The sequence below is a fragment of the Plecotus auritus genome (genome assembly GCF_963455305.1).
Source record: "Plecotus auritus genome assembly, chromosome: 11".
NCBI lineage: Eukaryota > Metazoa > Chordata > Mammalia > Chiroptera > Vespertilionidae > Plecotus > Plecotus auritus.
In genome coordinates, this window is record NC_137777.1 from 3,977,223 (window position 1) to 4,117,780 (window position 140,558).

The 140,558-nt window shown below is 57.4% G+C and overlaps 2 protein-coding genes across 4 annotated transcripts; one reads left to right on the top strand and one right to left on the bottom strand.

Annotated features, from left to right (window-relative positions):
- The first annotated feature begins 40,592 nt into the window (after positions 1-40,592).
- NDRG1 (N-myc downstream regulated 1) lies at positions 40,593-82,348 on the top strand. Its single transcript, XM_080646442.1, has 16 exons — positions 40,593-40,729; positions 53,704-53,784; positions 55,980-56,015; positions 63,246-63,351; positions 65,608-65,728; positions 66,225-66,287; positions 67,255-67,315; positions 68,546-68,632; positions 71,300-71,356; positions 72,928-73,031; positions 74,374-74,430; positions 75,225-75,276; positions 77,015-77,062; positions 77,968-78,003; positions 78,568-78,619; positions 80,460-82,348. The coding sequence occupies exons 2-16, from the start codon at positions 53,722-53,724 to the stop codon at positions 80,669-80,671; spliced, it is 1,155 nt and encodes a 384-aa protein (XP_080502568.1). The 5' UTR covers positions 40,593-40,729; positions 53,704-53,721; the 3' UTR covers positions 80,672-82,348.
- Positions 82,349-95,142: 12,794 nt separating this feature from the next.
- On the bottom strand, positions 95,143-116,179 carry CCN4 (cellular communication network factor 4; the record flags this gene model as incomplete). Of its 3 annotated transcripts, XM_080646443.1 has the most annotated exons (5): positions 95,143-95,442; positions 96,631-96,824; positions 99,067-99,327; positions 106,551-106,830; positions 116,111-116,179. In XM_080646443.1, the coding sequence occupies 5 exons, from the start codon at positions 116,177-116,179 to the stop codon at positions 95,143-95,145; spliced, it is 1,104 nt and encodes a 367-aa protein (XP_080502569.1). The 3 variants fall into 3 exon arrangements, with proteins under 3 accessions (XP_080502569.1, XP_080502570.1, XP_080502571.1); XM_080646444.1 differs by lacking the exon at positions 99,067-99,327; XM_080646445.1 differs by lacking the exons at positions 96,631-96,824; positions 99,067-99,327; positions 106,551-106,830.
- Between the last annotated feature and the right edge of the window lie 24,379 nt (positions 116,180-140,558).

Consider the following 140,558-nt stretch of genomic DNA (forward strand, 5'->3'; position numbering starts at 1 on the left):
TCCTCTCTGTAAAATATCAATAAAAAAAAAAGACTTTTTAAAAAATATATATTGATTTTTTTTTTTAGGGGGGGGGGAGAGAGAGAGAGAGAGAGAGAGAGAGAGAGAGAGAGATTTGTTGTTCCCTTTATTTATGCACTCGTGGCTTACTTCTTGTATGTTTCCGGATTAGGGACTGAACCTTGGCGTAGCGGGACGATGCTGTAACCCACTTAGCTCCCCAGCCAGGGCTTACCTGGCTTTTTGAAACAGTTTCATAGTGTCTGGCTAGCCAGTAAAGCGTTGCTTACGCTTTGAAAACCCAGTTAGGCAAAGTGTTCCCCAGAGAGGAAGGGAACTCGCTTTTCTGGGCCCCCAGTGCGAGCCCATGGGCATTTCACGTGTTACCTCATGTCCCCCTCACGCTAACCCCGCGGGGGACATGACCACCCCTTCCCCTTGGCAAGAAGAGGAGTCCCGGAGGCAGAGGAATGACACCAACGTCCAGACGTGCCCTTGTCACCGAGGGCAGAGCCAGGATCCGGATCCAGGTGTGTGTGGCTACAAATTCGAAGCCGCAGTCTCTGCGACCCTTTTCAGGATGGGCGAAAAAATGCACACACACACACATGCACACGCATGCACACGCATGCACACACATGCACACACACACACACACACACACACACACATACACACACCTCCCGTAGGATTCTCGAATCCCGCATCTGAAAGGGGCTGTATCCCCTCACCGGTTTAGGAGGATGAGAACCGGAAGGCAAATTCCAGTTCTCCCTTCACGTCCTGATCTCCACAGCGGCCCTTAGCCAGGGGGCGGGCTCCCCACCCCAGGCTGGTTTTTCCCTCTAGATTGTATTCCTTCCCAGGCAGCATGAATCTTATCTTTTCTTTTTTGTTCCTTTTGTTCATGTTCATGCCAACATTCAGACAAAGACAAGAAGATAAACAACAAAGGACATATTTTCTCCGCCCCCCCCCCACCTCACCCTTCCTAACTTAAGTCTAATTCCAAAAGGGTGAGGACAAGATCAGAGCCTTCCAGAAACACTGGCTCCCTCGGACGCTCAACGGCGTGGATTTATGAGGGAACCGTGGAGGGAGCCTACGGGATGCTGTGATCGCAGCCAAGCTGCTGTCAGCGGCCAGCTGCGTGGGAAAACACGAGCGCCAGGGTGTTTTCCTTGAAGCACGTTCAATTCCAGACGGGATGGAAACAAACACGAGGAGAAGGCACGCCTTCCCCGGTTCTTGCCAGCGCGGGGCTGCATTCCCGGTCTCTGTGTTACCAAGATACAGTTTCATCCCTGAAATGCAGGCGTTCCTTAGAGAAATATGAATTTTCTTCCATGGTCTGTATACAGTTTTTCACTTAAAAAATACATACATATATATATATTATTGATTTCAGAGAGGAAGGAGACAGAGAAAGAGACAAGAAACTTCAACGATGAGAGAGAATCATTGATCGGCTGCCTCCTGCACGCCCCACACTGGGGTCGAGCCTGCAACCCAGACATGTGCCCTGACCAGGAATCAAACTGTGATCTCCACAGTCCCAGGCCCACGCTCAACCACTGAGCCATGACTGCTGGGCTTTTAAATTTTTTATATGTTTTTATTTATTTTAGAGAGAGAGAGGAAGGGAGAGGGAGAGAGAGATGGAAACATTGATTGGCTGCCTCGTGTACACCCCCGGGCATGGGCCCTGACCAGGAATCTAACCGTGACCTCCTGGCTCATGAGCCGCACTGGCCGGCTGTCCGTGCACGGTTTATTACAGGATGGGTCCTGCCCTCGGGAAGCGCAGGGATCAGGCCGAGCTTCCTGCCCGCCCGCGAGGGCCCGCTGCGTGCTGGCACACGGCGGTGTTTCTCCACTTGCTCCGAGTGTGGAAGGAGGCGGCCTGACCCTGCGGTGGAATTCCGCTCGGCGGCGGGAACCCGGCCAGCCGCTCCATTCCCGGGCTGGGTTTCATTATCCGAAAAATGGAGAGGGTGAGGCTGTGTCTTCGCCTTTCCTGCCCCTGGAGACGCTAAGGCCTTAAGGGTGGGAGACAATATCTCACTCATCCCTGGGCCAATCCACAGTTGCTGTGACAATCAGAGGGAAAAAATGGAACAAGAACGGAAGACCACACCCTCAGCCGTGGGGAGAATGGCGAGAGGCTGGCTCAGAGGCAGCAGGGTGAGAACACGTTACTCTAAAACGCACTCTGAAACCCAAAAGCCCCGAGTTCAAATCGCAGCTCCTTCGCCCATCTGCTGTGTGACCTTCAGCAGGTGAACCGACCTCTCTGTGCCGTAGTTTTCTCATCTACCGGTGGAAGTAAGGTTAGTGATGGTCTCATCTATGAGTTGATCCACGAAAGTGCTTAGGACGGTCCTAACACAGACTCCGTACACATTGACAGATGTGCGTTATTCCTACCCAGGAAGCGGCTCAGGGCTGGAGAGGGCTCCTCCCACCCCCCATTCCCTCCGGGCAATGGCCTCTTCCAGAGAAGGTGGCTGCTTCGGTGGCCAAAGCCCCGAGTCCCAAGACGCATGCTGGGTCCCCACGCAGCCCGTGGATCCACGAGGTGGAATTCTAAGGACCAGTGGTTCATTGGAAGACAGCTCGTCGGAAACACCTGAGTGGTGCCGGACCCACCTGCACCCCCCTGTGCGCCCGGTGCCACCTCAGGCTCAGCCAAACATCCACCGAGCGAGGCAAACGCCGTCCTCTCAGCAGGGAGCTGCTGGACGGGACTGGAGGTCCCCGGGCTAGCTCAGGACACGGGAACCTGGGGCCTTTACGGAGCAGCCTGCAGCCTTTCTCTCGAGCAAATCTGAGCTCCGGGCCTCGGCAGCGACTTCCACATTTAATCCTTGCGGCAGTGACAGCCTAGGTTGAATGTTCCGGTCGGTCCCGCATCCGTTAGATATGGAGCACGCCAGCCCGGATGGAGCCTGGTGCTTAAGCTGGAAGGTTCTGGAAGCAGTCGGCTGGGTGTGAGCAGTGCCTGCCCTCTGTAAGCCTCGGCTTTCTCCTCCGTAAAGTGGAGATAAGAACTGTGCCCGTGAGGATAAAATAAAAACAAACAGCCCTGCAGCGTGCTTGGCGCACAGAGGGTACCCCGCGATGCCAGCGAATGCCAGCTCTCGGAGCACCGTGCCCGGATGGCTCAGGCCCTGGGGATGAGAGGTGACAGAGGCCCAGTGGCCAGCCCCAGAGGGTGGTCTGGGCAAAGGGGACAAAGGGAGCCTGCCTCCTCCCACAGGGCACGCAGGGCCCCGCAAGGCCCAGGACTCGCCCAGGAACCCCCAGTACACCAAGCGAAGGTCCTGGGGCTGCCCCCCAGGTGGGTCCCCTCCTCCCACATATTCTCCCCCCTCTCTGCATCCCTCCCCCACTCCAGACCTCACGGCATTTGGGGGAGACCCTGCCTGGTTGAAGGTTTGCTTCTGGCACCATCTCTGAGTCTGGGGGAGCCCTCAGGGCGTGGCCAAGGACAGGGGCCGCCTGGGCTGGGGGGCGTCTGCCTTGATCTGGAGGCCTCTTGTCTCACATACCCCAGGGAGTGGGAGCCAACAGCCCCGGTGCTGTGGCGGGGCAGCAGGGGCTGGGAAGGCAGCGTGGGAGGATGCTGGTGGGTGTCAGGGAGGCCGGCCCCGGGTGGAAGTCTGAGAAGGGGACTCCAGAGATGAGCAGGGGTCGGTTTCTAGCCTGTGCCCCAGCCTGGGCCATGCCAGCCCCTCCATGCCCATTGCAGAATGACTTGCGGGGCTGAGCTACTTGGGGATGCTCGCGCGTGAGTTTTGGGAGGGAACTGAGACAGGAGGGGGCAGGCGCTGCCGTGGGGTTCCTGCAGACTCGCTCAGAAGCCACAGGCCAGCCCGGCACATCAGCTCTCCCTCACACCGCCTTCCTTCGCCCCCTGGCCGTCCCACACCTGCCCCTCCTGGCACTGCCTCCGTCCAGCGGGATCTAGTGGGGGAATCTGTAAACAGGAGCCGAGACCCAGACCCGCTCTCAGTTCCAGCAGCCTGCCGCCTTGGGTGGGGGTGGCCCATGGCTCCCTGTTCCTCAGTGGCCCCACCTGTAGAATGGGAACAGCACTAGCATCTCCCTGAGACCTTCTTCTGTGGATGAGGCCACGGGAACAGCTGGGGTCTATTGGCCAAAGGAGGTCTGAGGGCTTGCTCACAGGAAATCCCCGCGTCCTGAGCACGCACACGCGCTGAGAGAAGGAGGGAGGGAGGGAGTGTGGCCGCCGTTTCATCGTGGAGGGGAGCACTCCCCGGGAGCTGGGAGCAGGCACGTGTCGGGGGAGTGACGGTGAACAAAGGATGAGGGGGAGCTGGGAGCCGAACGGGCTGTGCAGAGGCCGAGTCTGGGCCCTCACCCGAGGCCCGGGTTCCAATCCAGCCGCTGCGGCTGCAAAGGCGCTGAGCTCTGTGCCTCGAGCTCCTCCGCTGGCAGCCAGAGCTGGGCCGTGAGGAGGCTGAAGCAGGTGGTGACAGGCTCTGTCCAGGTGGCCGATGGTGTCCTGCTGGTGGGGCTGGCGGGGGAATGCGCGCCAACCCCCGGCACGGCGCCCGGGCCTTGGCGAGCAGGTCCCGAAGGTCAGTCCCTGCAGGTGAGCAGGTTCTGTCTCCCCTCCCAGGTGGCCCCTGCCTGGGGAGAGCGGGGCGATGCTCCGCCCGTTCAGGGAACCCAGCGCTCCTGGAGGCGCCAGCCCCAGGCCGAGCCCCAGGGGAGGGGAAGCAGAAGAGAAACACCCTGGGAAGCAAGCACACAAACACAGGACAAACAAGGGATGTGCTTGTCAGGAGAGAGAAAGGGCCCATTGAGCTTGGGGCCCTGGGCACCCGGCGCTTCCTCCAGGCAGCTGTCCCATCTGTCCTGGGATGGCTCCCCGCCACCTGTGACCCCTGCTGCAGTGTGGGCAGGGCCGGGGCCTGACCCAACCCGGAGTCAGGCCCGGGGAAAGCAGCTGCACGTTCCCCAGATGCTCACACGCTCAGGGCGGCCGCTGCCTGGGTGGCGGCTCCTTCTCACTTCCTCTTCCCTCTGCTCTTCTCTGGTCGCCCCCCTCCTCTTCCTTCGCCTTGGAAGTCCCAGACACAAGCCGTGGACCCCAGGGCTGAAGCAGGGAGAATTATTCCCACCCTCTGGGGGTGGGGGGAGGGGAAGTACTATTTATTGAGCACCTGCTTTGCGCTAAACCTTTCCATCTGGCAGAGGAGGAACCGAAGCTGAGCGTAGTGAAGTGGCTGACCTGCCTGAGACTTCATTCTCCTTCCAGCACGAAATCCACCCCACGGGATGGTGTGATGGTGGAACTAGGGTAGAAAAGAGGAAAGGCTACCATGAATGAGGAAGCAGCCAGCACACAGTAGGTGTTCGGTAAACATATGCTGTGTCCCATGTCCGAATCCCTGTGGTATGTGCTGAGGAGTTAAGGCAGGGGTCGGCAGATTCATTAGTCCACAGAGCCAAATATCAACAGGACAACGATGGAAATTTCTTTGGAGAGCCAAATTTTTTAAACTTAAACTTCTTCTAACGCCACTTCTTCAAAATAGACTCGCCCAGGCCGTGGTATTTTGTGGAAGAGCCACACTCCAGGGGCCAAAGAGCCGCATGTGGCTCGCGAGCCGCCGTTTGCCGACCACTGGTTTAAGGGAAGGAAAGACAGAACGGCCGCTCTAACTAGTTCATTTATGTCATTCAACAAATATTGACTGAGCACCTACTATGCGCCAGAAACCGTGTAGGGACCGGAAAAGAGCAGCGACAGAGACAGGAAATGCCTCTGCCCTCATGCAATTTGACCGGGAATTGAACCTGAGACCCTTCTGTGCTTGGGCCAGCGCTCTAACCACTGAGCAACGGTCGGTGCTGCTACCTCTCTGCAGGGTAAGCATGTCAGGGGCGGGGGGGGTGGCGCTGAGCCCGCTGCACACGGCAGACCCTGACCCTGGGAAGACCCTGCAGACCCCTGGGCGGTGGGCTGCCGGCCCGGTAGCTGGGCCGAGCAGGAGGAATTCTCTCCTGTTTTCTAAATAGCCTGATCTTCAGAGGCAGTGACCTTTGGAGAAAGAAAGACAAACGTGAAGTATTCCGAAGACTGTGTGTAATCTGAAAAGACAACACTAGACCAGGGAGCTACAGCTTTTCCTTAAAGAGACAGATGGTAAGTATTTTAAGCCCTGGCCGGTGAGCTCAGTGGGTAGAATGCTGGCACAAAGGGTCTTAGGTTCGAATCCTGATCAAGGGCACTTACCTGGGTTTCGAGGTTTGATCTCCAGCCCCAGCTGCAGCTAATGCAAGGCTATCAATCATGTGTCCCTCTCACATCGATGTTTCTCTCTCTCTCTCTCCACTCCCTTCTACTCTCTCTAAAAGTCAATGGAAAAAATATCCTTAGGGGTAAGGATTTTTAAAAAATCTATCTGTCTATCTATCTATCTATCTATCTATCTATCTATCTATCTTAGGTGTGGCAGGCCAGTCTCCATGGCAACTACTCAACTCTGCCATTGCCCTGCAGTTGCCATAGATAACATGTGAATGAGTGAGCATGGCCGTGCTCCAATAAAACTGGATTTATCGATACAAATGTGCATTTGACATCATTTTTCCTGTCATGAAACCATTATTCTTTTTATTGTTTTCCACCCCTTGAGGATGCAGAGCCCCTCCCTAGCTCGCAGGCCTGTGGGCGGGCTTGGGGGGCAGCTGCCAGATGCTGGGGTGGTGCCTGTAGTGAGCCTTTCTGGGCCGTGATTTTAGATGCTGAGAGCCTGGAGGGCCTCGTGGACAAGGCCATCCTACCTTGGCCTACGGATGGGGACACCGAGGCTCAGAGCTCGGGGTGACACCCGGAACCCCCGGGGACCCGGCTCCATCTCTGGTCTCCTGGTCTAAGTGCCTTCTCGACCCTGAGGGCGCAGGCCCCCCCGCCCCCCCACGGGGGGGTGATGGTGCCTCTTTGCGAAGTGAGCGCCAGACCCAGGGGCGCGTGTCTCAGCTCCTGATGGAGCCCCCGGCACCGCCACCTCCTCAGGCTCCAGTGCGTGAGTTAGGCGCGCACCAGGCGTGCTGCGTGCGGGTTTGCGGCGGTAACAGCACGCTTCCTCCCCGCGAACCATCAGCCCGAGCAAATACTGGACGAGCAGCATGGCGTTACCTCTGTGAATCCTCGGGGCAACCCCTCGGGGTGAGTGCTGTTACTATGTTCACTCTCAGGTGAGGCCATCAACACACAGAGAGGTGATGCCACTTCACCCAAGACACACAGCTCACAAGTGGCCACCCCAGGTCTCAAACCCAGGCCCTACCGGCTTCCTAGCTGGGTGGGCAGTCAGTGGTGACGGCCCCCCACCTCACCCTGCTGCCCCCCAGCCAGGCCGGCTGTTGTAGTGAGTGCATTTCTGTTGCATTCACGGGATGTTTCTCAGAGAAGGCGGAGCACAGAGAACCAACCAGGTCAGGGAGACACCCCGGAGGCAGGAAAGGCCTGGCTTTCTGTCACCAGAAACTCAGGTGTCATCGTCACCGCTCCCGCTCTGTTCTGTTCAGACCCGTTTACATGCAGTCCTGACCAACAGCCACGTAAGGAGAGGCACGCTGCCGGTGCCTGCTGTGTGTGTGGGGCGGGGGGGGGAGGAGGGTGGGCGCGGGGCTGAGGCAACAGCATGAGGTCAGCCCAGATGTCAGAATGAGAGCCGAGCTGAAATACGGACGGTCCGTCCATCCGACGGCAGAGCCCTGCACGGCCGTGACAAGGAGGCTGAGGAACATTATAGTTATTGCCCTGGAGAGGTGCTCACAGCCTATGAAGACATACAACCGATCATGCAATCACGTGTCTGGTAAAATCTCCTGTAAATGAAAAACATGTATGTGGGCTGTACGTGCGTGGAAAAATGTCTGGAATTTTGTGCACCAAAATGTTAACACTGTTAGTGTGGGTTTGTTTGTTCGTTCATTCATTCATTCATTCATTCATTCACCCAACTAACATTTATTTGGCATCTGCTATGTGCCGGGGAACATGCTAAGTGCTAGGAACACAGTAGGAAATATAAGGGAAAATTCCCAGATGTTGGGTGATTTAAAAAAAATTTTTTAATGGACTTTATGTTTTAGAGCAGTTTTAAGTTCACAGCAAAGCTTTCCTATGCACCCCCTGCCCCCATAGGCACAGCCCGCCCCACTATTAACACCCGTGCCCGAGGGGGACACGTGTCACACTCCATGAACCTACACCCATAACATGATCCCCCAGAGCTCCTGGCTTACACGAGGGCTCATGCGTGGTGCTGCTCCTTCTGTGGGTTTGGACACATATATAATGACATGCAGCCACCACTGCAGTCTCAGGCAGAGCCGTTGCACTGCCCTGAACACCCCCTGCGCTGCCTCCTCCTCCCTCCCTCCCCCTCAGCCCCGGCAGCCACTCATCTCTTTACTCTCTTCCTAGGTTTGCCTTTTCCAGAAGGTCCTAGAGTTGGGATCGGACAGTATGTTAGCATTTCCCGAGTGATTCCTTCCGCGTGGTAATAATATGCATTTAAGGCCCCGCCTGTCTCTCCAGGGCTTGGTAACCCATATCCTTTCAGCACTGATATCCCATTGCCTGGACGGACCGCCACTGATCCATCTACTTACTGAAGAAATGATTGCAACGTGTGATCCGTCAATAGAAGACACACCGAGGTAGTTCATAGTCTTTCCTTAGGCCAGCTCCGTGAAACCGGGTGTGCATTTCATACTGCCAGTATATCCCAGCTCCGATGCGGAATTTTCATCTGAAACCCTTGATCTGTATGTAGATATCATAAATTTTGCAGTTGGAAAAGTAGATTCACATACCCAACTTGTTCCAAACGCTCTTAAAAGTTTTCTGACGTATCAGCTTTCAAATTTTTATTTTAACTAATTAAAATAACTCAGTCCCTCATCGCACTGGTCATCCATCCAGTGCTCAAAAGCCACATGTGGCCAGTGGCTGCCATACTGGCAATAGGGTTCCAGCACTTCATTCATTCATTCATTCATTCATTCACCACACATTCCTTGGGAGACCCCTGTCCCAGCAAGCCACCGTGCCTGCTCTGAGAAGGAGCAGAGAAGCAGCCAGGGCTCTGTCATAAAACATCATAGTGACCCCTTTCTCCCCCACCAGAACTTCTCTTCCCCGCGCCTCAGTCTTCCCTTCTGTAAAATGGGTAGAGGGACTAGAGCCTGTCCATGATCCCCAGAAGGCCTTCCCAGCTCCCCTCACTGTGACTACTGCCGGGAAAGCACAGTGGGGTCAGGCTGAGCTGGGTCTGAGTCTCAGCTCCTTGCACAAGTTCTGCCCCCTCCACCCCCGCTGTGCCGTGCCTCAGTTTCCCCACCCAAGCCTGGGGCTAGCTTTTGTGGGGCCTCCAGCTCTGCAAACCACTGGCCCTGCATTAATGCCCTGGGAGTGAGGATGGTTGACCGGAGGGCAGGAAGGACGTGTGGGGTCCCCGCTGAGCAAGTGGAAGGGGAAGGAGGGAGCAGCAGGAGTGGACAAAGTCCAGGAAGCTAAGCAGGTGCAGGTGGTGGGAGGCACGCGTTCGGTCCCGGGGAGGGGTCACCCCGCCCTCTTCGCCTCCCGCTCCCCACCTGCCCCACTGCCTGGCCCTGCTCCTGGCAGGAGGCCTCGCTCACATGCTGCTGACTCACCCCTCAGCCTTGAGGTTTTCCTGGGAGGGCTGTGAGGCTCAGCACGTCCCCACTGGGGGGCGGGAGGCGGGGGAAGGACGGTGCTTTCAGTACCAGGTCCCCTTTGCTGCCCAAAGGGGAAAAGACACCAGCTCAGGGCCCTCTGGGTTCAGGCACCAGGCCCTGCCCCAGCCCTCCTGGAGCTCACGGTCCCTCGTGGGAGACAGACGTGATTTTATCCCGAGGCCCAGGCATGCGGGTGCCGGGGGGCCACAGCCGCAGGATCCCTGTGGCTCTGTGCTCTCCGCACTGCCGGCTGCTGTGGCTGCTGTTTAACTGAGGAGGGACTGAGACGGAGAAACCTGCACAGCAGGTGCATATCGTATGAAACCACCATCCGGCTCAAGACAGAATGTCCCCGCCCCCAGGGACACCCCAGGGCCCCTTCCCAGTCAGCACCCAGCCCTTCCCCAAGAGGCACCCCGATTCTGACCTCCCCCCACGATCTGCCTTCTCTTGAACTTCATAGACGAGGGATCACACGAGAGAGCAGCGGGTGTCCTGGCTCCATTCATTCATCCCTGAGCCCGGCCATGCTGCTCCCAGTGGGGCTCCCGCCTGGGCCCCAAGCTCTGCCTCCGGAGCCTCACGCAGCCTCCCGCAGCCCTCCCCAGGCCCCTGGGCCCCGAGGGAATCGGGACTCAGACAAGCCTAGTGACTTGCTCAGTGTCACACAGCCAGTTGGGGTCAAGCCGGCTCCAGAGTCTGGGGTGGCCCAGCCCCCATGCGGGCCCGCCCACTGCGGGTGCGGATGCAAGACGGTTGTAGGGAAAGTGGCCTCACAGGACAATCGGGCCAGAAATTCCTAAGTGGGCAGGTCACCTGGGCAGCCTGTGCCAGCCCAACAACGTCCTTAGGGAAAGTTTATCGCTGCCCGAGGCCCGCCCTGCCCATTGTCCCTGTGTGTCAGGCTCACACACCTTTGGGACAAGCACAGCGCCCTCAGGAGAGTCTGTGGTCCTTTAACCCGGGAACCCAGCCCCTCCCTGCTCTCTCCCGCCTCCCTGAACCCCCCTTAGGTTCCCTCCTTCATGGCGAACGCGTAAAAGAAACTGCAAAGCCGTCACTCTCGGGAGCATTTGAGCGGGTGCTTCCCGGCCGTGCTGTCAGTTTGGCTCAATTAAAATCTTATAAAAATTCTTCATGGGTTTGGATGCCTTTCCATGGACAGCAGCAGGGAGGAGCCAGACCCCGGGGGAGTCTGGGGTCTCCTCCAAGGGAGCCCGCAGGCCCTGACCTCCAGAAAGGCCTCTGCAAAGCAGACCTGAGGGGCCACGGGGCACCTGGAACCCAGGACCCCCCCTTCCGCCCCCCCAGGGCCAGGGCTGAGGGGAAGGAGGGGCTGTCTGCAGGCGCCCTTGACCCAGGGCAGACCCTGCTTTGTCTCTTGCTCTGAGCTCCCTCCCCCATACCCTTCCTCCTTTCCCAGCTCCCTCCCTCCCTTGTCCTTCCTCTTTCTCTCCCCACCCCCTCCTCTCCTCTTTCTTTTTTTAAAATATATTTTTATTGATTTCAGAGAGGAAGGGAGAGGGAAGAGAGAAACATCAGTGATGAGAGGGAATCACTGATCGGCTGCCTCTTGCACGCCCCACACTGGGGATGGAGCCCGCAACCCGGGCATGTGCCCTGACTGGGAATCGAACCTTGACCTCCTGGTTCATAGGTCGACGCTCAACCACTGAGGCACACCGGCCAGGCTCCTCTTTCTTTCTCCTTCTCCCTCTCCCTGACCCTCCCCATAGCTCCTGCCGGCTCCTGTCCCTCTGCCCCCAGCCTGGGCCCACACCCTGTGATTTTAAAATTGCCAGGGCCCTCCACCAGGTTGTTACCGGGGAAGTACTGTTTTTGCAAATGCAAAGTGGTTTTGAAAACATTTCTCAGCGTGGACAGCCGGCTGGGGAGCAGGGCAGGCGCCCCCGGGACGATACTCCAGGGCCTCGGGGATCAGACCCTCTGCTTAGGTCAGGGCCCTGGGCGTCTCCAGTCCCAGGACAGACGCAAACAGGTGATTACGGTGGTGAGATAAGGGTTGTAATGGAGACGGCGGCGGGAGGATGTGGGCTAAGGAGAAGCTGAAAGCATTCCAGGAGGGGCCCTGTGAGCTGGGGCTGGAGGAGCTGGGGGGATGGGGGCATGGGAGATTGGGGGTGGGAGGGGGGTCCAGGCCCAGGAGAGGTGGCCGGAGGGCAGAAGCACCCAGTGCACTGACTTGACCTAGAAACAGCCCGAACTCCAGGTCTGCAGCGTCAGGAGGCCTGGGCTCTGTCTTCTTCGCTGCCCTGGCCTTCCTGCTGACTCCGCAGCAACTTTACCTGCCTGAGTGTCTGGGAAATGGGGGGAATGTTACCCATGTTCAACTGCTGGGGTCGGGGCACTGCTGACAGAGCCCCACGGCTCTCAGGGACTCCCAGGCTCCACGCCCTCCCCCCCGCCCCCCGCCACGACCCGAGGAAGCCCCCCGCACCAGGGTCTCCATGGATGGAGCAGGCCATCGGACACACACTAGCATCCTGAGGACCCAGAGCCCTCAGACCTCTTCATGCCTTAAGGCCCGGTGACAGCCACCATATACCGAGCACCTACAGTATCCTGGGTGCCCCCCCACCCCCCCACCCCCGCCATCTCATCTCTGACCCTCACAGCGACTCTGCAAATCGAGGTTAGCATCCCCACTTTTTACAGACCAGCAAACTGAGGCAGGGACACGAGCTCTGTGCCTGGGGGTGCACAGATACTAGGGCACCCAGCTAGGGTTCGAACCCAGACCTCTGCCTGCACAGGGCGCTTGGGAAATATTTGAGGACGGAGCAGCCGCGTGTAAATGAAGGGAGGCACACGTGGGATTGGAGCCTGAGGCCCTGTGGGTGCGGGGACAGGAGACCAGGCGCTCCCGAGTGGCGACCTGTCCGCTGCGGATCCTTGATTACCTTCAGCAAAGGGGACCTCAGCCAGGACGCCCGAGGTGTGGGCCTGGCGGTGGGATGGGGGGGGGGGGGGGGCTGGAGGAAGTCCCTCTCGGGGCCCCATCTTCTCTCTGAGACGTGGTGGTGCAGGCCACTCCAGTGAGCAGACCTGCCCTGGGACGGGGACGCGTGACCGCACATTTCAGTGTCAGCAGGCTCCTAAGGCCAAGCTCAGCAGGCAGGAGTCGGTGCTGCCTGCCCGGGAAAGTGGGCCAGGGAGGAAGAATTCCTGATGTTCTGTTTTGAATCAGGGCGGAGAAGGGAGGGGAGGGGCCACGCGTGGAGAGGTGGGTGCAGGGCGCTGTGTGGAAGGGCAGCGGCCGAGGGCAGCTCTCCCGGGTGCCTGGGTGGCCAGGGAGTCGGGGGAAGGCTAGGGACTGGGGCTCAGGGAAAGAGGACCCGGTCTCTGCCTGCTGTGGAAACTTCCAGAAGCTCCCTGCCCCCACCACTGCAGGACAGACGGAAGTCCCATCGCTCTCCCCGCTCTGCCCCTTCCTCCTCACTCCGCTCTCTCCGGCGGAAGGACAAGGCCGCGACCCCAGCCCTCCCCGCAGCTCCAGGCCCATGTCCTTCCTCCAGCTGTCCGGGCGCCTGGGACAGGCCCCCCTCTGCCCCTGGACAGTCCTCCTCGTCCTGCCGCCTCCTCCAGGAAGGGCCCAGGGCTTCCTCTGACCTTCCCCTGTGCCACCTTCCAGGGCAGTGAGGTGTGTATGCTGCCTCCCTCCCTGACTGGGCCCCTCTGCCTGGAGGCGGGTCCAGGCGCCCTGGTCCTCCCTGAATGTCCAGTCCCCAAGCCCAGTGCTCAGGACATCACGGCCGCCCCCCCGGGACCCTGAACACGGAGCGGCCCGGTTCCAGGACGCCCCAAGTGGGGTCTGTGCCTCCCCATGAGGGCAGGGGCTCACGCGTCCCAGAACCACAGACTCCCCTGGGCCTGCCTCCCATGGCCCCACGGCGCGGGGTGGGGGTGGGGGTCACCCAGAGTCAGGCAGGTGTGCCCTGGCTTCGTGGATCCGGGCTGTGCTGGCTGCTTCTCAGGCCCGTGGGTGAGCCCACGGCTGTGACGGGAGGAAGGGAGCCAGGGTCCCGCCAAGGAGGTGCCAGCCGACTCAGCATGAGTGGCAGCATCGTGTGCGGTCCCCTGGGACGCAACCCTCCGCCCCCACCCAGGGCCGCAGGGGTCCTTGGGGACGCCCCCTGAGCACCTGACACTGGAGGCGTCGCCCCTTTCATGGGGTTAAATGACACAATTTAGTGGAAATCTTGGAAAATCAAAGTCGAGCAGCCTTGAGGTGGCCCCTGAGTGGCAATCTGGGTCAGGACCCACAGCCCCGCACGGTGACCGCCGGGGCATCCCTCCCTGGGGTCCCCAGCCGCCTGCAGCACGCGGCCTCGTGGTGGTGTACATTCTATGGGTCTGGACAAGCGGATAATGACGTGCACCCACCATTGTCGCCCCACACAGAGGCACGTCGCCTCCCACACAGCCCCCATGCCGCCGCCTCAGCCCATCTGCCGGCCCCAGCAGCCGTGGATCTGCTCCTGTCGCCACAGATTTGCCTTTTCCAGAACGCCGTGCGGGTGAAAGCATAGCGCACGCAGCCTGTTCAGACTGGCTTCTTCCGCTTCCCGGGCATCGACCAGTCCTCCGTGTCTTGATGGCGCGTTTCCTTTTAGCTGTGGGTCTGGGTGGACCCCAGTTTATTATTTTATTTTTCATTTTTGGACCTCAGTTTATGGACCCACCACCTGCCGAAGGGCGTGTTGGTGGCAGGACCTGTGTGACACCCCGAGGTGAGCCTGCTGCTCACCAGCACGGGAGACGAGGGTTACGTCTCGCTGCACAGATTCGACCCCAGCCATTCCTGATGGTTCCCTACGCCAGGCACCTTTCTTTTCTTCTTCTTTAAAATACATGTTCATTGATGTCAGAGGAAGGGAGAGGGAGAGGGAGAGAAACATCAATGACGAGAGACAATCATCCATTGTCTGCTTCCTACCCGCCCCACACTGAGGATTGAGCCCACAACCCGGGCATGTGCCCTGACCAGGAATCAAACCCTGACCTCCGAGTTCATAGGTCAGCGCTCAACCACTGAGCCACACCAGCCGGCCCTGGATGCCTTTCTTTCCAGCTCTCCTGTCTTGCTCTTATTTGGAGGGCCCCTAAAATGTCATTTCTTCCAGAAAGGACTCCAGGCCCCCACCGTCTGAAACAATAACTCCCTGGGGGCCCGCAGGGAGGGTGCATGTCCCACTGGTCCATTCAGGCCGGCTCTGCGATGCTCAGAGACTCTTAGCCGCTTGCTCCAGGTCACACAGCCAGGGCTCCAGGTGGGTCCAGGGACCTGGGACGGAAATGCTATTCCACAGGGCCCGCCCACCGTCAGGAGAGGATCCCGTGGGGTGAGAGACAAGCCTTGTGCAGGAACAGACCTTTTCGCACTCTTTGCTCCACCCCTAAACTGGCACCTCTTTAGGGGGCCCCCTATCCCAGCCCCACTGGCGGGGGAGCTCCTGCAGCCCAGGTTCCCTCTCGCCCAGCCCCTGGCTCCCGCGGGAGGACAGGGGTGCACCATACATGCTGCAGGCGTGCGTAGTGGGGCAGCCATCTAGCACAGTCCCCGGGACAGACTCACAGAGAGGCACGCCACGCGGGGGAGTGATTCTTATCACATTCCCAGGAGCGACATCTTACAAACACATGTCTCTCCCGACCAAAACGGGGTTCTAAAAAAAGAACCGATAAAATTATTTCTTTCTAACGGCGAGGAAAAGAAAAGAAAAAAAAAAAAGAACATGAATCGAGCGTTGTCCATCTGCCAGCATGGTTTTTGCTTCTTCTCTTGCTACTCCTCAGCCCCCGGGTGGGTGTGCGATTGCTCCAGTGGAAGATGCGATGCTCCGAGACCCTTAGCCGCTTGCTCCAGGTCACAAGGCCAGGGTTTCGAGGTGGGTCCAGGGACCTGGGACGGAAATGCTATTCCACGGGGCCCGCCCCCCGTCAGGAGAGGACCCCGTGGGGCGAGAGACAAGCCTTGTGCAGGAACAGACCTTTTCGCCCTCTTTGCTCCGTCCCCAAACTGGCACCTCTTTAGGGAGCCCCATATCTCAGGCAGTGTCTACCTTTGGGGGGTGTCCGACGTGTGGCCCTGGCGGAGACAAGCAGAAAGGTTCCTCATTCCGCAGGCTGGTTCCCGGTCGGGCCTGATCTGGCCCCACTCCAACTGAGCTTGTAAGGGGAAGTCATAAAGCAAGTGTGGCCCAGGGAGCAGGCTGGCCCCATTCAGCAGAGGCAAACTCCTCAACACTGCAAACAGCCAGGGGCAGGCGGCCGTGGACAGAGGGCATGGACCCAGGCGATGCCACTCCTGCGCCTGCATTTCTGGGTCCTCGGGCACACACACACCCTATGTGTGCGCGTCGTGCGGTGCATGTGAGAGGGTAAGTCTAGTGTCTAGCATGCCTGCCAGCTCACCCAGGGTGGACACCCAGGGGCCTCCACTCCCAATGGGCTCTGGCCTTGTTCTAAACTTCAGTTTCCTCGAGTGTGATGACAGCAGCAGGCTCGACCTCGGGGCGGCTGTGATTTGGGGACACAGTGTTAACCACTGGCCCGGTGCCTGCCCTGGGGCGAGCTGGGTGCATTTTTGTGATCGCCATCTACCCGGCGTTGGATCTGAGCCAGGCTTTTCGCACAAGCTGCTTCCAGAGGGTCGCAGCCAAACTGGGAGAATCTGACTCTCAGGGCTCCCGAGAGGACAGGGTCGGGGTGGCGCGGGGAGGTGAGCCAGCGCCCGTCGCCGAATTCTGGCCACTGATCTCCCTCTGCCCAGCGAGATCTCCGGTTCCATCCAGACTCAGAAGCCCGATCACGCTCAGTAGAGGCACTAAATGCCCATGGGCTGTGGCTGGGTCGAAGTCCTTATTTGGAATCCTATGCCGTGTTTTATAGGGTGCACGGCCTGCCCCCTCCATGTCTGCAGGGCTGTGGGCCCGGTGACACATGGCATGGCCGAGGTGGCCGGTGCAAACTTGGGTTCTAGGTCGAGCTCAGCCCCTTGGGCCAATCTCTTGCTACCCTGAGCCTCCCCGGTTTCCTTCCCTCCAAGAGCGGAAGAGGGGAAAGAACCCATCGGCTCTAAAAGGATCCGCGAGGACGCGGCCACCTGCCAGGTACAGCGCAGCCGGGGGAGGTGCCCCACACGCGGCCAGTGACCCCTCCACTCAGGCGAAGGCAGGTGGTGAGTGCCTTAGCCGAGGATGTTGGGATGTGAGGGGCAGAGCTGGGAATTGAACCCCACAACTGCCCGCTGGTAAACTCAGCGCTGCAATACCCCACCCACGTGCCCTGCATTCCACCCACCTGTGCCTCAGGCAGTTCCCAGCCTCCCAGGGACGCGGCGGCTACTCCCAGGTGGCAGCCATCCAGCTGGAATCAGGCACCCGAAGAAAGCACGAGGGGAGAGCCGTGGGCCATCCAGGAGGGGCAACCCCACTTCGCCGGAAAGGTCCAGGCGTCCAGGAGGCGGCGGCACAGGGTTGGGTCCTGAAGGAGGAGCGGGGCTGGAGGAGGGGGTGGTGGGCTGGGTCCTGGGGTGTTGGAGCCTGACAGTGTCTTGGCATTGGGGTGGCTCCGAGGATGGTCTCGGGGAGGTTGGCAAGGTCGGACTTGGCCACCTGGAGGGCTTTGGCAAGGCTGGGAGCCAACATATGTGTTCCTTTCTGGATTCTTCCACACACCCCCTCCTTCCTTCTGGTCCCCACCTCCCCACCTTCTACCCTACACTGAGCCCCGGTGCCCCTGTATTGGTTGGGAAATCAACGGTCGTGGTGCCCTTCTTAGCTGGGTCCGCGGAGGGGTCTTGAGTACATAGATGGAACTCTGAAACATAAGGGTTAGATCAGAAAAGGGAGTTGCGCCCTAACTGGTTTGGCTCCGTGGATAGAGCATCGGCCCGCGCCCTGAAGGGTCCCGGGTTTGATTCCGGTCAAGGGCGCGTACCTCGGTTGCAGCCTCGATCCCCGGGCCTGGGAGGCAACCAATTGATGTGTCTCTCTGACATCAACATTTCTCTCTCTGTCTCTCTCCCTCCTTTCCACTCGAACACTCAATGGAAAATATATCCTCAGGTGAGGATTAACAAAAACAACAACAACAACAAATGACAAATCAGGATAAAACCAGCTGGCCTTCTGAGAAGCCCTCGGTTCCTGGCCTTCTGAGAAGCCCTGGGTTTGTTTAGGAGAAAAAGAAAAGGGAACTGCCTGAAGTCACACAGACAGTCAGGGGCATCGGGGGTTCCAGCCCCCTCCTCTCTGGTTCCCGAATCCAGCTTCTGTCCCTCAAACAAGCCAAGAGCCTTTGTGTGACGACAGAGTCTCAGGGAGGAAGAGTGGCCGCTTAAAAGCCGCCCGGCCGATGGTTAGCTGCCTGTTAACAGACAGCTACGTGGCTGTATGCGCCTCCGACGGTTTTAGACGTTTCAACTTTACTCTCACCGACGCCACATGATCAGAAGGCACTATTGGTATAACCAGCCTCTATTTCCCACCAGGAAACTGTAAGGGGCGGGTCCAAGGATCCATGATTGACAGGCCGTGAAGGCAGCCTGGATCCAGTATGGGGCTCTAAGGAGAACAATGTCTGAGGCTGGTCGGGCTGGGCCCCGCCCGCGTGGAAGCTGAAATCCAGCTTGACTTCTGCTGGCAGGGCCTGTGCCTGGCGGCTGCTCGAGGAAGGGGCACTGGGCGTGAAACTCCTGCCCAGGGACCGCCACGCCGGGCTGGTCGGCCGGGGAACAGCGGCTGACCACCTCATGGAGGCTGCTGTTATTCTCACGATTGATTTTTTTTTTTTTTTTTTAAATCCTGACCTTCTCACAGCCATCTAAGAGCAGAGATAAAAATTGCAAATGTGAGAAGGCTGTGAAACCGAAGCTCTGCCCCCGGCCACAGGGGAGAGGCACTCACACACACACACACACACACACACACACACACACACACACACCACTTGGCTCAGACGTGCTTACCCAGCAACGGCACGGGGGCGAGCCCGGCAGCAGCCTGTCCTGCCGGCGGCTTGGCAGGCTGTCGGGCGGCGTGGCCACACCGTTGCCCCGGCTGTCCCTCTTCTAGGAATCGGTCTGGCTGACATGCCCATCAGCTCTGCCAAGGTCTCAGTAGAAGTATTGCCTATACGAGCAGAAAGTTGGAAACTGAAGAGGAGGTGGGTCAGACCCTCCATTATGGTGTGTCCACATGTAAGCACCCAACAGACCTTGACAAGGAGGGGGTGGGTTTGCTGATAAAAACAGCGAACGGCCCACGATGGGCTGGGCGGGAAGGCTGTTGAGTGCACCCAGAGACCATTTGGGGAAAGACTGTTTGGATGTGGGCGTCTGTACCTCATCACGGCGGAGGCAGCGGAGGGGTGGTTGCGGTTGTTCTGGAATAAGACTGTGTGGGTGCGGGCAGGTCTCCTGCACCCGCCGGGCGAGCATGGATGGGGTTGGCAAGTGACCTGATGCCCCCTGAGTCTCAGGGTGAAGGGCTATGACCTGGAGCCAGGTGTCCTGGTTTTGCCACCTCCTTCCCGTGTGGCCTGGACCCGGGGACTCACTCTGGCCGTGCCTCAGTTTCCCCGTGTAGAAGACAGGCATGCCGAGGGCACGTTCCTCGCAGGGCGGTTGTGAGGGTTAAAGAAGTGCGACCCGGGGGCCCCGTTTTTGTAGCCTGGAGCACGAGGACCCTCCCCCCCCACCCCCCGGCGTCGCCGGAAGGCTGGGAGAAAATGCTGGGAAGTGCACGCAGCCAACACCCGCCACCGGCTATCTCTGCGGAGCGCTTGTCGCTGACCTCCCCCATTTCGTAACGTGGAGGATTTTTGGAGAAAAGGATGACTTTTGCATTCAGAAAAAGAAATCATTGATTTCAACAGAAGACACTCGCAAAGGCCCCTCTGGGAGAAGTCACTGGGTCCTTCCTCTGTATTCCCTGGAATAGAGGCTCAGGCCGGGAATCACCATCCCCGGCTGTGTGTCCCCCCCGCCCCCCAGCACCCTGTGCTCACCATTGGCATTGTTCTGACCCCCTACGCTGGTCCCTCTCCTGGTCAGCCGCCCTCAAAACCCTGGGAGCTCTCCCAGGACCCGACTGCATGGAACGGATGTCTGCGTCTCCGGGCCTGGCCCAGGGCCTGGCGCACAGTGGGCGCCTAATGTGGCTGTGCGGGGCTCTGGGTCTGGAGTGCCTAAGCCACCGGCTCGCTGAAGGAAGTCCCGTCTCCAGCCCCACAGTAAACACGCTCCCTCTGACCCCTCAGGAATGCTCCTGGCACTGGCTCCCCAGTCAGGCCCTAAAAATGAACACAGAGCATTAATTACACAACAAAGCAGTGCATTCTGGACCAGCCTCTGGGCGGCTGACCCTCCGGGCGGCTGACCCTCCGGGCGGCCATGTGGTCAGCCAGCTGCCGCACAGGCTGTCCCCCGGGGAGGGACCTCCAGCCCCTCCGGTCCAGGGCAGCAGCCTCCTGGGCCCTGAGGCCTCCGGGGCAGACAGACCACAGACCTCGGAAATGAGACACCCGCTCTGCTTACTAAGCAGAGTTTTATTTCCGTGTGTGTGTGTGTGTGTGTGTGTGTGCGCATGTGCAAACAAAACAGAAACAAAAATAAAAGATACGAAAGCGGGACAAAAGGGAAAATTTCCTTTTCCGGCATAAAGCTTCTATCTGGTTTCCCCCACACCCCTCACAAACATTGAGAATTATTCCTTCCTTTTTCAAAACCTTTAGAACAACGTGTTGCCAGGGCAGCTGCCACAGCCTGGGGCACCGTGGAGGGCAGTGGGGCTGGGCGGACTGGAGAGCCAGGTCCCGGCTATGGGCAGGGGCGGCCAACACTCTGCTCTGCCCAAGTCTGCCCTGTGGGAATGTGGGTCCAGGGATACCAGGCTCCCCAGCAAGGAAAAACCTGGAGAGCTGGGTTTTTGGTTTGTTTTGGAGGATATTTTTTCCATTGACTTTTAGAGAGAGTGGAAGGGGGAGGGGGAGAGAGAGAGAGGAGAGAGAGAGAAACATCAGTGTGTGAGAGAGAGACATTGATTTGTTGCCTCCCTGACAAGCCCTGACAGGGGGCTGGGGATTGAACCTGCAATCCAGGAACGTGCCCTTGATCTGGAATCAAACCCGTGACCCTTCGGTGCACGGGCTGGTGCTGTGACCACCGAGCCAGGGTGAGAAATTGATTTTTCCTTAAAATGTACCAATGTTTAAAATTGCTGGGTGGGGGGGGGTGGTGATCACCAAGAAGGAAAGGAACACACGGGTGTCTGGGGGCCACACAAAGCCGTGAGTTCACAATTCCTGACGCTGCCCCAGGCTGCAGCTGAGTCAAGGGAGGCGAGTGAGCAGCCAGCCCACGGCTCCTGGGCGCCAGGAGTGGTCCACGCAGAGGCCCGGGGTCTGCACCCCTGCCTACCCTCTGGTCCCCAGCCCCCCACCCCCACCCCCTTCTAGAAACCCATGTGACAGCGGGTTTGTGCAGTACGGACAGTTGTGAGTCCCAGCGGCACGTGGCCCACACTCCCAGCCCCGGGAGGAAGCCCAGAGGTAGGGCCGCGGGCCATTCTGGAGACACAGGTCGGGGCGATTGAAGGCCTCTCTGAAGTCAGAGATCAAGGGCAGCGCGGCGATGCCGGCTTTGGGGCTGGATCCGTGAGATAACAGCCAAAGCTGCGGCCCAGGGATCATCCCAGCCCAGGCCAGGAGCGGGGCGAGGGAGATTCCATCACGCGGCTCCGGAGGGCCAGCCGTTGAAAAGATATAAAGTGCTTCGTTCTGGAGTTTTCCATTTGACATGTTCCGAGGGGGGTTGGCCGCGGGTTACTGAAACCACTTCCCGTGGAACTGAGTCTGCCTGCATCTTGGACTTCCCGGTGTGCGGAAGTACGAGGAGCGAATATTCGCTGTTCGCCGCCCGGCCTGGGGTGTTTGGTTCTACAGCCTGAGCTGACGGAGGCGGGAGGACGGGCCCACGGCTGGGTGTGAGGAGACGGAGTTGTTGTGTCTCTTTGGCTAGTTTTCCCACCTGGGCAGGAGCAACAATAAGCTCAGGGGGTGTGCGCACCCACGCCGACCCGCTGAGGGTCCCGATAAGGATGGGGCCTGCGCCCGCCGGGCCTGGAGCTGCCTGGAGGCGCCCAGACCTCAGTGGGGGAGGGGGCGGCGGCCCAGGCAGGAACCTCAGGCAGCATTTTTCAGGAATGCCTGCTCAGCGCCGGGGCTGGGATGTGCAGGTCCGGGGGCACCGGTGTACCGGCCCGGCCCTGGTTATACATTTGCCGGCTCTGGCCCTGTCTTTAGAAGCATTCGATCAGTCAACCCAGCAAATGCACTTGGACATGGCCTTGTGCCCTCGTGGGCTTAGAGCTTAGACAGCACTTTTGCTATCCAGGTTTTTATTTAACTAGAAGAAAAAAAACAACAACAGAGACTCGCCCCCTGCCCCCATGTACCCCCGCTTAACTGCCCAGCTGACCTTGGCTCCACTAGGATCAAGTAGGGACAAGAGTTACATGCCCTCATGCCCAGGGTGCTGGGGACAGTCCCTGCTCTGCCGCTGGGGATGAGAATGGGGGACTCTTCTCAAGTTTGGGGAGGGTTCGAGGAGAGGATGTAGGTGCCATGGGGTCTGAGTAAGAACCTTGCTTCCTAAGATCAGCATCACTATTAATGACACCACCCCTAAGCCCCTCTGCCTGCCCCCCATCCCTCCCTTTCCCCCACCTTGTGACCCCGCCTTGTGACTCCCCTGGGCCAGGCTCACCTCGATCAAGCACCCCTCACCCCACGCTGGGCTTGATCCTCATTTTTGCTTGTGATACTGTCTAGTGCAGTGGTTCTCAACCTGTGGGTCGAGACCCCTTTTGGGGGTTGAACGACCCTTTCACAGGGGTCGCCTAAGACCTTCGGAAAACACAGATATTTACATTACAATTCATAACAGTAGCAAAATTACAGTTATGAAGTAGCAACGAAAATAATTTTATGATTGGGGGCCACCACCACACGAGGAACTGTATTAAAGGGTCGCGGCATTAGGAAGGTTGAGAACCGCTGGTCTAGGGCCTCCAGGGCAGGGGCCCGGTCTCACTGATCTAGAGCCCAGACCAACAGCCCTGGGTCAGAGCCGCTTTCTGAAATGAGTGAGTAATTGGGTGAATGGATAAATGAACTGCCAGTGACCTTCTAGCTCCACGGGGCAGTGCTCTCGGTCTTCACCCATCAATAGCGATCTGGGCCCCACTTTCTAGGTCACGCCCCAGAAAACGATCGCCAGGTTCAGAGGCATGATACAGTGTTCAGTGGACCCAACCGCCTGGCTGGGCAGAGGCCAGAGGCCAGGAGGACACGTGGGGCAGGCCTGGGTGCACAGTGCACCCCCATCGGGCGGGGGGAGGGGGGCAGGAATATCTGTATCCTTTCATGCAGCTCACCCCGGGAGCGGGCTCACAGGGCTTCCCAGCCTGACCTGAGTCCAGGCCTCAAAGATGTTCCTTCAGCTGCACCTGAGGGCTGCCCTGGGTGAGCCTGTGCGTGCACCAGACGAGGGTTCAGACCCCAGGAGGGAGGACAAGCCCCCTGCCACGCCCAGACCACCTCACTCTGCAGCTCAGCCCGGGCCGGGCTGCCCCCGGCCGTACCACTGAGACAGATGGGCATTTCCCTAAAGACGCTAAGACAACACCAAGGGAGGACCCCCAGCCATGGTCTCTCCTTTTCCTTGGCACCACGCCTGCGTTTTATGTTTTTATTATATATTTTTTAAAATATATTTTATTGATTTTTTACAGAGAGGAAAGGAGAGGTATAGAGAGTTAGAAACATCGATGGGAGAGAAACTTCGATTCAGCTGCCTCCTGCACACCTCCGACTGGGGATGTGCCCGCAACCAAGGTACATGCCCTTGACCGGAATCGAACCCGGGACCCTTCAGTCCACAGGCCGACGCTCTATCCACTGAGCCAAACCGGTTAGGGCTGTTTTTATTATATTTTTATTTGAGAGCAGTACAATGGCCATTCTCATACCTCCTTCCTAAGAGTCGCTATTATACACATTTTCTTTTCTTTGCTGGTGTGTTTGAGGGTAAGACGCAGACCCCGGGGTCACCTACCCCTACAAGCTGCCACAGATACCTTCTAACACGGAGGGCGTTGCTCCGCGGAACCACAGCCCGCAATCTCCCCTGCAAACACTCACGACCCATCCCTGAAGTCATTGCTTACCTAGTCCCCAGCCAAAGCTCCAGAACCGTCCCCCAAGTACCTCCCACAGCGTTTTCTTTTTTTTTAAAGTCAAGTTCATGCAGTGCAGCGTGTCGGATGCAGTGGGAGTCGCTTTTAACCCAGAGGTGTGTCTCCTGCTGCGGCCTTTGTGTCCTGCATGTTTGTTGTTGACCTTGGCCGCCGGTCAAGAGCAGGCTGCTCTCCTGAAGAAAGCCCCACACCCCGGAGTGGCCCACCATCCCCTCAACCGCCTGCCACCCACCGGTTCTCGCGGGGCCTGAGCGGGGCCATGCTCAGAGCCGGCTGTGGCTGGTTGTTGGTGAAGGGACTCCGTGACACCCTCAGAGGTAAAGGGTGTTGGGGGGGCATGGAGTGAGGGCCCGGGGGACCTGAGCGGCTGGCGTCCTCTGGGGATGAGGCACCCTCATCCCGTCAAAGGGAACACAGAGGACCCGGGCAGGTGACCACGTCTGGATTACCCCTGCCCTCCCCGCCCCCGCCCCCTCCTCCCCCCCCCCCCCCGCCACCTGCTGTCCCCGCCTCCAGCAGGCGTGATGTCTCACGCAGTTTCTCCTTCCCTGTCCCACGTGCCCCCTCTCTTCTCAGCTCAGGTCCAGGGAAAGTGCTGGGCGCCCACAGACTTGCCCTGTACCCCTGCCCTGTTCCATGTGATCCCAGGTGGATGAAACCGTCACTGTCCCACGGGAAAATCAATACGTAGACAAAGGAATACACAACTCGATCAAACAACAGCGGGGGTGTCGGGGAGCATTACCGCACTTCATTCAGGGGTGGACGTTTCACCCACGTCATCAAACGCTGCAGCAGGCCCTAGCCTGTGTGGCTCAGGGGACTGAGCGTTGGCCTGGGGACTGAAGGGTCCTGGGTTCGATTCTGCTCAAGGGCACGTACCTTGGTTGCAAAGGCAACCAGTGGATGTGTCTCTCTCACATCGATGTTTCTCTCTGTCTCTCCCTCTCCCTTCCACTCTCTCTAAAAATCAATGGGCCAAAACCGGTTTGGCTCAGTGGATAGAGCGTCAGCCTGCGGACTGAAAGGTCCCAGGTTCGATTCCGGTCAAGGGCATGTACCTTGGTTGCGGGCACATCCCCAGTGGGAGGTGTGCAGGAGGCAGCTGATCGATGTCTCTCTCTCATCGATGTTTCTGACTCTCTATCCCTCTCCCTTCCTCTCTGTAAAAAATCAATAAAATATATGAAAAAATAAATAAATAAAAATCAATGGACAAGTATTCTCGGGTGAGATTAACAAAAAGAAAAGCTGAGGCTAGAGGCGCGACTTAACGTTCACCCCCGCTTCTTGGATCTCGAGGTGCTCCCCCGTGACAGGACTGGTCTCCCTCCCGCAGCCGAGGCCACGGGCCCAGAGAAGTGCAGGGCCCCAGGGGGAGCCGCAGGAGAGGACTCGCACCCAGGTCTCCCACCTCCCCGCGGCCACCTTCCCCTCTAAACGACGCACCACGCAGCCCGTATCCTGAAGAGCAAAGAAACTTATTCCAGACACTCCCAGGGGCCGCGGTGCAGGGGTGGCACCCGTGTCTCGGAGGCCCGGACGGAATTGCCGGGTGCGCATCAGGCACCCTCCCCGAGTGATATTTACTGGCCTGAAATTCCGAAATTCCACCTCCACCCCCAGAAGGCACTTCCTCTTCCCGACATTCTTCTTCCCTGGAAAAAACATGATCAGCTCCACGCGCCCTCCGGAAAGCAAACACCCTCTACTGCCTCCGAACCAGAATGCTCCATCGCACGATCTGCTGACGGGTATACGTGGATAATTTCAACAAAATGCACGTGAGGCTCTGACTCCAGCGCGAAGGAGAAACGAGAGGAACGTGGGGGTCACACGGCGCCCGCAGTTCAGCAGGCAGGCCTGCCCTGCAAACCACAGGAAGCAGCCAGCGGCCTCCAGCTAGGAAGAGTCACCGTGCCCACGGTTTCCAGGGCAGACCGCCGGAGGAGGGGGGGGTGCTTTGCTGGTGACTCAAAGCACTCCTCGGGGTGACGTGACTTCCCCTAAACAGCGCATGGCTCCTGAACAAACCCTGGAGCCAGCAAAGCACACTGCTCGTGGGTTTGCAGGGCGGCTGCCTCCTAGGAAATCCGGGGAATGTGAACCCCGCGCAAGCTCCTTTGCGTGTCCATGCGAAATGAAAGCAGGCTGTGGCCTCGGATCGTCACAGGAAACTGTTTTACCTGTGCGGGTGCCCCGTGGGGGGTGTTTACGCGGGTGGCACGTTGGTTGTACAGTAAACGAGTGGACCACGCAAGGTAGGGTGGCGTGTCTATGTCCTTCATGCTAGTCAGACCCTGGTGTATGTGTGTGTGTGTGGGGGGGAGGGGGAGGGCAGAAGGTAAATAATGATAATAAAAATAAGCACTAATCATTTACTTGCATCATTATTTTTTTTCTATGAGTCAGGGACTCTTCTAAATGCTTCCGAAATACTGACTCATTGGATCCTCACCATGAAGTGGGTCTTATTACCATGCCCATTTTACAGATGAGGAAACTGAGGAGTGGAGAGGTTACCACGTTTCCTTGAAGTTACCCCGGTAAAAGGTGTATCTGCTCATGAGTACCTCCTGTATGCAAGGAATGTGCTAGACACGGGGAGTGTGGAATGAATAACGCTTAGAATCCAAGGCAAGAGAACTAAGGCTTTTCGGACATCTGTATGTGCCAGGTTCTGTGCCGGATGGCACCCCAATAACTCCTCCGAAATGCACTCTCATCTTAGGGAGGCAGCCAGCTGGCCCAGGGCTGGGGAAGGGGGCCACCGTCTTCCAGTCATCCCACCTCCTGATGGACGGGCAGTTCGTATCGCTCCACTTTCTCCCGCAGAAACGCACGGGAGAGGCGATAAGGTCCGCGATGCATTCCTGGGAGGGAATCTCAGTTTTGCGCAACCTTCATCCAAGAAGCTGGAGCTGAACTCATTGCTCCCCGCCCAAGGCGCAGGCGTGCGGTGGGATGAGGCTGTCAGGGCCCACGGTCACCGTGGGCAGTGCCATCACATTGTCCGGCGAGCGAGCACCGACCACGGGCTGCCTGGGTCCTCTGCTGGCGAGCCACGTGACCTCCGGCGTCTTCCGGGGCGTCCCTCCTGGCGCAGCAGCTGGGAGAGGGTCGTGGTCGGCTCCGGCGAGGATCGAGGAAGTAAGCGCGTGTGTTTCATCAGACGGGTTTCACCGTCCCCCCACAGCAGAGCACATTCCGAACGTGCTTCCCACGTTATTAGCGCTGCCACTGGAGCACGCACATGCCTTACTGATACAGGCAGTTAATGCTCCCCCCAGATCAGTGTGACCCTGTCGGTTCGTTTGGGGCCCTAATATCTATTGCATTCCCGTGACGAACGTGCTGAGGCCCCTCGGAGCGCAGGGCCCCGGAGCTGATGCAGAGAACACAGGTCTGAGCACTCCCAGCTGTGTCAAGGCAAGCAACCCCTGCCACGCAGGTGCCCTGACTCAGCACCCGGCCCTGCCGCGGCCTGCAGAGGGCGGCTCCCGCAAGACGCGTCCTGGAGAACGTGCTCAGGGCCTAAGCTGACCTGCCTGGGAAAAAACATCCCCCGAGGCGGTTCCCAACCACTGGAAGAGCCACCCAGCTGCTTGTGGCCAACACCAAGGCTGTGTCCCTGAGGCAAAGCCAAGTGGAGGCCGAGGAGGCCCTTAGGTAACTCGGGGGGGGGGGGCAGAGGAAGTTTCTGTCACTGTCCGGTCCGATGGTCCACTCTGTTGCCTCAGAAACACAGTGGGGCTGAAGGGAAGAATCTGGCTCTACCATTTAAGGCCAAGTAAGTCCAGGAGTTGGGTAAACCCCTGGCAAGTCATGGAAACTCTCGGAAACTCAGTTTCCTAATCTGTAAAATGGGTATGCTCGTGCCTCACTCGCAGAGTTGTTGGGAGGATCAGAAATAATGTGCGCATTTCTGTGCTCAGTTCTGGGTAACTTAACCCGGGATCCATGTATCCACGTATCTTTCACGTCCAATTCTGCCTGGAGGAAAATGGTCACAGTGGGTAACAGAGCCACAGAGAGCCCCAAACTCCAGGTGGGAGGGTTCCAGAGCAGGGGACACCAGCACAGTTCTCAGTGAGATGCACCACGTGGACTCCGGAGCTCCCGGCCTGGGTTCAAATCCGGGCTCTGCACTGTGTCCCCCACAATGCCTGTGTGCAAGTCCTAACCCCGGGACCTCAGATAGGCCCGTATTTGAAGACAGGGGCTTTATAACTGTAATCAAGTTAAACTGTGGTTATGAGGGTGGGTCCTAATCTAAGTTGATTGCTGTCCTTGTACAAAGAGGTTAGGACACAGACATGAACTCACAGACACAGGGAGGAGGCCATGACTAGCCACCGGCCCAGGAGAAGGGGCCTCGGAGAAAACTGACCCCACTGACCCCTGACCCTGGACCCCAGCCTCCAGCTCAGGGAGAACACGAACGGCTGTGGTGTAAGCCTCCGCCGGGGTGCTGTGTGATGGCAGCCCCGCCCTGATGCATGCTGTGTGACCTTTTCTCCCTTGAACTCCCTGTGCCCATTGTTTTTATCGGTAACACTGGGGCCATGAGAATCTCTCCCTCATAAGTGTGTTCCGAGACTTCCCATAGATAAAGCCCTTCGAACGGGGCCAGGCCCGGAGTTGGCACTCAGCTAGTGTGAGCTGTGCCTGCGACAATTGCCACCTGCCCACCTTCCCCACCCGGCCTCGAGGGCAGGGCGTCTTTATCCCTTCCTGACCTGTGGCATTCAGTGCAAGAGCGGACACTTCACTCACAGTGGGGAATAGGGATGGACAAATGGGTGAATGAATGAAGGAGCGCTGTTTCACGTTTCTTAGGAGAAGGCAGGACTAAAATGCCATGAAGGGGCCCGACGGACGCGGCTGGGTGGTTGAGCGTCAACCCACGAACCAGGAGGTCACGGATCGATTTCTGGTCATCGCACATGCTCAGGTTGCGGGCTCAATCCCCAGGGTGGGGCGTGCAAGAGGCAGCCGATCCATGATTCTCTCTCATCATTGATGTTTTTTTCTCTCTCTCCCTCTCCCTTCTCCTCTCGGAAATCAATAAAAACATATATAGCTTTAAAAAGCCATAAAGGACACCTCGCCAACATTTCATTGGAAATACTTAAAGACAAAGTCAGTGTGAAAATGGGGATTTCTTTACTTAGGGGGAGGAGGGGCCAGGATGCCAACCGTTGGCCCCACCCAGCAGGTGAGCTTTGCCAGACACACCTGGCTCGGGGCCAGAGGCTTACCTGCCTCTTGGGAGCCTGACGCAGTGTTCGTGGAGGATGTGGACGACGAGGAGGACGTGACTGAGCATGCGGACAAGCGCGGGCAGGGTAGAGACGTCATGGAAGAGGCGGGGAGACACCCGTCCAGGTGGACCGCCCTCAGGAACAGACAGACACACCAGTCAACCCCAGATGCCCCTCCCGCCATCAGTCTTTTTCCTTTTCTTTTGTCTATTGACTGTCAACCCTCCCCTCCTCCAGGCCTCTCCTCCCCTGCTCAAGTCCCCTTCTCCCCCCCCCAACCCCCCCCATTTCAGGTATCTGATCTCTCAGCCTTCCTCCCTGTTCCACCAAAGCCAGTCTTGAACCCAAGAGAACAAAGGAGAAATCTTGCGTCCCTGCAGAGAGCCCGCTGGCTCTTAAATCCATACGATCAGCTCACAGCCAGGGATTGTGGGCAAAGATTTCCTAGAAATGACCAGGCTGAGACCTGGTTATGTGGGCAATCAAAGTTGGCCACCCCAGCCAACCTGCCATCTGGCGAGACATCCATCCATCTGGTCAACCTTTATATTAAGCGTCTACTGTGTGCCAGCCAGGCCCAGGGTGGCGGGGACACCCTGGTGACCAGGAGATTTTTCTCAAAGAGGGAGCCCACAAAGAGAAGAGATGGATATCCACACAGCAAATAAAGCTTCAGTGTGACCTTGGCATCCCAGGTGACCTTCGGGGGCATCAAGGGGGGACGTGGGCAAGGGAGGCACTACCCCAGATGGCACCCTGGAAGGCCTCAGAAAGAGGGACCCACTGATGGGTCCCCAAGTGACCACAAGATCCCTCCTGGCGCCGCGTAGAAGGCATTTGCCTGAACACTCCTCTGTCCAAAGTTGAATTCCCTGGTGCCTTTTCCTGCTGACGCTGGAGGTCATGGCCGAGGTCCCTGAGGGCCGATGCGGGCAGCGTGGAGAACGTGTGTTTCCCGTGTGCCCGGGGAGTTGTCCTGTGTCCCGGATGATGGAACCGTGTGCCGGCTAGTGCAGCTGTCACTGGTCACACGGGACTACTGAGTACAGGAAAGGTGGCTGATTTTTCATCTCATTCCATTGGGATTCGACAGCGCGGCCTCAGCACCAAGGAAGCCGCCCCATCAGATCCGCGTCCACTCTGTTTCTTGACACGTCTGCCCTTAAGGGGCGCTGTCCCCAGGAGCCGGGGCTGCACCCGTGCAGGTGTGCAGACACAAGAAAAATACCCATTTCCTTATTTTCTCGAAATCCAATGCAACGTGAGGTGCAAGCCCCATTTTGCGAGCTCTGTGGGATGGCGCTGTGGGAATCGGGGCTCGTGTGAGTGGGAGACCCCTCACCCCCCAGACCAGGCCATGCGGCGTGCCCAGGGTTGCAGGGAGCAGCCAGGCACTGGGCAATGCAAGCTTCCTCCTGGCAGGGGGGCGGCCTGGCCCCAGACCCCTCCGGAGAGGGTGGGTTTAGGATACCTTAGCCCCTCCACCTCCTCCAGGCACCGGGCCAAGGGTCCCAGCTTCTAACAGAACCCTAGACCCTGCCCCACCCCAGGCAGGGGGGTCTTCCCTTTCCACCTTCAAGCTCCTCTCCTTCCCGCCAATATTCTTGGCAGAAAATCTTTCTCGCTTCAGGCTCTCCCCAAACAGAAGCCAGCGAAGGCTCTGTCTCGCTTCGGGCCCAGGAGCCCTGCCGCTGGGTCGCGAGGGCTCCGGATGGCGGGGTTTGTTACCCAGAGGACTGCTGAGAAAAACAGACCAGAGTCCCACCATTTAACCCTGCGGCGAAGTATACTTTCCCAGAGAACCGCCACTCCCCACGGGGAGAAGAGCGCGAGAGGCCCGGAAAGACATTTGCGCCGAAGGGAACAGCATGTGCAAAGGGACAGAGGCCACTAAGCGCGGAGGCCACTGGCTGCCAGGGTGGCAGGCGCAGAGCAGCTAGTGGTGGCGAGTCACGGAGCACGCGACCCGCGTCCTCCCAGTGCGTTAGGTCATCACGCCCCATTCGCGGAGGAGGAAACTGAGGTTGGCAGAGGTGAGACAGTGTGGCCAAGGTCTCCTGGGATTGAAACCTGGCCTCGGGGGACTAGGAGCTTCGGTTCCCACAGCCAGCCTGGGAACAGGTGAGGAGCCAGGAGGGAGGTGAGGCAGCCGGGAGAGGCCAAGCCCTCAGCCCAGGGATGAGTCAAGGCAGACAGACGGCCTAGACTCTGAGTCATCCAGGTGACTCCAAAAATCGGGAGGCCAGGGCCGCCTGGCATCCCGGGGCCCTGGCCTGACGCTGAACAAGCACCTTCCCCGGGTCCTGTTAATAATTAGCCACAGGAAGCCTTTTGCAGTTAATGAGTCAACACATTATCTCTCTTCCAGGGAATTCAGCCCACTGCCCGCTGCGGGCGGAGGAGTGACATCACCAGCAACGCCCCCTTTCCCTGGGAGAGGAGGACTGTGGTAAGTTGGGATTCAGAGTCACAAGACCTGGGACCCGGGGCCAGGTGCTGGCTCTCTGGCGGTCAAGGTCCTCCAACCACAGGGAGGGCTGGCTCCCAGCCTCATCCCACATGACATAACGAGTGCATTTATTACAATAATTATTATTTTAAATATTTTTATTGATTTCAGAGAGGAAGGGAGGAGAGAGAGAGAAACATCAATGATGAGAGACAACCATTAATCGGCTGCCTCCTGCACACCCCCTCCTGGGGATGGAGCCCGCAACCTGGACATGTGCCCTTGACTGGAATTGAACCCGGGACCCTCCCGTCCTCGGGCCGATGCTCTAACCACTGAGCAAACCGGCTAGGGCTAAGAGGTTACTCGCATGTAGAAGTTACTTGCATTCAGAAGTGACTTGGTCCTTCAGAAGAAAGAATGTGGGTTTGGGGCCCATCCAGACGTGGTGGTTGAGGACAGACTTGGAAGGCGGGCTGCCTGGGTTGGAGTCCCAACCCCACCACTTCCTCGCTGGCCCAACTGACTTAATGTGCTTCTGCCTCGGTGTTTCTATTTATAAAGCAGGGACGCTAAAAATAGTCCCTTGGGTCTTGGAGATGTGGGGAAGGTTATGATTACCACACGCACATGGCTTACAGGGGTCCTCAAACTTTTTAAACAGGGGACCAGTTCACTGTCCCTCAGACTGTTGTAGGGCCGGACTATAGTTTAAAAAAAAACAAACTATGAACAAATTCCGCATGTGGCCCACGGGCCGTAGTTTGCGGACCCCTGGACAAGAATTCCTAGTACCTATGTACTCAATAAGCATCAGCTAGTCTCATGAGCCACGGACCCCTGGTCCATGACCTGCCTGTGAGGCTCGGCTTCCCCCTCTGCAACGTGGGGGCAGAACCACTTCTCCGTGGATAGATAGTCAGGCCCTGCAAGCCCCGCCCCTCAGCCTCTCCTTCCAGGAGCCCTCAGGTGAGACATTCTGAGTGTCCATGCAGGAGGGCTCCCTGGGCGGGGGGAGCTCGGGGTGAGAAGGAGGTGAGGGAGGTGGTGACAGCAGGGCAGGGGCACAGACAAGGACAGGCGCTGAAGAAAGGCCGGGCACTGCCCCATTCTTCTTTTTCTTTTTTAAATATATTTCTATTGATTTCTGAGAGGAAGGGAGAGGGACTTTGCTCGGATGGATGGATGTATCTATGTGTTTAGAGCATTTCTGAATTGTCTCAGAGTTCTACAGGAGATATTTACTTCTGAAACATTTTTATGGTTTTATTATGTGAGTAACAACCATTTCTAGAACATTTCCTAGTGTAGACTATGCTCAAGATTGAACCAGGTCCTGCTGATGCTAAATGACACTAAAGGGAAAGTCTTTGACTACCTGGGCAAACATACACTGAGTGGCCAGATTATTATGATCTCTGAACACATAATAATCTGGCCACTCGGTGTATATTCTATATAATAAAAGGCTAATATGCGAATTGTCCCCTCGACCAGGAGTTCGACCAGCAAGCAGGCCAGCCAACTGCCCATGTCCCCTACCCCTGGCCAGGCTGGCCGGACCCCACCCATGCACGAATTCATGCACCAGGCCTCTAATATATACATACATACATATACATACACACACACACACACACACATATATATATATATATGTATACACACACACACACACACATATATATATATATATATATGTATATATATATATACATATACTGAGACACCAGATTATTATGTGTTCAGAGATCATAATAATCTGGCCACTCAGTGTACATTTCAACCTGGTGGGCGCCAGGGGTTGTCTGTGTGTTTTAGGCAGACGGGGCACTGAGGATCTACCTGCCCCAGGTGCGGCCGAGGGAGCTCTGTCCCTGTGTCACCTGTGTCCCCTGTGTCACCTGGCTGTGCCTCCTCCTCTGAGGAGACAGCTACTATTTGGACGTTCCCATGAGGTGCAACAGCTTTCTCATGTCACCAGCACCCTGTCCAGCTAACACGCAGTCTGTGGGTCAATTTAGCTTCAGAAAGTGTCACAAGTAAAAGAATACTAACAACAACAATAATAGTAATAAATAATGCAGTAGCTTTGCCAGGCCTGGGCCAAGGGTTGGGTTGCTTTGTGGTATTAGCCAAGCCTGGGCCTCAGCTTCCTCATCTGGGAAATGGGGCTAAAAGCGCCCACACTGCCCACAGAACAGGTGGGACCTCCCTCCGTAGGAAAGGGCATCGCACACACGCCTTTCCACCTGCCAGGTGAACTCTCTGAACCGGGCCGGGTTTGAAGCACGGGCTTGCTGGTCTCCCCTCCCCCCCTCCCTTGCTGGCGGCGGATCAGCGCAGCTATGCCTTGATCTTCTTGTACCTTGCAAAGAGCATGAACTCCTCCTGGCCCAGCCCGCCCTTCCCTGTAAAATATGCAGGTCTGTGGTCTGGTGCCCTGTAGCTTGCAGGGTAAATGTTTGTGCCCTGATCCCCTGGGGAGGAGGGCGGGTTATCATTTGCAGCGCCCCCTCCTCCTGCCTTTGGGGGGCACAGGCTGCTAGAATGCCTTGTGGGGTGACAATTTCAGTCTTTGTCCAGAGAGAGGGAGCAACAGCCCCTGCAGAACCTGTGCTGTCGCTGTGCGGTGGTTTAGGAGGCCCCCAGCAAGGGCTGAGGCGAAGAGTCATTCAGGTTTAGCTTCAGAGAGAATAATAATGATAATGATAATAATAATGATGATGTGATGATGATGATAATAATGATGATGATGTAGCCTTGCCTTCCTATTGGGCAGGATAATTTATAAACCAAGACAGGATTTTCCACCAGGTCCAGCAAAGGAGGGCTGATGTCGATTTAATTTAACACAAGAAATGTAGTCAGGTGATGGCCCTTGTGTGACCGGGGGTTGGGAGGTAAATGTCTTGGCTGCCATGGAATCCTTGTGTATTTCTCCAGCCAGGTCCCCGGAGAGGGTGGACCAGAAGCTGATGTCAAGAGCCTGAGGGTCGGGGGGAGATCTACTCAGATTCAAGACTAATTCCTCTACGGACAAGGACAATGGTCTGCTCAGACAGCCCTGCCGCCTCAGAGGAGAAAGGAGAGTCAATCTTGGGAGACGCCGGGAGCCATCTGTCTCCTGAACCTGATGAACCACAGTAGCCCTAAGCCGATGGTCCAGCAGTGGTTGGCAAACTGCGGCTCTCGTTGACTAATGAGTTTGCCGACCACTGACCTAGACTCTCGATTCCAATAATTACAGGCTGTTGTTGTTCCTTGTGATTAAGCCCCTATCCCAGTGGTCGGCAAACTCATTAGTCCACAGAGCGGCAAACCGTGGCTTGCAAGCCTCATGTGGCTTGCGAGCCGCATGTGGCTCGCGAGCCGCCGTTTGCCGACCACTGGTCTAAGGGAAGTTCAAATCTTCACCCTTCCTTCCCTTTCTCCCTCCTTTCTTCACTTAGCAAACATCCCTTCAGCCTTGCCTGCCCCGTGCAAGGTGGTGCCTTCCCAAGAGAGAGGAGTTTGCGGGGAGCTCTCCCTGCAGAGCCCCAGAGGCGGGGAGGCGCCTGGTGGGACAGGGCAGGCAGGTTCAGCTGGAGGTGCAGTTGGTGTTGGTGGTGGAGGAGACATGGTTAGGCCAGGGAGGTAGGCGGACCATGAAGGGCCAGTGATTTCCCAATGAGAGGCTGCTGGGCACACTGCGGGCTCCTCAAAGCTCCCACGCACAGCCTCTCGGAGAAAATGAGGGACGTTTCCTAGGGCTCTGCCCTCAGAGGTGAGGAGTCTCTCACTAACTGCCCTGGGATGACCCGCCCGCCTTCTGATTTAATCTCGAAAGGACCGCTGAGAACAAAGCCAACGCCGAGTGAAACTTACCTGGGAGAGACCGAGAGCTGGAGAGACGGAGGCCCGGGACCCCAGGCCCTGGACCCCGCCGCGCCTGAAGCCACCTCCTCTGGACGTCACTGCAGCGTGAGCCTCTAGGTATGCCTTGTCTCTTATTGCCACACGCACACGGCAGAGTTCTCACTAACAGACAGGAAAGCAAGCAGCGCTCCGGGGATCAGAACTCAGTGAGGTCACGCTTACCCTCGTGCCTCATCCAAATGCTCCCTGCTTCCGGCATCTCTTTTCAGAGGCCTTCCAGACCCTCCAGAAGTGGTTAGCGTTCGGGTCATAGGGTCCTCTAAGACCCCATCTTCTTACTGAACACTCGCAACCATTGCAATTAGGTGCTCATGGCTTTAAAAAAAAAATTGATTTCAGAGAGAGGAAAGCAAAGGGAGAGAGAGAGAGAGACGTCAATAATGGGAGAGAAACATCCATGATGAGAGAGACATGGATTGGCTGCCTCCTGCACACCCCACGCTGGGGATGGAGCCTACCAGCCTGGGCATGTGCCCTGACCAGGAATCAAACCGTGACCTCCTGGTTCATAAGTCGATGCTCAACCCCTGAGCCACGCCGGCTGGACAGTCGTGCCATTGTTTAATTCTTAGCACCTCACACGCTGCGTGATGGTAAATGCTGACAGCGAGGTATTGAGTGAAAACAAGACGAATGCAGTTGGAAGCGAGCCAGGGGGGTTTCCTGGAGGAGATGACCTGGGGCCTGGCCTGGGACAGTGACTCAGGCAGGATGGGCTGGGTCCGGCTGCCGCCACAAAACCCTCCAAACCCCAGGGCAGCGCGGTTTATTTCTTCCCCAGGTCCCAGGTCCTTCTGGGGTCAGCGGGGACTCTGCCCAGGTTTCCTCCCTCCAGGTCCCCGCGGATGGAGCCCCCGCCATCCGCCATCCGAGTGTGGCTAGTGGCTGTGGCAGGCGCGAGGAGCGTGGGGTGAGTCACAGGCTGGCTGTTCATGTTCCCATCCGGACGTGACACAGATCACTCCCATTCCCCATTCATGGTCAGTGCAAGTCCCACGGATATGCCTCCCCTCAGGAGGAGGGACGGGCAGCGGGGAGCTGGGGTGGGTGGCCTGCAAGCCTGGTGCTCCCCTGAGGAGTGAGATCTCCGTAGGTGAAGGGGGTGTGGGAGGGCTTTCTAGAAGGAGAACAAAGCCTGGCCAGAGATTCAGAGGTGAAGGAGTGAGGAACGTGTTCAAGGGAAAGCGGTGAGTAACCCGGTGACTGGGCGGAGAGGAGTCTGAACACGTGTGTGGCCATCTCCATGGCCACAGGGGAGGGTGTGGGGAACTTGGCGGGCGACAAGAGCAATGGCAGGTGTAGTTGGGCAGGACCTGGGAGCGAGGTGGTTCCAGGTGACAGCCAAGCATGGATGGAGAGAATTGGAGAGGGCGGCTGAGAAAATGGGGCAGCCGCTGGGGGCCAGGCAAAGGCCGCGGGAGCAGGCCAGTAAGTAGGTCCCCCTGTGGCCGTGCTACAAAGATTTGTTCAATACACAGTAACCAGCCCGGCGGCGTGGCTCAGTGGCTGAGTGTCCACCTATGAACCAGGAGGTCACGGTTCGATTCCCGGTCAGGGCTCGTGCCCGGGTTGCGGGCTCCATCCCCAGTGTGGGGCGTGCAGGAGGCAGCTGATCCATGATTCTCTCTCCTCATTGATGTTTCTCTCTCTCTCTCCTTCTCCCTTCCTCTCTGAAATCCATAAAAATACTTAAAAACAAACAAACAAAAAAAGTCTGATGGTTCCACTCACCCACTTCCTCCGTGGGCACGTGGAGGAGGTGGATGCACAGAGAGGTGGGGTAACCGCCCAAGGGACCACAGCCCCTAGGTGCTGAAATACATGTTCTTCCCCATGCACTCAGCTGCCTCTTGCGTCTCCCTCCGCCCCGCATTCTCACCCATTCCAAGGAAGAGGGTTGGGAATGGCTGATCCCTATGGTCCTTTCAGTTCCCACATCCTAAGATAAAAGCAAAGGTGTTGCTAAATAGAAATTTCTGAGGGACATTAGTCCAGAAAACCCAGTCTCATCCTGTGGTGGGTTTGCAGCACGTGCACATGCACCGAGCGATCTAATGCCATGGCTGACCAGCGAGAAAGAAGTCATTAAGCAGCTCCATGCAGCAGCCCCTGCATCGGGCTCCAAGAGCTTCCGCTGCCTCCGCCGGCCTGGGCTGGGGACCTGTGTGGGCACCTCTCAGTTCCCGGGGGGGGGGGGGGGCACTCCATAGAGAGTGAGCATCCTAACCTGGGTGTGCACCCGGGCTTGCCCCGAAGCCAGTCTTTCCCGGAGCATCGCCACACAACAAGGGCTGCATGCAGACTAGGTGGGAGAATGCACAATCCATTCCAACAGGAAGAAGCTGGCTGGGCGGGGCCTAGGAGTGGGAGCGTGGGGTCCACGGGCACCGTCCACAGCACTTTTCCAAGCTGATTGGGACTCCGCAAGGGTCCCCTTTCACCCGGGTTTTATTTTATTTATTTATTTTTATTGTTACTTTTTAATTCTCACCCGAGGATGTTTTCCATTGATTTTTAGAGAGAGTGGAAGGGAGGGGGAGAGACAGAGAGAGAAACATCGATGTGAGAGAGGCACATCGATTGCTTGCCTCCTGCACGTGCCCCAATCAGGGCCGGGGATCAAGCCTGCAACCAACGTACATGCCCTTACCCGAAATCGAACCCGGGACCCTTTGGTCCACAGGCCGATGCTCTATCCACTGAGCCAAACCGGCTAGGGCCACCCTGGTTTTAGAAAATCCTTCTTCACTGTTTTAATTCTTTTCTCCTCCCTGTGCTCCTGGGACCACCTCTCCCCCTTCCCCTAAGTTCTCTGCTCATTGTTTTCTGGAAATCTGGGGTTCCTCAGCACAAACCCAGACTCCCACTGGGCAACTTGGGGTCCCCTGGCTCTGCATGCTCTGCCCCAGAGACTTCCTCAAAGGGGCAGGAAATGACCTCGCCAGGCAGAGCGCCCTGCGCCAACCCCACCCTGGGGTTTGCATGCGTTCCTGAAGGAGGAGGCTTCTGAACCCCACGCTCTGCATCTTGGGCAGCTAGCAAACCACAGGTGCTCAAGGCATGGTTGTTTGAAAGCCCGAGCAGTCGAGGTCAGTGAAATGGATGAATGTGAGGGGGGTACAAGCCCGCTGCTGGAGAGATTGCTGGGCATGGGAGGGTCTTCAGACAAACAGGGTGGCTGTGAAGAGGGCACGCTTCCGGTCACCTCCCTGCCCCCAGGTCTAGCGTGGCTCCTGGACAGCGTAGGTGCCCATCCAGTTCCCGAGTGAAGTGGTGTGGCTGCCCTTCCTGTGAGTGGGGGCATTGAGAGCCGGGCTCTTGGCTGTGCCCCGGAAGGACAGGACTTTGCCTTCTTGGTGTTTTTCCCAGTGGCGGAGCACAGAGCCTGGCTCAGCAGAGGCTCCATAAATATTTGTGGAGCCCTAGCTGGTTTGGCTCAGTGGATAGAGCGTTGGCCTGCGGACTGGAAGGTCCCAGGTTCGATTCTGGTCAAGGGCACATGCTCATGTTTCGGGCTCGATCCCCAGTAGGGGGGCGTGCAGGAGGCAGCCGATCAGTGATTCTCTCTCATCATTGATGTTTCTATCTCCCTCTTTCCCTGTCCCTTCCTCTCTGAAATCAATAAATATGTATAAAAATATTTGTGGAATGACAGGGTCAGTAGATGTCAGGGCCCAGGGAGGTAACGGGGCCCGCAGGGGAGAGCCAAGTCCCCTGCTCTGTGCAAGGGAGGAGGCTCCCAATCGCCAGAGGAGGGGGGGGGGGAGTGGCGAGGAGGGCACAGGAGCCTGCACGTGGCAGGCTGGCAGGGGGCTGGGGACAAGGGCTGTTGGTGACATCCCTTTCCTCTGCAATGATCTTCCTCCAGCGCTGAGTCTCTCCCCAGGGCTGCACATTAGAAGGACCTGGGGAGCTTTTAAAACACCCCCAGAGCCTGCTCGGCACTCCCTGAGGTTCTGATGAACTGGCCCTGGGTGGGGCCCTGGTGCTCCCCTTCCTACCTTTTTAAAGAACCGTCTGCTGGGGATTCCAGTATGTGGTGCCGGTGGAGCACACAGAGGCAGTCGTTAAGCAACAACAACCCCTCAGAAGCGGGCTGAGGGTGGAAAGGGCGCTGGGGAAGTTCCAGGAACCAGGAGAGGAGCCTTGAGACTTCCCAGCCAGGCTCCGGAGGGAGGAGGAGCGGGGGAGAGGCAAGAAGGCCTTGGGGGCAGAGGGGCAGGTGGGTTTAGAAAGGGAGGCCGAGAGGAAGGGGCTCAAGGGGCTCGCCAGGCATTAGCATGGGGCGGGCAGGATGGATGAGATGCCATGGGATCCAGGATTTCAGCGGAGAGCTGATGCAACAAGGAGGGGCCTGGAGTGAGAATCGCAGGGCGCTGGTGGGGGTGGGGAGCACCGGAGGCAGCAGGGCAGGAAAGCTGCCACATGGGGCTTGGGAGCTAAGACCTGGAAGAATTCGGGGAGTCGCCCCAAAGGGATGTCAGCGTGTAGCGCGAAGGGACTCAGAAGAAGAAACTCTGAGGCCGAGATGGGGGCCACTCTGTCACGCAGGGGCACACGGGAGTCCACATGCACATACATGAGCGCGCACACACACGCACACGCACAAGCACACAAACGCATCCCCGTGCACGTACGCCCACTGCAAACGTAGAGGTCCAGGCCTTGCGGGAGAGGGAGGGGACGGCAGAGCCCAGAGGTCCCGCCCCGCTGCGCCGCGCCCCTACTAGGGCTTGCGCAACAGGCGGTGGATCTGGCGGGCGCTGGCCCAGCTGCTGGAGCCGAGGTAGGCGCGGGCGCGAGCAGGAGGAGCGCCGGGAGCTGAGCGCGGACAAGGGGTGTGTCCCCGCCGCGAGGGGCCCGGGCGGGGCGGGGAGGGGCGGGGCGAGGCGCGGGGCGGGGCCGCAGCGCCTATAAAATCTCCCTCCTCCGGGACATAAACAAACCTCGCCTGGCTCTCGCCTTGGTCTCCAGTGTGCGCGCACGCCCATCCTCGCGGTTCCTCTCCGTTCTCGCCTGGCCCCGCCAGCCTAGCTCCAGCTGCTGTTGCCTCTCTCCCTCTACCTTGGGTAAGCCCATGCCCTCTTCTCGCCGGGCGGAGGGGGCCTGTCGCCTGTGGGCGCTGCTGCAACTCCTGGAACGTGCTTTGTGGTCCCAGGAGCTGCGAGTGCGTGGCGACCCCGGGCGCGGGTGTGTGGAGGGCTTTGGGGTGCGGGCACCTCCGGAGCGGGAGGTTTCGATTAGGGAAGAGGAGGAAAAAAGACGAGTCCCCGCACTTTTTTCCTGTAGCTGGGGATGCGGGGTCCTGGGGGTCGGGAAGGCGGTGGAGAGCCGGCGGGGAACAGCTGGATCCCCCTTCCCAAGGTTCTCCCAGAATCACCGCTGGCCGCGCTGAAGTGGGAGCGGGAGGAGGGCCTAGGGGTGTGAACGAGTGTGCGTGGAGGGGGCTGTGGGGGTCGAGGCTGTGTCGCTGGAGTGGGGTGTCTGGGGAAGGAAGGATTGTGCGCGCGTGTGTAGAAAGGAGGTGGGTAGGAGCTGGAGATGAGGCTGGCTAAGGGGTGTGGGTGTGTCTGGTTCCCAAACTGACTGAGCCAGAAAGGATACGTCTCTGCAAAGCGGGGGCTGATTGAGCCTGGACGCCAGGGTGGTGTGTGTGTGTGTGTGTGTGTGTGTGTGTGTGTGTGTGTGTGAGAGAGAGAGAGAGAGAGAGAGAGAGAGAGAGAGAGAGCGCCCGAGGTGTGTCACAGCTCCTACAACATGCGCAGGAGCCAGTGTGTGCGTGCTCTGCCGGGCATGGTGCGCCCCCAGAGGTGGCTGGGGTTGGCGCTGTGGCAGCGCGTGATAGGTGACCTGGCCCAGAGGGGTCTTGCGGGCCCCTGGTGGCCCTGCGCAGGCTGGGTTAGGGATGGCGTCATTTTCGCCTCCACCCACCCTCCCCCGCTTTCCTTCTTGTCCCTGCCTGGCCTGCCTGGCCTGCTCTCCAGGGGAGAGAACAGCTGGAATTGCTAGGCCATCCTGGAGCGCCTCCGCGGTCTCTGATTCAGCCCTGGGCAGGGCGTGAGCAGCATGGCCCGGTCAGGGGAGAGGTGCTGTCAAATGAGAAGCTGAAGCTGGGTTTTAGTGGATGGTTCTCTTAACCCACCCCCCACTCCATCCCTCTACCCTCACCCCCAACATGTACCCTCCCCCCCCAATTCTGCTGTCTGTTGCCTCTGCCTCTGTTGTCAGACACCCCTGCGGGCAGGGACAGCCCCATCTGTGGCGGGGAAGGGGGAGGTGCCTGGCAGCCGGTGTGGGGCAGTGGTTATCATGGCCCAGATCAGCTCTTCACAGATGGCCTGGGCACTTGAGTTTGTTGGGTGCCGTTAGGTTCCTGGGAAAGATGGATGGTTCTAAGAGAACCCGGCCAGTGGCCACACGGGAGGGCTTCCGTCCCCTCATACCTCCCACCCGCTGTACCGGGCTTCTCTCAGCCACCTCGGAGGAACAAATATCTAAATGCAAACCGTCGGGCTATGAAAACCCGGTTTCAAGGCAAACCGCCCCGCCCCGCCTGCCCCTGTAGAGAAACGCTGGCGTCTTTACCAAGTTCCCCAAAGGCAAATAGGAATAAGCAAGGAACGGGCAGAGCAAACCCAGCAGCTGTCTGCAAGGGGCTCACCAGCCAGGGGAGAGGGGGGGGAGGCACAGACCACAGGCCTGGGTGCCCAGTGCTGGCGTGGCACAGAGTGGGGAGAGTCAGGAATTGTGAGACATCTCCAGAGGAACAGTGATCTGGTATCAGGAGTGAAAGCTGGGGTGCCCCTGACCTGTGACCTCCAGGATGAGCTGCAGGAGGGTGAGGAGGAAGCACCCTGTCACCCTGGCGCCTGGCCCAGGGCCTGGCAGGGGGGAGGAGCTCAGGCACTGGGTGCCCAGGTGGTCTCCGCGGACAGGACAGCAGGGGGGTTGGCTTCTCCTGGGACAGCCAGCAAGGCCAGGTCTGCCGACCGCTGCTTTGATCACTGGGAACGGAACTGCACACTCCCACATGTGGCTGGCCCACCTTCTTCCCATTTTACAGTTGGAAACGGAGGCCCAGAGACAGGGAGCAACTGGCCTCTCCAGACCCCGCTCCTGTGGGGATGGGGGGTGGGGGGTGGGTTGGAGATGCCATCAGAGGGTAGAAGTCAATCGGATCTCGAGGAGTTTCTGGTGAGGAAACGTTCCGGATGGTATGCGGGCGGGTTTCGTGTGTTTACGTGTGTTTAGCGTACATCAGGTGTTCTTGAGTCACGAACAGAAGCCGTCTGGCGAGAAAGAGCGCTGCACGCCTCCCTCCTCCCGTGCTGCCCGCCCAGTGGTGGCTGGCTGGGTCCAGGCTGCCCCCTCCAGGTTGGACTGGAGATCTGATCTGAGCTGGGGCCCCTGGGGTGCCCGGAACCTCCAGCCCGAGCTGCCTCGGTGCGGATGGGAAGGAAGGGTTCCATTGTGCTTGTCTGATGGCCTGTGGACGCTGTGCTTCTCTGATGGGACCCGGCTCCAGGGAACCCCATCCAAGGCATGACTCAAGTTCCCTGAGCCTCCCAAAGGAAGCCAGGGCGATGACTCAGCATCTAAGATTCTAGCAGGAGGGGTTAGGGGAGGGGCAGGCTGTCTGTCTCTGGGTCAGCTGCCGCATCCCCTCACCCCTAAGGTCCTCGAAACGGCTCTGGTTCTGCCTCAGCCGCGTTGGCTCCCCTGAATGGATGAGCAAACCGAAGCCAGGGAGTTGAAGGGACTTGCCTGTAGCCACGGGGCTCAGCGTGGGAGAGCCAGGCTTTGAACCCAGAGAGCCGGACTTGAAAACCGGCGTTCTTTTCCCTGACACGTTGGGGTGAGAGGCGTAGACAGGCAATGAGGGGCTCCGTGCCTCGGTTTCTTCCCCTGGAAATGAGACTCATACCCTTGGCCTCATGAGGACGTGCAGGGTTAACTGAGTCAATTCATGTTCAAGAGTTGCGACTAGGGCTCAGTCTGTGGGAACACCATGTAGGTTTCTGCCACTAATTCTCACACATGACCTTCTCAAGGCACCTCCTAGGCCGGCCGTCAGGGCCAGGGACCTGGACCTGTCTTTGGACCACGGACCTGGTGTCCCGGTTCATTGCAAGCTGTCCTTCCTGCCTCCTCGTCTCAGTCTGGTCCTGGCCTGCCCTCGTATTTGTCCCTTCTCTCTACAGCTGACGACAGGGACTGTTGCAGACCCGAGGATGAGTTCTCGAACACTGCCTGGCCTCCCGCTGGGCCGGCGCAGGCTTGCTGAAGGGGGTGTGGGGGAGGGGGGGGGCTTGGATGCCAGTGGGGCCCAATGATGTTCTGGGTGGGTGTCCTGTAAGGAGAGACCTGGGGGAAGCCCTGGGTGCTTGCTTTGGCAACACGGAATGGAACAGATTACAGAATTCGGGGCCACAGGCACGTCTGTGTGGGATCCGGTCTTTGACTTCCCTTCCTGACAGTTACTGCAGTCCTGCCCACCCTGCCCCACCTCTGGGGACCCTTCTGGAGGCTTTTGCAGCTGAAGGGGGCGTTCCTCCAACTGAGGTGGGAGCGAATGAGACTCCGTAGCCGTCTGGAATGCCCGTGCCGGAGTTCATCTACTTTATACTCCCCGCCTCCTTATGCCTGTGGAGACCCCGAACAAGTCTCACATGTATCCTCAGGGGCAGCTCCGCTGACACAGGTGGTGGGACTGGGGCTTCATCCTGTTGCCCCATCCTGACCCCCGGCTCCACCCCCTCGGCTTTGAGAAGGTTCTGGGCAGCCCCTCTGTATGTGGGGACAAGAGGCATTCTTGAGAATGAGGTCATTGTAAGGCTCCAGCCCGGGACGCTTACCCTGCCCCTCTCCACGCCATCACCGGCTCCCTGCTCTCTCCAGACGCTGTCCTGCAGGCAGGGTTGGGCCCCCTGCGGTCCCCATGTTGCCCTCCTTGGACCATTCTGGGCTGTGTTTCTCTATCACCCCCTTGGGCCCCGAGGGTCTGGCACTGAGCAGGCACTCCGAGTTGGTCAGAAGGAAACCTGCATTCGGGAAGGAAAGACCTCGGGCCACCGTCTTAGGAAAGGTCGGAAGGCCACCCCGAGGGTGGAAGGGCCATTGCGGGGAGGACACTGTTGCCGTGGCAAGCATCCCATCTCGGGTCACAGGGTTTGTAGGAAGAATCTGGTTCCGCTTCCTCCACGAACACTGGCCCCGTTTGTGTGCGTTCCGCACACTAGCTCCCGTGAGCTCAGGCTTGTCCCCCAGATTCTCAGAAAAACCCTGGAGCCTGACCCGTGTCCTCGGCTTCTGGTTCTTACACGTGTCCCCTCAGGCCGGGGTGGGGAGGGCCATTTGGATATTTATAACGCCATTCGCGGGCCATACAGAATCACCCTCTTAAAAACTAGCCTGCGATATTGGGTCAAACATTTCATTAACTCACCCCTGATGCCTTGGCAGGGCCACACCACATGGTTTCCTGGGCCTGACGTGGCTCACTGGTCGGACGTTCCCCACCCCTGCCCCAGAAAGTCTGCCAAACAAATGGTTCCTGCTACCTCCCGGCGGTGTGGCTCCGTGGGTTGAGCTTCAGCCCATGCACCAAGAGGTCACGGGTCCAATTTCCGGTCGGGGCACATGCCCGGTTTGCCCACTCAATCTCCAATAGGGGGTGTGCAGGAGGCAGCCGATCGATGTTCCTCTTGCATAGATGTTTCTATCTCTCTTTCTCCCTCTCTCTTTCTCTCTCAAATCGATAAAAACGTATTTTAGAAAAAAATTGTTTCAGCTGCCCAAACCTCCCCTGAGAAGCTGCCTGCAGGTTTCGGGGTGGCGTTGCAGAGAAGGGGGTGGGCGATGATGACCGCTGACCCCTCTGCTTCCTGCTACCTGGTCCCAGACCCTCGCCCCGCCTCTCCTCGGGCCGGGGCTCCGGGGATCACAGAGGAATGCCGTGTCCGCTCCAGCCTTGCACCGGGGGATGCGCGCGGTTGGCGTGTGCCTGCTGAGCAGCGTCCCTGCTCCGTCCTCTCCCCATCACGGCATTCCTCGAATGCTGCTGAGTTCCAGGCTCCGAGCAGAGCGCGGGCGCTCCGGGAGCTCCTGGTCCGGCTGTCTTCTCAGGCATCACTGTGCTGACTTTGAGAGCTTGTTCTCCGCTTTCCTTCCCCGAAACTGGAGGACTTTCTCGAAGGTCCTAATTGTTGACGAGGTTGATTACATAAGAAAAAACATTGAGAGCCCGGTTCTGCGTAGACCTATGAGGCAGGAGGTCCCGGTTCCATTCCCGGTCAGAGCACATGCCCGGGTTGCGGGCTTGACCCCCAGTGTGGGGTTTGTGGGAGGCAGCTGATCCATGGTTCTCTCTCATCATTGATGTTTCTATCTCTCTCTCCCTTCTTCTCTGAAATCAATAAACACATATTTAAAAAAAAGAAAGAAAGAAATCTTGAGCGTGAAGGCCCCGAGTTTTGAACATCCAGAGCACCCAGAAACCCATGCGCGGCCCTGCAGCCTGTCGCCAAAACCTCTTTGGCAAAGAAGGGACCCAAGAGCCTATCCACACCAAGGTGGGGTGTCCAGGGCGTACCCCAAGGCTACTTCCCATGAGGCCCAGGGGACCCGGCGCTGTTCTCTGGAACCTTTCGGGAAGATGCTGAGGCCCTTCCCGCTGGTGCTGTGCTGCACCCAGTGAGCTGGAAAGAACTGTGTCTGGAAACCGCGAGCTGTGGAGCGGACCAGAGCCGGGCTGGTGCTGACGGTCACAATCGACACAAGTGTGTCAGCAGTCTCTCTCCCGCCCTCTTCCTCTGCTTCATTAAAGGACTCCAGGAGGCCGTGCCCCCCCCCCCCCCCACACACACACCTGCACCCACATCCTAGGGGGCTTTCCATCTTTCCCCATGGGGTGTATTCAGGCTTTTAGGGAGTCACGTGGGCCTTTGCTCTTGAGCCTCAGGTCCCCCACCTGTGAGCTGAGATGACACCCACCCTCAAGGCCTCCTGGCGGGATGAAGCCGTGGTCGCTCCATCAAAGGATTGTGTGGGCCGTTTCGGGAGCCCCCCGAGTCCTCGAAGGGAGAAGAGGAAAACCTGGCCTGCTCCTGGCGGCACCCTGGGGACTTTGGAGGGTGGGGGGAGATGCTGCTGAGGCCTCCCCACCCCCCGCTCACCCACGCAGGTCCCTTCCTTAGAGCATCCCACCTGGGCTAAGGTGGGCGCACAGTGTGTGCACGTTTACTGCGAGCTGAGGTCATGGTCAACTGAGCTGTGAGGGTTGTTTGCACCTGTGCCAGCGTGACGCTCTGTGAGCCGGGGCACGTTTCCTAAGGCCCCTGTGCCTCAGTTTCCCCATCCGTGAAATGGTGCCTATTTTCCAGGGTTGCTCAAAGGGAGGCCAGAGTTCGGAGCCCAGCAAGCCCCACAGAACTCGCCCCTGTTGCTGGGATCATGGGCGTCCGTGTGGGTGTCTCCTGGGCCAGTCTTGCTGGGGTGGCCCCATCCCGGAGACCCCTGCGCATCTCGTGGATGTTTCTCGGCCGGACACCACCCCTGCCCCCGTCGTGGAAGTTCCAGGGGCCCAGGAGGGCTTGCTGAAGAGGGTGTGCCGAGGGGTGCCCTAGGTGTGTGCCCCAAAATGCCCGAGCTGGAGGGAGGCTCCCGTCTCACAGACAGCGAGGGGCGTGCGGTCAGGAGCGGGACAGGGACTTCCGGGCAGAGGCGGGCAGCGCTGAGCTGGGCCGGGCCCTGGTGAGACCCGTGTCCGTGGCCCCTTTGCGCAGCCCTGTCCCGCCTCGGTTCCCATCTGCCCACGTTTCTCACGGACCGAGTGATGCGCGTGGAGCACAGGCTGCATACTTTACACGTGGCGGATGAGTGCCACGGGCAAAGTCATGTGGTGAGAGGGTGGCGGCGTTCCCACGCCCGGCTCCTAAGCCAGGGTTCCTGCTGCTCCCCCCCCCCCCCCGCCCCCAGCCTTTGAGAATGGCGGGCTGTGTCCCTCTCCTCACAGTTCTTCACAGCTCTCAGGCGGCCTCAGCTTGCCCGAGGTGCCTCTGCCCGCTGCCCTCGGTCCTCGGGGTCACGGTCTTGCCTTCTCCCGGCAAATCCCGGGCTTGGCTTCCCGTGGGACCCAGGAGGCCCAGCTCCTTGCTGAGTGTCCCCTGGGCCTGTGGAACTGGAAAGAGATCTGCCCACCCCCTGGGCCTTCCTCACTCAGGGACCGGCGTCGCTAAGGGAGAGGAGACCCACGAGGTGGCACATTGGATCTGGCGTTTGCCAGACGTCTTCCGTGTCCCCCCGTCCTTGCTGGATCTCTGTGAGGCTCACGGCGTATAAAACGCAGGCTGTGTCCTCATAGATGCCCCTGGTCTCTGAGGCAACCAGGGAGGGAAACTGCACGGGCTCCCTGAGCAGCTGTTTAGCAGGTTCTATGTGCCAGCGTTTAATTTAAGCCCCCCTGGTGCTCACTGCGAGCAGGAGTGTTTATGCCCATTTTACAGAGGAGCAAACCGAGGCCAAGAGGTCAGATAACTTGGTGGGAATCACAGACCTAATACATGATGACAGCCTGGTCTGACCCTCCAGGCTTCCCCTAGCTTCTGGCCCCCTGCCACTTGTCGGACGTTGGTTTTCTCTGAATTCCTTCTGGGGGGAAGGAGGGGCAGAGCGAAAGGGAGACGTGGTGATAGGAACCCGTCTGGCAGCTGGCGGGGTGACGTGGGCCCCGTTTTGGCACCGAGCGGGTTTCAGCGGAAGGAGCCCGGTCCCGACTAACTCCCTGTCTGGGGGGGCTTCCACCTGCGCTTCCTGGAGGGACTGCACCATCCACCCTCCGGCCCGGTGGAGCGGGAGGCCGGGAAGGGACATCTGGGCTCCTACCCACGGCGCCCCATGTGGCCTGGCCTTGCCACCCGGTCTGCTGAACGATGACCTTGGCCCCTTTCAGCGCGACATTCTGGGCTGGGACTTTCCAGGAGGCGGCGGAGGGGGTGGGCACTGGCATCCACCGCTGGGCCTCAAGCCCAGGGGGGAACCTGCTGAGCCAAGCAGGGCCTTGAGCGGCGGGGGGTGACCCCTGGGTGTGGGTGGGGGGGCATCAGTGGAGCACCCCAAACCAGATAGCCCCCCACTGCCCCTCCCTCCCTCCCTCCCGGTGAAGGAGATCAGCGCTGCCTACAAGGCAGCGTCTACGCGGGACCTGCTCCTTCCTGCGGGCCTCCTGGTCTTGGGGTTGTGAATTTGACCCGCAGCGAAACTTCCGGAGGGAGAGCGAGACGAAGCAGTAAGAGTGTGACACAGCATAGCGGCCTCTCCGTCCTGCCACCCATCTGTGCTGACCCATCTCATGACGTGCCTCCAACCCCTGGGACTTCAGCCTCGTCCTCAGAAACCTGCAGCTGGTTGGTGTGTGAGTGTGTGAGAATGTGAGTGTGTGAGAGTGTGAGTGTGTGAGTGTGTGAGAGTGTGAGAGTGTGAGTGTGTGAGAGTGTGTGTGAGTGTGTGAGAGTGTGAGTGTGTGTGTGAGTGTGTGAGTGTGTGAGAGTGAGTGTGTGAGTGTGTGAGAGTGTGAGTGTGTGAGTGTGTGAGAGTGTGAGTGTGTGAGTGTGTGAGTGTGTGAGAGTGAGAGTGTGTGAGTGTGTGTGTGTGAGAGTGTGTGTGTGAGAGTGAGAGTGAGAGTGTGTGAGAGTGTGTGTGAGAATGTGAGTGTGAGTGCGTGTGAGAACGTGTGTGAGTGTGTGAGAATGTGAGTGTGAGTGCGTGAGAGTGTGAGTGTGTAAGAGTGAGAGTGTGAGAATGTGTGTGAGTGAGAATGTGAATGTGTGAGTGTGTGAGAGTGAGAGTGAGAGTGTGTGAGAGTGTGTGAGTGTGTGAGTGTGTGAGAATGTGAGTGTGAGTGCGTGAGTGTGAGAGTGTGTGAGAATGTGCGTGTGAGTGCGTGAGAGTGTGAGAGAGTGTGTGAGAGTGAGTGTGTGAGTGTGAGTGTGAGTGCGTGAGAGTGTGAGTGTGTGAGTGGGTGTGTGAGTGGGTGTGTGCACACACGAGATTGAATAAGAGTCTGATCTACCAGATACTCTCTGCATTCCTACCAGGAGCCGCCCTAGGCCAGTGATTGCTAACCAGGGCGGTTTTGCCCCCAGAGGGCATTTGGCAAAGTGCACAGATGTTTTCGGTTCTCACCGGGGTGGGGAGGGTGGGTGTGCGCTGTTGGCATCTGGGGGCCGAGGCCAGGGGGCTGCTGACCCTGCAGTGTAGCGCCAGCCTCCACCACCAAGAGTGTCCACCCAGGCCCAGGGTGGGCAGGTCGGGGTGGGGAACTGTGCTCAGGAGATACGGCGGTCCCGGAGACCACGTCCGCCCCAGCCTGCAGGACAGCGTGGCCTCCTGGGGCAGGCCGGCTGGGGGACCCCAGGGGCGTACCTGCCCATGAGATGGGAGCTCCGGGGGCAGGACCCGGTCTGCTGGCTTGTGGCCACGCCCCAGCTTGTCACATGGTAGGTCCCTGTCCACAAGGCTATTACGGGTGCTTCGTTCAGTGCGGGGCACGTGAGGGCCTGGCCCAGGAAGCCACGCCCGGGTGAGTCACGGTTTGGAACTGAGCTCCCTGAACCCCAGGGGTCTTTGAGGCCAGGGGTCTTGCCTCATGGGGTAGGAGCAGGTGGGAGGGAGGAGGAGCCCGGGCTGCTGGGGGTGTCAAGCTTTTTCCCCTGGCTTCATCCAAAGCATGTCTGCTTCCCCCCCTTTTTTTTGGGGGGGGGGTGAGGGTGTATATAAATCTGTTTTTCTATATTGAACTTCCTTATAAGATTTGCTTTAGACAAACAGCTTCAGAAATACACGTTTGCAGAGTTCAAGGCAACAGAGATAGGGCAAGTGTGGGCCTTCAACCGGCCCAGGTTGGCAGGATGGGGCAGCCCAGCTGTCTCCCTGCCCATTGCCCCGGTGTGGGCAGCCTTGGGCATGGGGGCAGTGACCTAGGTGGAGGGCCTGGCCCCGCCCTCCCTGACGGGGCATTTGTACTCATTAAAGGCAGGCTGACTCAGGCCTGCGGCGCCCCCACCCCCGGGACAAACAGTGTGGAGGCTGCCTCTGCTGTGGTCAGTCTCCCTGCAGACTCGGGGTCCTGGGGCGCTTCCTGGAGGCTTCCTGGTGTAGCCAGGGTGTCAGCCTCAGCTGTAGGGGCCAGACGACTCGGCCCCAGGACTGTGCTGTGCCCTAGGATGATTAGCTGATCATCAGCATCTTGTTCTCCACCCACTGGACCCCAGTAGCATCTCCCAGTCATGACACAAATGTCTCCAGCCCGGCTGGCATGGCTCAGTGGTGAGCGGTGACCTATGAAGCAGGAGGTCATGGTTCGATTCCCAGTCAGGGCACATGCCCGGGTTGCGGGCTCTATCCCCAGTGTGGAGTGTGGAGTGTGAAGGAGGCAGCTGATCCATGATTCTCTCTCATCATTGACATTTCTGTCTCTCTTTCCCTCTCTCTTCCTCTCTGAAAGCAATAAAAATATATTTTTAAAAAATGTCTCCAGTACAAGGCTGGGCTCCATGCGCCCCCTCCAGCTCCACACTCAGCAATTCTCAAATATTTAAGGGAGACTGGCCAGTTTTCAGCCTCTGAATTTAGCCCTAGCAGGTTTGGCTCCGTGGATAGAGCGTCAGCCTGCGGACTGAAGGGTCCTGAGTTTGATTCCTGTCAGGGGTACATGCCTGGGTTGCGGGCTCTATCCCCAGTAGGGGGCGTGAAATCAACAAAAATATATATTTAAAAAAAAGAGTGAATTTAAACACAGGCCTTGCTATTAAGCCGCATAAACCCTGTTCATCTATTCAGCAAGCGAGTGGTGGGCCCACTTTGCACCTGGTGTAATGCCAGGACCCACAGGTAGGCCAGGCAGTGATACAATTAGGTTGCCTCTCCTGGGAGCCCACAGGGGCGAGGAGGGGAGGCTGAAGAAGGTTGGGGGGGAGGCTGAAGAAGGCCGGGGTGGGGGCTGAAGAAGGCCTGGGGGGGGAGGGCTGAAGAAGGCCTGGGGGGAGGGCTGAAGAAGGCCTGGGGTGGGGGCTGAAGAAGGTTGGGGGGGAGGGCTGAAGAAGGCCTGGGGGGGGGAGGGCTGAAGAAGGCCTGGGGGGGAGGGCTGAAGAAGGCCTGGGGGGGAGGGCTGAAGAAGGCCTGGGGTGGGGGCTGAAGAAGGTTGGGGGGGAGGGCTGAAGAAGGCCTGCCTGAGCCCGGCCAGGGGACAGTGGGAGACCTCACTCTCACCCTGGGTCCTGTCACTCTCTGCAGGAGGGGTGGCACTGCCTGGGCTTCTGGAAGGCTCTATAGGCTGTGTAGGCGAGGTGGCCATGGGGCCAGGGTCTCGGGACCACGAACACGCTGAGTTAGCAAGGCTGTCCGACCTCGGCTTTTCATGCCTCCGGCCTCCGGGCTGGCCGCTGCCCAGGAATGCTCGCAAATATAAAACTGACTTTGTTTTCAGAATGTTCTGGAACCTGGACTCCAAAGGCTGCATAAAGGCATTCTTGTGGGGCTGGTTATTGACTGGGGGGAATTAGATGGGGCCCCAGACCAGACCATCACAGGGGATCTGCCCCCAGAATGCCATGTGTCAGCACCGGGGCGGGAGGAGGCGGCCCGGGCTGTGCTGCTGGCTGACCTCTGAGGGGCCTCGCCAGGAGGGTCCTGGGGGTTCCGGGGGCCGGGCCTTGCACCAGCCCACCTGGCTGGGATTTCAGAGGCTGCGCTCTCTCCGGCGTGGCGTCTGTGGGGCCCTGGGGAGCTGGGGGCCTGGATTTCTGCTCTGGAGCCTGACAATGGAGGGCCTCGCCGGCCTGGTTTGCGGGAGGTTGCCTGGTCGGTCCAGGATGCAGGAGGCCGGGTCTGTGAGCGGGGACCCTGGGCGCCTGCCGCTTCCCTCCGTGCCTGGCGCCGGCTGTGGCGCTCACCCTCACTCCGGGTCTGTGTGCCTCGCCCAGTGCGGGAGGGGGCTTCACTTCCCTTTATCTGTGAGAATAAACGTTTGTATCTCCAGCGCCCAGACTAAGCTCCGGGTGTGTGCTCAGTACCCGCCCCGCCCAAGCCCGGCTCCTGGGGAGTGGGTGACCGCAGATCCACCCTCTGGGACCCTGCGCCTCACCAGCTCTGCGCTGTCACCTTTGTCCTCTGCTCCTGCCGTGCCACAGCCAGCGGGGCCCCCTCTGGCCCCCAACCCCAGCTGCGCTGGCCCCTTTTGTTTGGAAATCCCACCTCCAGCCTGGCAGGCCCTGGGCTTGAGGCTGCCCCTGCTGGTGACACTCGGAGGGTCAAGGAGGAGGAAGTGTGTTCCATGCCTGCACATGGGGGTCTCCCGTGACCTCCTGTCCCCTTTTGGTGTCAACCTGGGGATGGGGGTCTCCTTCTAAAATGCAGCGAGAAATAGGGTGGTGGTGGGGGGGTCTGGACTAGATGTGAGGACTGGTTTTGAGAATTGATCTGTCTTTCATTAGTAAGATGGTTGCGTCCATGAGCCTCAGTTCCTGTCTCAGGGGCAAGGCTGAGATAGTGATGTGGGTATGGGGGGGCCTCGTGACCTGTAGGAGGGGCCCGGTGACCTGTAGGAGGAGCCCGGTGACTTGTAGGAGGGGCCCGGTGACCTGTGGGAGGAGCCTCATGACCTGTAGGCGGGGCCTCGTGACCTATAGGAGGGGCCCGGTGACCTGTGGGAGGGGCCCGGTGACCTGTAGGAGAGGCCTGGTGAGCTGTAGGAGGGGCCCGGTGACCTGTAGGAGGGGCCCGGTGACCTGTAGGAGGAGCTCGGTGACCTATAGGAGGGGCCCGGTGACCTGTAGGCGGGGCCCGGTGACCTGTAGGAGGGGCCCAGTGACCTGTAGGAGGGGCCCGGTGACCTGTAGGAGGGGCCCGGTGACCTGTAGGAGGAGCCTGATGAGCTGTAGGAGGGTCCTGGCAGAATGAGGGCTCGTGTTCTAGCCTCCGATCTGCTTCCTTCCGGAACCATCTCTCAGCAGGAAGTGCTAACCTCCTGGCCTTTGTCCCCTCCCAGGCAGGTGACAGCAGGGACATGTCTCGGGAGCTGCAGGATGTGGACCTGGCCGAGGTGAAGCCTTTGGTGGAGAAAGGGGAGGTGAGTGGAGTTGCTCCTGGTCCCCCCATCACATGCACAGCCATACAAGGGCACACATGTGTGCACAACATGAACACATGCACACACGTGTCCACTACCTTGTTTCCACAGGTCTCCTTGTCCAGGTGTGCAGAGGGACAAAGGTACCCGTTCCAGTCCCAGCGTGGCCACTACGTGCTCTGGCACCGCGGGCCGGGCCCCTGCCCACTCCCTGGGCTTCTCCGCCCACACCTCCCTGATCCCATGTGCAAAGAAGGGCCTTGAACTAGAGCTCCTCTAGGCGCCCCCTACCTCTGACATCTGTGGTTCTAGAACATGCGACCGGAAGCCCACTGCCCACTGGCTCTGTCTACCCCCTCGTTTCGGGGTGAAGGTCACACACATCCCCTGGGGCCCGTCTGCCTGGCTTCAGATCCCGGCCGTGACACTCGGCAGCTCTGTGTCCGCCGCTGGCAAATGCTTCAACCTTTATGCTCCAGTTCCCCAGCTTTACACCAGTGACACTGGGACCTACGTCCTGGGGCCACAGTGAGGATGGAGTGGGCTGCTGATACGAAGCCGCTCCAACCTGGCGTGGAGGAGATAAGCTGAGCTCCTGAGCTCCTGCTGCTACAGTTCTTATCATCTTGTCGGCCAAACCTTTCACGTCAGCCAGGCCTCCCCGGGAAAGAGCCGGCCCTGCCCTGCGGCCGAGCGGGCAGGTCCCTTCTGGACTGGCCGTTCTGACGATGGCTTTACACTTGCTGTGAAAGCGACATCGTATTTTAAACTATGTCCCCTTCCCAGATCTCACTGCGCGGCAAAACTGCCTGTGATGATGCCTTTTTTTCAAAAATGTAAAGTTCAGGCTCAAAAGTGAAGTTACCCTAAGGCAGGGGTGGGAACCATTTTTTTGCCCAAGGGCCGCTTGGATATTTATCACATCATTCGAGGGCCGTACAGAACGATCAACTTAAAAATCAGCCTGCTGTATTTGGTCAAGCATTTAATGAACTCACCCCTAATGCCTTGGCAGGGCCAGACCACATGATTTCAAGGGCCTTCCACGGCCCGCGGGCCGGCCGTTCCCCAAACCTGTTCTAAGGTCAACCAGATGCTTTCCAAGTAGGAATTCGCATGAAGACTAGGCCCTGCGTGCCTGGGCCACCACGTCCCGCGGGTTCTCTCGTGCTAGCAGCCGGATGAGAACGGGGTTCTGCGATTGTTCCCGTTTTACAGAAGAGGAAGTGGGGTCTCGAGGAGCTTAATTTGTCCTCGGTCATGTAGTGACACTGTGTGCGGGGCCTGGAGCCAAGCCCGGCCAGCTGCCCCTGTGAACGGACTTCTCCCCGGGGCTCCTTTGTGGCGCTGGGTGTGGCCGCTCTGGTTTGGGTCGGTGGCGTCACAGACTTTCCCTTCCGTGTTTTACAGACACAGACACTCATCTCTGACGGGAGGGGAGCTGCCCGGGTGGGTGGCAGCTGCGTTTAGAAGCTGCCAAGCCCTTGTTATGATTTTACATTCAGGGTCCGCAAGCGTGTTCTTTAAGGGCCACGTAGTAACTACCGTAGGCTCTGCAGGCCATACCGTCGTGGCCACCACTCCGCCTCACAATCACAGCATGAAGGCAGCCATAGCAACATGGAAGCGAACGGGCTTGCTGTGTTCCAACAAAACTTTATTTACAAAAACAGGTGGTGGGCCGTTGTCCGCTGGCCCATGCTGTTCACCGTGCGTGCTCCACATCCAGATAGCTCTGGTGCGAGATGGGATTTGGGCTGGAAACAGAATTGTAGGACCGAGGGAAATGCATAGAGGTCTCTGTTCTCCGTGTCCACATGAGAGACTGAGTTTTAATCCAGGAGACGGGCAGCCAGGGGAGAAATTGAGGAGAGTGGCATGGTCGGGCTTGAGCTGTAAAAGTGTTGTAGCACCTGGGTGGAGGTCAGGCGACCAGGTCATAGGCAATGACAGTCTTGTCTCTCACAAGCTTGTGGTCAGCTCGGACCTTCAGATCTTTTTTACACCAAGGCAGTAGTTAAAAAGGAATCCAGCTGACGTGTCTCCTTTCCTGCCGGACTGTTCTTTGAGATGAAAAGTCTCCCTTCGTAAGGAATTAGGGAGGCTGCGCAGACCAGGGAGGGTAGATACAGGCTCAGGGCTTGGAGAAGCAAGGAACCATGATGAAACTGACCATCTCTCTCGTCTCTCCACAGACCATCACTGGCCTCCTGCAGGAGTTTGATGTTCAGGCAAGTAGAGGACGTGGACTCCCTCCCCTTCCTACTCTGCTTTCTCTTTCCCTCCTCCTCCCATTGGTGCGAAGTAGGTCATGGTTCAGACATTGGGGGCGAGGGGAGAGAGGGGAACTAGCTTCCCACACTTGGCTCCTCCCTGCAGAGCAGCTGGTTGGAGCTCTGGCCACGGAAGCCCGTGACAGCACTCCCCACGGCCCCCTTGGACACTGTCGATCTGGGCAGAGCTGTGGAAGGTGTGGGGGATGGGGAGCATTGGGTGGGTTTGGGACCCTGTGATGGGAGGGAGCAGATGTTCTCGGCTCTGCTTGGGAAAGCGAACCCCGGCTTCTCTGTGGCTCACTGGCTCCATCGCTGCTCAGGGTTGGCCTCAGGGCGGTGGGGAACGGCTGCCTCTTGAGTGCTGTCCAAGAACAACCCTTCAGGACAGTGGGCTGGCCTTTCTTGGCTGAGGGGTGGGTCAGAACCTCAGAACCTGTAATTCCTGGACTCATTAGTGACCCCAAAGTCTGTGGGAGCCCCAAGCTGTGCTGGCCCTGGGGATGGGACAGGAAGCCTGGCACCGTGGGGCCCTGTCGGCTTCCCGGAGAAGAGGGAGGACAGGCCGGTGTGCACCGGAACCTCTGCCTGCACATCACTCCGTCTCCCCGGCCTCCAGCCCCTCTGAGCTCGGCATCTCCATCATCTACTCTGCTCCCTTTCCCCCACACAACTCCACTCTTCCTCCTGGATCCCATATTTCAGTGACTGGCCCACCACCCGTGTCCAGAGGCTGGGCATCTTGGCATTGCCCTTGGATGAAGGGGAATGAGTGGGAGAGGGTTTGGGAATGTTGGCTGTTGTGAATAATGGTTGTACAAGTGTCTACCTGAGTTTGATGTTCAGGCAAGTAGAGGTTTGCCCTTTTTTGGCTCTTTGACACAGAGCAAGTTGCTTCACCTCCCCTTGGCCTCAGTTTCCTCATCTGTGAAATGGGGCAAATCACTCCACTCTTATTTAAGTGGCGGTGGAGAGAGGACAATGATGGCGGGGACCCCGATACCATGTTTCCCCCATCAGCGTTGGGTCGGTAACACCCCCTGCCTACTAACTCTTGTGGCTGTCTTTTTCCTTTGTGTGTGTGTGTGTGTGTGTGTGTATGCAGTTAAGTACATATAACATAGAGTGTACCATCTGAACCATTGTTAAGTGTACACTTCAGTGGGTGGCATTCAGTATGCTCACATTTTGGGGCAGCCATCACCACCACCCATCTCCAGAACTCTTCATCTTGTGAAACCTGAAGCTAAGTCCCCATTAAACACTATGTCTCTTTCCCTGCAGTCCCTGGCAACCGCCATGCTACTGTCTGTCGCTATGATTTTAAGACTTTAAGTGTCTCACGTAAGTGGAGTCATCCATCATTTATCTCTTTGCGGTTGGCTTCTTTCACTTAACACAGCGTCTTCGGGGCCCATCCGTATGCAGCACGTGTCCGAATTCCCTCTCCTCGGAGGCTGGTGCTGTTTCATTGTGTGGATGGGCCACGGGCGGGCCATCCTCTCATCTGTCAGAGGACACTCGGGTTGCTTCCACCTTCCGGCTGTTGTGACTGATGGGGGCACAAGTACCTAGTTGAGTCCCTGCTTCTCATTCTCTTGGGCACATGCCCAGAAGTGGAATGGTTGGGTCATGTGGTCAGTGTCGATCGATTTATGCCATCTTGGTTATTGATTTGGAAACTGGACAACATAGTCTTTCTGTTCCCAGGGGAGATCATTCCTCGCTTTTGTCTTGTTCTTGATCGTTTGCAAAGCCCAGCTCTGAGTTACTGTCCTCGGGCACAGGTCGTTGGTAGAGCAGAGACCAGCCTTCAGCTTGGCCTCCCGGGGCAGGGAGGCCTCAGAGAGGAGCGGGAAGAGTCAGGATGAGGTCCGCCCTATTGGGTACCAGCCTGGGCTGAGCCCCCAGAACCGTCCTGTGAAGTTGGGGACATCTTTGTCCCTTTAATAAACGTCTGCTTTAACCTACTTCCTAGACTGAGAGCTCAGCATTAGTGAGCATGGAACGTACCTCACGCATCATTCTGAGTGTGTCACACGTTTTTGCTCATCTGATGCTTGAAGCGAATCTTATACCCATTTTACAGGTGAGAACCTGAGGCACAGAGAGGTCTAGTCACTGGCCTGAGGTCTCCGGGTTGGGAAGGGGTAGGGCTGGGGTGCGAACAAGCCGTGTGCTTGACTGAAATCACTCCTCTGACTCCCTAGAAGGGGGAGGCAAACACACACACACAAAATTAAGCGAACAAGACAATTCCAGCTCCCGGCTGACGTGGCGGGGGTGGCCTTAGGTTGAGGGTCGGGAAAGGCTTCTGGAGGAGGTGACATTGAACCGAGACCCGAATGACAGATGGAGCCAGGCACGTGACCGGGGAAGATTAGGGGCAGGTGGGTCCACGCAGAGGCTGCGGCACGGCAGAGGCGCCCCCCCCCCGGCTGGGTTCGAGCCTGCCCGGGAGGAGTGAGCTCTCCCTCCGGCTGTTCGTGGGCGCAGCCTTCCCGACGAGCCACAGCGCTGAGCTGAGCGTGGCTGCTGAGGGACGCTTTGTCGACGCCAGTTCCCATCTTTGTATAAAACTGTGCTGCGTTGGGTTTGGCTCCCGGATGGGCTGACTCATGATATTCATGGAAGTTCCCCAGCTTTCCAGGAGTTCCCGGCATCTCGCCTGGGGGTCGCGTAGGGTTTCCCTCGGAAGATGCTGCCCGAGGTGATGACTGATGTGCTCTGTGCACCAACGGGGACTGCTCGCAGGGCTGGGGGCAGAGAGGGACGGAGCCTTGGTCAAGGGAGGCAGCGAGGTCCACCAGCTCAGGGACAAAAGGACAGTCTCCTGACCCCTAGGATGTGGGCGTCCTCTGATGAGCCAGGCCAGGCTTTCCCCTGCTCTCCTGCAATTATTCGGGACCTGTACCATCATCCCTCCTTTACAGATGGGGAAACTGAGGCTCACCCATGGCCTCTGTCTGACCCAGCCCCGTTCTCTCACCGGGAAGGGCCCAGCTGGGCCTGAGGGCTAGATTTCAGCTCACCTCTCCTCTTCCTATCAAAACCCCTCTGCCCAGGCAGGCCACCTGCATGGAACTTGGATGGACTAACGCTCACCCTCTGAGGGGGAGCTGGTGTGGAACTCGAGTCCAGACGCCCTCATGGGGACCTGCTTACATCTATTCCTTGAGTAGCTTCTCACGGCCCCTGGAGACGCCCCATCTGGCCCGTTCCTTGGGAGTCAAGTTTAAGGAGTCAGAGTGGCCGCACTGTGTGTGTCTGAAAGCAGCCAGCGTTACTTCTTGGAAAATATTTGGTGCCGACTCAGGCGGCCTCATTCTTGCTTCCCCAAAGTAGTGAAGGATGGGAATGCACATGACTCAAAATAGACAGTATATCCCTGACCGGTTTGGCTCAGTGGATAGAGCATCGGCCTGTGGATTGAAAGGTCCCAGGTTCGATTCTGGTCAAGGGCATGTACCTGGGTTGCGGCCACATCCCCAGTAGGAGGTGTGCAGGAGGCAGCTGATCGATGTTTCTCTCTCATCGATGTTTCTAACTCTCTATCCCGCTCTCCTCCTCTCTGTAAAAAATCAATAAAATATATTAAAAAAAAAAAAAAAGGAATAGACAGCAGAGCCCGCAGCCCAGCGGCAGGGACCCCGCGGGAGGGTCCGCGCCCAGTGGCTGGGTGGCCTGTCTCAGGAACCACCAGAGCAGATGGCCTCTCGCCTTATCTCTCCCGGCTGACATCACCGTGGGGTGGGCTGTTGGTTTTGGCCTGGGTGACGTTTTAAGGCAAATCGCTGGGTGCCCGGGCACGTGAGTTCTGCCGGTTGCTCCCAGGACCCTGCCTTGGCCCCTGGGAGAGGCTCTGGAGCCGTGGGAGTGCGGGCACGGGTGGGCTGCTGGCCAGGGATGCTGTGATCTGGTTTTGCGGAGACGGCCTGGCATCAGGTTCTGGGCAGCTGTGTTTGCAAATGTGATGAGGGGAGTCGGTGGGAGTATTTTGGGTTCCGGCTTATTTTCTTGGGCCGGAATTCTGGAATCCAAGCATCCCCGAGCTGGCAGGTGCTTCGTGATTCCGCCCCTCCCCCCCCCCCCCCCCCCCGCTCTGCTCCAGGTGGGGAGGCTTTGTGGAAGGCTCCCAAGAGGAGGGAGGGAGCGAGTGAATATTTGCATCCGACTCCTTGTCTCAGGCCTTCCCTGCCAGGCGGGAGATGCCAGACCCGTTTGGAGAAACTTGCCAAGAGGTTCTGTCGAGCTAGTCCTCCATCTCGGCCCATCTGACTCCTGAATCTGTAATACACATGGGAGCCGTTGTAGCTGGTGTCTGCGCCCCAGAAACCAGGCTGACCTCTCTTCCTGCATCGACTCATGTAATCCGTAACCACCCTTCACGGGAGGAATTATGGCTGTCTTCATGTGATAGCTGAAGAGCGAGGCCCAGAGAGGGCTTAAGGGATTTGCTTGGTGTCACTGTGCCATGAGAGAGATGATGAAATCAGACTCGGTCTCGGTGTCCGGAGCCAAAGTCCCTGAAACCGATGGGGGGAGGGGCGGCAGCACGGAGAACAGCATCCATCATTCTTCCCATGGCAGCTTCTCATTCCTTCCACCTGGACCTCTCTATTCTGATGGTCTGCTTTGATTGGGTTTCCATGGCATCTGTTGGCCACTCACCGGGGGCCCTGCTGGCAGGGAGCGCAGTTCCCCTCGGGGCCTGCGGTGGAGGGAGCGAGTGGAGGGGCTGGCAGGAGGGCGGCGGCAGTGTCCGCTGAGGTCTGGCTCCTGCTCTGGACGGCCCTGCTGGCGGAACTGGGCCAGGGGGACACCCGATCCTTGTTGGGGGCCCGGGTGGGGTGGGGAGGCCGATGTCTTTCCCTTCCCGTGGAAGCAGATCAGCTCCCAGGGAAAAGGGCAGCGGTGACCTTTTCCTAATTCCTCGCTTTCCACACAGTCGCTGCTTGTTCTTCTGCCCCCTGACTGAAGCAGGCAGGAGTCAGAGGCTTGGGCAACCTCAACCCACCCTTTCCTGCCCCCCCTCCCTCCCCCGCAGCCCCACTTCCTAGGAAGTCGCTGGGACTTAGAACAAACCCAGTGACAGATGGGGGTGGCGCTCCTCTGGGTCAAGGCAAAGGCAGGCTGCGCCCCCTCCGCCCTGCCCCGCAGGTGTCCTGTGTCCTGTGTCGGGCACACCTGTGGCACGTTCGGCAGGCTGGGCCAGAGGCAGGTTTGGGGAGGAGTGGAGGGTAGGTCTCTATCCTATGTGCCCGTGTACCCCAGGGCGTGCCGGGGATACTGCTTCACGGGGACACTGGGAGACACAGAGCCATCCACAGCCCCATCCTGGGGGACCTGACTAGGCGCGTCCCTCTCGAGGCAGTCCCAGTGCACGGGACTCATTAAAGGTCCCGGTCTTCACGGGGCGCCCGGCACAGTGTGTGAAACAGACATCAAAGGCCCAGCCTCTGCCTGGCCGGCGTGGCTCAGTGGTTGAGCGTCGGCCTATGAACCAGGAGGTCACGGTTCGATTCCCGGTCAGGGCACATACCCGGGATGTGGGCTCTATCGATCCCCTGTGTGCGACGCATAGGAGGCAACCGATCCATGACTCTCATCATTGATGTTTCTATTTCTCTCTCCCTCTCCCTTCCTCTGTGAAATCAATAAAAAAATATATATTTTAAAGGCACAGGCTCTGGACTTGGGTGGTCGCAGGTTCAGATCCTGCTGCACCATCCAGCTGTGTGACCTTGGGAAAGTTGCTTGCCCTCTCTGATCTCCTGGGGACAGTCAATACCAAATAGATCCAGAGCACCTGCTGTGAGCATGCGGCTGTGCCAGGCCCGAGGGTTTAACTGAGCAGGCGGGGCAGCCCAGCCTCTCGGACAGAGTCGCTTCTGGCTCCACAGCTGTATAAAGTCAAGGCCTCCCAAGAGATGAGTCAACATCTGTTACTCACCCCCACCCCCGGGGGCTGCCAGGGACAGACATCCTTGATGCCAGCCTGGGCTGGGCGTCCCGTACCTGCCACCAAGGTGGTGCCCAGGCCACCACGTACTGAGAATGCCCTTCCCGCCAGCCCCTGAGCTCACCTTCTCTGCTCAGGAACCTGGGGGGTAGGAGTGGGGAGTGGCTCGTTGTCCTGTTACAGGTGCTGACCCGGGGCTCAGGGCTGGGGGAGGGTGCGCTTGGGTTTGAACCCTGGTGACCCAGGCTGGTGGGGGCGCTGCCTGGCCAGGCCTATTTTTAGAGGGCGCCCTGGGGGTCAGCTGGGGAGACAATGGAGAGTGTGGCCCCCACAATGGACCATTGTTCCTGCAGCAGCTTCAGGGCCCAGCTGGGCTGGCAGATGACCCAGGCCCCCCCTGGGGCTGGGCTGTCTGGGTTTTTCCAATGTTTCCACAGCAGGAGCGCAGGGCTGGGCACGGAGGGGATGCGAGGGGGGTCCGGGCATAGGGCAGGCTCCGCGCTCGGTGGCCCAGGAGCACCCCTGGGCCGGGAGCTGGGGTTCCCCATGCTGTGTCCTGTTTACCTCCATCAACATCAGGTCGTAAGCACGCAGGCTTCACCTGCCACACTTGGAGGCTCCGTTATGGCCCATTTCCCAAAGGCAAGGGCTGCGAGGAGAGGCGCCCCCGTTACCAGCGTCAGGCCTGCCTGCCTGGGGGCCGCACAGGGGGGCCCAGTGAGCCCCATCACTCTGCCTGGGACTTGAAAGGTAGTGGGTTCTTGTTAAAAACAGAGATGATGCCCTTTCCAGCTCTGGAGGGGAAGCCTGGAATTGGGGTTAATGCCTTCATTTTCCCTCCCTCCCCTCCCTCCCTCCCTCCCTCCCTCCCTCCCTCCCTCCCTCCCCCATGTCCCTCAGACGGACAGCCATGGCTTTCACAGGATGGGAGCCTACCTGGTCCCCTCAGCCCAGCCCCGCGGCCCCTGGCGGGTTAAACCTCTTGCTCTCCATCGGCTTCTGCCCCTCCCCCTCCCTCCCTGACCTTGGCCAGGGCTCTCTGGGCCTCGCTTTGCCGCCCAAAGCCCAGTGCCCTCCTGACCAGAGGCAAGGCCCTGGGCGCATCCTCAGAAGCTGTGTTCTAGGCCAGGACGCTGGTGTCCCGTCAGGTTTAAGCCACGCCGGCCTGCACGCCCCCTCCCCCCCCCTCCCCCGTGACAGCCCCTCCGCCTGCTGTCTTTCCCCAGGAGCAGGACATCGAGACTCTGCATGGCTCCATCCACGTCACGCTGTGCGGGACCCCCAAGGGAAGCCGGCCCGTCATCCTCACGTACCACGACATTGGCATGAACCGTACGTTCCGGGCCCTCGTGTTGCTGGTGGGCCTGCTCCCGCCCAGGTGGGGGAGGGAGACGAGGAAGGGCCGGTGGCAGGGAGCCCGGCTGCCTTTCTCTTGCTGGGCCTTCCCGGAGCCGTTCTGGGAAGAACTCTTGCCACAGGCTAGAAGATTCTAGAATGCAGTGCACAGAGGCATGGCGTTGTCTGCGTGCCAGGAGCTGCTGGGAACTCAGGGAGCCCCCCACTGTCTGTCTGTGTGACAGTGACCTCTTTTAAGGAAGGTGTACAATGGTTTTCAGTGTTTGAAGAGTTGTGCAACCATCATCACAATCCATTTATGCACATTATTACTCCAAAAAAAAAAGAAAAATCCTGTTGTCTTACCTATCACCCCCGATTTCCAACATCCCCAGCCCCTGGCCACCACTGTCTACTTTCTGTCTGGAAGGATCTGCCCGTCCTGGACATTTTAGAGCAATGGAGTCACACAACACGTGGTCTCCCGTGACCGGCTCCTTGCATGCTGTTTTCACGGCTCGCCCACACGTAGCACATGTCAGGACGTTTTGTCTTTTGCCGAGTAATCTTCCATTGCACGGAGAGACCACATTTGTTGCCCATTCTTCAGTCAGTGGACATCATTGCTTCCGTGTCTTGGCCCTTCTGAATAAATACCGCAGCTGTGACTGTTCAGACTGAATTTCCAAGATGTTACCCATCTGGGCTCCCCATTTTCCACAGATGGGACTGGAAATGACGCAGAATAGAGCTGCTTGGTGTTAAGATGACGCCCATGGAGGGGAGACGGCCTGTGATGGTTCAGAAGGCACTTGCAGGCCGCCCTGGCCCAGTGATCTCTGTAAACTTGCACGTTGCAAGCTGAACACATGCTCCATTTTTGATTGACAGACTGCCTAGTTTACCTTCCCCCCTACAGTTTTTAATGCCCTTGAGGCTGGAGATGAAGTCAGTCCCTGAAAACCATTTATTTTCTCCACCCTCACGTCCCTTACCTCACTTCTTCCCGTGTGTCCCCTGTGTCCATTATGTATCAGATGCCTTGCTAGGTACTTTGATGGAGGTCACCTCCGTTCCCTGGAGCCCGGTGAGGGAATGGAACTGCATGTGGTGTGAGCCTTCAGAGAGGCTCAGTGGTAGAGTAAGCCAACTGCTGGAGCAGAAGACCCGGAACTTCTGTGGCTTCAAACCATATATGATATTTCTCCCGCATTTAACAACTCGGTGGGGGCATTTGGTGTGGCCCCTTCCACGTGGTGATTCGGGGACCCAGGCTCCTTCTGGCTGTGGCTCTGCCATCCCCCGGAGCCTCAAGAGGCTTCTGCTGGCTCCTCTACATCTGGCAGGTAGATGACAGAAGAGAGAGAAACCTAGAGGATTGGGGAGCAGGTGTTAGGAGGAAACAGCAAGCATCACATGCTATTGGCCAGAACCCAATCACGTGACTGCCTCTAATTACAAGGGAGGCTGGGAAATGTAGTCCAGCTGTGTGCCCGGGAAGAAAAGCTGGCCATCTTTGCTTCAGACTCTCATCCACAGTCATATAAGAGGGGAGGGCTGTGCTTTATCTCCTATGCTCCTCCGTGTTTGAAAAGCTCCCGTGCCCTGGCCAGTGACCCCGATGTGAGAGTTTAGGAAACGCAGGGAGAAAGAGCATGCCAGCCCTAACCGGTTTGGCTCAGTGGATAGAGCGTCAGCCTGCGGACTGAAAGGTCCCAGGTTCGATTCCGGTCAAGGGCATGTACCTTGGTTGCGGGCACATCCCTAGTAGGAGGTGTGCAGGAGGCAGCTAATCAATGTTTCTCCCTCATCGATGTTTCTCTCTCGTCAATGTTTCTAACTCTCTATCCCTCTCCCTTCCTCTCTGTAAAAAATCAATAAAATATATTAAAAAAAAAAAAAAAGCATGCCAGTGGAGTAACCCCACTCCTGTTGCAGCCACGATGATTCATGAGTGACAGGGAAAGAAGCAGGAGGCCCCTCCTGGGGTTAACCTGGAAGGCCCTCCACCAGGTGGTACAGTACAGTTTATGGGCCATCTCCACCTCCACACGCACTGCCTTCCCACGGCCTATTGTTGCCTTTTATCGCCACAGGAAAGTGGGACAGGGGAACAAAAGATGGGCGTCCTTGCTGTGAGTCCGTCTCCTTCTGCTGAATAGGAGGGCAGCAAACAAAAATGCACGCGCTTTGCAGGGAGCAAGCCAGCTCATGCCATCCTCACCCCCTCTCCTGTCTCCCCGCCCCATGCAGACAAAACCTGCTACAACCCCCTCTTCAACTCTGAGGACATGCAGGAGATCACCCAGCACTTCGCCGTCTGCCACGTGGACGCCCCTGGCCAGCAGGACGGCGCCGCATCCTTCCCCGTGGGGTGAGCGGGGAGCCTCGTGCCCCAGGAGGGGGAAGGAAAGCCTCGCAGGGTGGAAGCAGGTGGTGCGGGAGGCCTAGGCTGGCTTTTCATTTTTTTATTGCGGTAAAATGGACTCTTCTGTGAAGCCAAGTCTCTTTATATAATCTTTATATGGGGGGAGAGCATAGCAACCTCATCGCGTTGTCGCAAGGATTAAACGAGTTTACAAAGCTCACCCAATGCTTGGGGTGGGGCCTGGCACACAGGAAGCAATCATAAAGGGTTACTTTACAGAGGAAGATGCAGAATGAGGGATGGAGACATTCTTGTTCATCAGAAAAGGCCGTGTACCCTGAGGGGTGTTTGCAGTGAGGGCCACAGGGGGGCGCTATGGGGCGTCGGCACACCTGGGCCAGGTTGCCCCATGGTCCCTCCCCTTCCAGCCTGTTCCTGTTGACATTGTTAATTTGCTTGGGATCCGGGCTCTCGCTAACTCCTCTGTGTGGCTTCTCCCAAGGTACATGTACCCGTCCATGGACCAGCTGGCCGAGATGCTGCCTGGAGTCCTGCACCAGTTTGGGTAAGAGTGAGGGATCTGCCCCGCCCCCCACTTCCCCCTCCCCAGGCCTGCAGGAGGGCGGCTTTCCGCATCTGCTTTTCCTTTAGCCTCTATCTGGACTGACCCCTGACACAGGCTGCAGTTGAAATATATTTTTATTGATTTCAGAGAGGAAGGGAGAGGGAGAGAGAGATAGAAACATCAATGATGAGAGAATCATGAGTTGCCTCCTGCACGCCCCACACTGGGGATCGAGCCTGCAACCTGGGCATGTGCCCCGACTGGGAATCGAACCATGACCTCCTGTTCATAGGTCGATGCTCAACCCCTGAGCCACGCCAGCTCGGAAGAAATGCACTTGGCTCCCTGTCCTCACTGATTTCCACTTCCTCTTTATTCCCACTGCTTCCTGCGAGTGGGGCTTTTCTCCTTGAGTGATGACATCACCTGATGACAGGCACCCACCCCATCCTTTCCTGCTTTCTCTTCTTTCATTGCTTTCTCTTTCCATGGAACGTTCTGGAACGTTCTGGGTTGCCTGAGCCCTCAACCCCTCTCTCTCCAGGCCCTTCTTCCGCCAATGCTCATTTCCTTCTTACCTGAGCCTTTGGTGTGATGATGGCACTCAGACTTCTTGCCTGGTTTATTGTCATGCCCAGTGGTCGAATCCAAAATAAAGCTTAGGAGCGGGAAGAAGCGGTCATGGTCTTCCCGTAAATGCCGGGCAGTCAGGAGAGAAGGGAGGAAATGGGATAAGTTTCTCAAGGTCACGGCCTTCTGTTAGTCCCTAAAACGTGATGCATTTCAGGTCTGGAGGGCCCAGCAGGGCAGCGGTCCCCACTGCTGCTAGCCTTCCTCAGTGACAACCAGGACAGACCCTGGGGGAGACGAGATTCCCCGGGGACAGGGCGTGGGGGAGGCCGTGGGGGTGCTCAGGGCTCCTGGCACTCACATCTTCTGTGACATCAGCTTTAATTTCTGCTTCCAGGGTGAAGAGCGTCATTGGCATGGGGACTGGGGCTGGCGCCTACATTCTCACTCGATTTGCTGTGAGTTCTTGGGCATTTCTAAAAAATTATGTTTTAAATAAAATTAATTCCAGGCGAAGGAAGAAAATTGGACAAGCATCAAAAATCCCCAAATGGCAAAAGAAATGACCCATCATTCCATTTCCCAAGGGAGAGCCACAGCTTAGCTTGTGTGGTCCAGGGTTGTGCATGCGTGTGTGGTGTGTTTGCATGTGTGCGTGTGCGTGTGTGTGTGTGCGTGTGTGCGCGTGCTTTCCTTTTTCCTGCACTGACCTGCCATCCTAGTCGTATTCTCCCATCATCAGCTTTGCTCACTTAGCAGCCGGCTGTGGCAGGTCCCCTATGCGCCTCCGCTACTTCCTTGGTAGCTTTTGGAGTCAGGGGCCTCTGGGCTCCTGACCAGCTCTAACCTAGAACCAGAGATACCGTGCTAACATGACAGTTGTCGCTTAACGTTACTGCGGCCCAAGTCAGGGCTCCTGGGCCTTTGTATCCTCTCCAAACAGTTGTTTGAAAATGCAGTGATGCTCAATTTTTCGCAACCGTGTGTATTCTGACTGCTGCTTGCTGGGATGGGCCGAGGTGAGGAATGCTCCCATGATGCAAAGTGGCCTGGCTCTCCAGGCACCGAGCAGATAAAACAAGGTCTAAACCAGCCACGGGCAAACTACGGCCCGCGGGCCGGATCCGGCTGTTCTATCCGGTTCTCTTGCTCTCCCCTCCGCTCCTTTACTTTGAATTTATATTAGTTCACACAAACACTCCATCCATGCTTTTGTTCCGGCCCTCCGGTCCAGTTTAAGAACCCATTGTGGCCCTCGAGTCAAAAAGTTTGCCCACCCCTGGAAACTCTTCCATCTATCTGTCTGTTATCTTTCTCTCTCTCTCCCTCCCTCTCTCATCTATCTATCTGATATACGCAGTATATATTCTTCCAGATGTAGTAGAACTCTTTCTGATTTCTAAAGAGCCTTTATGTGCCTGGATTATCCGGTTGGTGGTGTGATACACCCATTTCACAGCTAGGACAGCTGAGGGGCAGCGACTGGTCCACTCCCTCAGGGACCCAACCCAGCGTCCCCTGAGCCGGAACCTCCGTTTCGCACGGGACGGGGGCTGGAGACAGAGAGCAGCAACCTGCTCTGTGGCCACGCGAGCCCTCTCCCATCCCGCTCCCCCTCTGGTTCGACGTGTGAAGTTCGCGGGGTCTCAGGTGGCCGGGCTGTCTCTCACCTCGTGTCTGAATTGCAGCTGAACAACCCCGAGATGGTGGAGGGCCTGGTGCTCATCAATGTGAACCCCTGTGCCGAGGGCTGGATGGACTGGGCGGCCTCCAAGGTGAGCCTGGGCCGGGCTGGTGGGGTCCCGAAATGCAGGGGTGGGTGCCCTCACCCCGGCCCCGAGGACCGTAGCACTGAGACCCCTCCTAGTGGCACCCTTTCCTGCTACTCCCCACCCCAGCCAGGAGAGCCGTTTCCTCTGCTGTGCTTAGGACAGTGCGTGACCCCATACATTTGCCCTCGGGCACCCGTGGGACAGTGCGGGCTAAGCCAGCAGGGTCAGGGCCATCAGGGTCAGGGTCCCCGAGCCGGCGTGGACCAGCATCGTCTGGGTAGGAGTCTTTGCTGGGGACCGAGCATCGGCTGGGCGTTTCTCAAGATGCTGAGAATAGAAAGATGAACAAGACCATTGCCTCTAAGCCCACCTATTACCAAGGAGAAGGAAATAGGCATTTGGTACTGACCCTAGGCCACTCAGTTTGACGACAATAATAATGAGCCAGCATGTAGCAGGGGTGGGGAACGTCCGGCCCGCCGGCCCTATCAGGCCCCGGAAATCATTTGGTCGGGCCCTGCCAAGGCATCAGGGGTGAGTTAATTCAATGTTGGACCCTGTATAGCAGGCTAGTTTTTAAGTTAATAATGTTGTATGGCCTGTGAATGATGCTATGCATATCCAGATGGCCCTGGGCAGGAAAAGGGCCCCACCCCTGCATGGTTACCAGGTGCTAGCTCTGCTCCCTGTTGCTGTGTGTGCGTGGCCTGTTGAATCCTCCCGGGATTGTCATGCCATTCACAGAGGGGGGAACTGAGGCTCCCAGGGTGTAAGGAGGCTGTGCAGGAAGAGAACTGGCTGACTGTAGAGCCCTGGGCCTCCCGCCGGCCCCGTCCAGCCCCCCCCCCACCCCTGCCGCCAGGGCTGTGCTCACGGCTCTCAGGCAGCAGGTGTCCAAGGCCCACCCCCACCCCAGTGCCGCCGGGCTGGGCACGTCCCTTCCTGGACACGGGGGGCCCTCATTGTCTCAGGAAGCTCTGCTCTGGCTGGTGGCCTAGGGTTCCTTGTTTATTTAAAAATGATGATTGTTGTTTTTATAAAAGCGCCCGTATTTGCCAAAGAGATGGGGAAACCGTTCTAATTGAAACAGGACAGAGCCTTTTAAGCAGGGGTGATCCTGGCATCTCATTTTGAAAGTGTATTTCTGCCAAGGTTGGGGTGGCCATCCGGGATAGGAAGATTAAAGGGGTCGTGCGCCTCCCCCTCCTCCCACCGCATCCTGGCCAGCCAGCCTGGTAACTGCATTTCTCCCTGGAGCACTGGGCTAGAAGGCGGGAGTGACTCCGGCCTGCGTGACATTTGGGAGCGGAACACACTCCCTGTTTTTTATTTCATTTTCTAGCAAAGGAAGTGACATTCCACTCAGCCAGTTTGGCTCCTGGGTAGCTGCTCTGAGCCAGACGTGGAGGGCTGGGGACATCAGCCATTGGCTGCATGCAGCCTGAGGAATGTTAGTGGGGTTTTAATATCTGCACCGTATCCTTCCTTTTCGGCCCCGGCCCTGGAGAAACAAGACCTACATCAGAGGTCCACTGTATGTCAGGCTCTGGGGTCAGATCCTGGGACATGTGGCCGCTCCCACAATCCTCATCGTGACCGGCTCTTTGAAGTTCCCGGCAGCCCCAGCTACCGAGGGGCAGGCTGAGGTCCAGGGGCTTTGAGCTGCCTGGGCCCACAGTGGGATCCTGGCAGTCAGCACATATTATGGAGCTGCTGCCTGTGGAGCACTTAGGGAGCCCCTGCTGTTTGCCTAGCATTTATGGAGCTCCCATTGTATATCTGGCATTTATGGAACTCCTTCTGTTTGCCTAGCATTTATGGATCTCCTGCTGTGTGCGTGCCTAGTATTTATGGATCTCCTGCTGTTTGCCTAGCATTTATGGATCTCCTGCTGTGTGCCTAGCATTTATGGATCTCCTGCTGTGTGCCTAGTATTTATGGATCTCCTGCTGTGTGCGTGCCTAGTATTTATGGATCTCCTGCTGTTTGCCTAGCATTTATGGATCTCCTGCTGTGTGCCTAGCATTTATGGATCTCCTGCTGTGTGCCCAGCATTTATGGATCTCCTGCTGTGTGCCTAGCATTTATGGATCTCCTGCCGTGTGCCTAGCATTTATGGATCACCTGCTGTATACATGGCATTTATGGAGCTCCCACTGTATGTCTAGCATTTATGGAGCTCCTCCTGTGTACCTAGCCTAGCACTGTTGTTAGAGAGAGAGAGAGAGAGAGAGAGAAAGAGAAAGAAGGTCACTCATTTCTCTGGTAACCGCAGTATATTCGGAGAGAGGAAAGTGGCTTAGGGACAATGTAGAGGAGGAGCCCAGCAGATCTGAGGTACGGACTCGGCGAGAGAACAAATGCATGGGGTCCTTCCTGCTGACGACTGGTGTGCCCCGGCGCAGGGAAAGCTGGGAGCAGGCTGGATCCATTGCACACAGCTGTGCGTGCACCTGCTGTGCCTGGGCTCCCAGAATAGCGATGGGTGGAGAGCCAGGCCCTGCCTTCCAGAGGCTGCAAGTCTGGAAGGCAACCAGAGGCTGTGGCCGAGTTCCCATCCCTGGGGCATCCTCAGACCCGAGCGCTGGGAAGCCCAAGGGCCTGGGGTTGGACTGACCTCATCTTGCCTCTGCGAATGCCTTCTTCCTAAGCCGCCTGTGTCCTCCCCAGATCTCCGGATGGACCCAGGCCCTGCCGGACATGGTGGTGTCCCATCTCTTTGGGAAGGTGAGTGGGGGGGCCTGGACTTGGTCAGTCCCTCCAGGTTCTTTGGGCTGATCTTTTCTTTGAACAGCCAGTTGGCCTCTTGGTCGCTTAAATGCTTGTGGGCGGGTTTGACCACAGCGCGGCTTGTCGTCTGCTCCCTTCCTCCCGCTCGGGCTCGGGTCGCCGCTGATCGCATCAGGCCGTTTGGTGAGACCTGCAGCGTCTGCCGTTGCGCACGTGGGAACCAGAGCCAGTTCCGAATGCGTTTGTCCAGCGTCACATTCAGAAAGGGACTAGGGAGCGGGAGGCCGAGGCCTGCCTCGAGGCTCCGCTGGCCCTGCAGGAATCGAGTGTCCCTTCCGGCACCTTCCCCCTGCGTGAGCTGGTCTTGTTTTGCCGGCGTGCAGATCTTCACCGTTAAGAAACAATCCTTGGGCCAAAACTGGTTTGGCTCAGTGGATAGAGCGTCGGCCTGCGGACTGAAGGGTCCCGGGTTCGATTCCGGTCAAGGGCACGTAACTTGGTTGCGGGCACATCCCCAGTGGGAGGTGTGCAGGAGGCGGCTGATCGATGTTTCTCTCTCATCGATGTTTCTAGCTCTCTATCCCTCTTCCTTCCTCTCTGTAAAAAATCAATAAAATATATTTAAAAAAAAAAGAAAGAAATGCACACTGCCTATTAAAAAAAAAAAAAAAAAGAAACAATCCTTGGGAATAGTTGCATTGATGGCTCCGGTTTCCAAAGGCCTTTCCAAAGTGTACAGCCTCCGTCAGATCCACAACCTGGAGACGTGGGTGATATTAACTCCTTTTTTCCCAGAGCACCGAGGCTCAGAGGTTAAGGCACTTTTCCCAAGACAGGGCAGCGATGCCGTGTGAGGAAGGAAGCAGTTTTCTTCTCCGTTTAAGGTTCTTTGGGCTCACCTACTCACCAGGCAGACACGAGACGCATTAGCAAGAGAAAATGGTCGGATTTAACTACAGACCTTGGTACGGGAACCGCACGTATGAGAGAGTCAGAGACGGAAGGGGAAATGGAGGTGCAGTTGACGCTCTGAGCTCAGGATGAGGCGGTGCACTTTGGGGCTCCGGAGGGAGAGCACGCGTTCGGTTGTTAGTCAGGGGACCTGCCACACCTTCGGAAAGGCCATTTCTGGTGGCGACTCTTGCCGTGGGCCAGGCGAGGGGTGGGAATTCCTATAGACAGCTAAGCAGGGGGAGCGGGCGTTTCTTTCGAGCCTCCAGGATCTTGGTTGGCTCAAAATAACTTGCACCCCACCGAGGCACATCTTGGGGTGGCTTGTTCTGAACCCCGGTAGAGTCCAGCTCCAAGGCCAGGAGGACTGACTTCACGTCCGAACTCCAAGCGCTGAGCCTGGAGGGGGGGCGCGCTTTGCGCTGAGCCTGGAGGGGGGGCGCGCTTTGCCCGTCTGACCGCAGCCTGCATGTGGCTGTGGCGGCCACTGCCCTGATGCTTCCCGGGCCCCAGGCAGCATCGCCTTCACCTGGTGCCCGAGTCACCGGGAGGACGGCGAGGATGGGGACCCGCCCCTGACCGCGGGGCCGTGGAGGACCGTTCTCCTCTCATTGCAGGAGGAAATGCAGAACAACGTGGAGGTGGTGCACACCTACCGCCAGCACATCATTAACGACATGAACCCCGGCAACCTGCACCTATTCATCAACGCCTACAACAGGTACGGGGTGCCGCGGCCCCGCACGGCCATTCCTGCCCAGCTCCTTCCGTAGGGGGTTGTAGTCACCGTAGGAGAGGCAGCCCCTGAATTTGAGCAAACACATCAACAGGATGGGGTGCCCTTAGCCAGGTGTCTCCTGGAGTGCTGAGCGCTTGGCCAGGAGCTGGGCTACCACTCCAGACCCGGGGGTGCCAACATGAGTGGGACCCAGTCACACCCTCAGGGTTGGGAGTATGTGCCTGCGCCCATGGTGACCCTAGGAAAGGACAGGTGTGGGAACAGGTGTGAGGACAGGTGTGAAGACAGGTGTGAGGAGAGCTGTGAGGACAGGTGTGGGGACAGGTGTGAGGACAGGTGTGAGGACAGATGTGAGGAGAGCTGTGAGGACAGGTGTGGGGACAGGTGTGGGGACAGGTGTGAGGACAGGTGTGGGGACAGGTGCAGGGACAGGTGCGGGGACAGGTGTGGGGACAGGTGCGGGGACAGGTGCGGGGACAGGTGTGGGAACAGGTGTGGGGACAGGTGTGGGGACAGGTGTGAGGACAGGTGGGACAGGTGTGGGAACAGGTGTTGGGACAGGTGTGGAAAAAGGTGCGGGGACAGGTGCGGGGACAGTGTGGGAACAGGTGTGGGGACAGGTGTGGGGACAGGTGTGAGGACAGGTGGGACAGGTGCGGGAACAGGTGCAGGGACAGGTGCGGGGACAGGTGCGGGGACAGTGTGGGGACAGGTGTGGGGACAGGTGTGGGGACAGGTGTGGAAACAGGTGTGAGGATAGGTGTGAGGACAGGTGTGGGGACAGGTGTGAGGACAGGTGTGGGGACAGGTGTGGGGACAGGTGTGAGGACAGGTGCGGGGACAGGTGTGGGGAGAGCTGGGAGAGAAGCAAAGCACTGGGGATGGGAGGAAGCCCGGAGGCTGCTGGGAGGGGGTGAGTCATTCCCAGGATGAGTGATGCCTGCACACAGCCTCTGGCAAGGACATAGGCCTCTTATCTGTAACTGGGTGCCTGTCGGGAGCTCCACTCGAGGCGGGGGCAGCTCGGGGCCACGGGGGCGAGCCCGAAGTTCTGGAATCTCAGGGAGTCGCTCAGCCTGCCGAGCCAGCGCTACCCGGCTCCCCCAGAGGGGCCAGAAGTGAGCTCACGGGCTCTGTCTCCACCCTCCCGTTACTAACGTGACTTCGTGGCATGCACGGTGCCCCTGAGGACGTCCAGCGTCCGGGGCCGGAGCAGAATGGCCGCTGGCAGGACCTCCCGGCTTTGCTCAGTGGGAGGGGCTTCCTGGGTGGATGGGGGAGGCCTGCTGATGTGATTAATGGTGCTTCCGTCCGTCCTCCGTAGCCGGCGGGACCTGGAGATTGAGCGGCCGATGCCGGGCGTGCCCACCGTCACCCTGCAGTGAGTTGCTTTCTTCCCCATCTCTGTCTGGTTTGCTCGGCGCCCAGGTGCCCACACGGCCTTCTTTCCGAGTTTGGCAGGACTGCCCTGTGCCAGGACGTCTCCATCAGTGAGACCAGGCTGTGTCCCCCCCAGGGCTGGGCACGCCCCGTCTCACTCTTCTCCCTGTGCAGGGGCTCAGCTCCCCGGCGGCCCTGAGACCCCCAGGGTGGAGCTTGGAGCTCAGAGAAGAAGTGCTGACCGCACTTTGGACAGAGTTTATTAAGCACCTACTTTACGTTGAATACTGTGCCTGCCTTGCCTCACAGCGCCTGGGGGTGAAGGGGGCCCGGGACCCACCCTAAAGTGCCCTCTTAAACCAGGGGGAGAACACGGTCTCGGGAACCAGCAGCTGTGTCCCGCTGAAAGTGACCGTCATTTTTTGGTTCCTTGAGTGAGCCGTAGTATCGCACACCTGGACTCGGCACCTGCCATTTCCTCGCCAGCTTCGTCCTTGGTGTCTCTGAGCTTGATTGCTGACCACGTCCCACCCAGCCTTCCTGGAGGAGGGGGTGTTTAAAATATAAGAACATCAGAGCATGGAAATTCTCTGGTGAAATTCATACTAAAATGTCAATGACTTACCGATGGATGTTCTTCTAAGAACAAAGCAGAGGATGGAGGGAGGAGGGAGGAACATGAGCAAAGGGCACGGGAGGAAACCAAATAATGTTGTTAGGACCTTGGCAGGCCTGGGCGTGTGCGGGTCTTTTAATGAACCGCGTGTCAACTCGCCCTCTTCTCCCTGCCCCCAGGTGTCCGGTGTTGCTGGTGGTTGGGGACAGTTCTCCCGCCGTGGATGCTGTGGTACGTAGACACCACCCGCTGGTTTTTGTGCGAAATTCAGCATCCACATCCTCCCCATCTCTTTCCTTTCCTCCGCCCGTCCGGGCAGGTGACATCTTCTCATTGCCACGCTGGCCTTGGGCAGAGGCCCAGCCACCCGCCTCTCTCCCTGGTGACCGTCAGCCTGGGTGCTTGGCAGTGGGCCCTCCGTCTCCCCTCCCAGCGCCCCTCCTCTGCCCATCTGCCTCCTGTTGGCTTGTTTCTATGAGCGTGTTTTCCACTTGGCTTCCTGGCCAAGATGCTTTCCTCCCATTTGGGAGACCTGGCTGGTGCCTGATTGTCTGATGATGATTTACTGTCTGTTCACACACTTCTCCGGGGGGCTGGGTACGGTGAGAGGTCAGAGGAGAGGATGCCTCCAGGGGGCTCCAGGGTCTGTGGGCTGCAGCCTGTCGCCTTTGGGATCTGACCTTGACCTCACACCTGTCCCCACACCTGTCCTCACATCTGTCCTCACGGTTTCCCGGCTCCGTTCACCCTTCCATTCCCACCGGGGGCTGCAGAGCAGGCTCCGCCCTGGGTCCCGTCATAGACACCATGGCTTTGCTGGCATCGCCCCACGGTTAGAAGCATCCACAGAGATGTACTGGTCACATCCCGGGGAGAAGGTTCTACCGCAGGCGCTTGGAACGTTACAGGACGCAGCTGGCCTCTGCCCCGCGCTGGAGGCACTGTTAGGAGGGTCAGGACACGGAAGGGAGAAAGCAGCTTGGTGCAGGGCGTCGCGTGTGAAGAATGGTGTTTGGGGCTGGGGTGTCCGACCTCTAGACTCACCGGCCTCAGTGGCTGAGGAAGGCCACTCATTTAGTGAATATTTCTAGAGCACCTTCTACATACTGGGGTGTCTTCCTAACCACCCCTCAACTATAGCAGCCTCCTTTTATTGATGCGGAGACTGAGGCTCCAAGAAGTAACTTGTCACACAGCCAGTGATGGCAGGGCTGGAATTGAAAGCCATATCTGTTTATTTTACATATTTATATACATACATATATCTATCTATATCTATATATCTATATCTATATCTATTTATCTATCTATCTATCTATCTATCTATCTATCTATGTAATTTCAGAGAGGAAGGGAGAAGGACAGAGATAGAAATACCAATGATGAGAGAGAATCATTGATCGGCTGCCTGCCTCCTGCATGCCCCACGCTGGGAATCGAGCTCACAACCCGGGCATGTGCCCTGACTAGGAATCGAACTGTGACCTCCTGGTTCATAGGTCCACGCTCAACCACTGAGCCACGCCAGCCGGGCAAAAGCCACACCTGTTTAATCTCAAAGCCTGTGTTCTTTCTTCTGTGCCTGAGGGAACACTGGAGTCCCTGAGGATGGTGGCGGAGGGGAGGGTGGCGGAGGGGATGGGGGGTGGGCGGGGGGAGGGCGGGAAGAAGGTGGTGACTTGGGCTCCAGTAGAAAATTAACAGATTCGCCGAAACCGGCTTGGCTCAGTGGATAGAGTGTCGGCCTGCGGACTGAAGGGTCCCGGGTTCGATTCCGGTCAAGGGCATGTACCTTGGTTGCGGGCACATCCCCAGTGGGAGGTGTGCAGGAGGCAGCTGATCGATGTTTCTCTCTCATCAATGTTTCTAGCTCTCTATCCCTCTCCCTTCCTCTCTGTAAAATATCAATAAAATATATTTAAAAAAAAAAAAGAAAATTAACAGATCTCTCCTCCCTCTCCTTGTCCAGGTGGAGTGCAACTCAAAACTGGACCCAACCAAGACCACCCTCCTCAAGGTACAGGGGCCGTGAGGAGGGTTGGCATGCGCCCTTCCAAACCCCTGGGTTTTCTGCAAAAATTGAGTTGTGCCTGGTGTAGGCAAAGCTGGCGGTCAGACAATGATAGAAATGGTGACTTACGTCTGTTCACACACTTCTCCTGGGGGCTGGCGGGTACGGTGAGAGGTCAGGAGAGGATCCCTCCACGGGGCTCCAGGCGCTGTGGGCTGCAGCCTGTCGCCCTTGGGATCTGACCTTGACCGTGAGCTATAGGGTGGCCCGGCGTCACCCGCTGTCACTGACTCCTTCCGGCCCGTTTCCCTCAAAGCCATCCTTGCGCTGCTGCTGAGGGCTCCTGGGCCAGGCCCGTTTCCATGCCCCCCCCACCCCCAGGGAAATGCCACCCGTGGCTGGAGTGGCTTTCATAAGTGCCGAGGGCTTTGGGTTTGGTGATTTGGTAGCCACTTGGGGATTGGGCACCTTTCCCCAGGGCGGCCCATCGGGAGCCCCGTGAGGCCGAGGTCTCGAGCCTGGCAGTCTCTTCCTGGGCCGGGGGTGGGGGGGCGGTCTGGGCAGGGCACACGTGCCAGGGCCTCCGCCAGCTTTGCCAGCTACGCCTGGCCCAGCTCTGCCTCTCAGGTGGGACAGGGCCTCCCCGGGTTCTCGGGGAGCAGAGTAAAATGGTCGATGGGCATATCAGAAGGTACAAGTCATGGGCCAAGAATGACAATGCCAGGGCCCATAGAAGTAAAAGCAGCTTTGCTGGGTGGGGCTGGGTGTTTGCCACCTGTAATGTGCCAGCCCCCTCAGCAGGACAGGCGGCGGGCAGGGCGGCGGGCAGGGCGGTGCCACTTGGAGCCGGTTCGCAGAGGGAGGATGGGCTCGGCTTGGGTGATGGCACTGACCAGCCTCCTCTCCCCCAGATGGCGGACTGTGGCGGCCTCCCGCAGATCTCCCAGGTGAGTCCCACCTGCCGCCGCCCTCGGGTGGAGGCTGTGCCTCTGAGACCTGTCACTGCTCCCCCCTCCCCCCGCCCATGACCTCTGATGACGCACGTTACCGTTGATACACAGCGCTTGAACGTGAGGACTCACTGACCTCCCAGAAACCCCTGTGGAGGGGATGACAGGGGCCCCGGGGTGAGGCATTCGTCCAGCGGACAACCGTGGGCCGGGGTCTAGGTCCGCCCGACTCGGCGACCACAGGTGTCCACGTGCTGCTAGGAGCGTCCCTGTGTGGAAGGGACCAGCTCTTTGATTCACGGGGCCCCGCGGAGACCTCCCTGGCCCTCCGCAGCCCCGCGAATTCGACTTTTCCTCCCTCGTCAGAGCTAATTTCGGTCCCTACACTGACCCCCGACCCCTTCCTTTACTGTGTGGGATCATTGCAGGGACCGAAATAAGCTGGGCCTTCTCTCTTGGGCCCAGGTCTCTCCCGAAGGTGACCACGGCCACCGCTCATGTGGCCAGTCGTAACCCGGACCCCCGGGCACTGACCCGCCTGTCCCCTCTTTTCTCTCGCAGCCAGCCAAGCTCGCGGAGGCCTTCAAGTACTTCGTGCAGGGCATGGGCTACAGTAAGTCTGGCACTGCCCAGCGGGTGCTGGGCCAGGGACGGGTGGGAGCTGGGAATGCGATGCCCTGACCCGGGTTCGGATGAGAGTTCTGTGACGTCCTGGCCAGCGGCACGGCTCTTTGCACACGGGCGGGTCGGGGGAGAGAGAGGTGCAGGGAGCGGGGAGCTGGGCCGTCGCCCTGGCACCAAGGTGCCCATTCTCCCTGCAGGCTGGAGCAGACGTTGTCTCACACCAGGGGGTGTTTTTAGCTTTAGGTGAAGGCCAGCCTTCTAGGCACCAAGAAGACAACCAGCAGTGAGACCATGGACATCTCTTTAATTCTGATTACTGCTTTCGGAAGAGACTTTCTGTTGTCGTGACGATGGGGGTGATGAGGATGTTGCTGCTGATGGTCATGAAGGATTATGAATGAATCCTTCATTTTTTTATTTATTTTTTCTCATGGAACCATCCCCATAATCCCACAAGATACTCTTATTCTCGTTTTACAAGTGACAAAGCGGAGGCAAGGGGCAGAGCAGGGATCTGTGAAAGTTCTTTAAAAAGTACAAAGCTCCAAAAAACAGAAACATACGACTCTAAAGCGCTGAGTCAGTGGGTGGTCAGGTTGCTAATAGTTAGGACCGAGCGTGTCTTTGCTAAAACATTAGATTTGGGCCCTCGCCGGTTTGGCTCAGTGGATGGAGCGTTGGCCCTCAAAGGGTCCGGGGTCCAATTCCGGTAAAGGGCACCTACCTCTGTTGCAGGCTCCATCCTGGACCTGTTCGATTGATGCGTCTCTCTCACATCCATGTTTCTCCCTCTCTGTCACTCCCCCTCCCTTCCACAATCTTTAAAAAAAAAAAATCAATGGAAAAATATCCTCGGGGGAGGATTAACAACAGCCAAAATCCCATTACATTTGGGGGTTGACGGGTACATAGTGGGTGATCCAAGAACGGCTGCTTCCTGTGTCATGTTAACGTGTATTCATCAGACACATGCAGTCCTTGTTGGAAAGGCAGCCCAGGACCCAGACAGACAAGGCCAAGGCCCAACGCCCCACCGGGTGGCCCTGCGGCTGGTGCTCTGAGGTGCATGCGCTGCGGCCGTGGTCCGAGGGGGCGTCTCTGGCTCTCCTGCCCACTGCCCCGGTTATAACCCACGTGCCCACCTGAACAGGGACGTCTTTGTACGTCTGATGCCGTTCACTCTTTCTCTGAGACTTCAGCTGTTTGCTCGTTTAAAATAGCCACGGGGCGTCTGACCACAGTCCCAAGGCGGGCCTCAGCCACGTGTGGTGTCTGTGACGCTGAGAGCGGATGGACGAGCTGACTTCTAGGCTGTGGGTGGGGTCCGTGTCCCCAGGTGCCCTCTGCCAACGGAGATCAGCTGCCCGCGGGCCTGAGCCCTCTCCCCGGGGGAAAGCGCGGGCAAGGGCAGTGGGAAGAGAGCCGCCCTGCTTACCTTGCAGGGTGCAAGCCGCGGCTCCTTTGCCTGGGCCTCTGCTGGGCTCGGATTTTTGCTCTGAAAGTGTAATCTGGCCCTGGCCGGTTTGGCTCGGTGGATTGAGCGTCGGCCTGCAGACTGAAGGGTTCCAGGTTTGGTTCCAGTCAAGGGCACATGCCCAGGTTGTGGGCTTGATCCCCAGTAGGGGGCGTGCAGGAGGCAGCTGGTCAGTGATTTTCTCTCATCATTGATGCTTCTCTCTCTCCCACTCCCTTCCTCTCTGAAATCAATAAAAACATATAGAAAAAAAAAAAAAGATGCTCGGCCAGGTGGGCACAGAGGAGGCCCCGAGGCTGGCGTGTGGCTGCTCCTGGCATCTTCCCACCCTAATGGCTCTCTCCTCTCTCCCCAGTGCCCTCTGCCAGCATGACCCGCCTGATGCGGTCCCGCACGGCCTCCGGCTCCAGCGTCACGTCCCTGGAGGGGTCCCGCAGCCGCTCCCACACCAGCGAGGGCACCCGCAGCCGCTCCCACACCAGCGAGGGCGCCCGCCTGGACATCACCCCCAACTCCGGTGCCACCGGGAACAACGCGGGGCCCAAGTCCATGGAGGTGTCCTGCTAGGCGGCCTGCGCGTACCGCCGCCCCCTGGACTGTGGGACCACAGTAGCTGCCCCTCCTCCGCCCCTCCCCACCCCCTGCCTGCCACGCCGCACGCAACTCGGTATTAACCCCAAGCTTGTTTTGTACGAGGGAGCTCTGGCCATGACTTTAGATGGGATTTGTCCAGGGCGCCCCCTCCAGGGCTGGGCGGGGTGGACCAAAGGAACGTAAGCATCTCAGAGTCCCGTGTGCATTGACCAGTGGCCTGGTGGCCGCTGGCTTCCCCCGCCTCCGAGATGCCAAACCGCCCTGAGCAAGAAACACAGCAGGAAACGGGTCCTAATCCAGGCCTAGGCTGACCGACCGACGGGGCATCCGGGCTCCCAGGGGAGTTTGGGGGAAGTCAGTCCACCTGCTTCTGTTTCCTGTACCCCTAAAGACAAGCCCACCCAGTTTCTGGAAACAAACCCTCCCCTGGTTTGGGGAGGAGGGAGCAGCGAGCCCCGGGGTGGCTGGTATAAGCGAAACAGGCAGTGGGGACAAGAGGCGGAACTTCCGGGGAGGCTCAGAGAGTTTGGAAAAGCAAATCTACGTAGCTCACTTGAAATCGATGTTTAGAGTTTGTGTATACATACACTTTGCAATGCCGACGCGCACAGGCCTGCTTTCCTGGCTTTTTTTTTTGTTAAATGAACACAAAGGCGGGGACCGATCCTTCTGGCTTTGCTGCAACAACAACAAAAAAAACCCGTCGACAAGTGCTTAGCATCATGGATTTAAAGCTTTGGCTCTGCTCTCTCCTCCTCCTCCTCCTCCTCAGCCCCTGCTTCCCACCCCCAAGACGTGAGCGAATGGTTATTTCCTTCATGGGGTAGAGACTCTCAATACAGGGGTGCTCTCCTGGAGATGGAGGGGACATTCCCAACGGGTGTTCCCCGGCTGCCAGGAATCTCCATGCTGCGGGGCGGGGCAGGGCGGGGGTGGGGTTTGGGTACCAGATATAAATAACAGAGTCCTTGTGGTTGGGATGGAATCCAGGGTGCTTGTGATTTCTGTGGATCTCGTCCTGGTTTCCAGAGACCTTCTGTGATCGAGTTCCATCTTGGTTGAATCTGAGCTTGACAGCCCAACCTTTCTGACCTGGTTACATTCCTGGATCTTCAAACAGACCTGCTGGCTTTTGTATGGGGTGGGGACTCGGGGTGGGGGGGTGGGGAGCAGATGCAAGGGTTCTGGAATGTGTATCCCCTGAGACGTCCTTCCCTCTCCTGCCTCCCGCTCCTCCCTGCGCCCCTAACCTCCTCTCTCTGAATGGGGCGGCACCCCTGACATGTTTGGGTCAAGCTCCCGTACCACTGCCTTTCAGTCTTCATCCCGGCTAACCATGCATCTGCTAGGGAGTTGGATCAGAGGGAATGGGACGTTGTGAATCGGCTGCTGGGACCCCGTGGTCTGCGGGACCCTGGAGTTGGTGGAAGGGAGTAATCAGGCCCTGCAGGCAGCGTGAGGGGTCATGAATGATTCCATCCACCTGCTGCCTTCTGTGGGAGGCTTCCCCTGACCTCGAGCAGAGGGTCAGGGGTTAGGGCAGGAGTGGCTGGATCCAGACGGACAACTGCTGTGTACACATCTCTCCAGAGGAGTTTCTTAACGAGATATTTGTATTTATTTCCAGACCAATAAATTTGTAACTTTGCAGTGGGGTGTCCTTTTTCTCTGCCAGAGAGCGTGCGTGCGTGCGTGCGTGCGGCGTGGTTTAAGGGCACTTTCCTTCCCTGGGCCCCGGCCACAGCTCCCTCACCTTTGGCTTCATAGAGCATCGCTGCCCAATAAAAATGCAACGTGAGCTTCCCATTTTCTTTTTTCGATTGAAAAATTTTTTTTCCTAATTTCAGAGAGAAAGGGAGAGGGAGAGAGAGAGAAACATCCATGATGAGAGAGAATCATGGATCGGCTGCCTCCTGCACACCCCCCACTGGGGATCACGCCCGCAACCGGGCATGCGCCCCTGACCGGGAATCGAACTGTGACCTCCCGGTTCCTAGGCTGACCCTCAACCACTGCGCTACGCCGGCCAGGCAGCGTCCCCTTTTCTGGTGGCCACATGAAGAAAGAAAGGAACAGGTGAACTTAATTTTAGCAATGCACGTAACCCAGTGCATTTAGAATATTACCATTTCAGCGTAGACTCGGTGTAACCATTATTCAGGTACTTCATTCTTTTCTTTATGCTGCAAAACCAGCGTGTCATTCACCCCACAGCAACCTCGAGCCAGCCCAGCCCCAGGCCAGGGCTCAGCAGCCTGGGCAGCACTTGGTGTATCGGGCTGATGCTTCTGGACCTGCACTTGAGGGAAACAGCCCTCTACAGCTCCTTTTCCTTTTAGGGAGGGCTGTGGGCAGACCCCTCCCTCCCTCACATCCAGTCACAACCACTGTGCGTGTTCCTCTGAGGGAGAAGAAAGTACATACAGCGGGTTTTAGCACAGCCTCTCATTACTCTCTAGACTTAAGACCTCTCATTACTCTCTAGACTTCAGACCAGTTTAAAATTTACAGAACGGTTACGAAGATAGCACGGCGAGCTCCCAGGGAGCCCTGTTAACGTAAGAAACATTCAAAACGTTAAACCATGAAAAATTCTTTGCGTTTATTGGAGCCAAACTGCGGGGACGATTGCTGGGAAGCGGAAGCTCCCTGTATGGAGAGAACGTTCTGGAGAATAGCAGTTTCACTCCATGATTTATCCATTGCAAGCAAAGGAGGAGACGGAAGTGGGTCACATGAACTCCATTGGTGTCAGAATAGGGAGGCGGGAGAAGGCAAAGCAGGAAAGCTCTGGGATTGGATCAAAGGGAAATGATGGGCACGTGCTGCTTTTACTCGGGGGGTGCAGGAAGTTAACAGTGAACGGGGTAACAGTGAGGGGGTTTGTGGTCTCTGCCCTAGCCCAGTGGTCGGCAGACTCATTAGTCCGCAGAGCCAAATAGCAACAGGACAACGATTGAAATTTCTTTGGAGAGCCACATTTTTTAAACGTAAACTTCTTCTAACGCCACTTCTTCAAAATAGACTCGCCCAGGCCGTGGTATTTTGTGGAAGAGCCACACTCAAGGGGCCAAAGAGCCGCATGTGGCTCGCGAGCCGCGGTTTGCCGACCACTTCCCTAGTGCATGAGTTGTGCCCTGAGGGGTCCAGGAAAAGGGAAGTTACAAGTTACCCCGACATTCCACACGTATGTTACGTTAGATGCAAAAAGACCGTAGACTCATAGGTGCTCTTTGTCAGGGGAGATACTGGCCTAGGACATGACTACCCGCTATAAACTGCTTTTTAATTTCAAAAGTTTTATGGGCAGACCATCCTTTAGGTCTCTGAGTCTGCAAGGCCGCCACCCAGGCCCTCCCTGAGTTAGGTTAGCATGTGGCCCTTTTTCGTCCACACCCCTCATTCAGTTTCCCCTACTAGTATTTTTAATTTTGTTTTTACATTTAAATCGATGAGAGAGAGAGAGAAACATTGATTTGTTGTTCCGCTGACTTATGCACTCCTTGGTTGCTGCTTATATGTGCCCTGACCGGGGTTGAACCCACAACCTTGGTATATCAGGCTGATGCTCTAAGCCAGTGGTCGGCAAACCATGGCTTGCGAGCCACATGCGGCTCTTTGGCCCCTTGAGTGTGGCTCTTCCACAAAATATCATGTGCGGGTGCGCACGGACAGTGCGATTGAAACTTCGTGGCCCAGGCGCAGAAGTCGGTTTTCGGCCTGGGCGAGTCTATTTTGAAGAAGTGGCGTTAGAACACTCAAGGGGCCTAAGATCCCCATGTGGCTCGCGAGCCGCGGTTTGCCGACCACTGCTCTAAGCCACACAGCTGCCCGACCAGAGTCCCCTTGTTCTTATTAATGTCTTAGGTTGTTATGGCACATTGGTCATGACTAAGAAAGCGACACTGACACGTTATTATTCACTAAGCCCCACGATTTATTGGGATTGCACCAATTTTGCCCCACCGTCCCTTCCTGCCCCAGGACCCACCCCAGGACACCCAGGGCCTGTAGTCACGCCTCCTTAGCGCCTGGCCTGGAACCCTTTCTCACTCGCTGCTGCGGTGGCCGGGAGCGTGTGAGAAGCCTGGCCAGGCTTAGGTAGGCGGCCCTCCTGGAGGTGTGCACGATGCTTCCCTCGGGTCCGTTAGAAACATTCAAACATTCTGAGTCTTCGGAATGAAGACCCGGAGGCCCTTCTCATGATGAGTCAGCATCCTTTATCGCTGATGAGCTTAACCTGGATCACCTGGCACAGGTAGCCTCTGCCAGGTTTCTCCACTGTCCTGGCCTTTTCCACGCCCCTTTCCAAGCGCGGCACCCAACGCAGCCCACGCTTAAGACACCCTCCCTTTTATTTCATTTTTTAAATATGTTTTTATTGATTTTTAGAAAGAGAGGAAAGGAGGGGGATAGAGAGAGAAACATCGTTGTGAAAGAAACATCATTGATCAGCTGCCTCCTACACGCCCCAGCTGCGGGGGTCGAGCCCGTAATCCAGGCACGTGCCCTGACGGGGAATCGAACCGGCAACTTCCTGGTGTATAAGTTGATGCTCAACCACTGAGCAACACCCGCCAGGCAAGCCACCCCCCGCCCCCCCTTAAACAGCATCATGCTGTTACTTATTCTGGTTTTTCTTCACGGACCGAGGAGTGTCTGAGTGGGTCATCAGCGGTAAGCACAAAGCCGGCAGCGCGGCGCGGAGTGGACGGCTGCAGTCCAGCCCGTGGTTCGGGAAAAGGGTTTGGAAGTTGCAGAAGTTGCTGACTCAGCGCAGAGCGTGAGACAGCATCCCAGCCGAGGGGCCCGCGTGCACGCCAGCATGGGTGGGAGGCGTGTGCATGCATGAGAAACCCGTGGTCCAGACCCGGGCGGGGGACTGTGCGTGTTGTATGTGGCCGGAAGCCAGGCAGGGAGAGGGTTAGACGCCTAAAATAAAATCCCTAGGATTCCAAAAGCAAGCACTTACAGGGAAGGAGAACTGCCCGAATGTGGCAATCGGGGGACCTAACAACACGGGCTTTTTCTTTTTTCTTTTCTTTTAAATGTTTTTATTTCTGAGAGGAAGGGAGAGGGAGAGAATCGGCAATAACGAGAGAGCATCACTGATGGGCTGCCTTCTGCACGCCCCCTACTGGAGATGGAGCCCACAACCCGGGCATGTGCCCTGACCGGAAATTGAACCTCGATGTCCTGGTTCATAGGTCAAAGGTCCACCACTGAGCCACGCCGGCCAGGCACGATGCGTACTTCTTTACGAACAAATTAGTAACAGGAGGCGGGCTCCGCGGAACTGCCGAGCAGTGAGGAGCACAGTACCGTGGAGTCCCACCACAGCTGCGCTAGGAAACACAGAAGGGACTCCGCTGGCGAGGTCAGGGTTCGCATCTGTGTTGAGGCAGAGCCAAATGCTCAACGGCACGTAGAGGGCCGCGAGAACCAAGAGGCATGCTCTCCTGTCCGAGTCCGTGGCCCTGAGCTCTCTCCGTGGATTCTGGTCGGAGGCCCAGGTGAGGCAGCCCGGCTCCAGGCCCAGGCGGGCAGCGTGCCGGCTCCTAGGATCAGCATTCACAGTGCGTGCCTCCTCTCCTGGGTCCCCTCCTGAGTCGGAGCAAAGGAAAGGCAGGTGACGGGACACACACCAGCTTTGGGAGGGGCCGGCACGGACACCCTGGACCTGCCCCCACCAGCTCCCTGGGCTCAGGCCTCCACGAAGGGAGGGAGGGAGGGAGCGCGGGCGTGTGCAGGTGTTTGCTATTTGGAGACGCTGTGCCGGAGGCTGTTTTGCCAGCTGGGATCTACCTGTGTTCTCCTGGCTGCTGGTTTTGGTTTCGTGCCCTGATCCGTGGGTCTCAGCAGCAGCTGGAGACCAACTGTGCCCCCAGATCAGCCACCTGCAGGGGGTGTGCGGACAGCGAGGTCCCCATCTGCCCGTCTCAGACGCAGCCTCGCAGTGCCGGGCATTCCTTCTGCTGGTTCCTAGATGCAGCCCCAATCCATCCGTTTGCCTTGGGCTCCCCAGGATGCACGGGACCCTTCACCTGTGTCCCACGTGGAGCGCAAGGGCAGAAGGGGAAGCCTGACCCTATGGGTTGCAGATGGGATTAGGGAGGGGTCCTCCCGAGCAGATCATCCTCCTTCTTCCTAAAACCAGATTGGTCTGCATCTCAAGCACAAAGTGGAGGTCCTAATCCGAGGACTACACGCCCTTCGGTCCTTGGACCCAGAACCAATCAGGTCTTGGTGTGCCTTAAGAGGGAAGAATCTAATTGGCCCAGGTGGGCTCAGGTGTCCACTCACTGGCCTATCAACTATGACTGGGTTCACTCTAGTCCCGCCCCCTCCCCCACATACAGGCAACAGGGGCTCCCAGGAATGGATGTAGTTGCCGCAGGTGAATTGCTATGTCCTTTGCAGAATTATATCCTGTGGTAGCAAGCTCTGCTGCAGGCCAGGCCCCCTCCCCCGCTCCCCGCATCCCTGCTCGGAGCAGCGTTTCCTGCATGCCCCTCCCTCCCAGGGAGCACTGACCTTGTGACTCACCTGGCTTTTATAACGTGCATCCCCTTCCCTTCCCTTTCCCCATCGCTAGCATTTCTTTGGTATCTTCAGCAAGTGTCCAGCACATAACCAGAGGCTGGGGTTCAATGAATAAACACTTCCCCTGCTGATAGTAATATTTAGCAAATGTTTTAGTTTCTTCCCCCCTTTCCTCTGTAGCTGTGAGACTGAGTCATCCTGGCTTCATAGATTAAAATAAATCCAAGGCTCAAGAGATTAAATGGCTTGTCCAGCCGTTTCTAAAACAGATGACACCCCCCTGCCTTTAAAACAGCTCCCCGGGCACGTGACTGATGCGAGCTTCTATTGATGCCCTGGGATGAGAGCATCTGTGAGTTCCCGGGACTAACATCGTGGGGACCTGGGCTTTGCTTGCCTGCAGGGAGGCTGTTCTCGCGCCCCCCCACCCCAACCCCCAACCCCCACCCCCGCTAAACTGTCCCGCCCTGGTGGTGACTTTCTCTTCCCGTAGTTTCTGTCCGGTTCTCAGTCCCTTTGTTTCCTCAGCTGGTGAGCTAAGGTTTTCTCACCGCTATGGATAAGCCTGCTTCTATTCTAGCAGCTTCCTCTCCCCTTCTATGGGACGGACTAAGAAATCCACTTGGTTAATACTGTGGGAAAGGCCCGAGTACTCAGGTTTAGCATGGAGGTCTGGAGACGCTTTTTACGGAACATAATCTATGTCATGGGGCTTGGTGTCCAGTCTCCCATCTCCTTAGAGTCTTTTGTGTGTGTGTGTGTGTGTGTGTGTGTGTGTGTGTGTGTGTGTGCCCTTGACCAGAATCAAACCGGAACCCTTCAGTCCACGGGCCGACACTCTACCCATTGAGTCAAACTGGCTGGGGCTAGAAGTCAGTTTGGCTCAGTCCTACATCTGGAAAGAAGCCAGGACAGGGGTCCTCAAACTTTTTAAACAGGGGGCCAGTTCACTGTCCCTCAGGCCGTTGGAGGGCCGGACTATAGTTTAAAAAAAAAACCATGAACAAATTCCTATGCGCACTGCGGGCCCGGGACGAGTCGGCTGCTAAGCAGGACAGGCAGCGGCACCCGGCGGGCCGGATACATGTCCTCGGCGGGCCGCATGTGGCCCGCGGGCCGTAGTTTGAGGACCCCTGATAGAACGTGGATCTCGACTGCATAAGAGGCCTCTGCATTTTTTTTTCTCAGTGAGGGCAGGGGGTGGAGAACAGGGGCATCTCAGCTACATGCTTTTTAACCTTCAGAATAAAATGCTTCGGCCATTTCATTCTGCTAAAGGACACGACTGCGCTGAGTAAATGTGAGGGTCTCATCGGCTCGATGAAACGATTCGTGAGTGAGGCAGCATCGCATCTAGCCAGGAGAAGGGCGCTCCAAGGAGTGGGACAGATGGAAGGTCTGTTTCGGCAGAAAGAGGGTGGGACACCCCACTCCGGGGAGAGGCAGGCACTGCCGTTGGCTCGGGAGTTAGGTCGGGAGGGAGCTCAGCACAGGTGGCCCCATGTCTCTGACACCTCCAATCGCATTTTGCCAAAACGCCAAGCCCCTGACCTCAGCAGACGTTTCCCCCGCTGTCTGCACATTCGCCCCCCGCCATCCACAGGGCGCCACGGCCTTCACCCCAATCTCCGAGAAAAGCACGCTCTAGGGTAGAGGGGTTCTCGGGAACAAGTAGTGTGGCGATTATTTTTTATTGGAATTCATTCTCCCCTTGATTTTTATGATAACAGCATCATGTGTTTTGAGGGGTGGTGGGTGTTCCCCTTCATTTACTCCAGCCGTCGGCACATCCGGTCCTACAGCTGCCCTTGTGCTGACTTGGGAGACACAGGAAAGTATGACCCCCTCCCGCCTTAAAGGAGCTGCGTGTTAAATGACATGACAGCAGCAAATGAAAACGTGAGAAGCAAAACGTTAAGGGATCAGGCAGCACAGGATTCAAGTAGAAAAGCATTCGACTATTGGTGACTTTGGCTTCGTACTGGCTCTTTGGAAGTAACTAAATAAATGTCAAATACAGACATACATTGACGGCAGTTCTCACGGTAGCTTTGCTAATTGCCCCCACCCCTCCACCCCCGGGTCATGAGGAAACGGAGGCTCGGTGGAGAGCAGATGTGTCTGTGGGGTGCTCGCCACGCTCTAGGCCAGTGGTCGGCAAACTCATTAGCCAACAGAGCCAAATATCAACAGGACAACGATTGAAATTTCTTTTGAGAACCAAATTTTTTAAACTTAAACTTCTTCTAACGCCACTTGTTCAAAATAGTCTCACCCAGGCCGTGGTATTTTGTGGAAGAGCCACACTCAAGGGGCCAAAGAGCCGCATGTGGCTTGCGAGCCGCAGTTTGCCGACCATGGCTCTAGGCGAACATTTCGCATGCCACGTGCATTGGCATCATTGCATCACCACCAGCAGACCCAGCCGAGGAAACGGCGGCCTCGATGAGTGAAGTGAGGAATTGCAGTGAGAAATAAAGCATACCAGGCCCTGGCTGGTGTGGCTCAGTGGATAGAGCGTTAGCCTGCGGACTGAAGGGTCCCGGGTTGGATTCCCCTCAAGGGCATGTGCCTGAGTTGCGGGCTTGATCCCCAGCGCAGGAGGCAGCTGATCAATGGATCAATGATTCTCTCTCATCATTGATGTTTCTATCTTTCTCTCCGTCCCTTCCTCTCTGAAATCAATAAAAAACATATTTAAAAAGAGGAAGTATATCAGGATCCACTTGACTCAAAGTCAGAACCGTGTCCATTGTATCATGCAGCCTCCCCACACGTCTCCTCAGCCCCCTGCGCTCCTGAGGCAGCGGCAATAGCTGCTCATCCATTCCTCTCTCCCTCTGGTGTTTACCCCGCTCCCAACAGGTGCTGTGCTCGGCTCCGAGGGCGCAGCCAAGGCCCTGACCTCAAGTCCCCGGTCTCGGTGGGGGTGTAGAAAAACGCTGAATAAACGAGCAAGTGACTGAGCGAATGAATGAACGAATGAATGAATGATACCATTTCCAGTTTGTATTTCAGGGAGGTGTCTGACACTTGCAGCGCTGGTCTCTTCGAATCGCCACAATCCCCGTTTCCAAGCGCACGCCCTCACTTCCAGCTCTTTCCACGCCATCTACAGAAGGCCTGGGACCCGAGTTCCGCCGCCTGCCTTTGGGCGACCGTCCCCGAGGCTTCGCCCTTGCCTCGTGGTCACCGACTGCGCCAGGAAACCCACCACGTCCAGTATGTCGCTTTGCTGGTGGCTTCTTGCTTTAAGGGGGAAAGCCATAACCGGGGAATTGGAGCGATGAAAACGTGGCGTCCTTCAGGTTGAACAGATACGTTTATGCGTTTATGCAACACAGGTCACCAGAAAAGTGAGGAATGCTGTAAAACGTGACAGACGCCCACAGACTGTCTCTCCCTGCTGGGAAAGGCCGAGGCATTTTTCTGTGTGTTTTCTTCTTTTCTTTTTTTTTTTTTTTAACATATTTTATTGATTTTTTACAGAGAGGAAGGGAGAGGGACAGAGAGTTAGAAACATTGATGAGAGAGAAACATCGATCAGCTGCCTCCTGCACACCCCCTACTGGGAATGTGCCCGCAACCAAGGTACATGCCCCTGACCGGAATCGAACCTGGGACCCTTCAGTCCGCAGGCTGACGCTCTATCCACTGAGCCAAACCAGTCAGGGCTCTGTATGTTTTCTTAGTCACTTACAAGCCAGGCAGGAGTGATACTGAAATATTAAGTCACAGCTTGAAAATCGATATATACATATATACAGACCATGCGTACATGTGCAGTCACACGCCATTGATCTGCTCGAGCATACGTGAGTCCCAGCTGGGCCGGGTTGTCCTGGCAGTTAGTTCAGATCAAGGTAAGTCCTTCAAAAGCAATGACCTCACGCAATAGGACAGAGACAGACCTCATCACTTCCCACAATCCCTCTGCGGGCACGGCACGATGCTGATGAGGTTGTAGACAATAATGTCATCGGAGCCGGTTTCCTGTGATGGCTCCCGAGTCCCTGCCAAGTGAAAACGGCAGCTACTGCCGTGTCCCGGGCTTCTTGCCGGGAGAGGCGCTCAGGCACCCCATCACCCTTGGTTCGCCATCCTGGTCAGTAGCTGGGGAGACGCTGAGCAAATGACCGAACCTCTGTGAACCTCAGCTGTCTTATCTCCAAAATGGGGAGATGCCAGGCCTTATGTTAAATGAGAGATGGCAGGGAAGCACCCCGCGCAGGCCTGGCACAGAGTCCTCGGATGCTTGCGATGAGGTTTAGCAAGAATGAGTGGTTTGGTAAAACAGCGCTCGCTTCCCCTCCCACACCCGAGCACACCAGCCAAGGCCACCCCAGGCAGGAACGTGAATTCCTCCGTCAAAGGTTCTCCGGTCTCGGGTGTCTCTTTCCCTCTTCCGAGGACATGGAGCTACAGGGGCAGGCGAGGCGACCTCTCTGAGGGACTTTGTCTCCCCTGCCGCGGTGACAGAGGGGTCACTCACGCTGCGCCTGCAGGCCGCCCCAAGAACAAGGCCGAGTGGGATAGCTGAGATTCGGGCTTCAGCTTTTCGGGGCTGATTTCTGAGCCTCTCTGAGTCTCAGATGTTCTGTTTATAAAATGGAGAAGAGAGGCTTACTCTGAATTGCTGTGATCATGAGTAAGATCATGAAAACTTAGCATTGTGCTTGGCACCCAGGAATCACTCAGTGCAGGGACATTTTATCATTATGATTGTTGTTCTTCGCTTTTATTGACGTGAGGCACGCCACTGCGGGTGATTCTGTCTGCTTCCTTACTGGGCCCACGTCTCTGTCCCCACATGGAGCTGAGACTTTCCAACAGGGGCCGGCGGAGGACAGGCCCATTTCTCAACACAACTGCTACCTGGGGGCATTCAGAACCCCCCAGCCCTTCCCACCCACTCCCGGGGTAACCCCCGATTCCTCCAACCAGGCTCCCTATGGCCCTGGGAGCTATGATTCGTTTCCCAAGCTGAGTGTCTAGTCCAGCCGAGGGCAAACTACGGCCCGTGGGCCGGATCCGGCCCGTTCGGCTGTTCTATCCGGCCCGCGGAGCTGAAAGAGCGGAGGGTTCTCTTGCTCTCCCCTCCGCTCCTTTACTTTGAATTTATATTAGTCCACACAAACACTCCATCCATGCTTTTGTTCCGGCCCTCCAGTCCAGTTTAAGAACCCATTGTGGCCCTCGAGTCAAAAGTTTGCCCACCCCTGAGACGCTAGTCAGTGAGAACCGCACTCTTGGGTTTCTGCTGAATTTCAAATGGGGCTCCCCGTCACGGAGTGTTTGTGATTTGTAGAGGGCAGGTGAGTTCCCCCTAAGACAGGGGTGGGCAAACTTTTTGACTCGAGGGCCACAATGGGTTCTTCAACTGGACCGGAGGGCCGGAACAAAAGCATGGATGGAGTGTTTGTGTGAACTAATATAAATTCAAAGTACAGAAGCGGAGGGGAGAGCAAGAGAACCCTCCGCTCTTTCGGCTCCGCGGGCCGGATAGAACAGCCGAACGGGCCGGATCTGGCCCGCGGGCCGTAGTTTGCCCACGGCTGCAAGAACACCAACACGGTCCACACAGACTGAGAGATTATTCATGGGGTCAGTTCTCCTCACACAGATTTCCCCCCCAATAACCCACTTTCCATGTCTCTGCGCCTACGGCATTAAAGGAAGATTCAGCGGATAAACTGAGACCCTCACGCGCTGGTGGAAGAGGAGGGCGTCTGAGTAAGGTAGGAACACATGAATTGCTTTTATTCGCCAGCGGTGTGTGAGCGCCGCGGAATGCCTTCATGGCCAGGCCTTCAGGAGGTCGCGGTACGGAGGACACAGTCCGGTCCTTTTGTCCTGGGTGGGAATCCCTCTCCAACCCACGCAGATCCCTTCGCTGCACATCACACGGTGTGCCGTGCTGGGCCAACCAAACTGCCCGTGAGTGCAGGGCCCGGGTTCTGATCCGCAGCAGGGACGGTCCACAGGGGGGAGGGAGGGGGAGGGCGTGGGATTTTGTCCATCTCCTATGTTTCTGGGCCCTCGGCACCTAAATGATCTGAATGCCAGGGTCTCCTCTCTTGGAAAAGGCCCCAGAGACAGTAAGGAAGGGCAAAAAAAAAAAACAAAAACCGAGAGTGCGGAGTCACGGACTTGGACGTGTTTTCCTGCCCCGACTCGCTTGGAAGCTCTGAAAGTAGGAAAAACATCGGGGTGATCAGGCCGGTCAGCTGGGGTTGCAATCCCGACCCCCCACGGACCACCTGGGCAGCTGTGGCCCCGTTTCCTCACCTCTGTGAGCCTCCATTTCACATTTGTAAGAACAGAAATCGTCATGGGCACTTTTCAACAGGCCCTGAAGTGTCCGTGAGCCAGTGCATGGCAGGCGCCGGGAACAGGGACCGTGGCAGGTACAGAGTAAGAGAACAGTAGGTAGCTCAGTTTACTAACGAAGCGAGTACTGGCCTCCTTTCCCCAGGGGCAGCCTTGTCCTGCTATTAGCTCCACCCCTTTGGCTCTTGGTCCCTGTTAAATAGGTTTCTGTTTCGAACCAACTGGTAACCCTCGGTCGTGTGGGTCAGAACGGGGTCGTGTGACATGGGTCACTGAGGCAGAGAGACGATATGGCCCTAACCGGTTTGGCTCAGTAGATAGAGCGTCGGCCTGCGGACTGAAAGGTCCCAGGTTCATTCCTGGTCAAGGGCATGTACCTTGGTTGCGGGCACATCCCCAGTAGGAGGTGTGCAGGAGGCAGCTGATCGGTGTTTCTCTCTCATCGATGTTTCTAACTCTCTATCCCTCTCCCTTCCTCTCTGTAAAAAAGCAATAAAATATATATATACTTTTTAAAAAAGAGACAATATGTCCTGGGCCCAGTGCCCCTTGCCACCCAGGCTGATGCAGGCTGGTCCCACCCCCTGGCCTGACCCACCCCCGGCCTGGACCTTGGTCACTGCAGGAAGATCTGGCCTGGACCTCAGTGGAGGCTCCTTAAGTGCAGAGCAATGTCCCAGGACACCACTCTCAGGGGTTGGTGAGGCCAGGGGCTCCCCCACCTCCCCTGAACCCCCAGGCCGGTGGGGGTCTGGCTTTGGGGAAGAGCCTGGCTCATCCCCGATGGACGTCCTGGGGGTCAGCAGCAGATGTGTGCTGCGTCCGTTGCTCCGTCTGAAAATTGGCTGACCTTGCTCTGCCCTTGGAGCCTTGACTGGGGACTTGGCCCTGGAACAAGAATGAAATTTACCAAATAGCATTTCTAACGGGAATGGCCCCAATGTGTACCCCTCACAGTGCGGGAGTGAAGAGGAACTTAACCTCAGCAACGCCCGGATTCATAGACACAGTTTTCCATGAAAAATCCAAGCCCAGGAGCCATTCACCTCCCCTGGCAGATGTTTGGTGACGTTGGGGTACGTAAATCTTTGGGATCAGAGCTACTTTGGGGTGCTGTGGTCAGAACTGCCAATTATAGGGCCACTCAGCAGGGCCCGAGCAATAGATCGATCCGTTGTCCTCAATCCCATCGCTCCTGTTGCGTGGACCCAAGGAATCTCGTGTTTGGCATCTCCAGGGGGAATTAGCGAGATCGAGTGTCTAGCTGAGTCGCTCCATGGGACGCGGGACGCCCAGTGACTCACACGGGCCGGGGTGGCCCAGACCAGATGGAGACAGGCGCTTTCTGTGGAGGGCACGCAGGATGCTGCCAAGGACGTGACCCACAGATGGGCCGGAGCAGCCGCAGAGTGGGCCACTGGGTGCTCGGAGACAGGGAAGGGGCCAAGGGTCTGGGTCAGGGTCACCGGAGATGAATGGGAAGTGGACTAGGGAGGGCCACCTGTGGGCCGCCGAGGGCTGGCTGCTTGGCACATGTTGGGCCAGGCCCGAGCCCTGCGTTTGGTGCCCGCCTAATTGGCGATTTCTGAGAAGTCAGGGTAGAGGTCCAGATCAGCAAAGATGTCGTTGGGGTTCCTGCAGCTGAGGTTGCAGAAGCAGGCGTTGATCCACAGGACCCGGCGGGAGAAGCCAGGCCCGTCGGGGCACTGGAAGGGGACGTCGATGGTCTTGGACTTGTAGGGGATGCAGCACCTGTTGTCCGTGCACACCCCACAGTACTTGGGCCTGTAGGCGCGTGTGCTGACGCAGCCGGCGAGGGTGAAGTTCAAGGGCGCCTCCGGCTGGTACACAGCCAGACACTTCTTCCCTTCCTGCGGGAAAGGGGTGTCGGTTGGGATGCTCAGAGGACAAACCTCTGCTCTCCCAGCCTCACGGTCCCTTTTCTCTCACCCCCTTTCTTTTAGATCTGCAGCGTCTTCACGCTGGGAAGGCCTCCCCGAATCCAGCAAGACCCCCCCCGTGCGATACAGGCGTCAACTGAGGCCCACAGACAGGATGGCTTTGCTCAGGTCCTGCCTCGCAGTCTGCAGTGTCCCCCCTTCCCTCTGCTTCTGCCCCCGCCTCCCCACCCACAGGACACCCCTGCAGCTCCCCCATCAACCAAGTGCCCAGCTAGCAGTGACCGGGTACACGCTTTACCCACCCTCCCCCTGCTCCCCACAGCCTCTCACACCCACTCACTCAACCGGGCTGGTGTTGTTTAAAAGTAGCTCGCCCAACTGGTATGGTTGAGTGTCGACCTATGAACCAGGAGGTCACGGTTTGGTTCCCGGTCGGGGCACAGGCCTGGTTTGCGGGCTCCATCCCCAGTGTGGGGCGTGCAGGAGGCAGCCGATCCATGATTCTCTCTCATGGATGCTTCTGTCTCTCTCTCTCTTTCTCCCTTCCTCTCTGACATCAATAAAAATATATTTTAAAAAAATGGAAGTTGCTCTGTCTCTCCCTTGGGCCACTCAAGAGCAGGGCTCTTTCGGGGCATCTGTGGTCTAATTCCATGCCTGGTACAAGGCAGGCGCTGGAAGGGAGGTCAAAGGGCCCCGATGTGTTATGGACGTGGGGCCTGGGCCACAGAGATGCGGGGACATTGGCCACCATCATGTGCAGTCAGCAGCAGCAGCAGGCATTTGACGCCAGCATCCCCAGCCCCGTCTAGTGCTCCTGTCACCCACGTGGCTGGCGTGAGGTGCACACGGGTGGCGTGGGCACAGGGTCAGAGGAGAATGGCAGTCACGAGGGTCCCCCGGAATCACCAGGGGACCAATTCTGAGGTCCCTGGGTTCTCTCCAGAGAGATCCTGATGCTATTACCATAGTCACCACCATCACTTCCGTTCAGTGAAATTCACAAGACGCCCACACGTTACCCCAATAATGGTTAGGAGGTGGGCTTCCTTGTTTCCATTTTACAGCGGCCCCCCGAGAAAGCTGGGGAGCCAGGCTCAGAGCCCAGCTCCTCCGTGGAGCCCGAGACGCCGGCCCCGCCCGGGGAGGGGGACCCACCTTGATGAGCGGACGGATGTCCACGTGGCAGGGCCGCAGGGTGCAGAGGCGGCTCTCCTGCTCGGGCCAGCAGCGGGCGTTGGCGTTGGAGACCCGCGTGGAGATGCCCAGGCCGCAGCTGGTGGAGCAGGGGCTCCAGGGGCTGGTGTGGGCTATGCAGTTCCCGTGCCAGGGCTCGGCCTCGCCCACGACCGCTGCGGACAGACACCAGACCCCTGTGAGTCTACAGCCTCCGTCACCCCCAACCCCCACCACCACCACCGGGGGGCCCTGAAACTCGGCGAGGACGGAGTTGGCCAGTCGGCTTCTAACTGTCCTGGGTCCCGCGGGGACAGAAGGCCTGGCTCTGAGTCCCTCCTCTTCTCTGGACGGAAGGCCATCTTTGGGGACAGGCGGACCTGCGTTCAAATCCCGCTCGACCGCCTACCCCTGTGTGACCCTAGACATCTGGGCCCGGCCCCGCCTCCTCACTGAAGCAATACCAGCGGCCTCGCAGGCTGGAAGGCAGTGCAGGGCGGGGTGGGGGGGGCGATGGAGGTAATCTAGACGCTGAGCACGTGTCCGGCGTCTGCTTGGGGCCGGGAATAAAAGCCACGAGACCCTGCTCCTGCCCTCAGAGGTCACGTTTATCTGGGGGAAGGTCAAAGGCGAGTGGCTACCCCGGATCCAGCATTTCGTCTGGGTGAGGCTGAGGGCACGGTGCTCAAGGGGACACACAGGGTGTGGGTGCAGGTCTGAGCAGGGCCACCTGTGGGGGGGGGTGATGGTAGTACCCCCTCCTGGGCTGTGGGTGGAAAGGTGGCCGGCACACGTGGCCTCCCAGGCTGCCTGGCCCTCAGTGAGCCCTCAGGTGCTGTGAGCTCACGTGGATTCTTAACCATCGGCCAGCAAACACCAGCTCTCGGGTGGGTCATTAATGTTGCTCTCCTGGCACCTAGAACGCTCTCTGGCGGCCTGAGAAATGGAGGTCGCAGTGAGCTAGGGATGGGGGCGGTGGCACGCCGGCGAGGCAGAGAGCCCACAGCAGGATGGGCCGAGGTACCCAGACAGACCCCAGGGGGAAGCCAGTCTCACTCTGCAGAGCAGGAGAGAAAGTGCAGGCAGAGGGGAGGGGGAAGGCAGAGGGGAGGGGGAAGGCAGAGGGGAGGGGAGAAGGCAGAGGGGAAGGGGGAAGGCAGAGGGGAGGGGGAAGGCAGAGGGGAGGGGAGAAGGCAGAGGGGAGGGAGGAAGGCAGATGGAGAGAGAGTGGGGGGAGTGGGGGAGAGGGAGAGAGAAAGGGGCTGGGAGAGAAAGGTGATAAAAATGGGGGGGGGGGCGTGAGACAAAAACAGGAAAGAAAAGCCATCTAATAGGATCAGAAAGGGGGAAGGTGAGGCCTCATACGCAGCCCCTCAAAGCTAAAGGTGTGCAGGGAACACTGATGCATGAGTGAGGGATGGAGCAGGGAGAGGTGGGGAGGGGAAGGGAGGGGATAGGAGGGGAGGGAAGGGGAGGGACAGATCTGGGTGAGCTGGGCTGTGAGGTGGAGGGAGAGATGGAGGGGAGGGATTTGCCTGAGAGGATAAAGGGCTTTGGTTTCTGGGTCACCAGCTAGGCCGGCAGGGGCTCTGCTGGTGTTTGGTCAGAATGGGGTCACTGGGCCACACACAGCGGGCAGACAGCTGTGCCCCCTCCCCCCTGTGGTGGAACTGCTGCCCTGGGCTTGCCAGGGACACAGCTCTCCTGTCACGTCCTCCCCACAGGGACTGCTCTTTCCTGGGGCTGGCTCAGCCTCCGGGGCACCCCAGCCGCACCCAGAGAGGCTGTGCAACCCTGGACCCCAGCAGAGGTGGGGGTGGGCGGACCGCCCTCCTGCCTGGCCCAGCCAGACCCCAGGCCCCTCTGCACCCCTGCTCCCTGCTCTCCCGCTTGTTCTTTTGGGAAACTCTTCTCTTGGCCTCTGCAAACCCTGCCTGTGCCGCCTGCCTCTGGGATCTGCCGCCTTCAGCTGCTCTCTCTCCCTCGCCGCACGTGGCGGTGGCTCAGGGGGACCCCATGTCCCCCAGGTCTGTTGGCCTTTGGGGCTGATACTACTTGAGTGGCAGGTGCCATTGGCATCTAGTGGGTGGGCGCCAGGGATGCTGCTTAGCATCGCACAGGGCACAAGGCACAGCCCGTCACAAGGAATTATCTGGTCCCAAGGCCTCGCCTCCCCAGGTACCCCCCCCCCCCCCCTGCACCCTCCCCTGGTCTGTAAGTGGGATCGTAATGAACCGCACCCGCCTGGCTTTGCTCTCCACAAAGCCCTCCCTCAGCTCAGGCTCCGAGGACCCCACGGGACAGGCAGAGCCGGGGCCGTTCCCAGGTTACCCCGAGAAGGCAGGTCCGAGGAGACTGCCTTCCCCAGGCCCGCCCTCCGCGCCGCATGCACAAGCCGCACCCACGCGCCGCACCCACCTAGGTCTCCCGTGTGGCGCGGCGCGGTCTTGCGCAGCCTCCGGGCTTCGTTGTCGCACACCCACTGCTCACAGCAGCGGCCGGGCAGGCGGACCCTCCGCGGGTGGCGGCACCAGAGGCGTGGGGGGCGCACCCGCAGGCACAGGGGCGTGCAGCCCACCGCGCCGTCCACGCACGTGCAGTTGAACTTGCAGCTGGGCTGGAAGGACTCGCCATTGCCGTAGCGCACCCCGTCCAGGACGCAGCCCACGCCGACCACCTCTGTGAACACAGGGCGCGGTCAGGCCTAGCCCCCGCCCCCCAGGGTCACCTCCCATGGTGCACCGCGCCCAAACCCACTGGGGGCGGGACGCAAGGGCAGGGCCCAACCCGCGAGGGGCCTGGGCAGAGGGCAGGTGGTGCTGTCACAGTTTCAGCTGCTGCTCAATGAGTCACACCTGCTGCCAATGTCAGAGGGTTAAGCAATTGGGGGGGGGGGGGGAGGGCAGGGATCCGGGCAGCCAGCTCCCGCTCCTGTCCCCAGCACCTGGCACAGAGCCTGGTACTGACACGTATGTGTCCCTGAGCTCATGGTTGTCAGCGGGCAGACAGGGAGAACCCATCGGAACACTCGGAAACAAAGGTCCCACCGAGGCCATGCGGACTGATGGCTGTTCTAGGCGCTGAAGATCCAGGCGTGAATCAAACCGGCAAACCCCACACCTCACGGCGCTTACTTTGTAGTGGGGGTGACCAGGGAGAACCAACAGATCACAGAACGCCGCTGGGGACACGGGCCAGGGAGAGCGGTGAAGCAGGAGGGGGCGCTGGGAGCTGGGCAGTCCCCGGGTTACATGAGACGGGCAGGCAGGACCTCCCTGAGGCTGGAAGGTGTGGGGTGAGCGGTCCGGGCGCTGGGGGAGGAGCCCCCTGAGGTGGGGCAGCCGGGACCTGGAGGGGCAGGAGACAGGGGAGAGCGGCTTCCCTGCAGGCTCACTGGAAGGCGCACAGCGGTTGGAGCCTGGAGCCTAGAACGGTGCCTGATGCACAGAGGACTCAGGTCACGGTTGACTCCATGAGATGAATTCTACTTGTTGGGAGCACGCGTGGAGCTGAGGACGGAGGGGAGGTGGTAAGGGCAGTGTCAGGAGGCGCCCCAGCCATCCAGGCGACAGGGGGTGGTGCTTAGGCCAGGGAGGGACCGAGAGCCGCTAGGAGAAGGGCTCGGTTTGGGAGACATTTGACAGGAAGAGCTGCTGGGACTCTCTGAAGCCCAGCCTCTGCCCTGTGTGAGGGGACGTGGATGGAGGAGGCAGTGCTGGGTGCCCGGGAGCCTTGGCAGTGGGGTTCCCCGGCACTGCACAGGGGCGCCACCCGGGAGCTCTTTAAAACTCGAATGCCCAAAAAATAAAAATAAAAAAGAAATACAAATAAAAGAAAAAAAATAGAGAAAAAAGAAGAAGAAAAGAGAGAGAAATTAAAATTCAGATTTCCATGCCATGCCCCGATGGGGCGGGGGTGAGGGGGGCGGGGAAGACCTAGGCTCAGTGTTTTGGCTTTCGGGCCTTGGAAGATTTGAAAAGCTTCCCAGGTGAATTCGGTCCGCAACCAAGATGGAGAACCACTGTGTCCAGAAGCTGCTCGTCTCCTGCGAGGTGCGGTGGCGGTGCTGGTGGCGCTGACTCGCCTGCCGCCTCAGCTAGAGATGGAGGTAGGTATGACGGCTGCAGGTGGGCCATCCCTGGCCTCTGGTGCCCCCTCCTCCTCCACTTTCTAAGGAAGGAAGGAAAGACTAGCGTTCGTGAATCTGGGGGCGTTTCCTTCCCCATCTCCTATCTAACCTCAGACGTGCAAGTCCAGGTGGCCTGGCCAGCCTTCCTCTTATTGAAGGACTTGCGGGGAGTCAGCCCCCACTGCTCTGCCATCGGGCCTCCAGTCCCCTCACCTGACCCCTGGACTGTCAGCTACATGGGAACAGGGACACTGGGCCATGCCTGGTCGTAACCCAGTCATTGTATCACTGTGTGGGTGGATGGATGGATGGATGGATGGATGGATGATGGATGGATGGATGATGGATGGATGGATGATGGATGGATGGATGATGGATGGTGGATGGATGATGGATGAATAGATGGATAGATGAATGGATAGATAGATGGATGGATGGATGGATAGATTGATGGATGGATGGATGATGGATGATGGATGGATAGATGGATGGATAGATGGATAGATGGATGGTTGGATAGATGGATGGATGGATGGATGGATGATGGATGATGGATGGATAGATGGATAGATGGATGGATGGATAGATTGATGGATGGATGGATGGATGGATGGATGATGGGTGGGAGGTGGGGCTTTACATTGGGCTCCTGCCATGGATCAGGTACTTAGCATCTCACACACCTAAAGAGAGAGGCATGATTTGTCACTTTTCCCCTGGAAAGCGACACTTACAAGGTTACGTGGCTAGCCTAACCTCATCACCCTGGTTAGTTCTGGTGCCAGAACTGGAATCCAAGTTCTCTAGCTCCAAACACCACGCCTGGCAAGTCTTCTCCTCCCTCCCCTTCACACGGGGGGTCTGAGCCTGGACCCCGCCCGGCCCCTCCTCCGAGGATGACCTGGAACAGGGCTGAGTGACTTCCCCATGGAAGAGTCACAACACAATGGCGCAGCAGCCCTCACGTCTGAGGCTGCAACAACCGCGCGGGGCTGGTTTGAACAAGCTCCTTGAGTGATGTGCCCAAGGTCACGTAACAGGTGAACCCAGAGTCAGGATTCAAAGCTCATGTCCGCCTTAGCCTCCGCGATCCCGGCCGCAGCCGCCCCGCCCGGGCCTGAGCGGCCACATCACAGGCCGCCAGTGTTTGCACAACAGAAATAGCCAGGAGCAGATCCGGAGGCACTCGCTTGCAGCAGTGTTTAGCTTGGCGCCCAGGGCATTTCAAACATCTTTTCTAAAACGCGCTGCCAACATGTACAAATTATACCCAAATCTGGATTTTTGGATTTTCTTGAAAACTGAGCAGACGGCCAAGACCAGGCTCACTTTTCTGCCGGCCATGGTGGCTGGTGCCCAGGACCGGCCAACTCTGCTGCCACCACTCGCCGCGGCCACACTGCCGCCGCCCCATCACCCTCCCTGCGGCTTCTCCGTCCCAGGTCGCACATGTTTACACTATTTTTACCTCCCGCCTCGTCCTGAACTGGTTGTGGGCACGTCTCCAGGCAGGTTCAGCCTCTGGGGTGCCATGGGTCGAGCTGACCACCGGACGGATTTTTCTGTTTAGGGATCTGCTCCTTCTCTCTCTCCTCGGTGCCCCGGGCTGCTCTCCCTTCCATGGTCAGGCCTGGCCTCTTCTTCCCTGGACGAGGCCTCATGGACTCAGACGCGAGAGCAGTGCTTCTGGGAGGACGGTCGGAAGAGCACTAATGAGTGTGTGCGTGTGTGAATGTGTGTGTGTGTATGCATGTGTGCACACATGTATGCATGAGATGTGAATGTGTGTATGCATGTGTGCACATATGTATGCATGAGATATGAATGTGTGTGCGTGTGTGCACATATGTATGCAAGAGATGTATGTGTGAGTGTGTGCACACATGTATGCATGAGATGTGTGTGTGCACGTGTGCACATATGTATGCATGAGATCTGTGTATCTGAGTATGTGCGCACACATGTATGCACGAGATGTGAGTGTGCGCACACACATATGTATGCATGCTATGTGTATGTGTGCATACATGTGCACACATGTATGCATGGATATGTGTATCTGAGTGCCTGCGCACACATGTATGCATGAAATGTGCATATCTGTGAGTGTGTTGTGAGTGTGTGCACACACATATGTAGGCATGAGATGTGTGTATCTGTGAGTGTGTGTGTGTGTGTGTGTTGAGACGGTTAAAAATCTACCTCGACAAAAGAGTTCATTGTGCGAACAAGTTTGAAAAGCAAAGGCTTCTACCGGCAGCTCTCCTTTGGGTGTGACCACGGGCATGGCGTTCACAGCCCCGGAGCAGGTCTCTGACGCTTGTTGAACTTGATTTATTCCACTGTCTGCAAACCTCCACGACCAGGGAGCCTTTGGGAATGAGAGGCTGTGAAAATCCCTGCAGACCAGCTTTCTCACAGCCGCAAGGAGGGAGCGTAGAAGTCGAGATGGGGGCGCTGGGGCTGCAGTGAGGGCAGCAGGGCCTGAGAGACACAGAGGGGGGTGGGGGTGGGTGGGAAGGTAGCTTCCAGGCCCCTGCGGGGAGGGGCAGGCAGGAGAGGCGTCTCGGGCTGTGCAATCTCCGAGTCCGGGAGAGAATGTCTACAGGGCGCGGTGCCTGGCGCCTGGTGAGGTGTCTGTGCAGCCTGAGAGATGAGTGTAGTCACGGAGAACTGAGTGACCTTCCTAATGACCTTGAAGAGCAGCCGTGGAAGCGGGGAAATGATGCGGGTCTCCTCTGCCTAGAGGGGTCCTGGTGCAGGAAGGCTCGGCCACGTTCCCGAAGCTGGCCTTGGGGAGAGAGTGCATGACTGACAGTATACAGTAGCCCCCTGTTATCCACGGTTTTGTTTCCCACGGGGTCAACTATGGTCTGAAAATATTCAAGGGAATATTCCAGAAATAAACAATTCAATGAACTGTTCATAGGTTTTAAATTACAGGCTGCTCTGGATAACGCGATAAAACCCCACGCCATCCTGCCCCTCCCACGCGGGACATGAGTCACCCCTTTGTCCAGCATGCCCACGCGGTCGACGCTGCCCTCGTGGTATCACAGAGCTTGTGTCCAAGTCACCCTGATTTTACTTAATAACACCACAGCTACTGAACTCTCACTTCACCCAGTAGAGTGTTGTGATTGCCCCATTTTATGATTACTTATGATTGTTGATCTCCTACTGCGTCTAATTGTAAATTCCACTTTATCACAGGTAAGTATACACAGCAAAAAACATAGCATCCATAGAGTTCAGCACTATCCATGGTTTCGGGCATCCATGAGGGGTCCTGGAACGTGTCCCCCGCAGATAAGGGGGGCTATTGTATATCAGCAGTCTCACCTGAGCATGCATAAGAATCACCTGGGAAGCTTGTTAAAGGTGTGGGTCCCACCCCCACCGCCGAAAGTGTGGGGTTCAGGAACAACACCTTTAACCAACACATAGGTGATTCTGTACAGGCGTAACCAACACGTAGGTGATTCTGTACAGGTGTAACCAACACACAGGTGATTCTGTACAGGTGTAACCAACACATAGGTGATTCTGTACAGGTGTAACCAACACATAGGTGATTCTGTACAGGCGTAACCAACACACAGGTGATTCTGTACAGGCGTAACCAACACACAGGTGATTCTGTACAGGCGTAACCAACACATAGGTGATTCTGTACAGGAGTAACCAACACATAGGTGATTCTGTACAGGCGTAACCAACACATAGGTGATTCTGTACAGGCGTAACCAACACACAGGTGTTTCTGTACAGGCGTAACCAACACACAGGTGATTCTGTACAGGTGTAACCAACACACAGGTGATTCTGTACAGGCGTAACCAACACATAGGTGATTCTGTACAGGCGTAACCAACACGTAGGTGATTCTGTACAGGCGTAACCAACACGTAGGTGATTCTGTACAGGCGTAACCAACACGTAGGTGATTCTGTACAGGCGTAACCAACACATAGGTGATTCTGTACAGGCGTAACCAACACATAGGTGATTCTGTACAGGCGTAACCAACACATAGGTGATTCTGTACAGGAGTAACCAACACATAGGTGATTCTGTACAGGCGTAACCAACACATAGGTGATTCTGTACAGGTGTAACCAACACATAGGTGACTCTGTGTAAGTTCTGATTGCACACACTGTTCTGTGGGGCTAACGGTGAGTCTGAAGGAAAGGAATGAAAGATGAAGGATGAGAGGGAATATCCCTGGTAAAGCTAAAGACACATGACTTGCTATGAAAGTGGAAGCGTGAGCCAATGATAAAAGAGCAGGAAGTGCTCATGAATGAACCACGAGGCTCCGATAGGCTTGTCTGACTTGGATTTGTGTGCACCATCTATCCGTACCCTCCCTAGGAGAAGCAGGGGATTAGGTGAGGCGAGAGACGGCGCTGTGTGTGTGTGAGTCACAGCTGGAGGGCGGGGCTGGATTCGGCTCCGGGGAGAGGAGGCTCTTGGGGAACTGTTCAGAGGCCAGGCTGCTGCATCATAGGCCTCGTCTCTCTCCCCCCCCCACCCTGCCCCCATCCTGCTGGGTCGTGTGTCTCTGAGAAATGCTTAGATGGTTCAGGCCAAATGAATACCAGCCCAGATAGAAGCAGATCAGATAGTCCCAGAATGGAGGTCTCTGGGAACAAAAAGGACACGACGTAGCACTTAGAGAAAACAGACCACAAACACCACAGCCCTTCCCCACGTGAGGATAGTATAAAGACCAGAGTAAACACAAACAAACCCCCCCCCCAAAAGAAAAAAACCCCACACCAAACAAACAAAAGCAAAGGCAACGAGAAACTCCGGGAAAAACAAAAGGCTTCCTAAGCCAGGAGACTCAGACAAGTGTACAGCTCCTGCCGCCGTGACACACTGACACTCTCGGGACACTGAATGGTGGGGACTGTACACACCGCAATACGCCAACGACACTGGAAGGGGCATCAGGGAGCTAGTCATTAGGGCGGCAGCTGTCATACAGGATCAGGGACAGACGACCCCACGTCCATATTTCCAGCCAATCGAGACGGAAAAATAGGTATGCGTTGTGCAGTCGTAACTACCCAACGAAAGGGCGAACAGCTAACAGGGGCCGTGCGAACTGAAGGACGTGGGGGTGGGAGAGAGGAAGCAATGATTGCAGGCTGCTGGCTTTTATTCTTTCAAGGCCACTGACTTTTTAAAGTCTATCTTATTTTAATTCATGTATCACTGAGACAGCGGGAGCCCTGCAGGGTCCTAGAGCCCCGGAGGCCATGGCATCCTGCAAGGGATCCTGCCACTAAGACAGAGATGGGGAACGTCCCGGCCCGCGGGCCAGATAAGGCCCTCAAAATCCTTTGGTCGGGCCCTGCCAAGGCATTAGGGGTGAGTTAATGAATGTTTGACCCTAAACAGCGGGCTAATGTTTAAGTGATATTTCTATGACCCGCGAATGATGTCATGCATATCCACATGGCCCTGGGCAGAGACAAGGGTCCCCACCCCTGCCCGAAGAGAATGAAACCAGGCTGAGCCCTCCCTGGAGTCTGGCCTGGATGTGCCCCGGGTCCGAGAGCGAGCCGGATGCCCGGTCTGGAGAGGAGAGGGAGGCTGGCATCGGTCCCTCCTCAGGGAGCCCCGCCTCTGGCCTCTGATGATCAGCTGGGGTGTGTGGGGCACCCCCTCCAGAACACGGGCCTGCCCAGGGGCGGGCTCCAGGTGAGGGCCCGGGCGGAGCTGGCGGGGGGGGGTGGCGAAGGAGGGAAGGGTCACTTACGTGCACACACTCCTATTGCGTACCTCGGGCGGTCCCCGCTGTAGTCGCAGTAGAGGCCGCGGTGGGGGTCACAGACGGCAGCCTCGGTGCAGTTATCCCCGAGCTGCTGGGCGCACACCTTGCAGCACTCGCAGCCGTCCGTGACGAGGCTGACCCCCAGCGGGCAGCGTGGCGGGGACGGCGGGCACTCGCACGGCCACTTGCAGAACTGGGGGCGTGAGGACGTGTCCTCCAGCGGCGCGGGGGTGAAGGCCATGGCCGTGGGGGCTGCAGAGAGGGCCTGCGGGGGGAATGGCAGAAGTGAGGGGGCTGCCATCACCTCCCATCTTTGTGGTGTTCAAAAGGCGCGCATCCAATTACGTTTTTCTGGCATGTTCCCCCCTCACCCGAGGATATGTTTTTAAATTGACTTTTAGAGAGAGAGAGAGAGAGAGAGAGAGAGAGAGAGAGAGAGAGAAACATCAATGTGCGAGAGAAACATGGATTGGTTGCCTCGCATATGTTCCCCAACCAGGGATCGAACCTGCAACCTAGGGATGTGCCCTGACCAGGAATCGAACCCACGACCCTTCAGTCCGCAGGCCCGATGCTCTAACCAACTGAGCGGACCCAGCGGCCAGGGCCGCACTGCATTCTTTGAACAACAGATGCTGAGACATCCAGGCAGATCCTGCCTCCCTTCGCTAAGAAGGAAACGGAGACCCAAAGAGACAGGGACATGCCCAGGGTGACCCAGTCCACGTCGGGGCGAGACACAAACGACCCTCTCCACTCCCTGTTCTCCCCGCTCTGCCTCCTCCGGCCTCTCAGCCACTCAGTGGCATTTGCACAGCGAGTCCTCAGTCTCCCTTGAGCATTAGGCATTCCAAGAGCAATCTGAAAATTCCCTGCGCCTAGGGGACCCACAGCTCAGAGGAGAGGCGATGTATTACAACACGAGGCCAGGTGCGGGGTGCTGGGCCTCCCGGGGGAGCCCCGAAGCTCCCGGGCACTCCCATTCGCCTGGTGAGTGAGCCACCCTGTGCACTTGGCTGCCAGGCCCAGAGGCCCGGAGCGATGGTCTACGGCCAGGCGTCCTCAAACTACGGCCCGCGGGCCACATGCGGTCCGCCGAGGACATTTATCCGGCCCGCCGGGTGCCGCTGCCTGTCCTGCTTAGCAGCCGACGCGTCCCGGGCCCGCAGTGCGCATAGGAATTTGTTCATAGTTTTTTTTTTTTTTTTTTTTTTTTTTTTAACTATAGTCCGGCCCTCCAACGGTCTGAGGGACAGTGAACTGGCCCCCTGTTTAAAAAGTTTGAGGACCCCTGCTACGCTGAGATGCGGATCAGTCGGACTCATTTTCGGGGCCTGGCACCATCCTAAGTGCAGTAAATATTGATTCAATAGGTACAGGGCCTTGACAGTCAAAAAGACAAGCCTCGATCTGAGGTTGGACCACGGGTGCCTGCGTGGTCTCAGGCAGGCTTGCTGGCGGGACCGAACTGCCCTGGGGGTTGGCAATGCCGGCCCATGGTCACCCGGGAGGCAGCTGTGCGCCTGCGCCTGTGCCTGTTTGCTTTTCTGCAAAAGCACAGCATGACCTCAAACCTCAAATCGTTAAAAGCAACACCAGCCTGGCCGGCGAGGTCAGTGGCTGAGCGTCCACCTATGAACCGGGAGGTCACAGTTGGATTCCCAGTCCGGGCACATGCCTGGGTTGCGGGCTCCATGCCCAGTGTGGGGCGAGCAGGAGGCAGCTGATCAGTGATTCTCTCTCATCATTGATGTTTCTATCTCTCTCCCTCTCCCTGCCTCTCTGAAATCAATAAAAATATATTTTAAAAAAGATGCCCAGAAGGAAACAGCAGAGAGGACCCCCGGACAGAGATAAGCAGTAAGGGTCCCCCTGGCCCAGGGGTGGGCAAGCTTTTTGATTCGAGGGCCACAATGGGTTCTTAAACTGGACCGGAGGGCCGGAACAAAAGCATGGATGGAGTGTTTGTGTGAACTAATATAAATTCAAAGTAAAGGAGCGGAGGGGAGAGCAAGAGAACCCTCCGCTCTTTTGGCTCCGCGGGCCGGATAGAACAGCCGAACGGGCCGGATCCGGCTGCAGGCCGTAGTTTGCCCATGTCTGCCCTGGCCCAGGGGAGGGATGGGCGGGGTCCTCTGAGCCAGGCCCTTGCTGCTGGCGCCATCTAGTGGTGCAAAACCTCCAGGTCTCACATGCATAGGTGCACACACACAGGACATCAGCCCTTGAAAGTCCAGGGGGCGTGGCAGGTCCACCTGCCCTTCGCCTTGGTACATGGACCGTTGCCATAGAAATATGGACTCTCCTTGTTCACCCCAAAAGCAGCAGGAGAAGCATCTCGGCCCAAGAACAAAGACAAGAGGCCCCAGCCCCTCGGTTCGCTGATTCCCCGGAGAAGTTAGCCAGACCCCAAGGCCCAGGCTTCTGGCTCGGGAGGCCAGCGGCAGCACCGCCCTCGGCGCGGGGCCAGGAGGCCCTGTTGTAGCGCATACCTGTGCTGACCTCGAGCGGGCGGCCCGGGGCCCTTGGGGAGTGTGTCTCTGGTCACTCCGGAACCCCACCTTTGTCCTGAGGAAATGTGAGCCTCATGTCAGAGCTGTGGCTCCGAGGTCACCCCACGATGTCACCCTGACCTCTGCTCCCTGACTGGTGGCTTTAGGGTCGTGCCTCCGCCGGTGGTGCCTGCAATAGGACACCCACAGCTCAGGCCTCTGCCGCGTCCTCTCTCCACGGACAACAAGAATGAACTCCCGTGATGCTCTGCTTTCAAGTTAAACGCAGTACACCTGTTCTTGTTTAAGAACTCGGTACCTTGCCCCGCTGGCGTGTCTCAGGGGCTGAGCGTTGACCTATAACCAGGAGGTCACGGTTCGATTCCCGGTCAGGGCACATGCCCAGGTTGCGGGCTCCATCCCCAGTGTGGGGCGTGCAGGAGGCAGCCGATCCATGTCTCTCTCATCATGGATGTTTCTATCGCTCCCTCCCTCTCTTCCTCTCTGACATCAATAAAAATATCTTTAAAAAAGGAAAAGAAATAGGTACTTTGGCAAACCCCATAAGCCCAGAGGCGCCTTGGGTCGGCGGTGACACGGGAAGGTTTGGAGGAAACTCGGTGTCGTCAGCAGCAACAGAGGAGGCGGCCAGGCATCTACCCAGAGGCTCCCTTCCCCAGCAGCTCCCAGACGGGTCTCCTCCGGGGAAGGACACCACAGCGCAGGGTCACAGGGCATATGCCAAGGGGCGCGGGATCGGCCCCAGCTACCGAGGGTCCCAGAAAAGGACACAGGAGCCTCTGGGAGGCTTTTAAGGGACGAGTTGCTCTTTCTGCCTCTTCAGTGCCAGCACTGCGCCTGGCCTGCCCTGGGCCAGCTCTCCCAGCACAGCAGGGGAGGTCCCAGCATCTGGCTTGCCCGAGTAGGGGAGGCCGCACCCCGATTCTCCACAAGGGGGCAGCATTGAGACAGAAACTGCCCCAGCCAGCCCAATGGGGCCTGGGGGCTTTAGGAAAAGGCTGCCCTGTCTGGAAGCGGGGTGAGCTCACCCCTTTCCTGAAATGAGGGGTCCTGGGGAAAGTGGGGGAATGTGGCCCCAGGCCGGGGCCCAGGGCCACGGTTGTGACCCACCCACCCTCCCCATGCACTTCCCTGCTTCCTTCTCACTTTTCTGGTGGAACCGACTGGGGCAGCCACAGTATGAGAGGGTGGACACCTCTTTAAGAGCACCCCCCTGGGTGAGGCCCTGGGATCTCTGCCTGGGTACCGGTGGGGTGCCCTCGGGTGCCCAGCAATGAGCTAGCATTCCTCTACTGTTCTGCCGGATTGGGGGGGGGGGTTGTGAGTGCCCCTTCTCAGAATGTTCCTCTCCCTCATCCCACCCTTCCCCTCCCACTCCAGCCCTGGGCAGGCTCCTAGCCTTCCCTCACTCCTAGACTCCGTACCACACGGGGATTCCCAGAGAGCCAGGGGGACCCTTCCCTCCCTCTCCTTTGGGCCTTCCTCTCATTTTATCTCACTTTCCCCTCCACCCCCACTCACACCCCACCCCTCAACCCCACATCAAAGCCTAGCAGATCCACAGTCGTCCCAAGCCTGGACTTGCCTCCAGATTGGGGCCTTGGGATGGGCGGGCACAGCTTTTATCATCCCCTGGAATGCCCATTATTCAGGTTTTGAGAAGCCTGGCTCCTTCTCTTCCCATTTCATCTCCCTTATCCCCCACCTCCTTCCCTCATGGAGAGACAGGAGAGGGGGAGGAGGAAGCCGAGAAGAAGGAGGGGGTAAGGGAGGGGGAGGGGGAGGAGGAGGGGGAAGAGAGTTGGCAGGTTAAAATAATCTAATTCAAGGGTTTTTAAGTCAAGCATGCATAACAAATCTTCAAGGCACCCCTTCACGTGCCCGTACCTGGGAGTCACCCCCGGAATTCAGGCCCAGGGCCCTGGAATTGGTTCCCCCCACAGCCCTCTGATTTCTCAACACACTCCTCTCTGCTAGATAAAAACCCATCCCCAACCTGCCAGGCAACTCCGAGGTGGGGACAGAGCCAAGCAGTTACCACCACGCCTCCAGGACAGGAAGGGGCTGGGCACACCACAGGGCTGTGGGCTTCCATGGAAACGTGTGTGGATGGGCTCTGAAATCCTCGGCAGCATCAGGGGACCCTGACTCAGGGTTGTAGGACACAAGTCTGACCTATAAGAATCATTAGCACCACCAACACCAACAGCACCATCATCATCATCACCATCGATACCATCATCATCATCATCACCATCAATACCATCATCACCATCAATACCAACAGCACCATCAACACATCACCATCAATACCATCAGAACCATCAATACATCACCATCAATATAATCATCACTATCATCACCATCAACACATCACCATCAATACCATCAGCACCATCATCACCATCATCACCATCACCATCAATACATCATCACCAATACCATCAGCACCATCAGCACCATCAACACATCACCATCAATACCATCACCATCAATACCATCAGCACCATCAGCACTATCATCGTCACCATCAAATATTGTAATGAGAATTTTTGTTGTTGTTAATCCTCACCCGAGATATTTTTCCATTGATTTTTAGGGAGAGTGGAAGAGAGAGGGAAAGACAGACAGAAACATCGATGTGAGAGAAATACATCGCATGGTTGCCTCCTGCATGAGCCCTGACCAGGGCCTGGGCCAGGGAGGAGCCTGCAGCCGAGGTATGTGCCCTGGACCAGAACTGAACCTGGGACCCTGGGGTCCGCAGGCCGGTGCTCTATCCACTGAGCGGAACTGGCTAGGGCCATTATAATGAGAGTTTGACATTCTTGTATTCACACCGAGTCTCAGACGTCCGTGTGTATTTCCGCTTCCGGCAGCTTCCGGCACCTGTGCATGCTCAGCAGCCTCCGGGGGAGTGGCTCCGAGCGGACAGCGCTGGTCCAGTGGTCGGCAAACTCATTAGTCCACAGAGCCAAACATCAACAGTACAACGATTGAAATTTCTTTTGAGAGCCAAATTTTCTAAACTTAAACTTCTTCTAACGCCACTTCTTCAAAATAGACTCGCCCAGGCCGTGGTATTTTGTGGAAGAGCCACACTCAAGGGGCCAAAGAGCCGCATGTGGCTCGCGAGCCGCAGTTTGCCGGTCCGACCACTGGTCTAGACTGTCAGGATGCTCTTGCCTCGGAGGCGTGCGGTGTGCAAGTGAGCTGATTAATGCGGAGCGCTCGGGTCACTGCTCCGACACTGAGCACTCGGCCCCTGGGACACGGGGCTCCGTGGGTGCTAGGGCTGAGCGAGCACCGTGTCCACACCCCTCCTAGACATCGGCAGGATGTATGACATGACGCTATGGAGCCCCTTCCTTGATTTCCGGGCTGCAATTGGCATCCGGCCTGGCCCCTCCCAGGACCCCCCCACCTGGGCCATATGGAACCCACTGTGGCGACTCCTGGGAAGAATCCCAGGGTTTCTGTTCCTACAAAGTCAGGGGTAGTCTCCTGGCCTTTGGCCGCTCTGCTGGAGGGGCTGGGGGTTCTGAAACCTGAGGGAGGCGCCCTCCTCCGTGCTGCTGGGGGGCCCAGGGAGACGCCCAGCCCGAGGTCAGGGTTGGGTCTCCCAAAGCCCCCATTCCAGAGGGCGAGGCTGCCAGGACTGTGCCAGGCGGAACCATGTGCTCGACGCTGCCCGGCTCCCACCAGCGCCGCAGACAAGCCGTGGGCAGAGGGGCCCCGAGCTGAGAACAGAGCGGCCAAGTGGCGGGAAGAGGCTCTAAGCAGGGCTCGCGGGCGTGGGGTGCGGTGAGGTGGGAAATGCTCGCTCAGGTCTACACTGTGGACGGGAGGGGTAACCAAGCCTATTGTTCCTGTTATTGCTCCTTTATTTACTTATTTACTCATTTAAATATGATTTTATTGATTTCAGAGAGGAAGGGAGAGGGAGAGATAGAAACATCAATGATGAGAGGGAATCACACTGGGGATTGAGCCTGCAACCAGGCATGTGCCCTGACCGGGAATCAAACCGGGGACCCTTCAGTCCACAGGACGATGCTCTATCCACTGAGCCAAACCAGCTAGGGCCCACATTCTCACTCTTTTAAAAAAGGGCAATGCCACACACTGGGGTCCATACCTTTCTTTCTTTTTTTTAAAAAAATATATTTTATTGATATTTTACAGAGAGGAAGGGAAAGGGATAGAGAGCTAGAAACATCGATGAGAGAGGAACATCGATCAGCTGCCTCCTGCACACCCCCCACTGGGGATGTGCCCGCAACCAAGGTACATGCCCTCGACCGGAATCGAACCTGGGACCCTTCAGTCCGCAGGCCGACGCTCTAGCCACTGAGCCAAACCGGTTTCGGCTGGGGTCCATACCTTTCTACAGGGGGTCCTCGGAGGGGAGGGCAAGTTTGCATCTCATGCTCAGTGCACCCTCTTCACGCACTCACACGCACCATGGGGATCTGTGCCTCAGACAGGCTGCAACCTCATGCATGCCGTGCACACACATGCCCCTGTGCACACATGTGCCCCTGTGCACACCCCGCGTGCATTTATACGGGAAGTGATATGGGTGACCCGAGGCCTAACGTTGGCCCAGGAATGTATGAGCACAGTGTTGGTCGCCCCGGTCCCAGACCCCTGACCCCCGAGGCGTGCTGTGTTCTCGCCCCCGCAGCAGGGAGCTGGGGGCCCCATGAACCAGCGAGGACAGGGGGGTCCAGAGCGGTGAAGGGACTGGCGGCAGCTGGAACAGCCAGCCTCTCTCCCGGAGGCCATCTCTCCCTGTTGATGGCACCCCGGCGCCTGGGTGGCTGTCACCTGCCTCACCAGCCCGTGAGCCCTTCTAGGGGCACGTGCTTCTCATCCCTGCAAAGAGCATGGGCCACGAAGGCAGCCGCTGTCTTGCCGAGAGCTGGGCCTCGGTTCACTGAGCGTTAGCTGTGTGACCTCGGGCAAATGACTTAACTGCTCTGAGCTCCAGGTTTTGCATCTCCGAAGGAGGACGGTGCCACCTGCTTAAGGATGCTGCTCTGAGGATTTGGGGAGGCCCTTTGTGAATGTCCAGCGGGTGGACCGAGGACGGGCTTAGCCTTTGGCCCAGGACGTGGCAGCGCTCACCAAATACAGCCCCTTCCTCTTAGCAGCGGGTGGGCACCGAACCCCCGTAGAAGGAAGAAGAGCCTGGAGGGGGAGGCGCAAGTCTGCGGGCTGCCCCTTTGTCTCACCCCGCTCCCGCACCCGCTGCCCCGTCTCGCTGTCTGAGCTCTCTCTTCCTCCTTCGGTCACAGAACCTTGAGCTAACGTTTCACCCTCGACAGGGCGAGTCCCCCTGCGAGCCCACTTCCTCAAAGCGTTCCTGGCAGTTTGCACAGGCTGCTGCTTCTTCCATAGGAACGTGTAGAGTCACTTTTTCCGTTAGCATCCCGCTGGGACCCGAGCGGACCGGCAGCCCGCTGATGTGTTGGTGTCTGGGATTTCGCTATAAAGCAGGGCGGGTTGCCATTTGTCCCGCAGCCCTGCAGGGGGCGGGGAAGGAGGCCCTGAGGGCTCCGTGCTGGGCTTCCTGGGGAGCGCCCCAATCAGGAACAAGTGGGGACTGGGTCCTGTAGGGTTCCCCGAGGAGGTCCCCAGGCAGGGGCTGCACAGAGGAGAGACACCGCGCCTCCATCCTGCTGTCGGGGATCCTCTGGACTCTTGGGTCCTGTGCGTGTCCCCTCGGCCGGGCCCACGGCTCGGCGCCCCTCTTCCCCGGCACCTGTGGCTCGCGGAGGCTCCTGGAGCTCCAGTGTCCTGGGACCCCCCCCCCCCCCCCCCGGCAGACTTGTTTCCCCCCGCCGCCCCCTCAGGCTCGCTGCCCCACACCCTCACCTCTTCTCCATCCAGCCCCTGTCCTCCCGGCCGGCTTGGCTCTCTCTGGTCTGCAGGAAACACTCATTTCCCCAAACTTGGAAAGCTCTGGCAGAAAGCACGGCTTTGGCAGGAAAAGATCTACGTTCGAGCCCCGGCCACCGCTTCGTTAGGGGACCCTGGGCAAGTCCCTTACCTGCTCTGTCTCCGTTTCTGTTTTCATTTGTACACATGGAGTCCATGTCCTTTTCTGTGGGACAGGGGGCACTGTGCAGGTGCGGGGGACGGAACAACGAACCAGACAGACGCCCCCCGCACTGGGGGAGCACCCGTCGTCCAGCTCCTGCGGGGCGGCTGGCCAATAGCTGGCCGTCAGCTCTCAGCCCCAGATCCCGTTCAATCAGAGCCCACAGGTAAGCTACTTGCTTCCCGAGCCTCAGTTTCCTCATCCATGAATGGGGCACACTGATCCCTAAGGAAGCTGGCTGTGTGAGGGGAAGAAACCCCTCTTGCCCGCCCCCCCACCCCCCCGTTGGCTTTCCCTCTGGCCCCAGGGGGACTGGATTCAGAGCTCTCCCCTGCCCCCTGCCCACCCGCGCCTGCCTCCACGCCCAGCCCCAGAGGGCTGGCTCCGTCTGCCACGTGTCTTGCTCCCCTGGCTTCTTGGAGGTGCAGACCTCCCTCCCGCCCTTGGGGGTTAGACAGCATCGCGGGAGCCGTTACTCAAGTGGCGCTTGTGTTGAAAGCTGGCATTTCCCTCTCCGGCTTCTCATGGCATTTTCCACGTCCCCTTCCTGAGTCTATCCAGCCCCTGGAGACTCCGTTTTTCCAATCCCCAAGACTCAAGAAGCCCACTTACAACTTGCTCACAGTCATGCTGCTCAGAGAGGGTGAGAGACTAGCCCAAGGCCACACAGCCAGTCTCGGCAACGCTGGGTCCGGAGCCCAGGCCCCGGCTCCAGGGCCCCTTCCCGTCCGAGTTGCCTCAGGTGTGGAAGAAGGCGTGTGGGGCCGGCCCGTGTGTCTCTGCAGGTGCTGCCCCCGCTCCTCGCCCTGCCAGAACCCGCTGATCCCAGGCAGCCCTCCTCCTCACCCCGGGCCTCGCCCCTGCCCCCCCTCCAGCCCCTCGCATCCTGCCGGTCCCCTCTCTGAGCCCCTCCAGGCGGGACTCACCGTGGCCAGGGCGCTGCCCGCGGTGGCTGCGGTCACTACTGCCAGCGTCCAAGGCAGGAACCACCTCATGCCTGGGGGTCAGTGGCCAAGGCATCGACCGAGCAGCCCAGGAGATCTCCGCCTCTCGGGGAGCCTGCCCAGACTGGCGGCCCATCAGGAGCACCGGCCCTGCCTTCCCGCCGCCCTGGGGGGTTTCTGAAAGCGAGATCTGACGTCAGGGGTGAGGACAAACCCTGCATTTTCTTCTGAAAAAAACTTTTCCTGCCTCTCTCTCTCTCTCTCTTTTTCTTTCTTCCCTCTGTCCCCACCTCCAGCCCAGCTTGGCCGCCTCCCCGGCTCTGACAGTCTTAAAGGGAAAGTTGCCGGGCTCTGATTTCAGGCGGGGGCCGGGATGCAGATTCCCACAGAGGGAGCCGGGTCGCCAGGGGGTGTTTCACAGAGGTGGTGGGGGGGGGCGTCCCCGGGAGGGTGCCGGGCGGAGGCGGGGATCCAGTTACCCGTGGGCGGTGAGGGGCTTTGAACGCGCTCCCAGTGGGAAAGGAACTCCCTCTCATTTCTGCAGGCTGCGCCCACTTCTGGTTTTCATCTGTCACCTTTCGCCCTCCCGGCTGCCGGCACAGGGCTGGCTTCTATTCGCCATCTGGAAATGAGAGGCGTTTCCCGATGGATGAACCAGGCGCTGGCTGCAGTGGCATCATTATCTCCCCACAAATGGGAGCCGCGTCACTAACGTACAGGGGCTGCCTGCCGTTCCCGGCTCCCAGCCAGCCTGGGGGCTGGGGCCGTCTCCCCATATCTGGGCACTTGTTATCCCGGCTGGGTTTGGGGTGCCTGGCCTTCTCCCCCTGCTGGACACGTGCCACACAGGTGAGGGGTCTCCCATGGGCCCTGTTCTGCCCTGTCCAGACTCCGCATCCCCATGTGGATCTCGGGGACGGCCTTCCGGGTCCCACCCTCTATCTACAGTCCGTGCTTCTCAGAGCCACCAGAGGGACCCCTGGAAGGTCTTGCTAGGAGCACGGCTCTCTCCCTGATGCAGCTCCCAAGCCTGCATGTTGACCTAGCGTGGCACCCCGCCCTGGCCTGGCCCCGCGGCCAGCTGCCTCCCTGGACACTTCTCATCCCACTGTCCCTGTCCTTCCCCCTCCTGGCCACCACAGCCTCCAGCTGTGCCTTCACACCCCAGTGGGTGTCGCCTCTGGGCCTCGGTGGGACTCTCTGTCCTGTGGTTTCCCTCCTTGTGTCTCCTCTGAGCGCCCCGGAGACCCTGGGACCCACGGTGTGTCTTCAGAGACCATCTGAGAGGGAAACCGGTTGTCAGGGACAGATGGGGGCCGAGCTGGGGCCCCGGGGCCTGGTGCACAGGAGGTGTGTGCAGGATGGGGCGGGGGTGATGCCTGCATTTCCCCAGGCGTGAGGCCAGGGCATCACACAGCCTTACTTATTCCCGTTGTTCTTGGCCATTTGTTATTACCCCCATTTCACAGATGGGAAAACCGAGGCCCAGAGAGGTGCAGTGGCTTCCCCAAGGTCTCCCAGCTGGTACATAACAAAGTGGGGGTTCAATGCAGGCCAGCCTCACCCCAAAGCCCTTGCTTTCCCCTCTACCTGGGCAGAGGCTGTGCCTGAGGCTGACGCCTGAGGTGTGCTCCTGTCCGAGTCAGCTGTGACTCAAGAACCGACTAGCAGGCAGGGGAGCCCGCCAGGGGCTGCCCAGAGACCGCAGCCTCCGGAGGAGCGCATGTATGAACTGGGACACAAGGGACATTAGCCGTGACCCCCTCAGATGGTCTCATTCTTACTTGGGCCCCGGGCAGCAAGGCAGAGCGCCACTGGGCTGCCGAGCCAGCCGGGCAGGAGGCGGAGGACGGCGCAGACCCCTGCCCGCGCTCTGCCCGCCGGGAGCCGGGTGGCTCAGCCGAGCGGCCTCTGTGCCTGGCGGGTGTGTCCCATGTGTGTGTCTCAGTAGCTACGGGACCTGGCGCCCTGCCGCCTGCCCCGGGTGGGCTCCCTGTGCCTTCCTGAGACAGATAACTGACAGGCAAACGGGCTGTGAACGGGTCTGGAGCCTCCAGGCGCCTGGTCCTGGAAGCTTCTGGAATCTTCTGCGCATCTGGCACTGGTCAAGGGGCTTTGAGTCTGGCCTGGGAATGCTCTCGCCTGGCTCTGCTCCTGACCCCCCGCGCAGCCCCTCTGGAATGTTTACAGCTGCCCTAGGGGGTCTGGGGGGGCCGGGAGGGGGCCCAGGCCGAGGAGCATGCGAACAGCCGGGCCAGGGACCCTGAGCCGGAGAGGGAGACCCCAGCCCAAAGAGAGAGGGCACTGCCACCTGCTCTGACTCACGCCCCACAGTCCCTGGCAGGCGGCGGGGCGTCTCCTAAAGGGGACACGGGTTCCGCTCCCCTCAGACCCCTTGGGTGCCCAGCGCAGGCGTCCTAAGCGCTTCCACCCGGAGGCCCCTTCCTGCTGGGCCTGCAGGGTGTGGGCACCCGACTCAGAGACTCAGGGGGGTCGCGGTTTCCTGACCCGGGCACGAGTCCTGCAGGGCCCTCCCGCCTGAGACAGACGGGTTATGCGCGTTCTTCTTTTAAAGCGACTCGCGTCCAACTTCCAGGAAAGCCCCCTCCTCTCAGCGGCTCCCTGGGTACATCACCCGCGTTTTGAGGACCCGTGTGCAGCTAGGACCCCTGTCACCATTGCCTCCGGCTCGTGCCCTTTTGGGTCTGGATGCTTGGACTCCACACGGCATGGCTGGCAGCGAGGAGGAGCTGGGGCAGCTGGCGTCCAGCTGGGGGGCGGGAGGGACACAGTGGACGTGGAAACAGCACACAGATGAGTGCGGGCAGCGGAGTCCCTCCAGCCGGAGCTGACCGAGAGCCGTAACAGGAGCGAGGCCGCCAGCCGGCACCACGCTGTGCACGACACCGGGGTGCACGCAGCTGCGCTCCCCAGCTACACGTTCATGCACATGTTCGAGGGCACACGCCAGAGAGGCTGCCATGGGGGAGGGAGAGAAGGGGGCAGGACGGGGGAGGAGGGGAACGACATGGTCCCAGGGAGGCGGTTTGAACGCCTTACCAGGGGTCCTCAAACTACGGCCCGCGGGCCACATGCGGCCCGCCGAGGACATTGATCCGGCCCGCCGGGTGCCGCTGCCTGTCCTGCTTAGCAGCCGACGCGTCCCGGGCCCGCAGTGCGCATAGGAATTTGTTCATAGTTTTTTTTTTTTAACTATAGTCCGGCCCTCCAGCGGTCTGAGGGACAGTGAACTGGCCCCCTGTTTAAAAAGTTTGAGGACCCCTGCTTAGAGAGAGAGCCCTGGCCTGGCCTGAAAAATCCCGCCTGCCTCCCTGTGTGCACCCCGGGCAGCGGCACACATTTAAGAGAAATAGAAAAAGAAGAAGGAGGAGGAGAGAGAAAGGAGGAAGCGGTGGGGGAGGGAGGCTGAGGAGAGGCGCGGAGGGACAAGGCGTGTTTGCATAAGTGCTGCGCGGGGCCCCTCAAGCAGCTGTGTGTGCGGGAAGAGTCCACACGGGAAGCAGCCCAGCGCCCTTTCCCTGGCGAGCGTCCAACTCGACAGCTGCCCAGCCGCCGGGGAACGCTACTCAGCCATCAAAAGGGCAGCGTAGACGTGGCCCAGGCCACGGTGCCCGGGAGGCCAGGGGCACCCGGCTGGCGTGGGAGGAGCTAACTGGGCCCGAAAACCCGACTCCTGCTCTGACCTGAGAGCTACTTTTTAAAAATATATTTTTATTGATTTCAGAGAAGAAGGAAGAGAGGGATAGAAACATCAATGATGAGAGAGACTCATGGATCGGCTGCCTCCTGCACGCCCCACACTGGGGATCGAGCCTGCAACCCGGGCCTGTGCCCTGACCGGGAATCGAACCCTAACCTCCAGGCTCATAGGTCGACACTCAACCCCTGAGCCATGCCAGCCGGGCTTGAGGGCTATTTCTGTTTGTGCATCTGCATGTGTACGAACCACAGGGAGGAGCTCAAATACCCCCGCTTACGGGGTCTTGGAGAAAGTCTTCATCGCTCAGGGCGCCGTGTTCCTTTCCGTTAAGTGGGGACACGGAGCTTATCCAGCGGGTGGCGGCATCCACGCGGCCACAAGCTTGTGATCTTGCCCATGCAGCCCTGGGCCTGGCGCCGAGATCGGTGCCCTCCCTTAGGGTGAAGGTCATGGCGTTCATTTCTGCAGCACACCCAGGCACTGCCTCCCTCTCTGTGCCTCCATATCCTGTCATGTACAGTGAGGGGTTGGGCTCTAGCCGGTTTAGCTCAGTGGATAGAGCATCAGCCTGCAGACCGAAGGGTCCCAGGTTCGATTCCTGGTCAGGGCACATGCCCAGGTTTCGGGCTCCATCCCCACCCAGTAGGGGGTGTGCAGGAGGCAGCCGATCAGGGATTCTCTCTCATCGTTGAAGTTTCTATCTCTCTCTCCCTCTCCCTTCCTCTATGAAATCAATAAAAATATATATTAAAAATAAATAAATAAAATGAGGGGTTGGAAACTTCTGCCCCCGACTTGTCTGGCCACCTCAGCTCCTTCCTCAGGACGAGGGGAGGAGGGACAGCCCCCTTGCCCGCTGGCCCGCTGGCCCTCAGCCCCTGGTGGGATGGCATCAAGTCCATTTGCCTTGAAGGCCCCGGGGCATGCTGGGCTCTCCGTGGGCAGCCTGGCCAGGGCGGGGGCCGGGTCCCCGCTGTCCCCAGCCTGCGCGCCTCCCTTGGACACAATGCTCCCTGTCTTCTCTTGCAGATCTGGGTTAGATAAACCGTCTGCTGTTTTCTTTCTCCTTATTTTCTAGGAGTTTCAGCAAACCCTGCCCCAGAGAAAGCTGCCAGGTGTCAGTGGGGACCTGGTCTTTTTCAACAAACTGAGCACAATGCGATGTTTCCCAGGACAAACAGCCGGGCTGGTCTCCAGCACAACTCGCCCCGGTCCGCATGCGGGGCAGATGCTCAGTGCTGGGCGCACGGGGCTGGAGGGGCGGGAGGAGGGACGTCCATGGGGGACCACGGACGTTCGCTGGTGCTCTGAACAGGCCACTCGACCTTCCAGTTCTCCCTCTGTCAATGGCAACGACTAATAACAGCGCAGAAAGGGCTCCTGTGAGCGTTAGAAGAGAACATTTAGAAAGAGTCTGGGCAAATGTCAGGCACATGAGGCAATGCTGGCTATTTAAATATACATATGTCAGCGAGGAAGGGAGAGGGAGAGAGAGAGAAACATCAACGAGGAGAGAGAATCACTGATCGGCTGCCTCCTGCACGCCCCCCACTGGGGATGGAGCCCGCAACCCGGGCATGTGCCCTTGACCAGGAATCAAACCATGACCTACTGGTTCATAGGTTGACGCTCAACCACTGAGCCACCCCGGCCTGGTAAGACTGGCTATTTTAATACCATTTTATGTGTGTATGTGTGGGCATGGGAGTGTATATGTACGTATGCAAATACATAATTTGTCTTACTTTAAAAACAGTATTTGCTTATCTAAGAAACGTTATAAAGAGGGAATTCAAAAGCCGCACAAAGACGTACTCCCGGAGATAAGCATTGTTACCGTTCTGAGTGACTTTAGGCACTTTTTAGACACTATGTTACATGCATCTTTAGAAGCCGAGGTCATGCTGCTTTACCGATGCGTTCTTGATGTTCTGGGAGGGCCTGTTCGGAAGTGGCTGCCTGCTACCCCCGGTGGGTACCCCCTGAGACTCATGAGAACAGCCCCCCATCCTTGGGTGCTGTGCTTGTTTCGAGCTCTCCCCACTCGAGAAGTGCAGGCTTGGGACTGAACCCAGGTCTGTCTGAGACCGAAGCCCAGGAAAACTGCATTACCCATGATGCCCTCGTAGGGGCCCAGGCTTCAATAGCCGTCCATCACCTCTGCCACCTGTGGCTCCGCCCCCATCTCCCTCCAGAGGCCATCTGCTCAGCCACTGGGGAGCCACACCTGCCCACTCCTCCCCCTCTGGCCTGCCTTGCCCGGATGGAGGGGCGGAGGGGGGAGTTAGGGACAAGGGGGGGGTGTGAGGGAAGGTGCCAAGTAAACATGGGTGAAAAGAATGCTATTTGCTGAGAATTTTTTTTTGTGGTCTTTCAGGGTTTGGCCCAGAGCTTCAAAGCCCGGGTTCAGAAGTTCCTCTCTGTTTTTGTTTGCCCGAGTGGGAGAAGCCCAGTGTCCCGTTTCTGAATCCATTTACTCAGCATCTCAGAACACACCGCGAGGGGCTGGGAAGGGCTCAAGGTCCAGGCAGGATGTGTGCTGGACGGAGCCCTCCCTGCCCTGCAGGGGCTGTCCTGAAATGACTCCCCCCAGTCCAGGTGCTGGTGGAGGTCAAAGCATCCAGCCTCCCCGGGAGCCGCCTCCTCCGGAGCCCCCGCCCAGCGGCCAGAGTGATGGGCCTCACATAGAAACCTGACCACTGCCAGCCCATTCGTACAGTCCACCCCATTTTCTGTTTGTCCTCAACGTGTGACCGAATTCCTGAAGCGCGGGGCCTACTCTGAATGCCCTGTCTCCTGACCCCGGGACCCCCCTAACTTCTAGAGCCCCGCCGTCTCTCCTGTCCATCTTTTCATCCAGAACTGGCTCATCTTGTTCTCTTGGCCCAGAAGACACCTCCCTGATCTGATCTTCTTTCACGAGCCCCTTCACCTGGCTACCCCCGATACTAATCGGGGTGGGCAGTGGGTCAGGCAGTCTGGTTCCAATCCTGGTTCGGCCACTGTTTATCCGTGTGGCACGTGGCCAGTGACTCAACCTCTCGGAGCCTCACTTTTCATGAATTAAAATGGGCCAATCGTGACACCTGCCTCAAGGTGTTGCAATGAAGGGTAAGGGAGCCATTACCTGTGAGTTGCTCAGAACAGTGCCCGGGCACCTAGCCAGCGTTCCATGAGGCGAGAGTATTTCCGACCTTGGCCATCACCTCCTTTGGGAGATCATAAACGGCTGGAAAGCCTATCTAATAAAAGAGTAATATGCAAATTAACCATCACTCTGCTACACCAAGCCACGCCCACCAACCACGCCCACCAACCAATCAGGAGCGAGTATGCAAATTAACACAACTAAGATGGTGGTTAATTTGCATATCTAGAAGTAGAGTGAAGACTGAAGACAGCATAGAAGGAAGCCAAGCATTGCAGAAGGGAGTGAAGCTGCGGAGAAGCAAGCAAGTGGGGCTGCGGAGAAGGGAGGGAAGCAGGCGGGGCAGGGGAGAAGGGAGGGAAGCAGGCGGGGCGGGGGAGAGGGAGGGAAGCAGGCGGGGCGGGGGAGAGGGAGGGAAGCAGGCGGGGCGGGGGAGAAGGGAGGGAAGCAGACCGCCGCAGGAAGCCCTATTGCAGGAATCTTCCTGCAACGGGCCTCTAGTTCTTTGATAATCTTCTAGTAAAAGGTAGAGTCTATTTCTCTGCCCCTGGAATCTGGACTGGCCTGTCTCTATTTTGACCAAAAGAGTGCAGAAGGCATCACTGTTTGGGGTCTTACCATTAAAAGGATGGGATGTCTCCTCCTGGCAGCCAACTGGAAGGGCCCTGAGACCTGGCGGAGAGGCAGAGGTGCCCGCCCAAGCCCAGCCTCCAGCCGTCCCGGCCAAGGCGCCATCTCGAAGCGGCCGTCCCGGCAGCAGGTGCTCCAGCCCCAGCTGTTCCGCCTGATGCCGTGTGGATCGGAGATGAACCACTCTGCTGAGCCCTTCCCAGGTTCCTAAGCCATAGAACTGTGAGAAAATTAAAATGGTTGTCCCAAGACACTGACTATGGGGTGGTTGTCATACAATAGACACCTGAAATGCCTCCTCTAGGAAGCTTCTTGGGTTTTCCACGTCTCAGATTTCTGTTCCCACAAATAGTCACCTCCTGCCACCTTTGCGTCTTTGTTCCGTAGTCTGCAACTTGTCCTGGGATGGACTCCAACGTGGGACTCAGCTCTTTCCTTCACACACACACAACCTCTGTATTGGTAAAACTCACCAGTAGGCTTGAAGGATTTGGAAGGAAGTTTACTCACAGTAAAACAAACAACTTCAAATGCAATGGAATTCTACTCCTCTCTCCTCTTACCCAGTCATCAGCCTCTCCGTCATGTGGCTTAGCCTCTCTCTTTCCCCCCTCCCCTCGATTCTAAATTCATCTTTATTCCCAACACTTCTCGATCCCTTGTCTCTTATTCATTTATGCCCTCAAGGTTCCAATAGCAACTCAAGCTGCTGACCAGAGTCACTTCCTAAACAAACATGTGTGGTGGGCTGTCACTTTCCCGGAGACACGTCTCAGCCCATCATATCAAACATGGCTCACCCCCTCCTCTCGGCCCCTTTACCTGTCTTTTGTAACCCACCTAATACCACACATACTGTCCATGTTTATTATTGTCTCTCTCCCTCAGACTGCACTTGAGAAGTCCAGGGACTTTGTAATCTTTCCTATTAAATCCACAAAGACCAAAGTGTGTAGCCACATCACAGGGGCCCAATGGATATGTTTTGCACATATGAATACATACATGCTTTGAAGCAACTATGGTGCCAAATCTGAGAACCTTTCAAAAACTTATAATGAATGATTCGGGGCCCAATTGTTGCTCGAACTTAGATGTCGACAGGCCGGGTCTGAAAGATCAATCAGAATGGACAAGATTAGGCCGGGATAAGAACTCAAGCCGTACCCTCCCGCCAACCCCTTTCCCACCACTGCCCCCAATCCACAATTGTGAGATTACCTTCCTCCACCTCCTGCCACCTTCCTCCTTCGGGGCCGACCCAGGGCCAGGCCCGAGCGGGCTGATAATGCGTCAGAGCTCATGGTCTCCTGGCGTTTGCATCTGGAAGGGAGACCCATGACCTTAGGCCACTGCACGGATCTGGGAGAGGGAAGCCCATGGATGATTCATCTTCCTTCTGGTTCCCACAGTTTCATGAACGATGATGTCATTAACAGAGCTGAGCAAGACTAGATGAGGGTCAGCCTCAGAGGCAAAAAAGCATCGAGAATTTGGTTTGGGATGCAATTCACGTTATCTTCCTCCCTGGCGGGACCCCCTGCCTGCCCTGACATCAGAGCTTCCCCCAGTCCTACCTCTACCTCGCGGGCGGGTCCTGCTCCATCACCCCTTCATTCGGTCCCAAGGCCTCCCCAAAATAAAGCCCCGCAGGCTCGGCTTGCTCACTTCCATCCTACGTATCTGTGGCTGATATTACCTGAAGCCATAGCATATAGAAAAGAAGGCAAAATGTGCTCAGCTGGCATCGCTCAGCGGTTGAGCATCAACCTATGAACCAGGAGGTCACGCTTCAATTCCCGGTCAGGGCACAGGCCCAGGTTGTGGGCTGGATCCCCAGTGCGGGACATGCACGAGGCAGCCAATCAACGACTCTCTCTCATCATTGATGCTTCTATCTCTCTCCCTTCATCTCTGAAATCAATAAAAATATGTTTTTTTTAAAAAAACCTTAATAAAAAAACGTGGTTGTAAAATCCTTAGAACCCTTCCAGAACTTTAAGACCAAAGTCCCATTGTCTCGGGGCGGGTGGAGTGGAAGGAGGGAGAGGGAGGAAGTGGTTCTCAGGGCCTGGCACGGGGACCACTGGAGAGGACACGGTGTCCAAGTTGGCTTTGCACCCTGTGGGCCAGCCAAGGACTGGGGCCAGCAACATCCCCTCTGTGGCCAAAGACGACTGTAGGGCCGAGAGCCACGGAGGAAATCCTTTATTTACAAGATCCTCAAGTATCTGGGTATTTTGTTTGGAAATAACTGAGTTGGCTTTTGAAGTTTTTAAGGGTCTCTTCTTCGCTTCACTTGTGAGCTTGGACACTCCCATGCTATTTTATTTATCTTTTAAAAAATAGTTTCTAATTGATTTCAGAAAGGTCGGGAGAGGGACAGAGGGATAGAAACATCAATGATGAGAGAGAATCATGGATCGGCTGCTTCCTGCATGCCTGCTACTGGGGATCAGGCCCACAACCCAGGCCTGTGCCCTGATTGGAAATCGAACCATGACCTCCTGGTTCATAGGTGGATGCTCAACCACTGAGCCACACCGGCCTGGCTCCAGTGCTACTTTGAATACCAACTGCATGCTGGCTCTCCCAGATACACACCCTCTCCTGGGAGCCCTAGACTCATATGTCCAAGGACTATGCCTCAGACATCTCCAGGACAGCGTGTTCAACATCGAGCTCTCAGCGGGACCAGCATGCCCCTCCCACAGCCTTCCTCTGTTAATAAAGACACCACTATCAACTCGTTCGCTAACGCCAGAAAGATGGGGGCACTCATTCCCTTGTCTGATGACACATCCTCTGCACTCATCGCTTACATGGATTTGAATCTGGTGAGCCCTGCCCTTCCCCACGCTGCCACTCTGACCCGGCTCCCTCCCGACGGCAGAACAGCTTCTCCCTGGTCTATCGCAGAGGGAACGAGGAGAACCAGCACTGGGGGCTTGGCTAAGGCCCAGGGTGAAGGATGGGGACCTCTTTGGAAGTTTATTTGGACCCAGGATACGCTTGCATGAATGGAATTTATATGCCTATTAATCCTATATAATAAAAGGCTAATATGCAAATCAACCAAACGGTGGAACGACCGGTCCCTATGATGCACACGATCACCAGGGGGAAGACACTCAATGCAGGAGCTGCTCCCTGGTGGTCAGTGTGCTCCCACAGTGGGGGGCGCCACTCAGCCAGAAGCCAGGTTCATGGCTGGCAAGTGCAGTGGTGGTGGGGGGAGCCTCTCCCACCTCCAAGGCATCGCTAATTAGCCCTCAAGGGATATCCAATTGCCTGTTTAGGCCTGGGGGGAGTGGGCCTAAGCTGGCAGTCAGACATCCCCCGAGGGGTCCCGGACTGCGAGCGGATGCAGGCTGGGCTGAGGGACCCCCCCGCCCCAGTGCACAAATGTCGTGCACCTAGTTTCAAATAAGTCAGTCTCTCTCCCTCTCCCTCTCCCTCTCCCTCTCCCTCTCCCTCTCCCTCTCCCTCTCCCTCTCCCTCTCCCTCTCCCTCCCCCTCCCCCTCCCCCTCCCCCTCCCCCTCCCCCTCCCTCTCTCCCTCCCCCCCCCTCTCTTTCTCTCTCTCTCTCTCTCTCATGTGCATACCCTAATGTGCTGATTCTTTCATTTCGATGGAATTGAGTCCCAAACGCAGTGGGATTGCCGGATTGAAGAATGTAAGTTTTAAAAGTTTTTAACAGATGTCGCCTTGTTCTTTGTAAAACGGCTCTGACCACTCGCATTCCCACCAGCAATAGGTGTGACCGGTCTTTTTAGATCTGCTAGTTAGGTGGATGCAAACTGGTGGCTCATCGTCACATTCATTTCTATCTCCCCGACGTCCCCTGAATGTAAATACCTTTTAATACGCTGATTGCTCATTAGGATTGCTCCGGCCTACACGTCTACTCACTCCTGATCGGTGGCTTGTGCTTTCCTTGTGAACGTAGGTAGAGATCGCCGGGGATGCGGGCTGTTCACCCTCTCTTCCCGCCCTCCGTGATCTGCTGCAGTCATTTTGTGAGTGGATTACATGCCCGCTCTAAAGAGGTGTGCGTTGGTCGACCCAAAGGGAAGTGCTCCATGCCTCAGACCTCCTGTTTCCTTCCGGTCTCTCTATCTGTGCCTACTTTATTCCCTCCCTCTCCCCGGGAGGCGCTGGGCGGGGAGGAAGAGGACACGGACATCGACAAGCACATTCTACACGCCAGAGAACAGGCTGCACGCATTGTATGTTACCGTGTTTAACTGAGATTAACCATCTTCATCTCCATTTTCCAGATAAGGAAGAAGAGGGTCAGCGAGGTGAGTTTTTTCCAAGGTCACAGGCATGGCAGCGTCAAGATGCGGACCTGTGTCTGTCTGGTTCTAAAACCTATTCTTTCAAAGGCTCCCCAGGGCTCCTGGATGGAGGCCCCCAGACACCCCGTGGGATGGAGGCAGGCTCCCCCATTCCCCGTCCTCGACGCAGAAGGGTTGAACGACTTGACTTTGTCACCTACGAGGTGGGAAAACCGGTGTTTTCCGTCACCAAATCTAGAGCTGATTCAACTTCAGTGTCCACCCACCCCTTTTCCTCTGGAGTTGGGAGCCCTGGGGCTGGGTGGCCGGGGTGTTAGCAGGTGAGCCTTCCTGCAGCCGATCTTCCCCGCGGGGCCTCAGGTGGGCGGGAGAGGCAGGGGAGACGTGTGTAAAGAGAGAGACCTTGAAATCCCCAGGACGGAAAGAGCCTCATTTCCCCCACCTCCACTTCCACCCCCATCCAAGGAGAGCAGCGGCCAGGCTCAGACGTGCTGAGGCAAAAGACAACTATGCCGCTTGCCGATATTTACATAAGAATGTTCTTGCCTTTTCCTTGCCTGTTCTCAGCGCAGGAGCTGGCCCACCGGCGTGGACAGCCACCCACGTGCGCACAAGGGTTCGTGCCCCGATACACGTGTCTCCCACATGCAGGCTCCGTGTGCGTGGGAAGCCATCCGCACACCACAGACCACGGATGCAGCCGTGCCCTGGGAGTGGGTCTGATCTCCCCGCAGAGCCATGCCTTTGTCCTTCATACCAGGGACCTGCTACAGCTGGGGGTGCCCCAGAGGCAGCCCCCGAGTGGAGAATTCCAGGGCAGGGATTTATCTGGGGGGTGGTTTGGGAAATGCCACTGAGAGATGGACACGGGAGGCAGGGACCTTATCGACCCACAGCGGGGACCTTGGGCAACGGGACCCCATTCCACTGGAAGCTGAGGGCGAGCGAGCGTGCAGGACACGTCCCCCCCGAGGGGGCAGGACGCGGGAGTACGTGTCGTGCGGCTCCCTTTCCGTCGGGACTGAGGGCCAGCGTAGGAAGAGGAACTCAGACTTTCTCATGAGCGTGCCTGCCAGGCAGGTGGAAGACACAGTCAGGCCAAGGCACGTGCCGTGACACCCACCACCAAGGGCTCCTCACCGCTCTGCTCCTTCCTTAGTTGATGCCCCAGCTAATTGCTTCCTCTTCCTGAGCCTCAGCTTCCCTCACCTGTGAAATGGGAGAACACTCTGTCCCACGAGACTGGAGTGGAGATGAACTACGGACAGACTCGGGATTGTCAGCACCGACAACTTGCTGAGGTGACGCTCAGGAGAAATTCCTTCTCCGTCGTGCCACCTAAACTTTCTTCCTCCCTTTCCTCCTCCGCTTGTTGGAGGCCCGGGCCCAGTTCGCAGGCTGGGACACACCCCTCGGTGATGTCACGGCATCGGAAGGCTCTGCGGATCATCTGAAGCAACACTTGGGGCTTCCACACCCTTGTGAACGCTCCGCCTCCCTCAGAACAGACCTGGGACCTGACCCTCCTCAGCCCGCCTGCCGTCCCCTAGCCCTGCCCCCTTACCTCTGGCTGGGATCCCTGTGAGAGCTTCCCAGATCTGCTCTCCTGTGGTCCTGCTCCCTTCACAGTCTTCTCTCCCCTCAAAGCCAGAGGGGTCCCCTCCTGACGTTGGTCAGATCTCCTCCTCTACCCGTCTTCTCACGCCTCCCTCTCATCTAACGGGAAAGCCACAGTGTCCACTGGCTCACATGAGTGCCTGGGCCCCTCGACCCAAATCCCAAATCTCACCTCCTCTCTCTCCCTCTCCTGTTTACTCCTCCACAGAGACTCTAATCCCTCCTATTCCTCCAGCTGTCCAGCAGCCTCTGACCTCAGGGACTTCGCACATGCTGTTCCCTCTGCCTGGATGCTCCCTCCCAGAGACCCACTTGCTCGCGCCTCACCACCGTCAAGACTTTGCTCAAATATCACCACCCAGCGAGGTCTCCCTGTCACTTCCCATTCCCAGTTGCAATCCCCTTCCCTCTTCCCTCCCCTCCCTTCCCCGTTTTGTTATTCTTTGTAGCACGTACAACCGTGTCCTGGGTGGCAAAACATTTGCGTTTATCTTATTTGCGACGCTTTTCAACCCCGTGAGGTTATTCTCTGTTGCCTGTTCTCGTCATTGATGAGTTGAGAGCAATGCCGAGTGAGAGCCAGTGCTGACCATTTGTAGAATGAATGGGTGAATGAGTGAATGAGTGACGGGTATGGTGTGATTAAGATCCTGACTTTAGGAGTCAGAGGCATCTGTTCCGTCCTATTTCCACAACGGGTTACCTGCTGCCTCATAAGCATTACTGTACCCGTCTCCAGCTCGCTCTCCTGATCTGCAAAACGGGACCCCAAGGAGCATCTCCCTCCCACGCTGTGCAGAGCGCAGGTGACATCAGATCTAGTAGCCACGCGGACGGCGCCTGGCGTGTAACCTGCCCGCAAGGAAAAGGAGATGCTCACAAAGGTTCTCTTTCATCTTGTTCTTTGGTGGTTTCACACATATTTTAGCAGAACACCCAAAGGGCTCATGACGTAAGAGCATGCGTGAGAAAACAATAAAACAGGACACACGGTCTATGTGAAGAATTAGCAGGTTCTGTGCATCTAACGTACCCACACGCAGAGACGGAGGCCAGAAGGAGACACGTCAAAGGCGATCCGACGGCGGTTTCTGGAACGGGTGGTAGGATAGCGGGGTGACTTTTCATTTTTTATTTATGTCATTTTCACATTTCAAAAAGCGTCCATAACAAATGTGGAAGTTTCCCCGCGACTTTTACGACTAAAAAGGCAGTGAACGCTTCACCGGGAAGAAGAGGGGCCCCAGCGAAACGGGGGTTCTTTGCGACTCCGGGTCCTCGTCCCCATCGAGGACGTTTCTGGATCACAGTGGAGTTCTTGTGTGTCGGGAGTTCACACGCGTATTTACAACTCGCACCTGTCTTCTCAGACCCCGTCTTCCCACCACGCCCCCAGGAACAGCTTCGACAGGTCGTTTGAGTCTTCTTCTCCAGAAACTTCCGGGGTCACAGTGCAGGGCAGCCAGCGAGGACACGAGCATGCGCTCCACACCAGATGCCCCATCACTCGCTGCGGTCGGGTTTCAGCAGGAGGAACGGAGGCTGCAGCAGGGAGCCGGGCGGGGCCAGGCCTCTGGGCCACTGGGCCCTGAGATCCCGACGTACGCAGACCACATCCTGGAACCAGCACGTACATCCGACGGGCGTCGTTGGGGACACCTGGGGGACGTGCCCATCCAGTGCCCATCAATGCCGGGCTCTGGTGGCAGGCCCTGCAGGCAGTGCTGGCTGGAAGGACAGCCGGAAAGCGATGGCAGGGCAGGTATGGCCAGCAGAACCCGTGGGTGTGGAGGACACTCCAGGACCCCCGGGGCGAGGAGGGGAGATCTTTGAACACAGGACAGCAAGGGCCGAGGACCGGCAGGAGGAGGGGGCCGGGGCGATGGGTGTGAAAAAGGTTTCCGGGGTCCCTCGGAGCTGTTGGGATGGAACATGGGTCCTCGGAGGCACAGCCTGCTGGCGGGGCCGAGCTGACCGGGTGTGAGGCTCGGTCGCCCCTGGCAGCCTGCGGGCTTTCAGAATGAGTCAGGGGCTGGCGGCCCACAGTGGTGTTTTCCACCCCGGCCATATGGGCTGATTCTGAGCGGCAGAGGAAACCCCTTGGCCCAGGCAGCCTGGGAAATCTCAGATCATATACAAATTCCTCCCCGCCCACACCACCCGGACTCTGGGCCCGGCATCCGTCAGCACTACACACTGCCTCCAGGCCAGCACATGTGTCCACACGTGTACACACACACACACACACACAGCCTCCAACCACAGCACGTTGGAGCCACACATGTGCACGCACACACACACACACACACACACACACAAAACCTCCAACCACAGCACGTTGGAGCCACACATGTGCACACACACACACAACCTCCAACCACAGCACGTTGTATCCACACATGTGCGCACACACACACACATACACACACACATACACACACCTCCAACCCCAACGTATGAATACACTCCTCACCCCACACACATGAAAAACTAGGGTCACTCGCTCATTCACACTGTGTTTGTGTGAAAGGAAGACCCGTGACCAGGGGGCCCCTGGACCTGGCACCTGACGTGGTCAATAGAGTGGGCACTGATCAGAAAGTGGGTGTCGGATGACGACTCCCAGGAGACCCAGGGATCAGCTTTGTGATGTTGGACAAGTCACTCTCCCGCTCTGAGCCCGAATCTTCCCATCTGTAAAATGGGTGGTAACCTGCGCTCTGGCCTACGCAGCGAGTGAGACAATCCACGCCCCGTGAGCACTCATGACAAGGCAGCACTTGCTCCACGGCCACTGAGAGACCCTGTGCCAAGCCGCTTGCTGGGGCCACGTGACATCATCCCAGTGTCCCCGCCAGCCCTGCAGGAGGCCCCGATGGCAGGCGCCCAGCCTTCCTCTCGCCGAGCCTCAGTTTCCATCTAGAAAATGGCAGAGGGGACAGGTCATCCCAGATGTCCCTTCACGCTCTGACATTCCCAGGACGACGGTTCCGCATAACCCCATGTCTGGGGCGGGGGGTGGGGGTTGTCCATGCTCCCCAGTGAGGAGTGTCCGGCAAAGTAGAAATGGAAGTCGCACCCAGTTCGCATTGAACTTGTGACTATCTCACTCTGTGCACGAGGCAAATGGTAAGAACATGGCAGGGTGATACTAGAGACATCTAAAAAGTCAAATGCCTATCCGCGCAAGCCACCCTCTTCTCTTTTGTGATCAAAGTAACAGAGATGTGCTCCGACTCAGAGGGAAACCGGCTGTTAGACTTCACAGGCTGTGCACCGTACGACGGTGGGTGCTATTGGAGATCCCCCAGGGTAAACTGGGCTGTGTATGATCTCTACTTAGGTCATCGGAGTAACCTCCCTCCAACAATGCAAGATTCAGGCTGCAGTAATACTAGAGCAATACTAGTGCTGGTACTGGGTTCAGTACTAGAGTAATAATGGTAGTGCCCGCACTAGACTCCGTGCCTGAGTGATAATGCTGTGCCCGTACTAGACTCCGTGCCTGAGTGATAATGCTAGTGCCCGTACTAGACTCCGTGCCTGAGTGATAATGCTAGGGCCAGCACTAGACTCCGTGCCTGAGTGATAATGCTGTGCCCGTACTAGACTCCGTGCCTGAGTGATAATGGTAGTGCCAGTACTAGAGTAATGAGTAATACGAGTGTTAGTACTAGTAGTAGAATCAGTACTAGAGCAATAATGCTGGTGCCAGTACTAGAGTAATGAGTAATACGAGTGTTAGTACTAGTAGTAGAATCAGTACTAGAACAATAATGCTGGTGCCATTACTAGAGTAATGAGCAATACGAGTGTTAGTACTAGTAGAATCAGTACTAGAGTAATGAGCAATACGAGTGTTAGTACTAGTAGTAGAATCAGTACTAGAACAATAATGCTGGTGCCATTACTAGAGTAATGAGCAATACGAGTGTTAGTACTAGTAGAATCAGTACTAGAGTAATGAGCAATACGAGTGTTAGTACTAGTAGAATCAGTACTAGAGTAATGAGTAATACGAGTGTTAGTACTAGTAGTAGATTCAGTACTAGAGTAATAATGCTAGTGCCCGTACTAGACTCCGTGCCTGAGTGATAATGCTGTGCCCGTACTAGACTCCGTGCCTGAGTGATAATGCTAGTGCCAGTACTAGACTCCGTGCCTGAGTGATAATGCTAGTGCCCGTACTAGACTCAGTGCCTGAGTGATAATGCTAGTGCCCGTACTAGACTCAGTGCCTGAGTGATAATGCTAGTGCCCGTACTAGACTCAGTGCCTGAGTGATAATGCTAGTGCCTGTACTAGACTCCGTGCCTGAGTGATAATGCTAGTGCCCGTACTAGACTCCGTGCCTGAGTGATAATGCTAGTGCCCGTACTAGACTCCGTGCCTGCGTGATAATGCTAGTGCCCGTACTAGACTCCGTGCCTGAGTGATAATGCTGTGCCCGTACTAGACTCCGTGCCTGAGTGATAATGCTAGTGCCCGTACTAGACTCCGTGCCTGAGTGATAATGCTAGTGCCAGTACTAGACTCCGTGCCTGAGTGATAATGCTAGTGCCAGTACTAGACTCAGTGCCTGAGTGATAATGCTAGTGCCCGTACTAGACTCCGTGCCTGAGTGATAATGCTAGTGCCCGTACTAGACTCCGTGCCTGAGTGATAATGCTAGTGCCAGTACTAGACTCCGTGCCTGAGTGATAATGCTAGTGCCAGTACTAGACTCAGTGCCTGAGTGATAATGCTAGTGCCCGTACTAGACTCAGTGCCTGAGTGATAATGCTAGTGCCCGTACTAGACTCCGTGCCTGCGTGATAATGGTAGTGCCAGCACTAGACTCTGTGCCTGAGTGATAATGCTAGTGCCAGCACTAGACTCTGTGCCTGAGTGATAATGCTAGTGCCAGCACTAGACTCAGTGCCTGAGTGATAATGCTAGTGCCCGTACTAGACTCAGTGCCTGAGTGATAATGCTAGTGCCAGTACTAGACTCCGTGCCTGAGTGATAATGCTAGTGCCAGCACTAGACTCCGTGCCTGAGTGATAATGCTAGTGCCCGTACTAGACTCCGTGCCTGAGTGATAATGGTAGTGCCCGTACTAGACTCCGTGCCTGAGTGATAATGCTGTGCCAGTACTAGACTCAGTGCCTGAGTGATAATGCTGTGCCCGTATTAGACTCCGTGCCTGAGTGATAATGCTGTGCCCGTATTAGACTCCGTGCCTGAGTGATAATGCTGTGCCCGTATTAGACTCCGTGCCTGAGTGATAATGCTGTGCCCGTACTAGACTCCGTGCCTGAGTGATAATGCTAGTGCCCGTACTAGACTCCGTGCCTGAGTGATAATGCTGTGCCAGCACTAGACTCAGTGCCTGAGTGATAATGGTAGTGCCCGGACTAGACTCAGTGCCTGAGTGATAATGCTAGTGCCAGTACTAGACTCAGTGCCTGAGTGATAATGCTAGTGCCCGTATTAGACTCCGTGCCTGAGTGATAATGCTGTGCCCGTATTAGACTCCGTGCCTGAGTGATAATGCTGTGCCCGTACTAGACTCAGTGCCTGAGTGATAATGCTAGTGCCAGTACTAGACTCAGTGCCTGAGTGATAATGCTAGTGCCCGCACTAGACTCCGTGCCTGAGTGATAATGCTGTGCCCGTACTAGACTCCGTGCCTGAGTGATAATGCTAGTGCCAGTACTAGACTCCGTGCCTGAGTGATAATGCTGTGCCAGTACTAGACTCAGTGCCTGAGTGATAATGCTAGTGCCCGTACTAGACTCCGTGCCTGAGTGATAATGCTGTGCCCGTATTAGACTCCGTGCCTGAGTGATAATGCTAGTGCCCGTACTAGACTCCGTGCCTGAGTGATAATGCTAGTGCCCGTACTAGACTCCGTGCCTGAGTGATAATGCTGTGCCCGTACTAGACTCAGTGCCTGAGTGATAATGGTAGTGCCCGTACTAGACTCCGTGCCTGAGTGATAATGCTGTGCCAGTACTAGACTCAGTGCCTGAGTGATAATGCTAGTGCCAGTACTAGACTCAGTGCCTGAGTGATAATGCTAGTGCCCGTATTAGACTCCGTGCCTGAGTGATAATGCTGTGCCCGTATTAGACTCCGTGCCTGAGTGATAATGCTGTGCCCGTACTAGACTCAGTGCCTGAGTGATAATGCTAGTGCCAGTACTAGACTCCGTGCCTGAGTGATAATGCTGTGCCAGTACTAGACTCAGTGCCTGAGTGATAATGCTAGTGCCCGTACTAGACTCCGTGCCTGAGTGATAATGCTGTGCCCGTACTAGACTCAGTGCCTGAGTGATAATGCTGTGCCCGTACTAGACTCCGTGCCTGAGTGATAATGCTGTGCCCGTATTAGACTCCGTGCCTGAGTGATAATGCTGTGCCCGTACTAGACTCAGTGCCTGAGTGATAATGCTAGTGCCAGTACTAGACTCCGTGCCTGAGTGATAATGCTGTGCCAGTACTAGACTCAGTGCCTGAGTGATAATGCTGTGCCCGTACTAGACTCCGTGCCTGAGTGATAATGCTAGTGCCCGTACTAGACTCCGTGCCTGAGTGATAATGCTGTGCCCGTACTAGACTCAGTGCCTGAGTGATAATGCTAGTGCCAGCACTAGACTCAGTGCCTGAGTGATAATGCTAGTGCCCGTACTAGACTCCGTGCCTGAGTGATAATGCTAGTGCCAGCACTAGACTCCGTGCCTGAGTGATAATGCTGTGCCCGTACTAGACTCCGTGCCTGAGTGATAATGGTAGTGCCAGTACTAGACTCAGTGCCTGAGTGATAATGCTGTGCCCGTATTAGACTCCGTGCCTGAGTGATAATGCTGTGCCCGTATTAGACTCCGTGCCTGAGTGATAATGCTGTGCCCGTATTAGACTCCGTGCCTGAGTGATAATGCTGTGCCCGTACTAGACTCCGTGCCTGAGTGATAATGCTAGTGCCCGTACTAGACTCCGTGCCTGAGTGATAATGCTGTGCCAGCACTAGACTCAGTGCCTGAGTGATAATGGTAGTGCCCGGACTAGACTCCGTGCCTGAGTGATAATGCTAGTGCCCGTATTAGACTCCGTGCCTGAGTGATAATGCTGTGCCCGTACTAGACTCCGTGCCTGAGTGATAATGCTAGTGCCCGTACTAGACTCCGTGCCTGAGTGATAATGCTGTGCCAGTACTAGACTCAGTGCCTGAGTGATAATGCTAGTGCCAGTACTAGACTCAGTGCCTGAGTGATAATGCTGTGCCCGTACTAGACTCCGTGCCTGAGTGATAATGCTAGTGCCCGTACTAGACTCCGTGCCTGAGTGATAATGCTGTGCCAGCACTAGACTCAGTGCCTGAGTGATAATGGTAGTGCCCGGACTAGACTCAGTGCCTGAGTGATAATGCTAGTGCCAGTACTAGACTCAGTGCCTGAGTGATAATGCTAGTGCCAGTACTAGACTCAGTGCCTGAGTGATAATGCTAGTGCCCGTACTAGACTCCGTGCCTGAGTGATAATGCTAGTGCCAGTACTAGACTCCGTGCCTGAGTGATAATGCTGTGCCAGTACTAGACTCAGTGCCTGAGTGATAATGCTAGTGCCCGTACTAGACTCCGTGCCTGAGTGATAATGCTGTGCCCGTATTAGACTCCGTGCCTGAGTGATAATGCTAGTGCCCGTACTAGACTCCGTGCCTGAGTGATAATGCTAGTGCCCGTACTAGACTCCGTGCCTGAGTGATAATGCTAGTGCCAGCACTAGACTCAGTGCCTGAGTGATAATGCTAGTGCCAGTACTAGACTCAGTGCCTGAGTGATAATGCTAGTGCCCGTATTAGACTCCGTGCCTGAGTGATAATGCTGTGCCCGTATTAGACTCAGTGCCTGAGTGATAATGCTGTGCCCGTACTAGACTCAGTGCCTGAGTGATAATGCTAGTGCCAGTACTAGACTCCGTGCCTGAGTGATAATGCTGTGCCAGTACTAGACTCAGTGCCTGAGTGATAATGCTGTGCCCGTACTAGACTCCGTGCCTGAGTGATAATGCTGTGCCCGTACTAGACTCAGTGCCTGAGTGATAATGCTGTGCCCGTACTAGACTCCGTGCCTGAGTGATAATGCTGTGCCCGTACTAGACTCAGTGCCTGAGTGATAATGCTGTGCCAGCACTAGACTCAGTGCCTGAGTGATAATGCTGTGCCCGTACTAGACTCCGTGCCTGAGTGATAATGCTGTGCCCGTACTAGACTCAGTGCCTGAGTGATAATGCTAGTGCCAGTACTAGACTCCGTGCCTGAGTGATAATGCTGTGCCAGTACTAGACTCAGTGCCTGAGTGATAATGCTGTGCCCGTACTAGACTCAGTGCCTGAGTGATAATGCTGTGCCCGTACTAGACTCAGTGCCTGAGTGATAATGCTGTGCCCGTACTAGACTCCGTGCCTGAGTGATAATGCTGTGCCCGTACTAGACTCCGTGCCTGAGTGATAATGCTGTGCCCGTATTAGACTCCGTGCCTGAGTGATAATGCTGTGCCCGTACTAGACTCAGTGCCTGAGTGATAATGCTAGTGCCAGTACTAGACTCCGTGCCTGAGTGATAATGCTAGTGCCAGTACTAGACTCAGTGCCTGAGTGATAATGCTAGTGCCCGTACTAGACTCAGTGCCTGAGTGATAATGCTAGTGCCAGTACTAGACTCAGTGCCTGAGTAATAATGCTAGTGCCAGTACTAGACTCCGTGCCTGAGTGATAATGCTGTGCCCGTACTAGACTCAGTGCCTGAGTGATAATGCTGTGCCCGTATTAGACTCCGTGCCTGAGTGATAATGCTAGTGTCAGTACTAGACTCCGTGCCTGAGTGATAATGCTGTGCCCGTACTAGACTCCGTGCCTGAGTGATAATGCTAGTGCCAGTACTAGACTCCGTGCCTGAGTGATAATGCTGTGCCCGTACTAGACTCAGTGCCTGAGTGATAATGCTGTGCCCGTACTAGACTCCGTGCCTGAGTGATAATGCTGTGCCCGTACTAGACTCAGTGCCTGAGTGATAATGCTGTGCCCGTACTAGACTCAGTGCCTGAGTGATAATGCTAGTGCCCGCACTAGACTCAGTGCCTGAGTGATAATGCTAGTGCCCGTACTAGACTCAGTGCCTGAGTGATAATGCTAGTGCCCGTACTAGACTCCGTGCCTGCGTGATAATGGTAGTGCCAGCACTAGACTCTGTGCCTGAGTGATAATGCTAGTGCCAGCACTAGACTCTGTGCCTGAGTGATAATGCTAGTGCCAGCACTAGACTCAGTGCCTGAGTGATAATGCTAGTGCCCGTACTAGACTCAGTGCCTGAGTGATAATGCTAGTGCCAGTACTAGACTCCGTGCCTGAGTGATAATGCTAGTGCCCGTACTAGACTCAGTGCCTGAGTGATAATGCTAGTGCCAGTACTAGACTCCGTGCCTGAGTGATAATGCTAGTGCCCGTACTAGACTCAGTGCCTGAGTGATAATGCTAGTGCCAGTACTAGACTCCGTGCCTGAGTGATAATGCTAGTGCCCGTACTAGACTCAGTGCCTGAGTGATAATGCTAGTGCCAGTACTAGACTCAGTGCCTGAGTGATAATGCTAGTGCCCGTACTAGACTCCGTGCCTGAGTGATAATGCTAGTGCCAGCACTAGACTCCGTGCCTGAGTGATAATGCTGTGCCAGCACTAGACTCAGTGCCTGAGTGATAATGGTAGTGCCCGGACTAGACTCAGTGCCTGAGTGATAATGCTGTGCCAGTACTAGACTCAGTGCCTGAGTGATAATGGTAGTGCCCGTACTAGACTCCGTGCCTGAGTGATAATGCTGTGCCAGTACTAGACTCAGTGCCTGAGTGATAATGCTGTGCCCGTATTAGACTCCGTGCCTGAGTGATAATGCTGTGCCCGTATTAGACTCCGTGCCTGAGTGATAATGCTGTGCCCGTATTAGACTCCGTGCCTGAGTGATAATGCTGTGCCCGTACTAGACTCCGTGCCTGAGTGATAATGCTAGTGCCCGTACTAGACTCCGTGCCTGAGTGATAATGCTGTGCCAGCACTAGACTCAGTGCCTGAGTGATAATGGTAGTGCCCGGACTAGACTCAGTGCCTGAGTGATAATGCTAGTGCCAGTACTAGACTCAGTGCCTGAGTGATAATGCTAGTGCCCGTATTAGACTCCGTGCCTGAGTGATAATGCTGTGCCCGTATTAGACTCCGTGCCTGAGTGATAATGCTGTGCCCGTACTAGACTCAGTGCCTGAGTGATAATGCTAGTGCCAGTACTAGACTCAGTGCCTGAGTGATAATGCTAGTGCCCGAACTAGACTCCGTGCCTGAGTGATAATGCTGTGCCCGTACTAGACTCCGTGCCTGAGTGATAATGCTAGTGCCAGTACTAGACTCCGTGCCTGAGTGATAATGCTGTGCCAGTACTAGACTCAGTGCCTGAGTGATAATGCTAGTGCCCGTACTAGACTCCGTGCCTGAGTGATAATGCTGTGCCCGTATTAGACTCCGTGCCTGAGTGATAATGCTAGTGCCCGTACTAGACTCCGTGCCTGAGTGATAATGCTAGTGCCCGTACTAGACTCCGTGCCTGAGTGATAATGCTGTGCCCGTACTAGACTCAGTGCCTGAGTGATAATGGTAGTGCCCGTACTAGACTCCGTGCCTGAGTGATAATGCTGTGCCAGTACTAGACTCAGTGCCTGAGTGATAATGCTAGTGCCAGTACTAGACTCAGTGCCTGAGTGATAATGCTAGTGCCCGTATTAGACTCCGTGCCTGAGTGATAATGCTGTGCCCGTATTAGACTCCGTGCCTGAGTGATAATGCTGTGCCCGTACTAGACTCCGTGCCTGAGTGATAATGCTGTGCCAGTACTAGACTCAGTGCCTGAGTGATAATGCTAGTGCCCGTACTAGACTCCGTGCCTGAGTGATAATGCTGTGCCCGTACTAGACTCAGTGCCTGAGTGATAATGC

Bases quoted from the DNA above. Each gene is read 5' to 3' on its own strand.
- NDRG1 (XM_080646442.1), top strand. From the start codon at position 53,722: ATGTCTCGGGAGCTGCAGGATGTGGACCTGGCCGAGGTGAAGCCTTTG. The intron at 71,357-72,927 runs GTGAGTGGGGGG...CTCTCATTGCAG, and splicing joins TGTCCCATCTCTTTGGGAAG to GAGGAAATGCAGAACAACGT. The intron at 74,431-75,224 runs GTGAGTTGCTTT...CCCTGCCCCCAG, and splicing joins GTGCCCACCGTCACCCTGCA to GTGTCCGGTGTTGCTGGTGG.